At 44.1% G+C, this 144179-nt stretch overlaps 1 protein-coding gene and 2 pseudogenes across 2 annotated transcripts; 2 read left to right on the top strand and 1 right to left on the bottom strand.

The window, feature by feature from the left end:
* Window positions 1-29929: 29929 nt before the first annotated feature.
* LOC147442510 (putative cyclic nucleotide-gated ion channel 5) lies at window positions 29930-118784 on the bottom strand. Of its 2 annotated transcripts, none has more exons than XM_086528668.1 (8): window positions 118606-118784; window positions 65352-65523; window positions 63732-64263; window positions 32140-32346; window positions 31739-32016; window positions 31509-31620; window positions 31042-31278; window positions 29930-30961 (listed from the first exon to the last, which is right to left on the bottom strand). In XM_086528668.1, exons 2-8 carry the CDS (start codon window positions 65405-65407, stop codon window positions 30254-30256), a joined length of 2130 nt encoding a protein of 709 aa, XP_086384794.1. In that variant the 5' UTR covers window positions 65408-65523; window positions 118606-118784; the 3' UTR covers window positions 29930-30253. The 2 variants fall into 2 exon arrangements, with proteins under 2 accessions (XP_086384794.1, XP_086384795.1); XM_086528669.1 differs by lacking the exon at window positions 118606-118784 and adding an exon at window positions 66097-66220.
* An 8671-nt stretch (window positions 118785-127455) lies between these two features.
* Window positions 127456-128692, top strand: LOC147442509 (uncharacterized; annotated as a pseudogene).
* Window positions 128693-128762: 70 nt separating this feature from the next.
* LOC147442508 (uncharacterized) lies at window positions 128763-129506 on the top strand (annotated as a pseudogene).
* Window positions 129507-144179: the final 14673 nt, after the last annotated feature.

The raw sequence follows: 144179 nt of genomic DNA, 5'->3' as shown, positions 1-144179 counted from the left end.
GTGTATCGGCAAGTCCCTTGCTTCGACAGTGCGGCAAGGAGCGCACATTTTTGGCGCCGCTGTCGGGTAAATGCCCTACACTAAGCTCCGTTAAGCACTTTACGCTTTCTTGTGATGCAATTTCAATTGAAGGATTTGTGAAGAATGAAGGTGTGTGGTTGTGTGGAGAAGATTTTTGTTACACTGTACTATCTTTTTTGTTTTCTGTAAAGAAGGAGTTACAATTTTTTTTGCAATGTACTGTTAGAATTAAGGTATTAGCTATGGAATGTTAGTTCTGTAAGGTTCAATGTTAGTTCTCTAAGGTTAGTTTTGTAGATATGTTAGCTACTATAGTACTGTGTAAACAATGTTAGAGTGTGTGTGGCAGTATCTCTATTAGCTGTAAGTAGATAAGCTAGGTGTAGGTTAAGTGTGTGTGTGCGCGCGTGCGCGGCGATTTTTTTTTTATAAAAAAAAATCTTTAAAAAAAAAATTTATTTTAAAAAGAAAGATCGGGCTGGGGATCATTCCCCAAGCTCAAGCCCAAACCCAGACCTCAGTCCTCAGTTTTAAAATATAGTTTATACACCTTTTTATATTTAAAAACTATTTTTAGGATTTCGAGGACTATAAAGACTATTTTTAGGATTTCGAGGGTTTCACGCAGCCGAAGAGGGAGCTGTAAAGCACAGCACGTTCCTTTAGCCAAAACGCTCGTCTTGATCTATTACACGCCATATTTTGTGGCTTGGTTACAAAAAATAACCAAGAATAACGAAAAACTTGGGTTATAAACACCAAAAAAAAAAAAAAAAAACTAAGTGAGCGGCCTTCCCGGGCACTCACCAACGCGCTTAGAGTGTGGAAGTCATATGAACCTACGCTCTGGACGAGTGTTAGAGCACGAGCATATTGGTAGTGCCTCCATTTACGCGGGCACCCATTATTCCTCCACCCTAGGTTCTGGACCTTCGGCCGGGACTCAAGGTAGCGCGACCCAAGATCCTCATATCGCGTCTAGTGATTCTTCCTCTGACTACGAAGTCATGGAGGGGTATCCTACACCAAACCCTGATAGTTCAAGTCAAGACATGCATGCCATGGGCCCACGGCCCGGGTCCAGCGTGTTTAGCCGCTTAAAAGAGACCCTTAGTAGAGCTACTCGCTCCGAACATGCAGTTAATGAAATAAATGAAGGGAGTGGGGAAGTAAATTCGTCATTCATGCCTAAAATAGACCCTATGCTTCTTGAGAGCCTGCATGTGAATGTTCCATCCACTGCACCTCCTGATCCTTTAGGACTATCTCCCTCTGAGGTTCTACTACCCGATGGTAGGAGTCTTGCCGAAGTGCAAGAGATCGAACGCTATATGCAAGCAACAAGGGAGAGGGAAATTGAGAACCTACGAAGGCTAGAACAAAGTCGAGCCCTGAAAGCAAAGGCTCCTATGACAACAATCATGACAGCCGAGCAACCGAGTGCTCCCAAGGTAGCAGTCACAGAGGGGCAAGCGATGGGGAGCAATAATGCTTCCACTTCAAGGGAAACCTCCAGCACGCCAGGCCTAGATGGGATATTCCTAAACGAAAATTGGGAGTATGACCTACAAGCAGAAGCTTTAAATGATCGGTACACAGGACACACCTATCATGTGGGTTGGTTAGATGTTCTACAATCCACATCGGGTGCTACTAGCATAGATGAGCAACAACAGAAAGTCTGTGATGTCCTCCATAGGATTGTCGAGTTAGAAAGACAGAACACAGGAATCAACATGCCTTCAACAGGCCTAATGAGATTCTTGGATACGGGAAAGGCCAACCAACCAACCTTGTCACAAATGGAGACTCCCTCAATGAGCCCCATTGATCCTCCATATGTTGTTTCACCAGGAGCCTCAGTACAATCTGAGCCCACAAGTGGCAGCTTTACCTTCCCAGATCTAGCTCATCTTTCTCTTAATGACACTACGGCTACCATGCATATCCCAGTGGTGAGCATGACAAGAAGTACACCATGGAGTTCATTTGTTAACACTGCGCCGATGCCTAGTAGCATAGTGCCCCCAACTATACCTACATGTATGTATCAATCATGTGCACCTGTCGTACCTCAGCCTCATGTAGCTCCTACACCTCCGATTATTCCAAGAGCTTAAAATCCAAAATGGAATTATCCAAGCTCTTATACAAGTGGAGCCATGCCATTTAATAATAACATGCCATATCAGGCACCCCCTATGCCTAGGGCCACGCCTGTAAACTTTGGACCACCGTTTGGTACACCACCATACGAAATATGGGACCCAAGAGCCGCGCGTATGCCAAGGCCAAGGCCAACTCCCATCTCACATGTGGTTCCAGGAGCACATACACCCATTATACCTGCTCAAATAGGAGATTTGGCAGCATTTGCTCAAACTATCGGTCGCTCTATTGCAGAAAACATGCGTAGTGCACCTGATAGAGAGCCTAGGAGCAAGGCAGTTCAAGTAGCTAAGCTCACACAGAAATTCAGTGGAGACGGAGATGTTAGAAAGCATATGGAAGTCTTTGAACATGTGTGCGATTCCTTTGAAGAGCACAATGAGCTACATAAGTGTAAGGCTTTGAGTTTGACCCTAAGCGGAAAGGCTGGAGATTGGTATAGTACCTTAAGAGTAGAAGAGAAAACGATCATTAGTCGCCTAAAGAATTTGAATTCTCGATGGAATCCAAATGAGCGATTCAACAACAACCAATTGCTCGATACATTCATTAGGGGACTACGACATGAAAGTATTTATAATGGCCTAGTCATTAGAGGTATCACTACTTGGGAAGCAGTCACCATGAATGCAATCCAATTGGAGGATAATTTAATGATTGCAGGAGAAAGAGTGTCTGCCGAGCCGAAGTCTAGTAGCTCGCAAGCATCAGGGCATGAGCCAATGAAGATAAAGCCAATCGTGAAAGAGCAAACGATATCTGAGATGACTTTGGAAGATCTCACAAAGGCCATCCAAGAAAGCCTTAGGGGTAATCGTGCTCCACAAAACACTCATATGTATCCAAGAAGGGAGCAACAATGGTGCTCAATTTGCTTGGGCCCACATACTACGAGTGAATGCCCTACTTTCGGAGTAAAGTTTAACGGGACTTGTAACGCGTGTGGTAGGTATGGCCATCAAGCGAAGGATTGCCTAATGCTTAAACGCATCATGGAAAATAGACCGCCTATAGCTTGGGCAGACTCACCTCGAGTTCCTGCATTGATGCCTACCCCACCCATGGAGCAACAGTTGCCATTACAGCACATGGTCCCTAGAACCCAAAATGTGGTCCAAACCACACCGTTGCCACCTCCAGTGCTAGGACCGCAACCCCCTCATCCAAGAGTTACACCTATGAACCAAATAGGTTGCGAGTCATCTAGTACTTATGTAGATTGCGAAGAAGACATAGACTCTAGTATCACCTATGGACTCGACATGCTTGAGGAGTGTCCCATGTACTATATGGAAGACCATTGGGGAAAAATCAAACCGGTATATCAAGCTACTGCGCTAGCCGCAAGAGGCCAAAACATTAATAGTTTTGCCAGGAGACCACCTCTTCAGTGCTACGAATGTGGTGGACCACATCGAGTAGCTGAGTGCCCCATTGGAATGCAAAAGAATGCCGCACTAATGCAAACAAGTCAAGGGAGTGCATTGGCAATGCCAATACTCACTTGTAATCGTTGTGGCATAGATCATTTGATCGCACAGTGTCCTAAAAATCCAAACGCACCGAAAATCACACCATTGAACTTAATAGAGATTGTTGATGGGACACCACCAACTATAAACATAGCACCAGTGAATGCACTCACACGGTCGATGCTCCAAAAGCAAAATTACATCCTCGAAGAGAGAGATGCTGCATCCATTGGTCGAGCGAGAAAGAAGAAAACACGAAGAAAGAAATCCCTTAATGCTTCTAGCTCAAAACCTAGTTCAAAGACTAACATAGGGACAGGAGAGGATCCCGTGTATATGAATGACCCTGAGGATGACTCAGATTCGATAGAGACCACGGAGACCAAAACTATTACTACAAAGGAAAAAGCCAGTGAGGAGGATCACGAGAGGGAATTACGACGAACACCAAAAGAGTATTCAAAGTTAAACCACCCAGTTGCGAACCCCCAAGATAAGCCACGAGAGACAAAAAATGAGGATTGCAAGAGAAAGATTGGAACCTATCCAAACCCAACAGTGGAAATTGAACGAGTCCAACAACTGAGGGGTTTGGTGGAAGAAACTCAACGAACATTAGAACCTGAACCCAAACATATCCAGATGTCGGACACAGTGTTTCCCACACAAGTTCAACCTCACAAGAACTACAGGCCGTTAGCTATACCCAGTATCATTCGGGAAGAGAGTGAGGGTAGGACATCTGAAAGTGGACACACACCTTTCCTACTAGAGAGAATGTTTGGTGAGGGAATGCTCGACCCCCTTGAGGAAGTGGAGATTCCATCTTCACCATTCTCTTGTCAGGGTCCTACGTCCCACAAGATGCCATTAAATGTTGCCAAATTGATGGATTTCATGTCTTCAGAAGTTAGAACCACCATCATGTCCAAACTATATAAAGACCCCGAGCTAGTCTCAGCTCTTCGAGCCTTCCTCAATGGAGAATTACATGCCGGATTACCACAGTTTGCACATATGAACAAACCTGACTCGGTAATGAATGATGAGGAACATTTAGCACCACCATCTGACCTAGCGGGACATGAATCTGTAATTGAAGTACCCGTTAACAAGTTGGGGCAATACTTTGAAGGTGATAAATCTAATGCTACTATACCAATCACTACTAAAGGATTAACTGTAAAGGGGGTCCTTGACGGTGGTGCGGGAGTTAGCATGGTGACAAAGAGTTGTTAGGAGTCTATGGGGCGACCTCACCTTGAAGCCACAAGCGTAGTGGTAAAAATGGCTAATGGATCTATTGTTACGCCTATTGGAATGCTAAAGGATCTCAGGATCAAGGTCTTGGGACACAAGGTAAGGTAAACTTTCATTGTTATGGATTTTTCCAAGTATCCTATGTCATTTGAGATGATCTTAGGGCGTCCATTCATGAGGGAAGCAAAAATGGTGCATGACTGGTCCAAAAACCACGTCTACTTACAGTTCCAAGACTCTGTCATTCGAGTTGATCTTTTAAGTGGTCGAACGCATCCTCTAGGAAATAAATTCATCATTGATAATCGATCAGACACAACAATTCACTCAGCTCCATTACAGTATTGTTACACGTGTAACGAAGACACGGATATTGGGGAGAACTCTCCTTATATGGATATCCTACCTGGGATGACTGAGTCGGACAATGTGGATTGGGTCCACCTAGCAGCAACCATAGACACTTGGGGAAATAGGGGGACGACCTGGGTAACACCTGAGGGGGATGAAATGCCTGTACCCTTAAATATGCTACAAGCAATGCATATAGCTTCTGACAAGACTCATCCTAATGTAACCAAGAAAACATACAAGTGGGTCCCTAAAGCTTCTTTAGTGACCATAGCTAGTGCTAAAAAATAGAAGCCTTGTAAGAAACGTACCACTCGCTCTAAGAAAAGTAAGAAAATGTTGCGATGGATCCCTAAACGACTATTGGAAGCCCAAGGCTACTACCAAGGAAATGATCAAATCTGGGTGCCAAAACGTAGATTGTGCTCTTACCTATCACCTGACCCATGTGAGCCCAATCCCGTAGCTCCAAAACGAATCAATGATCGTGGAAAGAAAAAAATCACAGAATGCTACACACCCGCTCCAGAGCTAGTTTGGGTACCAAAGAAAGAACGATTTGTTCCACCTAGCTCAGGAAGGGGGGAGTCCCATGAAGCTTCTAGCTCCTCATGTAATGCATCCGTAGAGGTAAAAGCTTCTCCACAGCCTCCACCTACAATAGTGGACCTCCATAAAGCTACAAAGGAATCCACACCTCCCAGTGTTCAAGAATCACCTGATGAACTACTTCAAGTTCGATCTTGGGAGAGTACCTTACCACCCTTGCAACTCGACGAGGCGCCTAAGGTAATAGAAAACTACTGGCAAAAATCTCCACCTATTACCAACTGGAACAATTGGTTTCAAAGGGTGACAGGCTCATTTCAAACGGTATGATCTACCCAAGGAAGGGGGGAGTGTTTGCTGACAGTCATCATTCATTTGTTTCCCTCTCAAACTTTTTCCCTGACCTCTCAATCACCAATCTTAGGGAATGTACATATAAAGCTTTATACTCGCAAAAAAAATAAAAATAAAGAGCAAGAGCAATTAGAAAACAAGTATGCACAATGAAAGTCAAAACATTGACCCAGACCTACACATTTACATCCGGTACACTGAAACAGAAACCTATGTCATGAAACACCTTTGATCCTCATCACTTGAGTGATGGAGGGTAGGTAAGATTAGTACGATAGGAGTGTTTCTGTTTTAGAGTTGAGTGATTAGCAAAGTTCTCTTTTCCCACTGATGTGCCTCCTAGAGGTATTGTTTGTGTTTCATAGTGTGTACAGGAACGTGTTGCTGTGGTTAGAATTTGGACCTTCATGGAACCTTTCTCTCATTCACTCTTCTGTTCAAGCGCCACCATCAACACAAACAGGTGTTTCTTGTCAATTAGCATTGTCCCTTATCTTTTTTGCATCTATGATTGTCTGCTTTGATTGTGATTGGTAGCCTAATATTCACCGCATTTGCTTAGTATCAAACATTTAATTCAATGTAATTTTTTGTCATAATCACTTGTCTAGGTTTAAAAATCAAGTAGTCCGACTAAGCTAGTTTGACCAAGTTAGGTGTTAGAAATCTTCTCTTAATACCATGGGGAATGCCTTCCTAATAATCAATGGTTACTTAGGTTCTTAATCCGATTTAGGCAGCATTGTGTGAAATGTACTAGGGCTTTCTAGTGGGCTTGACCCTATTGACCTTTAGCTTAAGTATTATAAAGGGAGTTAACTAGTGTGATGAGCCTGGGGAGGTGTATCAGTGTTATATGACCCCCCAAAGTTACAAAATTAAAATGCTGAAAATGAACAAACAAAAAATCAAAGTGCCACACTGTAAAATCTTAAGCTGGAAGAGAAATCTCAGCTTGATTTGGTACTTCACTCACATATATTGCCTATGGTAATAGAGCCCTAGAGGTTCCCAGTGTGGGCGCTTTTCCTTGAAAAGCAAAAAACCCAAGGCATACAAAATAAGCACACACATCAAATTGAATCAATGTGAAAAGACTTTGGGGGGTCAAAGAAAAAGTAATCAGTCAGGCGATGATTTCATGAGAAATTCCTTTTATGGTAGCTTAACTACCAGGTCTTCTAGATATAGCCTCTAGTCAGCCCTCGAACATGAATACTTGGCTCTCGCGATTAAACAACTTAATTGACCACAGAAAATTAAGAAGCTTACCCATGGTATTAATATTCGATCTCTAGTGCCTTTCGACCGTCAAATTAGCGACCCCAGACTTGTTTAATTTTTTACCTTTACATCTGTTTATGCATTTCATTACATTGCAATTTAATGTTCATTGCTGACAAATTGTTTGAAATTCTTTTACCAATCAATTTGTCTACCTAAAACTATATATGCTTTTTAATCACTTATGAGAATGCAATTACTGTGCCAATGTTGTTTGATTTTGCAGTGACTGAAGAAGGCTAAGGACATTCATCTCAAATGCTCTTCCACCTCGACGAACGAACTTCAACTCAATAGCTTCCGAGGACGCAATCTACATCAGGAAGGGGGGCATGTTAACCCTCACGGTTCACGGACACCCCATCACGTACGACGGACGTGTATTATGTATTTGGTAGAGTCAGGTACCGGGCTTGTCGGACCAATAGGAAAAGGGTAAGAGTGATTGCCGATGAGAGGCGCACTCTAACCGGGACATTCAAGGGATTAGTTGGCTAAGCATGGGCGCCCAAGTGTGAATGGGGTGAGCTCATATAAAAGCCAACTAAACCTAAAATTCACTCATTCTCTCATTGGTGCAATAGAAGAGTGCTCTTGCTCCATCTCCATCTCCATCTTCTTCTTCTTCACCTCCTTGTGTGTGTGTGTATGTGTGTGTGTGTGTGTGTGTGAGAGAGAGAGAGAGAGAGAGAGGGAGAGTGTGTGTGCGATCGAGCATTACGAAGGCACGACGGTGGCGAAGCGGTTGAGCGCGGCACGACTGCAGCTTCTTCTTCATTGCGGTGAGGAATCCACCACGAAGGCGAGCGTAGAGCGGTGAGTGACACACCCTTTGCTCTCTTGAGCTTGCTAGTTTAGGCTTATTGTGTGCTTGGAGCCATTTGTGGCTCACACACGGTGTATCGGCAAGTCCCTTGCTTCGACATGCGGCTACCGTTTTATGTTGATCATCAAGGATTGCTATATTTGGTAAACAAGCCGTGTTCCACAGGTCGAATTACACGATGGTTGTTAATTCTTCTTGAGTTTGACTTCACCGTTGTTGTGAGGCCTGGGAGGAAACATGTCATGGCGGATCATTTATCTCGTATCCCTAATGGAGAAGCTCCTACGGGGGTTGATGATGAATTGCCTGATACTCCTTTGTTCATTGTTGAGACAATGCCTGAATGGAGTGAAAAGATTGTTAACTTCTTAGTTAATGGTTTTCCACCCAAAGAACTGCGAAAAGATATAGCTCAAAAATTAATCAATGAATGCGAACCCTATTGCTTACTGGCTGGAACTCTCTATAAGAGAGGAAAAGATGATGTTCTTAGACGCTGTGCCCGCGAGGATGAGTATTTATATATTCTACAAGAGGCGCACATGGGCGTACCTGGTGGTCACTTTTTAGGAAACTTGACTGCCCGAAAGATCTTACAGTCAGGCTATTGGTGGCCCACTCTGTTTAAGGATGCATCACTTTTTGCAAAGGGATGTGATGAATGCCAATGCTTCAAGAAGCCACAAAGAAGTGATAGGATGCCTCTACATCCCATCAAGGTTACCCTACCATTTGAAAAGTGGGGCTTAGACTTTGTAGGACCAATTAGTCCGGCTGCACGTAACACGCAATCACGATATATCATTGTGGCTACCGACTATGTAACCAAATGGGCTGAAGCAAAAGCAACACGGAAGGCGGATGAAAAAACAACAGCTAAGTTCCTCTTTGAGAACATTATCACACGTTTTGGATGCCCCTTTGAACTTGTGAGTGACAATGGAACTCATTTTATAAATGAAGTAATAAAAGAACTCACATCAAACTTCATGATATCTCACCACAAGTTTACACCCTATTATCCCCAAGCAAATGGCCAAGCTGAGAGTACCAACAAAACTCTCATCTCCATTTTGACAAAGACAGTTGAGGCTCATCGCACTGATTGGGACCTAAAGCTTACATCAGCTTTATGGGCTAATATCATATCGTTAGAGAGGCACCTTCAAACTTCAAATGATAAAAAGAGAGGGACCATGACATAGAGTTTGAAGAGAAAATCAGGACAAACAAACAAGGAAAAATATATACGAATAAAAAAGAAACTCAGTATTTAAAAGTTGAAAACCTTGATGTGATGGAAAAATGCGGGTTATAAGTGAATACCATAATTCTAGATATGGCAGTAAAAGAAGGTCCGCCAACTTTAGCATTTTAGAGATACGATCAAGTTGATTTGAAACCTTTAAAATGGCTTAGCATGGATAATCCTAGGATCGGAGTCTATCATTGGGAGGATACGAATGTCATCTTTTGTGAACTTCTCATGCCAAACCAAAACAATTAACACCCATAAAGATCATCTATATTTTTAAAATCAAAGACAAGGGTTTAACAGATCTACCAACTTACCTATTTAGGGATTGTACTGCGTATAAAGTTGCTATTAATTGCACACCGTTTAAAATGGTATATGGCCAAGAAGCAGTTATGCCATGGGAGTTTGTCATTCCTAGTCTACGAGTAGCTTCTCAAGAAGGTTGGGATGGTAACCCCTTAGTTGAGCAATTATATATCTTGGAAAGGCTAGATGAAGAGAGGCAATTAGCTATGCGAAATGCTCTAGTGGAGAAGGATAGGAGAAATAAGTGGTTCGATAGCCATTTAAAGGATAAAGACATCAAGGTTGGTGATAAAGTTCTTATGTACGGGGTACGTAATGAAAAGAAGAAATTGAAATACGCTGGTAAGGGACCATATCGAGTGTGTGAAATTACCCCGCAAGGTACCATTCGTGTGGAGACTCTAGATGGAGTTGAAACCATTGGATTCCTTAATGGGAGTAAATTCAAAAGATATTATGATTCTCTAAGCCAGGAAGAGTTGCAAGCCATCCATCAAAAGAAGGCTGCCAAGGAACAAGCAGAGCTTAAAAAAATCCAAGCAAGAGTTGAGGCTCGAGAACGACAACAACGTCTTAGACGCCAACGAGAGGCTAATCTGGGAATCACGCAAGCATTTTTTGAGGACACAGATGACGACTCATTAGAATCTGAGCCACCCCTACGATACCCAATTGAGCTAAATAGCCCCTATGGGAAAGTACTATACAATGCCTTATTAGATACGGGAGCTAAACACAATTTGTTATCCTATGGAGTTTGGTGTCAATTAGGGAAACCGACCCTATCCCCGAGTACGATGCAAGTCAAGGGCATTAATAAAAAGAAAACTGCTATTCTTGGAGTCCTTCAGACCCCTATTGTCTATGACAATGGAAGCATAGTGCAGAGGTTTCTAGTCATGCCCGCGGGAGCTATGGAAGGAAACGTAAACCTGGGACGAACGTGGATGTTGGCAACCAAATGCACTATTGATTGGGATACTGGTAGTGTGACGATGCGACCACCGACTCTTACCCCTATCATTCAAGCAAAGTCACCTACGTTGCAAACTCTAGCAAAGTTGAAGGATAGCCAACATTCACAAGCCAAGGTGGTTAACTCGTCTTTGCCGGCTACCCATGAACCTAGCACTTCAACACTTGTAGTTGCAGCAAGCAGTAATATTGCAAGTACTCAACCTGCACGACCTAAGAGTACATATCAATGGGTCCCCAAGGCCTTACTTCCAACTACCTCAACCCTCCCATCCATTCCAAGAAAAAATTTCCCGGGAAAACCAAGAACGCGCCCTAGGAGAGTCAGGACCAAATCACGATGGATTCCAAAACAACTATTAGAAGCCCAAGGCTACTATGATGGAAATGAGCAAATTTGGGTACCTAAACGTAAAATGTGTCCTTCCCTATCGACAACAAACCCATATGAGTCAAACAGTGTAACGCTAAAGCCAATGGCAGACCGTGGGAAGGGAAAGATCACAGAATGCTACACACCTAGTCCAGAGCTAGTTTGGGCTCCAAGGCAAAACCAATTTATTCTACCTAGCTCAGGAAGGGGGGAGTTCCATGAAGCTTCTAGCTCCTCATGTAATACATCCATAGAGGTAAAAGCTTCTACACAACCTCCATCTATAGTAGTGGACCTCCATGCAGCTACAAAAGAATCCACACCTCCCAGTGTTCAAGAATCACGTGATGAACCACTTCAAGTTCGATCCTGGGAGAGTACCTTACCACCCTTGCAACTTGACGAGGCACCTAGGGTAATAGAAAACTACTGGCAAAAATCCTCACCTATTACCAACTGGAACAATTGGTTTCAAAGGGTGACGACATCATTTCAAACGGTATGATCTACCCAAGGAAGGGGGGAGTGTTTGGGGACATCCATTATCAAACATTTAATTCAATGTAATTTTTTGTCATAATCACTTGTCTAGGTTTAAAAATCAAGCAGTCCGACTAAGCTAGTTTGACCAAGTTAGGTGTTAGAGATCTTCTCTTAATACCATGGGGAATGCCTTCCTAATAATCAATGGTTACTTAGGTTCTTAATCCGATTTAGGCAGCATTGTGTGAAATGTACTAGGGCTTTCTAGTGGGCTTGACCCTATTGACCTTTAGCTTAAGTATTATAAAGGGAGTTTACTAGTGTGATGAGCCTGGGGAGGTGTATCAGTGTTATATGACCCCCCAAAGTTACAAAATTAAAATGCTGAAAATGAACAAACAAAAAATCAAAGTGCCACACTGTAAAATCTTAAGCTGGAAGAGAAATCTCATCTTGATTTGGTACTTCACTCGCATGTATTGCCTATGGTACTAGAGCCCTAGAGGTTCCCAGTGTGGGCGCTTTTCCTTGAAAAGCAAAAAACCCAAGGCATAAAAAATAAGCACACACATCAAATTGAATCATTGTGAAAAGACTTTGGGGGGTCAAAGAAAAAGTAATCAATCCGGCGATGATTTCATGAGAAATTCCTTTTATGGTAGCTTAACTACAAGGTCTTCTAGATATAGCCTCTAGTCAGCCCTCGAACATGAATACTTGGCTCTCGCGATTAAACAACTTAATTGACCACAGAAAATTAAGAAGCTTACCCATGGTATTAATATTCGATCTCTAGTGCCTTTCGACCGTCAAATTAGCGACCCCAGACTTGTTTAATTTTTTACCTTTACATCTGTTTATGCATTTCATTACATTGCAATTTAATGTTCATTGCTGACAAATTGTTTGAAATTCTTTTACCACGGGGGAGCGAAAGGTTGTGTATGCCAAAGCCCAACGAATACCTACCAATGGAAGCAGTGGAGTCTATGATGGTCCAGCGGTAGTTAAAGAGATAGAATTAGCAGAACCAGGTGAGGAGTCTAAACCAGTCTTTATTGCTCAAGACCTTACCAAAACTGAAGAGGCTTTAGTTAAGGAGCTCCTCAAGGAATACAAGGATATTTTTGCTTGGACATATCATGACATGAAGGGCGTCCCACCTTCTGTGGTGCAACATACGATTCCCATGATCAACACTGCTAAACCCGTCCATCAACGACCCTATCCAATGAATCCTAAGTACGCCAAAATTGTACAAGAGGAGATTGAAAAACTTATCCAATGTGGATTCATATACCCTATTGAGCACTCAGAATGGGTTTCTCCAATAGTCATTGTGCCAAAAAAGAATGGGAAACTAAGAGTGTGCGTGGACCTCAAGAAAGTTAATGCAGCCACTAGGAGAGATCATTATCCCTTGACATATTCAGAACATGTGCTTGAAAGAGTTGCGGGCAAGGAAGCTTATAGCTTTTTAGATGGGTACTCTGGTTACAATCAAATCACAATTGCATTAGAGGACCAAGCTAAAATTGCTTTTATCACAGAGTTTGGAGTGTTTGCATTTCATGTTATGGCTTTTGGCTTCACGAATGCCCCTGCTACATTCCAACGATTAATAAACACTGCGTTTAAAGAATTTCTAAGGGAGTTTTGTGAAGCTTTCCTAGACGACCTGTGTGTTTATTCTTCTTGGGAGAAGCATTTGTTATATCTACGAAAAATATTTGAAAGGTGCAGATTTTATCGTATCTCATTGAACCCTTTCAAATGCCAATTTTGGGTTAAGCATGGAGTCATTCTAGGGCATATAGTGTCCAAGAACGGGATATCCACAGATGAGAGTAAGATTAAAGCCATTGCCGATTTGCCACCACCTACTAACTATAAAGGAGTTCAAAGATTTATGGGCCATGTTGGTTATTATCGAAGGTTTATTTTAAACTTTGCCGAGATAGCGCGTCCATTGTACAAGCTTCTTATCGAGTTTCACTGGATGGAAGAATGTCATCAATCTTATGAGTTATTAAAGAAGGCCCTAACAAGTGCTCCAATCCTACGAACACCTGATTGGAATGTACCTTTTCATGTGCATATTGATGCATCAACTTTTGCTATTGGGTGTGTTCTAACTCAATCAGGAGAACATAAATTGGACTACCCTATTAGATTTGCAAGTCGCCAATTAAATGATGCCGAGATGAACTACACTACTACAGAGCGTGAAGGTCTAGCTATGATTTACGCAGTAAAGAAATTTCACTATTACCTTCTTGCTACCAAGTTTGTGTTTTATGTTGATCATCAAGCATTGCTATATTTGGTAAACAAGCCGTGTTCCACAGGTCGAATTACACGATGGTTGTTAATTCTTCTTGAGTTTGACTTCACCGTTGTTGTGAGGCCTAGGAGGAAACATGTCATGGCGGATCATTTATCTCGTATCCCTAATGGCGAAGCTCCTACGGGGGTTGATGATGAACTGCCTGATACGCCTTTGTTCATTGTTGAGAAAATGCCTGAATGGAGTGAAAAGATTGTTAACTTCTTAGTTAATGGTTTTCCACCCAAAGAACTACGAAAAGATATAGCTCAAAAATTAATCAAGGAATGCGAACCCTATTGCTTACTGGCTGGAACTCTCTATAAGAGAGGAAAAGATGATGTTCTTAGACGCTGTGCCCGCGAGGATGAGTATTTATATATTCTACAAGAGGCACACATGGGCGTACCTGGTGGTCACTTTTCAGGAAAGTTGACTGCCCGAAAGATCTTACGGTCAGGCTATTGGTGGCCCACTCTGTTTAAGGATGCATCACTTTTTGCAAAGGGATGTGATGAATGCCAACGCTTCAAGAAGCCACAAAGAAGTGATAGGATGCCTCTACATCCCATCAAGGTAACCCAACCATTTGAAAAGTGGGGCTTAGACATTGTAGGACCGATTAGTCCGGCTGCACGTAACACGCAATCAAGATATATCATTGTGGCTACCGACTATGTAACCAAATGGGCTGAAGCAAAAGCAACACGAAAGGCGGATGCAAAAACAACATCTAAGTTCCTCTTTGAGAACATTATCACACGTTTTGGATGCCCCTTTGAACTTGTGAGTGACAATGGAACTCATTTTATAAATGAAGTAATAAAAGAACTCACATCAAACTTCATGATATCTCACCACAAGTTTACACCCTATTATCCCCAAGCAAATGGCCAAGCTGAGAGTACCAACAAAACTCTCATCTCCATTTTGACAAAGGCAGTTGAGGCTCATCGCACTGATTGGGACCTAAAGCTTACATCAGCTTTATGGGCTTATCGTACTGCGTATAAAGTTGCTATTAATTGCACACCGTTTAAGATGGTGTATAGCCAAGAAGCAGTAATGCCATGGGAGTTTGTCATTCCTAGTCTTCGAGTAGCTTCTCAAGAAGGTTGGGATGGTAACCCCTTAGTGGAGCGATTATATATCCTGGAAAGGCTAGATGAAGAAAGGCAATTAGCTGTGCGAAATGCTCTAGTGGAGAAGGATAGGAGAAAGAAGTGGTTTGATAGCCATTTAAAGGATAAAGACATCAAGGTTGGTGATAAAGTTCTTATGTACGGGGTACGTAATGAAAAGAAGAAATTGAAATACGCTGGTAAGGGACCATATCGAGTGTGTGAAATTACCCCGCAAGGTACCATTCGTGTGGAGACTCTAGATGGAGTTGAAACCATTGGATTCCTTAATGGGAGTAAATTCCAAAGATATTATGATCCTCTAAGCCAGGAAGAGTTGCAAGCCATCCATCAAAAGAAGGCTGCCAAGGAACAAGCAGAGCTTAAAAAAATCCAAGCAAGAGTTGAGGCTCGAGAACGACAACAACGTCTTAAACGCCAACGAGAGGCTAATCTGGGAATCACGCAAGCATTTTTCGAGGACACAGATGACGACTCATTAGAATCTGAGCCACCCCTACGATACCCAATTGAGCTAAATAGCCCCTATGGGAAAGTACTATACAATGCCTTATTAGATACGGGAGCTAAACACAATTTGTTATTCTATGGAGTTTGGTGTCAATTAGGGAAACCGACCCTATCCCCGAGTACGATGCAAGTCAAGGGCATTAATAAAAAGAAAACTGCTATTCTTGGAGTCCTTCAGACCCCTATTGTCTATGACAATGGAAGCATAGTGCAGAGGTTTCTAGTCATGCCCGCGGGAGCTATGGAAGGCAACGTAAACCTGAGACGCACGTGGATGTTGACAACCAAATGCACTATTGATTGGGATACTGGTAGTGTGACGATGCGACCACCGACTCTTACCCCTATCATTCAAGCAAAGTCACCTACGTTGCAAACTCTAGCAAAGTTGAAGGATAGCCAACATTCACAAGCCAAGGTGGTTAACTCGTCTTTGCCGGCTACCCATGAACCTAGCACTTCAACACTTGTAGTTGCAGCAAGCAGTAATATTGCAAGTACTCAACCTGCACGACCTAAGAGTACATATCAATGGGTCCCCAAGGCCTTACTTCCAACTACCTCAACCCTCCCATCCATTCCAAGAAAAAATTTCCCGGGAAAACCAAGAACGCGCCCTAGGAGAGTCAAGACCAAATCACGATGGATTCCAAAACAACTATTAGAAGCCCAAGGCTACTATGATGGAAATGAGCAAATTTGGGTACCTAAACGTAAAATGTGTCCTTCCCTATCGACAACAAACCCATATGAGTCAAACAGTGTAACGCTAAAGCCAATGGCAGACCGTGGGAAGGGAAAGATCACAGAATGCTACACACCTAGTCCAGAGCTAGTTTGGGCTCCAAGGCAAAACCAATTTATTCCACCTAGCTCAGGAAGGGGGGAGTTCCATGAAGCTTCTAGCTCCTCATGTAATACATCCATAGAGGTAAAAGCTTCTACACAGCCTCCATCTATAGTAGTGGACCTCCATGCAGCTACAAAAGAATCCACACCTCCCAGTGTTCAAGAATCACGTGATGAACCACTTCAAGTTCGATCCTGGGAGAGTACCTTACCACCCTTGCAGCTTGACGAGGCACTTAGGGTAATAGAAAACTACTGGCAAAAATCCTCACCTATTACCAACTGGAACAATTGGTTTCAAAGGGTGACGACATCATTTCAAACGGTATGATCTACCCAAGGAAGGGGGGAGTGTTTGGGGACATCCATTATTCACTTGCTTCCCTCTCAACCTTTCTCCCTGACCTCTTAAACTCCAATCTTAGGGAATGTATATATAAAGCCTTATACTCACAAAAACAAGATAAAAAGTAAAAGAGCAAGAGCCATAACACAAATCATAAAAACAAATTATGCACAAGAACACGACCCTTGTAATATTTGCACTCTAACCATCATCTATTTGCGTGTACAGATATGGCTAGTACGCTAGAGTCATCCACTCCTGCCTTAGGTGAGAGGTACCCTCGTTACTTTTCACAAATATTTCACATGGTCTTTCCAATGCTTGCATGTGAATGGGATTTGATAGGTACGCTAACATGTGAGAGGAATTTTGAGGAGTTAGAATGGCTGATACGTCTCTTGACCACGTATGATCCATACTTAGTAGAGAGCATTTCTCCCATTGCACAAGCCTACCCTTTTGACCAAGATGACTATAGGCGTCTAGTGACCTTCTTAGTAAACATGGGCACTTATGATGAAGAAGAAAATTTACAGGACTACACGGATGGCACATATGGTCTCATGGATGATGACTTTGTTTATCTCGACGACGAGGATAGGGGTTTAGCCTTAGGGTTTCCCCCCAACCTCTACAATATCCTATTCCCTTGACTCTCTAGGGGGAGTGCAAATAATTAGGTTAGGGTTCCTTATGTTTTTTGTTGTGTTCAATAAGTGTTGGTACCTTTTCCCACTATTGTGTCTCTTGGAGGTATTCCTTTTGTTTCCTAGTGTGTACAGGAGCGTGTTGCGATTGATAGGATTTGGACCTTCATGGAATCTTTATCTCCACTCACTCTTCAAATCAAGCGCGACCATCGACACAAACATGTGTTTCTTGTCCATTAGCATTGCCCCTTATCTTTTTTGCATCTATGATTGTCTGCTTTAATTGTGATTGGTAGCCTAATATTCACCGCATTTGCTTAGTATCAAACATTTAATTCAATGTAATTTTTTGTCATAATCACTTGTCTAGGTTTAAAAATCAAGCAGTCCGACTAAGCTAGTTTGACCAAGTTAGGTGTTAGAGATCTTCTCTTAATACCATGGGGAATGCCTTCCTAATAATCAATGGTTACTTAGGTTCTTAATCCGATTTAGGCAGCATTGTGTGAAATGTACTAGGGCTTTGTAGTGGGCTTGACCGTATTGACCTTTAGCTTAAGTATTATAAAGGGAGTTTACTAGTTTGATGAGCCTAGGAAGGTGTATCAGTGTTATATGACCCCCCAAAGTTACAAAATTAAAATGCTGAAAATGAACAAACAAAAAATCAAAGTGCCACACTGTAAAATCTTAAGCTGGAAGAGAAATCTCAGCTTGATTTGGTACTTCACTCACATGTATTGCCTATGGTACTAGAGCCCTAGAGGTTCCCAGTGTGGGCGCTTTTCCTTGAAAAGCAAAAAACCCAAGGCATACAAAATAAGCACACACATCAAATTGAATCACTGTGAAAAGACTTTGGGGGGTCAAAAAAAAAGTAATCAGTCAGGCGATGATTTCATGAGAAATTCCTTTTATGGTAGCTTAACTACAAGGTCTTCTAGATATAGCCTCTAGTCAGCCCTCGAACATGAATACTTGGCTCTCGCGATTAAACAACTTAATTGACCACAGAAAATTAAGAAGCTTACCCATGGTATTAATATTCGATCTCTAGTGCCTTTCGACCGTCAAATTAGCGACCGCAGACTTGTTTAATTTTTTACCTTTACATCTGTTTATGCATTTCATTACATTGCAATTTAAATGTTCATTGCTGACAAATTGCTTAAGATGGTGTATGGCCAAGAAGCAGTTATGCCATGGGAGTTTGTCATTCCTAGTCTTCGAGTAGCTTCTCAAGAAGGTTGGGATGGTAACCCCTTAGTGGAGCGATTATATATCCTGGAAAGGCTAGATGAAGAAAGGCAATTAGCTGTGCGAAATGCTCTAGTGGAGAAGGATAGGAGAAAGAAGTGGTTTGATAGCCATTTAAAGGATAAAGACATCAAGGTTGGTGATAAAGTTCTTATGTACGGGGTACGTAATGAAAAGAAGAAATTGAAATACGCTGATAAGGGACCATATCGAGTGTGTGAAATTACCCCGCAAGGTACCATTCGTGTGGAGACTCTAGATGGAGTTGAAACCATTGGATTCCTTAATGGGAGTAAATTCCAAAGATATTATGATCCTCTAAGCCAGGAAGAGTTGCAAGCCATCCATCAAAAGAAGGCTGCCAAGGAACAAGCAGAGCTTAAAAAAATCCAAGCAAGAGTTGAGGCTCGAGAACGACAACAACGTCTTAAACGCCAACGAGAGGCTAATCTGGGAATCACGCAAGCATTTTTCGAGGACACAGATGACGACTCATTAGAATCTGAGCCACCCCTATGATACCCAATTGAGCTAAATAGCCCCTATGGGAAAGTACTATACAATGCCTTATTAGATACAGGAGCTAAACACAATTTGTTATCCTATGGAGTTTGGTGTCAATTAGGTAAACCGACCCTATCCCCGAGTACGATGCAAGTCAAGGGCATTAATAAAAAGAAAACTGCTATTCTTGGAGTCCTTCAGACCCCTATTGTCTATGACAATGGAAGCATAGTGCAGAGGTTTCTAGTCATTCCCGCGGGAGCTATGGAAGGCAACGTAAACCTGGGATGCACGTGGATGTTGGCAACCAAATGCACTATTGATTGGGATACTGGTAGTGTCACGATGCGACCACCGACTCTTACCCGGCCCCTATCATTCAAGCAAAGTCACCTACGTTGCAAACTCTAGCAAAGTTGAAGGATAGCCAACATTCACAAGCCAAGGTGGTTAACTCGTCTTTGCCGGCTACCCATGAACCTAGCACTTCAACACTTGTAGTTGCAGCAAGCAATAATATTGCAAGTACTCAACCTGCACGACCTAAGAGTACATATCAATGGGTCCCCAAGGCCTTACTTCCAACTACCTCAACCCTCCCATCCATTCCAAGAAAAAATTTCCCGGGAAAACCAAGAACGCACCCTAGGAGAGTCAAGACCAAATCACGATGGATTCCAAAACAACTATTAGAAGCCCAAGGCTACTATGATGGAAATGAGCAAATTTGGGTACCTAAACGTAAAATGTGTCCTTCCCTATCGACAACAAACCCATATGAGTCAAACAGTGTAACGCTAAAGCCAATGGCAGACCGTGGGAAGGGAAAGATCACAGAATGCTACACACCTAGTCCAGAGCTAGTTTGGGCTCCAAGGCAAAACCAATTTATTCCACCTAGCTCAGGAAGGGGGGAGTTCCATGAAGCTTCTAGCTCCTCATGTAATACATCCATAGAGGTAAAAGCTTCTACACAGCCTCCATCTATAGTAGTGGACCTCCATGCAGCTACAAAAGAATCCACACCTCCCAGTGTTCAAGAATCACGTGATGAACCACTTCAAGTTCGATCCTGGGAGAGTACCTTACCACCCTTGCAACTTGACGAGGCACCTAGGGTAATAGAAAACTACTGGCAAAAATCCTCACCTATTACCAACTGGAACAATTGGTTTCAAAGGGTGACGACATCATTTCAAATGGTATGATCTACCCAAGGAAGGGGGGAGTGTTTGTGGACATCCATTATTCACTTGCTTCCCTCTCAACCTTTCTCCCTGACCTCTTAATCTCCAATCTTAGGGAATGTATATATAAAGCCTTATACTCACAAAAACAAGATAAAAAAGAAAAAGAGCAAGAGTCATAACACAAATCATAAAAACAAATTATGCACAAGAACACGACCCTTGTAATATTTGCACTCTAACCATCATCTATTTGCGTGTACAGATATGGCTAGTACGCTAGAGTCATCCACTCCTGCCTTGGGTGAGAGGTACCCTCGTTACTTTTCACAAATATTTCACATGGTCTTTCCAGTGCTTGCATGTGAATTGGATTTGATAGGTACGCTAGCATGTGAGAGGAATTTTGAGGAGTTAGAATGGCTGATACGTCTCTTGACCACGTCTGATCCATACTTAGTAGAGAGCGTTTCTCCCATTGCACAAGTCTACCCTTTTGACCAAGATGACTATAGGCTTCTAGTGACCTTCTTAGTAAACATGGGCACTTATGATGAAGAAGAAAATTTACAGGACTACACGGATGGCACATATGGTCTCATGGATGATGACTTTGTTTATCTCGACGACGAGGATAGGGGTTTAGCCTTAGGGTTTCCCCCCAACCTCTACAATATCCTATTCCCTTGACTCTCTAGGGGGAGTGCAAATAATTAGATTAGGGTTCCTTATGTTTTTTGTTGTGTTCAATAAGTGTTGGTACCTTTTCCCACTATTGTGTCTCCTGGAGGTATTCCTTTTGTTTCCTAGTGTGTACAGGAGCGTGTTGCGATTGATAGGATTTGGACCTTCATGGAATCTTTATCTCCACTCACTCTTCAAATCAAGCGCGACCATCGACACAAACAGGTGTTTCTTATCCATTATCATTGCCCGTTATCTTTTTTGCATCTATGATTGTCTGCTTTAATTGTGATTGGTAGCCTAATATTCACCGCATTTGCTTAGTATCAAACATTTAATTCAATGTAATTTTTTGTCATAATCACTTGTCTAGGTTTAAAAATCAAGCAAGTTCGATTAAGCTAGTTTGACCAAGTTAGGTGTTAGAGATCTTCTCTTAATACCATGGGGAATGCCTTCCTAATAATCAATGGTTACTTAGGTTCTTATTCCGATCTAGGCAGCATTGTGTGAAATGTACTAGGGCTTTGTAGTGGGCTTGACCCTATTGACCTTTAGCTTAAGTATTATAAACGGAGTTTACTAGTGTGATGAGCCTGGGGAGGTGTATCAGTGTCATATGACCCCCTAAAGTTACAAACTTAAAATGATGAAAATGAACAAACAAAAAATCAAAGTGCCACATTGTAAAATCTTAAGCTGGAAGAGAAATCTCAGCTTGATTTGGTACTTCACTCACATGTATTGCCTATGGTACTAGAGCCCTAAAGGTTCCCAGTATGGGCGCTTTTACTTGAAAAGCAAAAAACCCAAGGCATACAAAATAAGCACACACATCAAAATTGAATCATTGTGAAAAGAATTTGGGGGGTCAAAGAAAAAGTAATCAGTCAGGCGATGATTTCATGAGAAATTCCTTTTATGGTAGCTTAACTACAAGGTCTTCCAGATATAGCCTCTAGTCAGCCCTCGAACATGAATACTTGGCTCTCGCGATTAAACAACTTAATTGAACACTGAAAATTAAGAAGCTTACCCATGGTATTAATATTCGATCTCTAGTACCTTTTGACCGTCAAATTAGCGACCCCAGACTTGTTTAATTTTTTACCTTTACATCTGTTTATGCATTTCATTACATTGCAATTTAATGTTCATTGCTGACATATTGTTTGAAATTCTTTTACCAATCAATTTGTCTACCTAAAACTGCATATGCTTTTTAATCACTTATGAGAATGCAATTACTGTGCCAATGTTGTTTGATTTTGTAGTGACTGAAGAAGGCTAAGGACATTCATCTCAAATGCTCTTCCACCTCGACAAACGAGCTTCAACTCAATAGCTTCCGAGGACGGAATCTACATCAGGAAGGGGGGCATGTTAACCCTCACGGTTGACGGACACCCCATCACCTACGACGGACGTGTATTATGTATTTGGTAGAGTCAGGTACCGGGCTTGTCGGACCAATAGGAAAAGGGTAAGAGTGATCGCCGATGAGAGGCGCACTCTAACTGGGACATTCAAGGGATTAGTTGGCTAAGCATGGGCGCCCAAGTGTGAATGGGGTGAGCTCATATAAAAGCCAACTAAACCTAAAATTCACTCATTCTCTCATTTGTGCAATAGAAGAGTGCTCTTGCTCCATCTCCATCTCCATCTCCATCTTCTTCTTCTTCACCTCCTTGTGTGTGTGTGTGTGTGTGTGTGTGTGTGTGTGTGTGTGTGTGTGTGTGTGTGAGAGAGAGAGAGAGAGAGAGAGAGAGAGAGAGAGAGAGAGAGAGAGAGAGAGTGATCGAGCATTGCTACGAAGGCACGGCGGCGGCGAAGCAGTTGAGCGCGGCACGACTTCAGCTTCTTCTTCATCGCGGCGAAGAATCCACCATGAAGGCGAGCGTAGAGCGGTGAGTGATACACCCTTTGCTCTCTTGAGCTTGCTAGATTAGTCTTGTTGTGTGCTTGGAGCCATTTTTGGCTCGCACACGGTGTATCGGCAAGGCCCGTGCTTCGACAGTGCGGCAAGGAGTGCACATTATCAAAGTTCTTTCTTTCCATTGATGTGCCTCCTAGAGGTATTCTTTATGTTTCCTAGTGTGTACAGGATCATGTTGTTGTTGTTAGGATTTGGACCTTCATGGGATCTTTCTCTCGTTCACTCTTCAAATCAAGCACGATCATCAACACGAACAGGTGTTTCTTGTCCATTAGCATTGCCCCTTATCTTTTTTGCATCCATGTTTGTCTGCTTTAATTGTAATTGGCAGCATAATATTCAACGCATTTGCTTAGTATTAAACATTAAATTCAATGTAATTTTTTGTCATAAGCACTTGTCTAGGTTTAAAAATCAAGCAGTCCCGACTAAGCTAGTTTGACCAAGTTAGGCATTAGAGATCTTCTCTTAATACCATGGGGAATGCCTTCCTAATAATCAACTTAGGTTCTTATTCCGATTTAGGCAGCATTGTGTGAAATGTACTAGGGATTTCTAGTGGGCTTAGTCCCTATAGACCTTTAGCTTAAGTATGGTAAAGGGAGTTTACTAGTGTGAGGAGCCTGGGGAGGGTAACAATGTTATATGACCCCCCAAAGTTACAAAATTAAAATGTTGAAAACAAACAAACAAAAATCAAAGTGCCATAATGTAAAATCTTAAGCTGGAATCTCTATTGACCTTTAGCTTAAGTATGATAAAGGGAGTTTACTAGTGTGATGAGCTTGGGGAGGGTAACAATGTTATATGACCCCCAAAAGTTACAAAATTAAAATGCTGAAAACGAACAAACAAAAATCAAAGTGCCATAATGTAAAATCTTAAGCTGGAAGAGAAATCTCAGCTTGATTTGGTACTTCACTCACATGTATCGCCTATGGTACTAGAGCCCTAGAGGTTCCCAGTGTGGGTGCTTTTCTTTGAAAAGCTAAAAACCAAGGTATACAAAATAAGCACACACATCAAAATTGAATCACTGTGAAAAGACTTTGGAGGGTCAAAGAAAAGGAAATAACTCAGGCAATGCTTTAATGAGCAATTCCTTTTATCGTAGCTTAACTACAAGGTCTTCTAGATATAGCCTCTAGTTAGCCCTCGAACATGAAATACTTGGCTCTCGCGATTAAACAACTTAATTGACCAGAGAAAATTGAGAAGCTTGCACATGGTATTAATAATCAATCTTTAGTGCCTTTCGATCGTTAAATTAGCGACTCCAGACTTGTTTAATTTTTTATCTTTACAACTGTTTTTGCGTTTCATTATATTGCAATTAAATGTTTATTACTGACAAATGGTTTAAAATTCTGTTACCAATCAAATTGTCTGCCTACAACTGCATATGCTTTTTAATTGTATATAAGAATGCAATTACTGTACTAATTTTGTTTGATTTTGCAGTGACTGAAGAAGGCTAAGGACACTCATCTCAAAGGCTCTTCCACCTCGACAAACTAGCTTCAACTCAATAGCTTCCGAGGACGGAATCTACATCAGGAAGGGGGTCATGTTAACCCTCACGCACATTCCTATCACCTACAATAGACGCCGTATTATTATTTGGTAGAGTCAGATACCGGGCTTGTCGGTCCAATAAGAATGGTTAAGAGTGATCGCCGATGAGAGGTGCACTCTAAAACTGGAACTTATAATGTTTGGGTAAGATTGGCTAAGTGTGGGCGCCCAAATGTGAACGGGCAACCCCATATAAAAGTCAATCTAAACCTAAAATACCTCATTCTTTCATTTGTGCAATTGAAGAGTGCTCTTGCTCCATCTCCATCTTCTTCTTCTTCATCTCCTTGTCTGTGTGTGTGTGTGTGTATGCATGAGCATGAGCATGAGCATGAGAGAGAGAGAGAGAGAGAGAGAGTGATCGAACATTGCGACGATGGCACAACGGCGGTGAAGCGGTTGAGCGTGGCGCAGGGGCGTCTCCTTCTTCTTTGTAGCGAGGAATCCTCCACGAAGGCGAGCGTAGGGCAGTGAGTGACACACCCTTGCTCTCTTGAGCTTGCTAGATTAGTCTACTTGTGTGCTTGGAGCCATTTGTGGCTCGCACACAGTGTATTGGCAAGTCCCTTGCATTGATACGTGCGACAGACGTGCACAATAATGCTACATTGGTGTTTTATCACACAACTAGTTTGAAATGCATCGAGCCCGGAGTAATCAATGAAAAAAATCATGATATGCAAATTATTTTCAAAAAAAGAAGTGTGCATTAGACCACAAATGTAACTATGGGGAAGTTGCAATTTGCAAGTAGCCCACCTAGAACGGTTCTTATTAGGAAAGAGTATAGATACATAAAAAAGGTTCTTCTTGATTCCAAGTACATAGAAATCATCAAAAGCGTGAAAGAACGACCACATGTGGTAGTAATCATATACTTTCCAACTCTCTTAACTAAATAAGATGCATTATTGGCACACGTACAATATTCCCATTGGGAAAAGTTTCAAGAGAAGTCAACAAATCATGATGAGACGTAATGTGCTTAGTTGCACCATTATCAAAGTACCACACATGATTGATAGACTTTGCATCACATGCATCACAAATAGATGGTTCGTATTGAGATTGCACATCAAAAGCCCATTGTGCATCTTGCACAATATTTGATGAATTTGCATTGGAAGAAGAATCTATAGTGGCTGCATTCCCATCTTTGTTTTGAGCCTGTTTAGCCTTGAGCTTAGGATATTGTTTGATGAGATGATCATTTTTGCTATAGTAATGACATGTTGACTTTGTCTTGCCTTTACCACTAGAATTCTCAGAGTAATTGTTATTTGAAGAACTAGCAAATTTGGAGGCGTGCTATGTGACATTGAAGTTAAAAATAGTGGTATAATTCCTCTTTTGTTGTGCATTCACAAATGCTTGTTCAGCAGCATGCTGCTTACCCTTGTTGGGCCTCTTGTAAAAATATAGAGACAAGGCCATCAAACTTTACATCATCAGGGTTTATGCTCTATCACAAGCTTAAAGGTGGAGGCAAAGTTTGATAAGAATTGCCAAAAGCATCAAGAACTATCCGAACAAGAATGCTATTAGGAATGACCTCACCAATGATAATCAATAGTTGATTGAGATCTTTCATCTCTGCAAAAAATGCATCCATATCATCTTCTTCATGCATAACCTTGGATTCTAGCTCCTTTTGGAATCAAGCAAAGAAGCTATTCTATCGCATGCTTGTTTTAAGCTTTGTGTTGATGATGAGCAATGTGTGGAGTGATGGAACACTAAATGGAAAGTGCAATCAACGCATCCTTAGCATCCACAACGTGACTGGTCAACAATAGGCAAAACAAATCCACGGAAGACTTGAAGATATCAAGTTTGATGCACTAGTCTCTATGCTCTTATAAAATACACAATCTAGAAAATAGAATCTTTTTTGTGTTCCATGTTTGGCAGTCATTTATCACATATTCACATGCACAATACTTTGATAGTGGTGATAGAAAGCACATTATCTTTCACCATGCTATGCTTACTTCTATTGATTTTGGGCATAATGAGAATGTTGTCACGGTGCCAATGCCACTTATCCACTTAAGGATTTGGTTAAGTCTATCTAAATTGTGACATTGGACACTTACGTTGTCTGTTTTCTAAGCTCACTGCATACTACAAATATGTGGAAACTTTAGCATGTGTAATTTCTTGTTCGAATCTTGTCTTAAATTTTATAATTTGAGAATGCATGTTATTTACATTTTCTTTATACGTCGTTGCATTATTTGAAATGTGATATGGTTGCTTTATTGCTTCCTCTTGCGGCACCATCTAGACCTTTATGTAAAGGTTCTATTTGGGCAAAATGCAACTCTCTAAGTTTTTAAAGGATAACCATGTGTGGGATGCTTGCAAGTTGAAGCTTGTTTATAGTAATGTGTGGTCCTATGCATACTTCCAAATGTGGTATGATGCAAATGTTACCTTTCGGTAATCTTTTATACTTTGAGAGTTTCATGTTGAATACTCAAGACATGCATGGGTATATCCGCATAAAGCAAAATTTGAGGCGTTTATGTGCTTCATTTTTTTTTTTTTTAGATCAATTTTTTTGTGTGTGTACAATGAGCAACCCCCACGTCAATCAAGGGTTGAAGTACATATTAAATGAATTTAATGTAGTTCCAAGCATTATGAGGAAAAAACACCAATAATGATGTAAACCCCTCAAAAGAACGCTGTTGTTAATAAAAAGGAATAGATGACTTATAGAGCTGCACAATGTATGGTTAAGATCCAAGCCTTGCCACATTTTTTTGCTTGAGACTATCGTGGGTGCGATGTATACCTAATGTCCTAATAAAGGGTCACAGTTTATTACTTTGTAGTAAGCTTGATGTTGAAAGAAGCCTCCTATTAATCACTCTATCCATAGGACCTATGCCCTGACATTACTCCCCTTTGAAGAAAAGTTTTTGTTCTCAAAAATGAAAGTGGAAAATCTCTTCGTATGAGCACAAATGTTTTCTCAACTAGACTTGAAAGTTCCATCGTTTCGCTTCTGCAACACTTAATCATATATTCATCGCATAGGCTTAAAACCACATGATAAGACAAAACTAATAAATCAAGATAGAATTCACAAAGATACTTTCCCTTTGGCCCTAAAATATTGTTCAGTGAATGTAAGCGACTACCCCCTTGTGACTTGATCCTTGTTTCCATAGGGTATTAGTGCATCCTTCTAGAAATAAATGGAATGCTTACCCTTAATACCATTTTTTGGAATTAAACTCTACTAGTACGGAATATTCAAGTGAATGATCCACACCCATACTTTCTTAAATATAAATGTGGCATGCTATTGGGCCTAAGTCCATGAGTACTTTTACTCTCCACATGTGTACTAAGTCCCAAAAAATGGCGGTGTTTGCATATAAAGAAGAAAAGCCATGTGCAAAGGAACGGTGGCACACAATAAAATAGATTTCAAAAACTTCTTAACTTTACACTCTTTTAGATGTTACACAATGCTCAATCGCGACTCCTAGATATTCCTCTTCATTTTTGTGAAGCTAGGCAATAAAATATTGACATATTTGAGAGACTCATTTTCCCCATAGCATTGACATACATGATGCCCATGCCTACATCCATAGTCTAAAAGGATCTCTGCCCATATGGCCTCACAATCCTTCATATTTGAGTAGCCAACGATGTGTTTCTATATATGACCAAAGCTAACTCAAATGTGACTCTATTTGAACACAACAAAAACATATCATTAACTAGATGCAATCAAACATCTTCTCAGCTCGAGTAATGGAAGCTCATACAATGCTAAAAAAATTGTGTATCAAACCATCCAATCCAAAATGTGATAGCTATTTGCAAGTGTAAGTGCAAAAGAGAACGGCCCTCGCAACCCCTCAATTACCTTACATGTGTGCCTGAGCATCTTGAAACTATAACAAGTTGCATGAGTGCAAGCATAAAAACATTGACCACCTATCCTTATGCATGGCACAAGAGTTGTTGAAGAATACATAATGAAATTGAAATCCACTCATATGCCTTGCATATAGTGATCCGATTGCTAAACATACTAAGCCAAAACGACTTCATATGGGTCTTGATCATGATCGATTACTATTGCAAGGAACCATGCTCTTAGAGCAACTACAATTGCAAGTAACTATGCTCCTAGACATCTTAAATTCTTTCTGAAAGTTTAAAAATTGACCAAGTTGGGCAAGGGTGTGTTCATGAAGACAAATACTTGCGAAATGATGATGAGACCTTCCAATCATGCTCATAACTGCCTTTGCAACTCAAACTTTGCCTTTAAAGCCATGCACATAATCCCCTTACTTTGCCTTAAGCCTTTTGCTTCACCTTTTTCCTTACCTCTCCTTGGCTTTGTCTTTATCGCTGAGATAGCCATTTAAAGAAGGATGATTGCCCCTACCATAATGAGCACACAAATTTGCCTTGCAGCAACCTTTTGCTATACATCCAAGAGAGATTATATGATGCTTGGTCTTTGCTCTAGAAAGTCATTCAAGATTTAGCCATGCTTTTAGGATTGGATCAACTATCATTCAAAGTTATAATTATTTCAAGGGCTTAAGGGGTCGGCTTGAGTTGATGCTCTAAAACCTTTTTTGCAATGTAAAACACACCATGTTCACTTGAAAAACGATACTTGACAATCTAAGAAATAATAATGTTATGAGGGAGTATTGAAGGAAGCCTAGCAAAGGGAATTCTTTGTGCTATCTAATCATGTACTTAATGATGCACACTGGATAGTTGGAGACCCAGTAACATTAATCAAGATTAGAGAGAGGGTTGGAGAATATTCATGAGTTTTAGGCTAATAAGGCTCTGATCCCAATTGCAAGTGAGAGACTGAAGTGGGTTGTACAAAGTGGCCCTCACATTGAAAGATTTAACACTGAAAACAAATCCTCAAGTACTGCATCAACTTGATGACAAGAGACCTGATATGGGCAAGCATGTGAGTAGATGTAAGCAAAGGTAAGCACAATAATTGTTTCATTAGAAGGTGGTATAGGGTGCCATAAAGTTGAAAGTTGACCATTCAAGGAAGATTTACTATGCAATCGAATTGCATAGAACCGCGATAAAAGATTGGCATGGCATAAGCTTACCCCGACATCATCCAAAAGGTCTCTCCATACTTTCACTCCCTGAAGGCTTCTTGGTTAGTCTTCCATTCACCTTTTTGGTTGTTTCATTTGTCCTGAACTTTTCAATGCTTTTTCGAAGCTAATTAATCAATATGCAATCCTCTAATTGAACACATATAAGCATCACAATTATTATGCAAGTCAAATCAAGTACAATGACTTCAAGTATGAGTACTAGTGCCTTATCTGAGAGCAAGCTTCCTATCCAGCCCACTATTTTAGAGCAAGGAATGAGCCCAAGCCAAAGGAATGACTTATACTACAAGAGGTTTGTGAGTGCCCTTCCCTCACTGTCGCAAGCCCAACAAAAAACTTCGACCCAATTGGGCCTCTATCCTATTTTACAACAAGACAACTCTTATATACAATTGTTTGATACATACAAAGGCAGATTTTCATAGCCTTAGCTGCTGTTAGCCAGCCTTCCTAATCTCAACTTGATCAATCACCATCCTCACCAGAAAAATCTGGCTCTGCTGGCTTCTGCAATTTAAGACTTGGACGGCTTACCTCAACTGTATTAAGTGCTCGCAGTCGGTGAACCCCTCGCATGGCATTTGCAGCAAACCGGGATGCAAACAATGCTGCTCCAAGACTCAGATGATTGAGACTACTGCTATTTTCCTGCATTGCGTTACGCAAGTTCTCCTCCTCTTCTTTAAGGCGCAACTCGGCAAGCTTGCGTCTTTTGTATCTGCGCCATGCTGCCTGGATTGAGCATGCAGCCCATGTCCGCCATTGCTGAGAGTAGTGTCGGAATGTATGCTGTACTTGCTTGCTATGCAAGCGCCTGAACTGGCTGGCAACAAATATGAGGTCTTCAGCCTTTAATGCAAATGCTTCAACCTCACTCTCTGCATTGACCGATCTCGTGGATGAGGGGAAGTTTCCACCAGCTTTGGGATCCAACGCCCACGTTAGCAGTTCTTCGCCACAAAAATCCCCTGGTTCAAGCTTCCCCTCATTCAGAAAGCCTGTTCTACCTCCATTTGTTGTCACACTCTTCAAAACTCCACGAATGATGAAGAGCATCTCATCCACAGGATCGCCCTCTTGTACTACATTAGTCCCAGATGTGAATAGGGTTGGCTGAAGGCGCTCACACATGGCATCTAAAAGCTGTTCATCCATGTTTGTAAACAAAGGGACCTGCAAAATAATACAAGCTAATGGTCACTTGCAATCACCGTTCCTTCATTTGGATGCATGAACATGACACGAATACGAACCTTCTTAACCAGGTCTAAACAGAGGTGCCGCTTGATGTCTCGTTTTAAGTCCTTTGACAGCACTTGGACCAACTCCTCTTCATTCACACCCCTTGTTTCCAGCCATTTGTACTGCTCATAATTCCGAATACGACTTCGTAGCTCTGGATATATTTGACGGTGCTGCATCCACTGCTCCATGTCATGCCGCTTAAGCCTCATCTCCTCCAATCTTAATGTGATTGATTGTAGATAGCTCTGTGAGGCAGCATCATTAGGGGAACAGAAAAAAGAGTTCAATCCACGTCAAAAAGTTGCGATAATTACCATTCACAAGCATACTAAAAAGAAGACAAGAAGAAAGAAGAGGAAGCATTGTATTGACTAAAGTTTCTTGAAAGCAAAGATAGAAAAGAAGATACATTTAAGGCAAAAAGAAGCCCATGCCATATTTATAGTATCACTTTCAAGACAGAAAAAAGGATTACCTGCATGTTACCGAGTAGGCGTGCAAACAAGGTAAGTCCAATTATGACTATGATGATAGAAAATATAAGTTCTCCATCATAGGAGCTCGTTTCTAAACCCTGGCCCAGTGTGCTGCAAGAAAATCAAAACAGTATTCGCATGAAACCATTTCTTGTCACACTAAGAAAAATCAAACTTTGCTCTTTAATCCACTTGACCTGAAAGGCAGATGAATACTGCAAAATCCCACCTTAGATTGCGCAAGCCAAACCATAAGCAATAAACATACTTGTCAACGAATTTGCTTGTGCTTATAATGCCATTGTCAAGAGCACCTTTATAAATCCCAAAGTCAAAATTGGAGGTTGTGCATGATGCTTGAAGGTCTGTAGTATTGAGCTGATACCCTTCAGACCGTCTCACTTTACAGTCCAAGTATCTCACATCACACCCTGGGTCCTTGCACACTTCTCGCCAACAAGCATCTTCCCGTTCGACAGCAAGCAGGTAATAAAAAGCTCCAAAGAACTGAACAACCAAAACATTACTTCAGCCACATACAAATTATGTCTACTTCAGAATACATCATAGAGGCATCTATGACTGGAAAGCCCAAGTGATTAGCTCTTGATACTTCACAACGACACTCACATGGCTAATCAGCATGTAAAGCAGAAGATTGTACGCTGCTCCTCCCCATGCTGTCTCTGTATGCACTTTGGAAGTTGATTTTCCCAATTGCTGAGTTAGTGGATATATTCTTGGTATCAGCTGTACTAGAATGATGAAGCGCATAGCAGTCTTTGTATTGTCTGCTGCTGTTCCTTTTAATGCTGGAACTATCACCCAAATGAACATCTTCACAGAAATAAAAAGCAAGTAGTGTACATTAAAAAGCAGGTAGTGTACATAAGCTCACAAAATCACAATCTTTAACGTACTTACTGTGGGTAAAATGTAAATAACTGCTTTAAGTACAAATCCTTTAGCTTTTCATATCTGAGTTGAGAAAAAATACTGAGGTAGGACGCTCGCTGCTGCTGCCCGCGCGCTCCCTCCCACTTCTTCGCCATCGTTGCCTGCCCCCCCTGCCCCTGCATAGCACCCCCGCCCTCGCCTCCCTGCGCAGCCCTCCCTGCCTGCGCAGCCAACCCCCTGCCCGCCCGTGCGCTGTCCACCCACCCCGCCTGCTGCTGCGCCCGCTTCCCAGCCCGCAGCCCCTCCAGTCCGCTGCCCAGCCCTGCCCCGCCCCGCCCGCTTCCCAGCCAATCCGCTTCCCTGCCAGCCCCCCCCCCCCCCCGCACGCTTGGCCTTTTGCTCTCCCCCCCCCACCCCCGCTTCCTTCGCTCTTTGCTTTTCTTCTCGAAGGTTTCCTTCAGCTGGCATTGGCAGTGCTATTCTTTAAACAGTGCTCGTCAAGGTCTGTTGCAGCGAAATCATTCTATCCGCTTCTCCGACACAGCAGTATACACAGATGGAGGCTCCAGCTCCGCCACAGAGGGACTCTTCTGAAGCCCCCTCGCCCGACCCCGCTGAGCCCACCATTCGACTTGCTCTCTCACCGATAGAGCAAGCGAGCCTAGCTGCAGAGGTAGAGCGCTTGTGCAGGCGACTTCTGTCATCTACAAGGTTCTCGGTACCCGACCCGGCACAGGAGAGTTGCGTGACCTTCTCTAGGCCCGCCTATTTGCAGAGGTGGGCAAGATCTTGGACCTATAGATTCTCGGACGAGGCTACTACCAGATCGAGTTTGAGACCTCTGAGATGGCATCCAAGGTCATTGCCATGAGTCCGCTGACCATCCGAGCAGCTCAAGCCCACTTTCGACAGGGAGACATGGTTTTGTCCCTACTTCGGATGTTCTGGTAGAGGAGGCAGACATCCCCATCTCCGTCTGCTTTCTTGGTTTGCGGAGAGAGTACTTACCACTTTTCTCCAGGATAGGCTCAGCGATTGGGATTGTCCTGGAGACACCGCGCACGGCAGCCTCGGTAGCTGCCAAGGCGGCCGGTATTTTCTTAGTTCGCGTTCTGGTCAGGGACACTCACACACTCTCGAAGGTCATTCTTCTGCCTCGGGTGAGTGGGGGTTGGTTCAGACAGAGCGTGGAGTATTCGGGTCTCCCAAACCAGTGCTTCATTTGTCGACAGATGGGCCATCTTGCGAAGGTCTGTCCACGGAGGAGGCCTCGACCTACACCACAGATTCAGCCCCAACCTGCAAGGACTGGCCAGCAGCCACAGGCTGAGACACAGCGCACACATGGAGAGCCTCCCTCCGAGCTCGAGGCTCCAGCGGAGGAAGGATGGCAGCAGGTCCGTGGTCGACGACGGCAGGGCCCACAGAGACAACCTGGCACTCAGAGTGGTCCTCTTGAGCAGGATGAGGTCCCTGCTCCAGCCTCCACCTCAGCTTCACCCTCGACAGCCCCTCCCTCCCCAGAGTTCCCCCCCTCCTCATCATCCTCCCCCCCGCCTCCTGCTCCTGCCGCCTCCTCCCCCTGCCCCTCCTCTCCACCTCTCACCCCTGCTCCTACTCCCCCCCCCTCCCGCTCCAGTTCCGCAGCCGACCCAGGGGGTAGGGCCATCTCCGGCTGCTAGGAGATCTCTTGGCAGCGCCTTTGCCACGAGTCGCTTGGCGAGAGAGGGACAGCCTTTCTTGCGACCCCCTCTACAAGTACAAACGTCTCCTTTTGCAGCTATCCCTCGTGGTTTGACGAGCATCGACTTGCGGCGCCGATGGGACTTCTTCGACTACGACTTCACTCGTTTTCTCGGCGACCCATCAACAGACCATGAGGCAGCCTGCTTCAGGGTCCATGTTCTGTTCCTTGCAGCTAGGGGGATAGAGGCCTTGGACTCAGCGGTTGGCTTCTCTTTTCCCCTTTGCGGCAAGGACCAGACTGAGTGGACTCTCGACTCAATGTTGGGGTGCTACACACACAGGTCCTAGAGTTCTCTCACCACATGGGAGAACTAGGAGTTACAGACACGCTTCAGACTTTGTGGCCACTGGCCAAGTTTGCGGTGACCCCTCCAGATACAACAGGATGTAAACACATTGTGGTCTACTTCTTTGTCGATACGCAGTGCTTGCCATGCTATGTACACGTTCATGAGGACTCCTGGATAGAGGAGGTTGCTCTCCGGACGGCTCGCTCTACTAGGGCTTGGGCCAGGCACTCGTTGCAGTCACGCCTATCTAGAGGACCCTCGAATGCGGATTACTCCCCATCCAAGCTAGCCTCGAAGATAACACGTTTAGCTGCTGGCGGCAGCATCTGTTCTCTCTCGCTCCCCATGAGGATCGTCTCATGGAATGTGCAGGGACTTGGTGGGCCCCAGTTTCAGTGTCAACGGGGCCGACTGCGTCAAGAGCTTCAGCGCTACCTTATGGGAGGAGAGATTGATCTCCTTATGCTTCAAGAGCACCATCTGTGTGAGGGCCGCATTAGACGTTGTGGTCAGCTCTTGCGTGGATGATATGATACTTCTTGGTCAGCTACTTTTGGACCTGGAGGCATCCAAGGTGGGGTATGTATGACTATTGCAGATTCTTTGCAGCAGGCCATTGTGGACAGAGGGATTATTGTGCCAGGCAGGGCTCAGTGGATTACTATGCAGGTTCAGGGTTGCCTTGTGGGCTTCCAGAACATCCATGCGCCCAATGTGGCGAGTGCACAAGCAGAGTTTTGGTCACAGATAGTTGAGTCTCTGCCGCAGGCAGAACACTGGTGCATAGGGGGGACTTCAACATGTTGGAGGACCCTTCAGACAGGATTGGTGGTAGCCATGCTACTGTACATGGAGTTGAGTTGGCAGCTTGGGAGAGGTTTTGTATGACTCTAAAGGTCTCGGATGTATGGCAGCACTCTAGTTTTGTGAGGCTCCCAGACAGCCTTGCCTTCTCTCATTCGGACTGCAGAGTGGGAGGAGTGAATCTATCACGGATAGATCGCTTCTACACTAGTGACCATTTCAATGACTTGGGAGGGACAGTTGGCATTCTGGCAGGGACTTCCTTCTCTGACCATGCACTAGTGATCCTCACAGTGGCAGACAGGCAGAGGAGAGGGAGCACGATGCTTCGCATCCCAGAGAGGGTCTTGCTGGACTCTACACTCAGAGAGCGAGTAGAGGTTCTCTGGACAGAGAGCTTGGACAGGCAGGACTCTCCTGCTGACAGAGTGGCCTCAGGACTTGCTCAGATTAGTCGTTTCTTTCTCCAGGAGTCTTTAGCTCGCCGGGCTGCAGCGAGAGAGGAGGAGCAGCTCAGACGGGGCATTGCTTCGTTGCAGAGGATGCAGGAGCAGCATCTAGACAATCCTTGGTTGGAGGAGCAGCTGTAGCAGGCTCGCCAGGAGCTTGTTAGCACAGAGGAGCGGCGACATGAGTTTGCTTTCCATCGACAGGCATCTCAGTGGACACAGGTGGGCGATAGAGTGACGGGTGCTTTCTTCGAGGCAGTGGGACCTCGGCATTCGTATGCGAAGGTCAGTCAGTTGAGGAGGCCTGACGGGTCAATTGCTTCTCAGCCCGAGGATATGCGTGCAGTTGCTACTGACTTTTACCGTGAGTTACTGTCTGCAGAGCCTCAGTCAGAGCGTCGGGATGCATGCAGGGGAGCAGGTGTGGACACAGATACCTTGCCTTGTGACTGAGGAGATGCGTCAGAGGCTTGAGCTGCCACTTCAGCTGGAGGAGTTGCACATGGCTCTTAGTGCCCTCCCCCGTGGTAGCTATCCAGGTGAGGATGGGTTGACTCCCAGTTTTTTCTTGGAGTACTGGGACTTGCTTGGCCCAGATCTCTATAGTGCTTTTCAGTACAACTTGCACACAGGAGTGATGCCTGATAGCATGAGTGAGGGCTTGATCTACCTCACTCCCAAGGAGGATGGCTCCTTGGATGAGATTCGACAGTGGCGCCCCATCACCATCCTCAACTCAGCCTACAAAATTCTTGCCAAGGCTCTGAGTTTGAGGATCTAGCCACTTCTAGAGAGCCTTATACATGGGACTCAGACAGATTTTGTCAAGGAACGTAGTATCCTTGACAACATCTTTACTTTTTGGGAGGCTTCTGCCCTAGCGCGGCTCCGTGGTGAGGACCTAGTGATTCTTCTTCTCGATTTTGAGAAGGCATACGACAGAGTTGACTGGGACTTTCTAGAGGGCACTCTGCGCAGGATGGGCTTCTCAGATGCTTGGATAAGAGGGGTGTCAACTTTGTATAGACAGGCTCACAGTCAGGTTCTTTTGGCAGGAGGTAGGGGTGATCGCTTCATGCTCACACGTTCGGTCAGACAGGGCTGTCCTCTTGCTCCCTTCCTCTTTCTGTTCTATGCGGAGGCGATGAGCAGGTTCTTGGTGTCGCAGCAGGTTGGTCTACGGGGCTTAGCACTTCCTATTCGGGGAGATGAGCTACTGGACGCTGAGTTTGCCGACGACTCAGCCTTGTACTTAGATGGCTAGGAGGCCAACCTTCACAAGTGTGAGCAGGCTCTGGAGACCTTCTGTTGTGCATCTGGCGCACTGATCAACTGGACAGTGGCTTTCTCGGTTGGTAGTACTCCTGTGCCGGATTGGATGCCAGGAGAGGGTTTTAAGTGGATTCCCCCAGGGACTACAGTTCGGTACTTGGGCTGTCAGGTTGGTTTGGACTTGTCTCCTGAGCAGCAGATCTCCCCTCCTCCTTGTTACACTTGAGCTCAGCATGACCTTCTTTGGCAAGCAGAGTAGTAATTGCCAACCAGGTGTTGTTGGCGACTATGTGGTACATCACTTCTTGCTGGATCTTCTCGAGTTCTTGTATCAGCCAGGTAGAGAGGCTGATCAGGAACTTCCTTTGGTCAGGACGTGACACTCAGATAGCCCGAGCCAAAGTGGCTTGGCAGGTCATCACTCTTCCTTGTTCACAAGGAGGGCTTGGGATCATTGACCCTGCATAGCAGAGCAGAGCCCTTCGTGGGAAGTTCATAGTCAGAGGACTTCTTCCACGTGAGGAGCCCTGGAAGGAGTTCTTGCTACATCGGCTTCGTGCTAGGGTGCCTCAGACTGGAGGCCCCTGGCGACCTTCGACCAAATGGATCTTCACAGAGATGCGTAGAGTTGGTTTGAGCAGGAGACTGGAGGACCGCTTCGCTGTGAGTTTGCTTCAATCTTGGGAGCACTTGCGGCGAGGCCTGGAGCAGCGACAGCCTACTTGCACGAAGGAGCGCCTACGACAACCCCTTGTTTGGAACCCCATGGTTAGCACTTAGAGAGGCCACTTGGTTGGTAGTTGGCCTCATGTTTCCTGGGGTCCCATGGCAGCGGATCCAACGCGCTCTTTAGGTGACTGGTTAGAGTTTTCAGGCTTGTCAGGGGAGTTGCAGGGTCTCCAGCTACAGGGCATGAGAGGGGTGCAGAGCATGTGCCAATACATCTCAGAGGCGGTTCCAGCTGAGTGGCTCACACCTCTCGAGCCAGTAGCACCTAGGTGGATGGGAGACTTCACACGACTGGAGGTTCTCATCTCAGTCCGGGCCTGCTCAGAGATTGCTCCATCCCTTTTCTTCGAGTTACAAGGTGAGGGACGCTTACAGCGAGTTGCAGTAGAGGCCCCGCAGGTGGCAGAGTGCTGTTTTCAAAGGATCCGAGTGGTGGGCATCTGTGGGAGGACTTGCGTCATCGATCCTGACCCAGCAGCTCTTGAGACTGGACACTGGAGATTGTGGGCTTGCGAGTGCTGTCCACTGGCACGAGTACAGTGGGATCCTGGAGAGTGGCTTTGGAGGGACCCTTTCTCTTATGCAGACCACCCAGGCGTCCCGTTCTTTCAGTACACTGTTCGACTGGGACGTCACATACTAGCAGCATAGAGAGAGGCCTGCCCCGCTGCAACACCTCATTGGCAGGAGAAGGGTCTCAAAGCTGAGTTCTTGGCAGCCTTGTGGGAGAGGTTGTGGGACTCCAGATAGCCGAGGCAAGTCACCTTGTTTCAGTGGCTGGTCGCACACAGAGCTACAGCAGTTGGGAGCTGGCTAGTGCATAGTGGTCTTTCGGCCGTATGTGCAGCTTGTGACCATCTTGTGGAGAGTCAGCGTCATTGTCTTTGGGACTGTCCTTTAGCACAGCAGGTGTGGCTTCGTGTTCTTCCGCTGATGCCTACTCTTTCCACGGCTCGACAGTACACTTGGGGAGCAGCGGCTTGGTCCACCCTCACGGGCCCGGCACTTCAGTTTGAGCTATCTTCCACCAGCAAGATGATAGTGATGCAGGAGGGGCGACGTACACTCCAACCTGCCACAGAGCTTACTTCATAGGAGTGGTGCAGCGAGAGAGAGGAGTGTTGGGAGCTCATCAGTGGCCTGACACTCTGGTTCATATGGCGGGCCCGTTGCTTCCACATCTTTGAGGCTCGCCTTGTGCCAGCAACAGAGACTGTTCGTGATCTTTGGCTAGAGCTGATCCACACTCTCAGAGGACAGCTTGAGAGACTACAAGGCAGCTCCGACCGCATGCGAGAGCGCAGAGAGGCTTTCCTTCGACTATGGCGTCCTGGGCCTTTCTACACCATGGTCCAGGGTGTACTCTGATGGCACTACCGACCACCTGTGTGGCTTTTCCCTCCTCCCATCTCTTGATTTAGCCCATTGTACATATGCTGGTTTCTCATTGGGAGAGTCTCCCGACCATGGTTGTTGTAGCCCTCTCTTGAAGAGGTGGTTGTAGCCCTATGGGCAGTTTTATTAACTAATAGAAGGATCTTTTCTCGAAAAAAAGAAGTACAAATCCTTTAACCTGCTCAATGTTTTTGAATTTTGAATAAGTGCTTAAATGAGTAATTCTTGGCCTAAAAAGTCATTGGCCACCTTAACGATGTGCGGTTTAGATGAATTTCCAACCGGTGTTCATCATCAGCACAATCATAATGCTTCACATTGAAAGGAAGCTTCTAATTGGCAATCCAGTCTGCCAGTGGCTGGCCCTGGATTCCTTCAGTGTCATGCTGATCACGAGTAAAAACTTTCGTATTGTCTGGCTGCTGGTCTTAAAGAGTTGAAACACGCGCCAATATGACTGGCCAACACTTTTCAAGTATCCTGCAATCTCTACTCTCTCAGTAAACTCTGCAATACTCTGCACAGCCTTGCATCTGGCTGGGGTCAAGCAAACATGGGCAATCTTCCTTTAGGGGCAGTCAGGCACACCTGCCTGCAAAGATCACACCTGATGCTGACTTCACAGCATCATTGCTGTTGACTGGTTGTCAAACAGCGTCACCACAAAAGGGTTCAGTCCCCCAAATGTTTCATGCCAGAACGCAAAGTTTCACCCCAAAACATTTCACCTCTAGACATGTACCAAGCAGTATGCTAAACCAAAAGCCTAGATTCAATGAATTTGAGTTTAAGCGGATTTTTGTAGGCAAGGTTTCAATATGGCATTTCATGAAACCTCCGAAAAACAAGTTTTATGATAATCATGGTCATTGACAGACCACATTGGCAGACTTGGGGGCGCTTGCAAAATCATTTTTGTGCACTCTGTCACATGCACATAACAAGATTAGCTACACTCAGATAAAATAGACTTTATCTCTTAGAACCCAAAACTGTGTGTGTGTGTGTGTGTCACGAGGACGTGGCAACAATCTCAAATGTCATGAGGACGTGGCAACTGCTAACCTTAGTTGTTGGTTTCTTTCCAATGATTTTTGTTTTATTTTTGAGACCCTCTTTTTGAAGTTGCAAATGGTCGGACATTGTATGGCCAATGTGAACGGTAGTTTCACCCCCAAACGGGAAGTTGGTCGGCTTTGGAATTCGTATAGTAAGAGGATGTCTAGGCTCAGTTCAAGATCATGTAGGTCCCCCCCGTCGCACTTAGCAAGTTGGTGGATACTAGGAAGTGAACTCAATAAAGGCATAAAGTCAAGGTGGGATCACCACAAGAAAATACCCGACAGTTGGGCCACATTGCATTTTTGGATGCGGTCCCAATGGGGATAGATGGTCAGAAGACTAGTGGGAGCCCAACGGAAGCATCTCCTAAAAATCAAGAACTGCTATTTTGGGCCATAAAATGTGTTCGCGTCATTACCTTCGGAATGACAAGGGGAACATTTTAGAACTCTGCCGCAAAGTCAATTGGGCATCCAGTCGGGAGATTTTTAAGCGGAAATCCCGAAACGGGAAATGCCCTGTAAACGTGCCAAGTGGTGCATTTTAATGGATTTTCCTCAAGCAAGAGAAGGGAGCGCTGAATATATAGATGGGAGGCTCATTTTGAGAGTTCGGTCACAGGTTAAGAGCTATGGAGTGCTTCCTTTCCACTCTATGTACAGTGTGGTGCTAGGAGTGATGACCTGCATACTACACACTGCTCTCTCTCTGTGAGGATTCTAGGTACTAATTCTTAATTAAGTACTTAAACTCATGATTAAGACTTAAGAAACTTGAACTGTACTCGAAACAAAACTTAGAAGACTCTGTGTTTGATTGATTGAATGTGTGATACAAGGACTCCTTTATATAGGAGACGAATAGACACAAATGAAAAGACACGTCTCTTGGTGAAGAGACATGACTTTAGACGTAAAGACACATCCTTTCGGCGAAGAGCTGCAACCATTGGGCGAAGAGTCGCACCCGTAGAGCAAAGGGGTGTGACCAGTCGTCGAAGGAGTGTGGCTTTTGGCGAAGAGGCACGTCTCTTGAGCGAAGGGTCGTGACCATCCAAGCGCAGGGGTTCTGCTTGGCATGGCACTTCGCATATCTGCAACTAGGAGTAGATGTATTGCTGTTAACATAGTCACAATCGTGACATTCCCTCCCTCTTTAAATAAAACCCAAGGTAGTTGTAGAAACTCTGAGAGAAAGAAATGTAGTGTTGTTGTGCTTCTGCATCCAAAGCTCTTTCTGTTAAGTCTCACGTCATGGCACTGTTATTGACCATGACTATTTTGCCAAACTGAAAACTAATCATATCTGCAACTTGATAAGTGCCTTTGTCAAAGTCTTTTGTAACTTCGAGTTTTGTCCAAGAAAAGATTGAATCTATATCTGCTTCGAGTGAAATTATTGGTAAACTGACTTGAGTTTTCTGTTGAGTGATGACCATTGGTTGAAAATTTGCGAAGTATTCCATTGGTTTGTCTGGAACATTAAAATCCTTTTGAAGGGATGTCATAGACTGAGATAGAGTAGTGCTTGAAGGTATATCCATTTGTAAAGGTTTATCTGTGGAACAAATTATGTCCAAAGATTCAATTGCAACGACTGAAGTCGTGCTGCAAGATTCTGCATCTGCTTTATCCTTTGCACTGCTTAATGCAAGGACTGGAGTCTTCAAGTTTGAGGAATTATCATTCACCATAGCATCTGGTATCTGTTTAGAGACAAAGACTGTATTCTGCAATTGCGGTGACGAGGTGAATTTTCCTGCTTGGATCACGGTCAAAAAAGGGTTTATGTGCTTGTTGGTTGTCACATAAGAACTGGAATCTTCTGAATCTTCAGCTTTCTCAGCGGGTATTAAGGCTTCCAATTGAGAAGGGGGAGGTCGAGGGAGTTGTTGCCTCTTAGACCTCTGAAGGATCCTCTTGCACAAGGAAAGGATCAGCAAATCTTCAACTTTACCACCATGAGATAAGAAAGACTTAAATGTAGGGCATGGCTCGCGATGGGGAGCTTGTCCAGCGTCGCGGCGTTCACGACCGAGTACTTGACTATGGTCGAATATCTGTGCCACTAAGTAAGCCCATCTTGATATTGCTGATGATCTGTTGGAAGCTTCATATTGTTGCTTTTGTTGCTGATGATTCCAATAAGAAGTTTGCTGCTTAGAATTGTAACTTTTCCAAGAATATTCACGCTGAGACTTTTGCTGCTCGCACGATGATACTTTGCGTCTAGTTCATGCTTTGGGTGAGAAAATTTCGGTTCCGAAGGCTTATGTTTGAGTGGTTCTTGCTGGTCGACCACTGAAGCGTCGAAAGAAGATGGCGGATAAGCTGCATTAATCGTCCGAGAAGTAGTAGGACAACTCTGAGCAGTGTTTTGCGTCTGCATCTGCTCGAAGCGAGTGTGAATTGATGCGAGACTTCTGGAAAGTGTTGCCATCTGCGCTTTGAGAACTGCTATCGGGTCCTCGGGTAATATATTGTCGTCGCCATCTTGTGATCCAGTCATGCTGACTCTTTTTGGATCGGGTTCTGTCAGGCTCTCTTGTACAAGGAGAGGATTCGCCGGTAATTCTTCTTTAAGACATTCGTCTATATATGAGATATACGGAAGAGGCACATGCACGTCGTGACCATCTTTGTCTATGATAGAGCGGGGGGTGACGGGCAGTGTGTGCCAACACCTTGCAAAAGGACCCTTTCATCTGCAACCGCTGCCTTTCAATGCTTCTCACGCAAAATCATTCGGCTCTAGGTGTTTTTGTTTTACAGCAAATTAACGTTTGGATGTCCACACTGCTCTTTAAAATTTGGCCGACACTTTTGTAAATGGCCGGCCAAGGTTAATAAACCTCTTGCGTAGAAAATCTCTGGCGCTGGCTGAATAAAGTTCTTACGTAAAAACAACCAACGCAGACAACGCACTGTTTCAGCCAGAGCCCAGCGAATCCAGAATTGAGCGCTTGGTGAAAGGGTGCGACTCTCTAGAAGGGGTGTGAGTGAGGGAGAGATACCCAGCAGTAGGGTGCACAATGGTTGCATGTAAGGGGGCAGCCAGCGTTTGGGTGCAGCCAGCAGTGTTGCAAAAATTTAGCCCAACGTTGCTGAATTCTCAGCCCAGCATGTGAGGGAATTCTGCAGAGGGGTACAAAGGCGAAGAGGCACACCTATATATGAAAGGGTGCCAGCAAGGTGAAGAGGTGTTGCCCGTTGATGTGCCTGTTCGCAGGAAGGGGTGAGAGGGTGGGTTCGAAGGGTTTCCACCCCAGAGATGGGGTACGCAAGAGTCACCAGCACGAAATTTTTCCAAAAAATCACCGGGTACGTGGCACGCCGCACACACACATCTGCGTGCCTGTCTGTTATTTATGTAATTGGAACATAAAAATTCATGTTACCTCATGCTCGGGGGTGTGTGTGTACCACCTTTCTTCTGCTTCCATGCAACTCTGGGAAGGGGGGGAGAGGGTAGCGGCGAGGGTGAGAGGCTCACAACCTTCGGGTCCCGGGAAAAAAATTTGCTCTGATACCACTGTGAGGATTTTAGGTACTAATCCTAAATTAAGTACTTACTCATGATTAAGACTTAAGAAACTTGAACTGTACTCGAAACAAGACTTAGAAGACTCTGTGTTTGATTGATTGAATGTGTGATACAAGGGCTCCTTTATATACGAGACGAATAGACACAAATGAAAAGACACGTCTCTTGGTGAAGAGACATGACTTTAGACATAAAGACACATCCTTTCGGCAAAGAGCTACAACCATTGGGCGAAGAGTCGCACCCGTAGAGCAAAGGGGTGTGACCAGTCGTCGAAGGAGTGTGGCTTTTGGCGAAGAGGCACGTCTCTTGAGCGAAGGGTCGTGACCATTCAAGCGCAGGGGTTCTGCTTGGCATGGCACTTCGCATATCTGCAACTAGGAGTAGATGTATTGCTGTTAACATAGTCACAATCGTGACACTCTCTCCCCTACGTGCAGTTATGTGATGCCCCACAAGAGGGCTTTGTATTTGATTGATGTACAACTGTGTGGTTTCATGCTTTTGTGCCGAGGCAAGAGCCTCCTTGAGCAGGAACAGGAGTAGCTAATTGCTACTCCAAAGCAAGCACTGGTGAGGGTCATAACCTCACCAAACAGGTGCGTTTTCAACGCTGGTTATATGCTGTATATTGACTTGTTTTCAGCCATACGGACGCCAGATCCATTGGGAACAATGCCCCACAGACAGAGGACAGTTTGGGGACTGTTTAGGGCTGAAAACAGCACAAAAACCAGTAAATACAGCGACCTGAATTTACTGTTTTTGAGCCGAAATCAGAGGGTTTATGCCAGTGGAAGTGAATTCCAGCAGGGGAATAGGTTTCGCACAGGTTTTGGGGCTGTTATGCTGCCGAAATTTGGCCAAAACAGGTGGTATCTAGCTGGATACAGGTAAAGAATTCCCAAGACTCTACTTTGTAATTTACCCTCTCAAAGTATAAAGAAATAACAAAAGGGGCACCAACTTTGGGGCCTACAAGTTGTCGGCGTCTGCTCGGAGCATTCTAGCTTCAAAGCCGTGTGTGTGCTTAAGTGTTAATTCCTGTCGCAGGTTCCCTTTGCAAAGTGCTGTCTGTGTGTGTCTAAAATAAAGAATTTTGGGTGAAAGCCAAAGCCTACCGCCCTACGGGCCAGTTTCAAGGTTCCGTTGCCAGAACTTCAATCATTTTTTCCTCAAGAAATGAGCCTCGGTTGTTTTGGGTAAAGACACAGAGTACAGGAACGCGGGATTACACTATGGCCGACAAAGGGAAGGGCATTATGGAAGAGGGTTCCTCTTCGAAGGATAGACAAGAAACTCCTATGGTGTTCGAGATTGGCGAGAGCTCACGGCCACGTCAGTCTGTACCTCCTGTTGATGTGAATGTCCCTCCAGTACAGGGCTTATGACTGGGCAACTCGAGGATGATGCGTTAAGGACTTAGTTGCCGCGGTGAATGTGTTTTCGCAACTGATGCAGAACCCAAGGTTTATGGAGTTCTTGCAAGCGCCACCAATGGCATAGCAAAATAGGCAACCTACACCGCAAACAGAGCTTGTTGAGGCTCAAGCCCAAGTACTTCATGCGTCTCAGCAGGATAGGGAACACTCGCATGTTGCGGAGTCACGGACTCCAAAACGGGTTCCTCCCGTCCTTGAACAGGTGGTTAGGACGCCTATTCCACAGGTTATGCCAGTTCAGGCCGCCACCTTTTAGAGCCCGCATGCTGTCTTGAATGGACAGGGAACTGGTTACTAGGCAATGCATCCAGTTTTTCCACCACCCGCAGTATATCCTGGTTATTTCAGGGGTGGATTTGTGTTCCAGAGTATGGCTGGTTATGCGCCTGGAAGTCAGCCGTACATGCCAGGAACAGTGTTTGGGGGTATGCAAGGCATGATGCCAAACCCCATGTATGGTAGCATTGGCATGCAGCAAGGTTTTCAGAGCAACCAAGGCCAGTTTGGGGTGCCACAGGCTCATTTTGGCATGGCAAGTTTTTCTGGACAACAGCCAGATATGACACCTCTGATGCAAAATGTTAATGTCCAAGATTTGCCGATGATGCCTACTACAGTGCCCATGTTGCAAACTATTTCTTATGACAATTTGGGGACACTGGAAAAGCGGAAAGCTTACAAAGAAGGTGGTGCAGCTGTGAAGTTCATCACTTTCAGTGGCTTTGAGGATAAAGCGAAGGCTCTCACTTTCCTCCAGCAGTTTAATACAGCTTATGCAGGAGCGAATTTTAGAGGCCTCCTAAGGTAAGGAAAGCTGCCACTTTCTTAAAAGACAATGCGCTTACATGGTGGACGACATTGTTAATGCAAGGACAGGCACCCGCCACATGGGTTTACTTCAAGCAAATGTTTGCATCTGCTTGGCTGTCAAATGAATTTGAAGCCGACGTCACGATAGATTGGCACCAGCTTACTTCGGCTACATGCAAGAGCATGCTGGAGTACAATCGGAGGTTTTGTAAAGCGTTACTCTCAGTGACCTCCTATAGATTTGTGCCATTGACAGAGCAGATAGAGAAGTATTGTTATGGGCTGCCTAGAGGGCTTCGGGACTATTGTACCAAGAATAGAGTAGCTACCCTCACCCAGCTCATGGAAGTTGCTAACACCGGTCTTGCCTTGTTGAAAGGAGAGGACAGTGGGTTTCCGAGCAAAAGAAAGGAGGGCAGCAAAAGAAAAATTCAGCGAAGAAGCCCTTTGTGAAAACGGCTCCTGAAGCGTCACAAGAGTCAGAAAAGGCCACCAAAGACAAGGATTCGGCCGGGACACCTGGAGCGTAGGCAAAGAAACAGAAAAGGAAGCCTTTTGTGCACAAGTCGCTCGAGGAAAAGAAGGTCCTAATGGCTGAAAACAAATGCTTTATATGCGAGCAGCCTGGTCACTTTGCTACAAATTGTCCCAAAAGAAAAAGAACAACTGACTCAGATGATAAAGAGGACCAAAAAGGCAAGAAGCCTAAACCCACGGCAGGTTTGGTGCAAGACATGGTGGGTGATAGGCCCAGTACAGATGCCAGCGAGTTATGCAGAGCATGGGGTAAAGTTAGAGATCAAACGGCACTCATCTTCTTTGATCTAGGTGCCAAAGCAAACTTTATCTCACCAGAGTTAGCTATGAAGCTAAGCATTAGAGTTGAAGAGATAGGGTACGCAGCAAAGGCAGGGTTGGTGTCACAAACTGCTGATGTGGTTGCCCAATACACACACACACACACACACCTCCCATTTGGCTGGGAACAGTCCCGGCATGGTGGGCAGAAATGATAATGTGGCTGAAATGGGGACCCTGCTGAATATTACTGACGTGGCACTGCAGTACGGAAACCCGGAGAATGCGGAGGAGTGCTGACGTAGCATGTACGGACCCCCGTGATTTGCGGTGGAATTTCTACGCAAGCTTTTGAACTTGCTTTTTCATCTACGCAAGGGCTGAAACGCTGAGGCTTTTTGGGATTGCTTTATTTTCCCACTAAGTTTGTGAGAGAGAGAACTTGCTTTTGATTTTAAGCTTTTGGGCTCTACTTTTAGCATCCCTTGTAAAACCTTTAAAAGAGTCTTTGGGCTCTCACTTCTCAGAGCATCTGGACACAGAGTCTGAGAGTGAGTCCCGACTACTCGCTTGTACTTTGAGTTGCAGATTAATACAAAAAGAAATACTAAAAGGGGCGCCAATCTTTGGGGCCAATATCTCTAGGCACAAAACTCCGCCGGGCCAGTGTCGAACTAGTTGTGAACTGTGAACTGCTTTGAAGTGATTTATTGTGGTGTCCAAGTCTGTTATAGTGGTATCAGAGCACGGACGATTTCTCTTCTACGGGAAATCCAATCCTTTTTACGCGGCACTTATGGCTTCAAGCAGAGATCAATCGACTTCCTCTGCATCCGGAGATGCGGGAAGAGATCACAACGAAGATTCACGCGAGGAGTACGGCCCGCCTCGGCCTACTCAGGCGGAGTTCGAAGAGATGGAGCATTGACGATTGATCGGCGATGCAACAAAGATGATGCTTAATTTTGCGAAGGACCCAAAATTTGCAAAATATATGAGCCACACCTCTTTCAATGAGGTGCACTCATAGTGGCGGCAGACCACAGAACCACTCCTCAAACCGGCTCTCAAGAAACCTCCTACTCCCAGGATGTACACAGAGCAAGAATTAGAAGAGGTGGTTGATGCATGAATTGCTCAGCTTTTTGACGCGCAGAACAAAGCTAAAAAGCACGACAAAAAGCAGAAGAAAGGCGCTAACTTCCCGGGTTATTTGGGTAGTCAGTCTACATTTGAATCGGCAAGAAAGCAAAAGAAGCGTGTTCGATTTGAAGGAGTACCCAGTTGTTCTTCTTCTTCTTCTTCTTCGAGTTCTTCTAGCTCCTCTGATTCGAGCGAAGAAGACAGAAAAGGCAAAAAGCGAAGCAAAAAGCAAAGCTTTGGAAAGGGCAAAGAAGCCTAAATCTCGCCCAGTGGTTGACGGTTCTACAGAAGACTCGTCTTCAGACAGTTAGGACTCTGATGACAACAACTTTTACGCAAAGAAGAAGAATTTTTATAAAGCCAACCAGTATGACTTTTTGGAAGATAAAAGCAAGAGAGTTTAAGGAAGGTGGACAATCAATAAAATTTGACACATTTTCTAGTTATAAAGATGCTTCGAAGGCTTTGTCTTTTATACAGCAGTTTGACATAGCTTTCTTTGGAGGGCATTACTAAGAGCACTCCAAGATTCGGAGGGCTGCCTCTTACGTTAAGGGGAATGCTCGAACTTGGTGGTCCACGCTTCTATTAAACAAGACAGCGCCAGTTAAATGGCTGAAATGCAAAAGGCTTTTTATTTCTTCTTGGTTGACTCGAGAGTATGAACGCGACATACGAACTGCTTGGAACCATCTTCGGATGACCAAGAAGGATACAGTGGACGCTTATTGCAGGAGATTCTGGAGCTCTTTTCTACCCGCCTCTTCATTTAAGAAGATCTCGTTCAAGGAATAGATTGAGCGGTTTACCTTGGGTCAAAGTCAGCTTCCTTCAGGAGTTGATGAGTCATGCAAAACGGGGTTTTTCCATTCATTCGGGCAGTTTGACCTACCCCACAAATGAAATCATGACGCAAAGGGCCAAACAAACTTCGACAAATGAAAGTAGAAAGAGGAAGAGCAATCCAGAAAAGAAAGAAAAAGATGCACGACCCAAACTCACTCCTCGAGAGAGAGCTCTCTACATCAAGGAGGGGAAGTGCTTTGGATGCGGGGAAACTGGGCATATCTCCGCGAAGTGCCCTAAAAAGGCACAGAAAGAACAAAACGACAACTTGCGAGGACGACAAAAGGCCTGAGAGTTCGAGAGCAACTGAGGAACGTGGACGAAAAGGCAAGATGAAAATAGGACTGGTTCTAGATTGCATGGGTACTGACCCCAGCACGATGGACGAGAGTACAGAACTTTGCCCCGAACGAAGAAATTATGAACCAAGTGAAAGATCTCTTGGAAAAGGGTCTTATCCAGCCTAGTACTTCACCGTATTGCTCTCCAGTGTTGTTGGTTTTGAAGAAAGACGGATCTTGGAGAATGTGCATCGATTATAGAGCTCTCAACAAAATCACCATCAAGAACAAATTTCCGATTCCTAGAATCGATGATATACTTGACTGACTTCAGGGATCCTCGTGCTTTAGTAGGATTGACTTGAAAAGTATATATCATCAGATCCGAATCGTGCCAGGAGATGTCTACAAGACAGCTTTTCGGCGACTTTTGGGTTATTTGAGTTTTTGGTAATGCCTTTTGGCCTAATCAATGCTCCTACGACATTTAACCGGATGATGGACAGGATTTTTCGAGAGTACAGACTATTTGTTGGCACTTTCTTTGACAACATCATTGTTTTCTCCAAGGATGAGGCAGAACATAGAGTACATCTGCTTCAAGTCTTTCAGGCATTACGTATAACCGGCCTGTACAACGTAGAGGGCGGTACTATTTCAATTACCTGTTAACTTTACACAGAGCACTGAGAAGGAAAGAGAACACAGTTGCGTCCAGCGACTAGAATGTCACTGCGCACACGAGACCGACCGGCGACACCGTGTAGGCCCCAAAGACTGGCGCCCCTTTCGGTATTTCTTTATTAATTTAAGGTAGACAATCCGACCACTTAGCACAAGCTTTCACAAAGCTGTTCAAACCTGGCGAGGGCTGAAAATGCAGGTTTTCGACCTAATTTCGGTAACATAACGGCGCAAAAAGCCTGTAGGTCAAAAGAACCTGTCTAGGGCGGATTCCCTCGCTATCTGGAAGCTTTCTGGTGAGCTGTCACAGAAATTCAGAGGGCTGTAATTCTCTGTTTTTCACTGCCGGGTGCCCAAAAGCTTGTACACGCATCCCAAGGCTCTCACGAGGCTCCCCTAGTGTTCCCTTGCAGTTTAGGTAAGAAACCCTAAACTTGCAGAAAAACACAGCAGGCTGTAATTCCCTGTTTCGGATCGTTTTTGGCGGAACGAACACGTCTACGCGTGTCCCAAGGGCTCCTGCACACAATGGGACAGTTCCCCTGTGAATTGGACGAGTTTTCACGCGAGAAAACTCTCCAAACTCGCAATCTTTCGCGATGGAACTGTGCGTACCTGTGGGGGATTAGCAATTAGCTAATTCGGTTCCTGTTCAGAAGGCTCTTGCCTTGGTAAACGCGCATAAACCCCCACAATTGTACATGTTCATCTAAGTAGCCCAACTAGTGGGGCATTACCATATGTGCAAAGAGGAGAGAGAGATGCAAGAGAGCAAATCATCGCGCTACATGAGACAAAGGAGAAGGCAAGTTTTCCATTAAAGATGTAGACCTGCACCCACTACTCACACACACACACTGTAGGTCACTTATGAGTAAATAATCAGCCCCCTCTCTCTTGGGCGCCTCCTCTTGCTGAGGTGTCCCGCAGGCAGCTCTCCTCCTGCCAAGTGTCCAGTTTGTCCCTTTGAATTAATTCTCTAGTTCCCACTGACTTATAAAGTTGTAAGTGACTTTCCGAGTGTCCCAGACTTCATTTGGCGCACACAGGCTTCTATACTCATTACAATTCAATGCTAACTGGCCCGACTAGTCCCAGACTGACCGACCCAGACTCCCGATGTGAGAAACCTATTCAGCCACAGTCGTTTCACACTGGCCATGCAATGTCCACTTGCACCTTTTCAAGGGTTTCGGGGAAAACAAGTAGAAATAAAAATAAATAAAAATGTCTAGTACTTATTTACGAAAGGCAACAGGAAAAATACACCTCCTGGTGACACACCCCACCCTTGACCAAGCGACCTCCCTTGCATGCCAACAATACATGTGAATATCTCTTGATATCACATATATTCTATGATGGGAATCCAAAACATACATGCTTCCGGAAATATAGCGTTGGACGATTAAACAATCCCACCAACCTGGCTACAACACATATATCAAGGATAGAAGTCTTCTAGTGTACGCTTGAGCACAAACATCTCTAGCTAAATTCTGTATGGAAAGAGTAGATACAATTGTTTAACTACTCTGTTGAGCATCATGAACCATGCTCTTGCCTTGCTCCAAAAAGGCTACATCAAGTCACGGTGGGTTCCATCTGAAAGGGTTCAAGATACAATTGCAATAGCTGAGGTGAATCAACCAATTCAGACTCTTCCATCCAATTGGCATCCAACGATGGATAGTTCTTGAACTTCACCAAATAGCGTCTTGCAACCTTTCCTCTAACCTTTCTTTCTTTATGTGCCAATATTTGTTCAAGAACAAGGATCTCATCCATTTCTTCCACTTCGGGTTGTTCCTCATCAAGCATATTCTCTGGCACATCACCAACAAAGGGTCTTAGAAGGCTGACATAAAAAGCATTATGTAATTTCCAACCTTCTGGTAGCTTCAACCTGTAAGCTACATCGTTGATCTTTTGCGAAATCTGAAAAGGACCATAATATCGCATACTGAGCTTAGGAAACAAACCTTCCTTGCCTTTCCTTTTCCTTAACCTGGCGTTTTCAAAGCGCAAAAGCACCCAATCACCAAGTGAAAAATACAATATACCTAGATGAATCCAGGATAAGCCCAGATTCACCCATAAAGGAAAGTGCAAGGTATAGACCCATGGTAGTCACCCACAAGACAATATAACCATCAACTCCATCATGCAGAGTATTGACTAAATACCACGATATCCCCACTAACGTCGTCAGTGCCCAATAGTGGGTGTAGAACTAGGTACTAACATATGCTCCCAAACACAACACCACACACACACACACACGAGCATACATCAACACAAATTTCAACGTACTGAGTTTCTGTCATGACTCCGGAGATCAAGGGCAGACTCAGCCATAATGAAGCCTAGCACTAAAAGAAGCATTAAATCGGAAAAATTAGCACAAAAATGAGATAGTTGATAGGGCATACGCACCACAAAAGATAGAAAGAATTAGCACAATATCAACTGGTCGTAACTCGGACGAAAACTTCACAATGTGAAGTCTGCATGTCCGCTATACGACTAAAAAATATACCTAGATGAATCCAACATAAGCCCAGATTCACCCATACAAGTGAAAAATACAAGTTCACGATGGTGACGATCAGCACCTTTGTTTTGCTTAGCCCGAGTCTTCTCAAGAACAATCTTTATCTTCCTGTATGTTTCATCCATATCTTGCACATACTTGTCTGCCTCAAATATCTTGTTCTTAGTCTGCAAAATAGGCGGAACTTTCTTCCCTCCTTGCACTATCTCAAATGGTGCCTTACCTGTTGAGGTATGCAAAGTGTTATTGTAAGCATATTCAACCAATGGGAGATGGTGTTCCCAAGTTGCCTTGTGCTCTGACACATAACATTTGAGCAGATCCAAGACAGTAGAATTTGCCTCTTCTGACTGCCCATCAGTTTGAGGATGAAATGAAGAAGAGAACTTTAGCGTAGTGCCCATGTTCTCAAACAATGCCTTTCAGAAAAGACTCGTCATACGTGGATCCCTGTCACTGACAATTGACTGAGGCATCCCGTGATATTTAAAGATATTGCTCATGAATATCTTGACCATGTGTTCTGGCTTTATCTTCTTCCTCACAGGAATGAAATGGGCCTGCTTACTGAACCTACAAATAATAGTCCAAATCCCATCATTGCTTGTTTGCATCCTTGGAAGATCAAAGATAAAGGCCATCGCTATGCTTTCCCATGGCCTATCAGGGATCGGCAATGGCTGCAACAATCCCGGTTGCTTTTGTCTGTCAAATTTGCATACTAAGCATGATCTTACAAATGTGTCAACATCTTGACGTAAAGCTGGCCAATAGAAGAATGCCTCAACCCCTTTCACTGTCGTATCAATTCCACGATGCCCAGCATAAGGTGGAGCATGACTTTCCATCAAAATCCCATCAACAAGCTGATCATAGATCCTTGCAAAATCTGAATCTTTAGCATATTGTGTCTTCATTTCGTCTAGTCACAATGGTACGGAATTGGCACTGCTGAAATTTGGGGCTTTCGTGACAACGCATAAACCACCACGTTCTTTTTCCCTTGCACATGCACAATCTGAAAATGGAACATTGACAAGATGTTTGCCCATCGCATGTGCTTCTCAGACAACTTCGTTTATCGCAAGGTTTGATGATCTGTTTGGACAACAAAATCAGCCCCTAGCAAATAGTGTTTCCAACTAGTGAGAGCGTGAATTACTGCCAGCGATTCTTTCTCATAGACTTGCAAGTTCCTTTTGGTCTTCAAAAGAATTCTGCTCTCATATGCGACTACTCGGCCATTCTGCATTAGAACTGCACCAAGAGTATGGCCACACGCATCACACTGAACCACAAAAGGTTTCGAAAGATTTGGCAAAATGATTACCGGATTTGAAGTCAGCTTCTCTTTCAAGTGTTTGAAGGCTAAAATTTCATTGGCTGTCCACTTGAAAGTAACTCCTTTTCCTTGCAATCCATGGAGTGGAGAAGCAATCTCAACAAAATTTCAGATGAACCTCCTGTAGTAGGAACATAAGCCTAGAAAGCTTAGAATGTCATGTATGGATTTCAAATCTGGCCATGACCTAATGCTTCCACTTTAGCAAGATCCATGCGTACCCCATCCTTTGAAACAATGTGCCCAAGGAAGTGAATCTCTTCCAAAAAGAATTCACACTTCTTCGCATTAATGAGTAGCCTGTTCTTACGTAACTCTTTGAAAACTGCGGTCAAGTGATCTCTATGCTCCTCTTTAGACTTTGAGTAGACAATCATGTCATCAAAGAAGGTACCCACGAAGTTTCTATGTGGTCTAAACATTCTCTCCATCATTCTATTAAATGTGGCAGGAGCATTGAGACCAAATGGCATAACAAGAAACTCATAGAGACCAAATGTTGTCCTGACCGCAGTCTTATGGACATCTTCTGGCCTAATGCGTATTTGGTGGTACCCACTCTTTAGGTCTATCCTTGTAAACAATGACGCTCCCTCAAGCCAATCAAGAATGTCATCTATCCTCGGTATGGGGAACCTATTCTTGATGGTATTCTTATTCAAGGCGCGATAGTCAATGCACATGTGCCATGAACCATCCTTCTTCTGCACTAACAGTACATGTGAACAAAAAGGAGATGAACTGGGCTGAATCAGCCCCTTCTCTAAAAGCTCGTTGACTTGACTCATAATCTCTTTCTTCTGGGCTGCACTAACCCTGTATGGTGGTCTATTCGGTGGACTAGAACCTGGCACAAGATCTATGGTATGATCCTGAGAGACCTGGTATTCTTATTCAAGGCGCGATAGTCAATGCACATGCGCCATGAACCATCCTTCTTCTGCACTAACAGTACATGCGAACAAAAAGGAGATGAACTGGGCTGAATCAGCCCCTTCTCTAAAAGCTCGTTGACTTGACTCATAATCTCTTTCTTCTGGGCTGCACTAACCCTGTATGGTGGTCTATTCGATGGACTAGAACCTGGCACAAGATCTATGGTATGATCCTCAGGTCTCACAGGAGGTAACTCCCCCGGCAAAGAGTCCGAAAAACAATCACTGAAACCACTCAAAAAAGTTGACCTGTCTTTATCTAAGGTATACAAATTAGATACAACTTCAGATACTTCTTTTGCAAAGATCAAGTACAAAGAAAGATGATTCTTTATTACAGATGAAATAGCAGAAGCAGGAACAACTGGAACAGACTCGCCTTTAAGCTTTACATCAAGGACATGAGTCTTTCCTCTATGTACAAGGGTAATCTTTTTGTTGTAAGTATCCACCATAGCATGCAACCTGTAACACCATGGGATACCAAGTAACACATCACAGCCTTCAAGTGGCATAATATGAAATTCTTCTGCCCACATAGCTCTGAATGTGCAGACGAAGCTTCCCCAAAATGGGAGCAACAGGTTATGAATGACCTGGGCATGCCAAACCTGCCTCACCTGTCATACCCATCTCCTCTGCACGAATGCCCAACTTTGATGCCAATTCTGGTGATATGAAATTTGCACGGGCTCCTGGATCAAAGAAAACCAACACTGTCTGGTCTCTAACTTTGCCCCAAGCTCTACACAATTCCGTGGCATCTATGTTTGGCTGATCACCAACCAAATTTGGGACAAGTCCTGCACTTGGCTTTGGCTTCTCCCCTTTATGGTCTGACTTGTCATCCTTATCCTGTGACTTCTTCTGTGGGCACTCATTTGCAAAATGTCCTTCCTGTTCACAAATGTAGCATTTCTGGCCTCCCTAAGAGCTTTCCTTTCTTCAAAAGTTTTGCGAGAAAAATGCCTTTTTTGTCCTTGTCATCGTCCCGAAGAAGATTTAGATTGCTTCTTGGACGTATCAGCTTCTTCAGTGGAGGGCTTCTTTGTGGGAGGCTCAGAACGCTTTGCTGCAACATCGCTCTTGGCTGAAAACTGTTTGCCCTGGGACCCTTTCTTGTGGCTATTAAATCCATCGGAATCTCCCTTCGACAGATTGCTAGCCACTCTTGCATTCTCTATCAATTGAAACATATTCATGACAGTAGTCTTTGCGCAGTAGTCCTTGATTTTCTTGGGCAATCCGCAATAGTACTTCTCAATCTGTTCTGACAATGGCACAAACCTGTAAGAGGTGACTGGCAAGAGTGCGGCCCAAAACTGTTTATTGTACTCTTCGAGATTCGCACATTGTTTAGCATTCAACTCATGCCATTCTGTCATCACATCCACTTCAAAAGTGTTTGTCAACCATGCAGGTGCAAAAAGCTGTTTGAATTGGACCCACGTTGTAGGTGCTTGGCCAATGTGGTCCACCATCTCAACGCATTACCCTTCAAAAAGGTGGCAGCCTTACGTATCTTGGAAGACTCTGTGAAGTTTCCACCTCCATATGCCGCATCAAATTGTTGTATGAAGGTCAAAGCCTTCAATTGATCCTCAATTCCTCTGAAAGTTTCAAACTTCACTCCCTGCCACCTTCCTTGTAATCCTTAGGCTAACTCAAAGGAGCCACGTTGTCATAAACAGGTGCTTGTAACAGTGGTGCTCCATGATTGTTCATTCCAGCACTCGCATCAACTGTTTCACCTGTCGTATCTGCATTTTGTACGTATGGCTGTGAAAAACCAACCATACCAAATTGTGTTCCAGGCACTCGAAACTGGCCATAGGCACCCTGAAAACCTGGTTGGACATCCATGTTCGCGTACATAGGGTTACCTATGCCTGTTTGCATTGTCCAGAACACATTCCCTGGCATATTACCTGTGGAAGGTCCAACCATAGCTTGAAACACTGAACCACCTCCAAAATAACCAGGATAAGTATTAGGTAATGGAAGGGTCTGACGCATAGCCTGTTCATTACTCCCTTGACCATTCACAAACGGTTCTTGTCCAGCTTAAGCAAGTTTCTTTGGATCATTGGACACCGCTAGTTGCTCATCCACATGGGCTTTCCCTCGAGCATCATGAGTCCTCTGCGCATTGGAAATCTCCTTTTCCTGCAACGGCTCAGTCATGCCCTGTGTAGGAGGCTAAAAACCCTGTGTCAGAGCCTGTAAGAACTCCTACATCCTTGGGTTGCTAGCCAACTGCTGAAACATGTCCATGCAGCAACGTAGTTGAGCTCTAAACAACCTGTCCTCTTCTTGAAGAGTTGAAGGAACTTTCTTTGTGCCATGTGAGGAAGATCCCTCTTCAAGTACTTGGTCTCTCTTCTCTGCCATAACGACAAGCTCTGTGTTTTGCTTTCACCCACAACAATCCACGCTGCACTTTTTGAAGAAAAAGTGACTATCCCGTCAATGGAACCATATAACCGGCCTGTACAACGTAGAGCGCGGTACAATTTCAATTATCTGTTAACTTTACACAGAGCATTGAGAAGGAAAGAGAACACAATTGAGTCCAACGACTAGAATGTCACTGCGCACACGAGAACGACACCGTGTAGGCCCCAAAGACTGGCGCCCCTTTCGGTATTTCTTTATTAATTTAAGGTAGACAATCCGACCACTTAGCACAAGCTTTCACAAAGCTGTTCAAACCTGGCGAGGGCTGAAAATGCAGGTTTTCGACCTAATTTCGGTAACATAATGGCGCAAAAAGCCTGTAGGTCAAAAGAACCTGTCTAGGGCGGATTCCCTCGCTATCTGGAAGCTTTCTGGTGAGCTGTCACAGAAATTCAGAGGGCTGTAATTCTCTGTTTTTCACTGCCGGGTGCCCAAAAGCTTGTACACGCATCCCAAGGCTCTCACGAGGCTCCCCTAGTGTTCCCTTGCAGTTTAGGTAAGAAACCCTAAACTTGCAGAAAAACACAGCAGGCTGTAATTCCCTGTTTCGGATCGTTTTTGGCGGAACGAACACGTCTACGCGTGTCCCAAGGGCTCCTGCACACAATGGGACAGTTCCCCTGTGAATTGGACGAGTTTTCACGCGAGAAAACTCTCCAAACTCGCAATCTTTCGCGATGGAACTGTGCGTACCTGTGGGGGATTAGCAATAAGCTAATCCGGTTCCTGTTCAGAAGGCTCTTGCCTTGGCAAACGTGCATAATCCCCGAGAACTGTACATGTTCATCTGGGTAGCCCAACTAGTGGGGCATTACCATATGTGCCAAAGGGGAGAGAGAGATGCATGAGAGCAAATCATCGTGCTACATGAGACAGAGGAGAAGGCAAGCTTTCCATTAAAGCTGTAGACCTGCACCCAGTACTCTCACACACACGGTAGGTCACTTATGAGTAAAAAATCAGCCCCCTCTCTCTCTTGGGTGCCTCCTCTTGTTGAGGTGTCCTACAGGCAACTCTCCTCCTGCCAAGTGTCCAGTTTGCCCCTTTGAATTAATTCTCTAGTTCCCATTGACTTATAAAGTTGTAAGTGACTTTCCGAGTGGCCCAGACTTCATTTGGCGCACACAGGCTTCCATACTCATCAGAATTCAGTGCTAACTGGCCCGATCAGTCCCAGACCGACCGACCCAGACTCCCAATGTGAGAAACCTATTCGGCCACAGCCGTTTCACACTGGCCATGCAATGTCCACTTGCACCTTTTCAAGGGTTCCGGGGAAAACAAGTAGAAATCAAAATAAATAAAAATATCTACTACTTATTTACGAAAGGCAACAGGAAAAATACACCTCCCGGTGACATTACGAGATCACAGGTTGGTGATTAATGCGAAGAAAAGTGAATTTTTCCTACCAGAGATACACTTTTTGGAACACATTGTCTCAGCAATGGGAGTGCGGCCAAGATAGAGACTATCCATGATTGGCTCGATTTGAAGAATGTCCATGAAGTTAGAAGCTTCTTGGATTGTGTTCGTACTACAGGCGGTTCATTAGAAAGTTTGCAGAGGTTGCTTCCCCTTTGCATATCTTGACACAGAAAGGAGTCCCTTTCTCGTGGGGACCCACAGAGGTGACTGCCTTTCAGACATTGAAAGAGAAATTGACTACGGGACCAGTTTTGACTTTGCCGGACTTGCAGAAGTCATTTGTGATGCTTGTGGTCGTAGTCTGGGTGCGGTCTTGATGCAAGAAGGCCATGTCATTGCTTACGAGAGCCGATTGTTCTCAAGGCCGGAATTGACAACACAGATTTATGAGAAAGAGCTTTTGGAGGTTATCCATGTTCTTACTCAGTGGCGGCACTACCTACTCAGAGCGGATTTTACTGTCTTCATAGACCATCAAAGTTTACGCTACTTCTTGTCACGAAAGCAGCTATCGGAAAAGTAGATGCGGTGGGCGAACATCTTGTCACAGTTTCACTTCCAGATTGTCCATGTGCAGGGACAGAAGAATTTGGTGGCAGATGCTTTGTCTCGGAAGCCATTGGTTCTGGCTATTTCCGCGATACATCATAGGAGCTTTGAGGATATGATCGATCAGTATGCCACAGATACAGACTTTGCATACATTTTCACACGGATACGGGATGGGCAGATAGTAGCGGGATATTCCATTCGGGATGGCTACTTGATGAGGAAAACCATGTTGTGTGTTACACAACCGTTGAGGGAAAAGATTATGACAGAATGCCATTGTCCACCTTTTACGGGTCACAGCGGCATTGCTACCACCTTGAAAGGGATAGAGAAATACTTCTTTTGGCCGAGACTCAAGAAGGATGCGGACGAGTTTGTGCGCAGTTGCTTGGTATGTCAGAAGGTCAAGTTTGACACACATAAAGCAGGGATTGTTACAGCCTTTGCCCATACCCACCCGCCCCTAGGAAAGTATTGCAATGGATTTCATTTTTGTCCTTCCGAGAACACAGAGTGGTCACGATGGTATCTGGACTGTTATTGACAGATTTAGCAAGCACGCTCATTTCATTCCAGTGAAGAAAACAGTCAAGCCGGATCACTTAGCGAGACTGTTTGTGACTCAGATCTTCAAATTACATGGCATGTCCGAGACGACTGTCAAAGACAAGGACCCCAGATTTACGAGTTTGTTTTGGAAGGCAATATGGGAGAACATTGGCACGCGGTTGCAATTCTCGTCATCTTTCCACCTGCAAACTGACGGGCAATCTGAGATTGCTAACTCAGTGGTACTCGATTTGTTGAAATCTTACATCTCGGATCACAAGACTCAATGGGAAAAGTACTTACCTTTCGTGGAATTTGCCTACAACAACACGGTACACTCTTCGACGGGGAAGGCGCCATTTGAGATTATTGAAGGTGCAGCAAAGGTTCCACCCTTTCTAAGCACGAAAGATAAGATTTTTGAAGCCAATGAGTACATGTGCGACTTGGACACGGCTTTTGCCAAGGTCTACGAGGCTTTGCAAAAATCTCAGGAAAGACAGAAAAAGGCAGCAGATCGCCATTGTCGATTTGAAATTGAAGGAGAATGATTGGGTGCTCTTACGTTTTGAGAAGGCACGCCTGAGAAAGAAAAAGGGAAAGGAGAGGCTTTTTCCAAAGCTTAGTATGAGATACTACGGACCTTTCCAGACCTCTGAAAAGATCAATGATGTCTCCTTCTGACTGAAACTGCCTAACACTTGGAGGATTTACAATGCATTTCATGTGAGTCTATTGAAACCTTTTAAAGGTGATCTGCTTGAAGATGGGGAGCCTGATGAGCAACCCGAAGTGGAAGAAAACGAGGAGATCCTTGTTCCAGAACAGATATTGGCACATAAGGACAGAAAAAATAAGGGTAAAGTCAGAAGGCAGTTCTTGGTTAAATTCAAGAACTATCCTGCATTGGATGCGAAGTGGATGGAGGAGGAGGACCTAGCAAATACTCCTCAGCTTGTGAAACTTTACCTTGAAGCTTTTGGTTTAGCATAGTCTACTCCAAATGGAACCCCGAATTCAGCTTGGCCGGAGATCTGGTGCAGTGGGTTTGCACAAGAGGGAAGTTACTCCGCTCCTTTGTCAACAGATGCCTCGATTTTTGAATACTAGAGTCACGGATGTCTCTTTGATCTTCAGGGATACTAAGACTTGACAGTATTCTGATGTATGACTTTATGAAATGGAATTCCGGAAAATATGAAACCGATTTGTTCTTGACTTGTTTAAGTTCAGGAATTGCTAGACGAAATGACTGCAGCATTTTGGTCTAAATGATCTCGATAGACATGGTTGCAATAGGGATTAGTCAATCGGGCATCTATGAGGTCCTGAGTGGATCTAGATGTGATTGCTAAGTGCATTGCCAATAAATCATGGTCTGAGATCCAAATGAATATTGAATGTGGTTTGTCATGTTATGTCATGTGATGTCTAGTGATGTCGTGTGATGTGACAATTGATTGGTACTTGTGCTAGATGTGTGTTCCTAGTGCGTCAGTACTAACAGTCAGTTTCTGCTAAGACAGTTTATGGCTTCTGTCTGTTTTACAGGCGTAATCGAGGGCGATTACAATGCTTTCAAGAGGGGGGTATATCACAAACTGGTGACTTGGTTGCCCAATACACACACACACCTCCCCTTGGCTGGGAACAGTCCCGGCATGGTGGGAAGAAATGATAATGTGGCTGAAATGGGGACCCTGCTGAATATTGCTGACATGGCACTGCAGTACGGAAACCCGGAGAATGAGGTGCAATGCTGACGTGGCATGTACGGACCCCGGTGATTTGCAACGGAATTTCAGGGCTGAACGCACGGAATTTCTATGCAAGCTTTTGAACTTGCTTTTTCATCTACGCAAGGGCTGAAGACTGTTTACGCTGAGGCTTTTTGGATTGCTTTATTTTCCCACTAAGTTTGTGAGAGAGAGAACTTGCTTTTGATTTTAAGCTTTTGGGCTCTGCTTTTAGCATCCCTTGTAAAACCTTTAAAAGAGTCTTTGGGCTCTCACTTCTAAGAGCATCTCAACACAGAGTCTAAGAGTGAGTCCCGACTACTCGCTTGTACTTTGAGTTGCAGATTAATACAAAAAGAAATACCAAAAGGGTGTGCCACGCCTGTAGAGAGATGACACACCTCTAATCCAAGCATCTGAGAAAACCATCCTGCCCTCCAAAAAGTCCCAGTCAACTCTGTCGTAGGCCTTCTCAAAATCGAGGAGAAGTATCACCAAATCCTCTCCTCGGAGTCGCACGAGGGCAGACGCCTCCCAAAAAGTGAAGCTGGTGTCAAGGATACTACAACGTTTTCAGTTTTCAGCCCATCCTCGACGTTGGCCATAGCAAATCAGCCCATAGCCTCGTCAAGCTTGCAGATCCCATTCAGCATCCCTAGCGTTTTGCATCAGATTCAGCATCAGCATTAGATCAGCCCTTGCGTTTTGCATTCAGCAGCCCCAGCATTTTGCGGCAGATCAGCCTAGCGTTCTGCATCAGCATTCAGCCCTAGCGTTTTGCAATTCGTCAACATTTAGCACTCAGTATTCAGTGTTCAGCCGTTGTATCAGCATTTGTGCAAGTGATCAAAGCAAGTACTTACTTTGGCAGCAGAGCAAGGGGGCCCTTCGAGTGGTTGGGACCCGACATACGGGGTCGTCTCTCTCTCTCTCTCTCTCTCTCTCTCTCTCTCTCTCTCTCTCTCTCTCATAGGAGTCGGCAGCACTCCTATCATTTTCCTTGTTTGTAGTTTTCTTTGTTTGTACCCAGACTTGGTACTAGACTCATCATTGTAATCAGTTGGTCTCATACGTCATTTTGGCCTTTTGTAGACGTTAATATATCATTTCATTTCTCTCTCTCTCTCTCTCTCTCTCTCTCTCTCTCTCTCTCTCTCTCTCTCTCTCTCTCTCTCTCTCTCTCTCTCTCTCTCTCTCTCTCTCTCTCTCTCCGTGTGGTAGATTGGTTATGCCATTTCCCTCTTGAATAACAGGTCTTGAGTTCAACTCGCCTCATCGGATAGATCTTTAAGGTCTCTTGGGATATTTTCCTACGACGTTAAGATACTCTTCTTCTTCTTCTTCTTCTTCTTCTTCTTCTCTCTCACAATACAGAATGTACGGAGTATAGGAGATACTTGCTAGATATGGGCACCGCACATGGGTTAGCATACTTAATGGCTTACACAGATTCTTAGTAGCCGCCGGGTTTACTTGCTTCCCACATCATCACGGAGCTAGCACAGTGGATTATATTATGGCCACGTCGAGCTTTCTTTCCCATATTCAGGACTTCACAATTGGACCCCGTTCTTTTTGATTCCAGACATGGTATCAGGTCTCATAGGTCATTTTGGCCTTTTGAAGACGTTAATATATCATTTCATTTCATTTCTCATTGTGTTCATTTCAGTTCCTCTCAAGTAAAGTAACCATGTGTTTATGCGGAGTACTAGATTTAAGCTACAATCCTTTAAAAATTCTTAAACCCTTCCGCTGAACCTGACATTGGTGGAACCATATCCGACTCAGATCTCTCTCTCTCAATATATCCCCCCCTAAGATAACCTCACCTCTCTCTATCTCACTCTATCGCTATCATAAGGGTCAAGGGACATTCTTTATAAAAGAAACAAAGAGCTTAACAGCTAAGCAACTGGGCAAGAAATGGTGTTTATATTAGCTTGATATCTGATTTGTTTGTCTATCACCCATTGTGCCTCACATTAGTAGGGTAGCCAATTTATGACTTTATTCTGTTAAGTCTAGTATAGACTAACGTCATCACTGATTAGTGGTAACTGTTATCATAGATATCAATAAATCGTCCCCCAGCACATGCACGCACGCACATTATTAATGCATTTAAGAGGTAAGTTAAACACTAATAATTTTCTCCAATAAAATGAATCCTCCCCTTGAAAGTTTTTGATCAAAATGACCCCTCTTGTGGACGTTTGTTAGTGAAATGAACATTCCTCTAGATTTCAGCTTCTGGCCATGATGCTCGATATTTTTAGGGTGCACCCCCTGGAATATTTGGACAAAGTACTCCCTTTGATTAAACCTATTGAGTCATGTGAGGAAAAAAACCCTTCAAACTGTGAAGGTAAATAAATTAAAAAGCATCCCTCCCATGAGAAACATAGGTTCATTGTTGCCAAGCACTGAATGACCAACCTAATAATCATACATCACTACTTGCATCAAGGCCTGTACCTGAGGAAGCGGTAGCACAGCAATGAAGTCCAAAATGAATTGCCTTGACAGGTAACGTATTGCAATCTGCACTGGATTACTTACAAGCTCTCCTCTGCCATGAGCATTAGAAGATGGGGCTATGAAACCTGTCCTGAATAAAACTCCAATATGAATCACGTGAAAGACGTCTACGATAGTTCGTAGCACTGTTATGACAATGGCCAATCGTCGATCTATCAACAAGCACACCTCGTCTGCCTTGACCACTGGCAAGTAAAAGAAAAGAGGGTCGATGAAAAGAGCAGCCAAGCACGAAAAAAGAAAAACACTGTGCCATTGCTGCCACCGCTTTTCTCTCGGATCAAATATTGTCTTCTTCTTTAGCTGCAGACTTTCTGCATGCACCTTTGAAGGTTTAGACTGGAAAAAGGTACCAAGCCTACGGAACCCTCTTGAGCCATCCTCAAGTCCATCCTTGGTAGCTGGAGGCACACTACTTTCAACTTCAAATACGGACTCGCTGTAATTCCCAGACTTGTTCTCCTGCAATCTGAAAAAAATAAGCGGCAGTTAGAATAAATCAAAGTGGTGGAAGAAACAGAACAAAAGCAATTTTCAAGAAGAAGCCTCCATATTTTACACAGTGAAGATATTAAAAACAGCAATTGCATAACTATTTTGCATAAATTGAGTCTGATGAGCAAGACATCTGGTACAGCACATAAACACTTAGGAGACGTTTGCAAGTTGAAGTAAAGAAGCGATGAGCAAAATAATCAAATAGCCAGTTTAAAATAAATAAATTTAAGAGTAAATAAAACCGCCCAAAGGGAAGAATAAATGACATCTGCACTAAATTGAGGACCCGCTGAAAAGTTCAAAGTAGTTACATCTTGAGCTTTTGCAACAAAGCAAGAAAAAGACCTTTGTACGACAACCCACCCCATGGTCTCCAGCCAAAGGGTCACAACTGAAAGGAGACATCAACCACCCTCAAACCTTGTACAATAGATGACTGTGTTTGAATGCTGTGTATGTATGTAGGAATTAATTTTCCAAAGTCGTGTGACTCTTGTGTTCAGCTGAATTGTAAAACCTTCAAGAGAATCAGGACACAGACAGAGTAAGCTCGTGCAACTCAGATCAAGGGGGTGCTGCTAATGTAACCTTGTTATGTAGCAGAAATTTCACAAACAGCTCAGCAATCGTATTCAAATCTCGTCCCATCTCTGCAATGTGAAATCATGGCATCAACTACCCGCATAGACTAAGAGAAGATCCTTCAACGGGTAATAACAACATAGTATTGGCTCCCTTCTTCAACTTTTCTTTGACTTCCCTACATCTGTTAAGCATCTGAATAGTCTGATCCAACCTTAAATTTCACTTTTGTGTTCAATATTAAAGAAAAGAACAACACATGGAACCTGTGAAAGCAGACAACTATCAACAATCAATGTGCACACCCAGGGCACAAAGACGTGCAACATTCTTCTTAAATTACATAGGCCGAAACCAAATTTCTGACCATAAACTATCAAAAACACAACTCTGTCAAGCAAAAAGACGTCGAATACCAAACACCAGTAAAAACTTTAGCAATGCAATTATGATTGTTTACACCAAAATAGAATTCACCTGACAAATCTTTTGGGTTGTCCATCCATTTTTATAACCTTGCTATTACACAGCATCCTTGGCTTTCCAAAATTTTAGAAACATTAACGCACGATCATTTTTGGGCCCTCCACAACTCCACAATACACCAGCAAAGTAGGCCGCCTACGTGGCGCTCATTTGTCTGGAAAACCTGCAAAAAGGATGACCTTCCTCAAGTTAGTAACATACTAAATAACATCTTTGGTTCAGAAAATGGAATAACAGACCAAGAGGTCTTTCTCAATCAAGCCACACACACACACACACACACACACACACACAAAAGGAGAAAGACTCAGCAGGGCATGTTAGATGCAATGGCAAGATCGAGCAATCACACAATCAAAAACCTTTTTGTAATCTTGCAATAGTGGATGTGACTTCGAGTCATTGATGGTTCCTTTGCAGTAATGGTGAATTCTTTCCCACAATGAATAGTGAGATATGTGTGAATAGCTCTAGAGAGTGATCTCTCTCATTGCAGGTAGCCAGATCTATGCGGAGAGATGGAGATGTGCTATAGAGAGTGACAAATTTACATACCTAGAGTAGATCCGATAAAAAGACTCAAACAGGTGGTGGTAGAGATGCAGAGAGAGAAAGAGGAGAAGACACACAGATGGGATCCCACCCAACCCTCTCAAGGGGGGCCCCACCCCTTACCAGAGCTTCATTTTCTTTCCATTGAATAAAGTTTAAACACAATGTACAGCAGATGATATACCTCACCGCTTGGACTCTAGGGAGATTACCACCACGGCAACTCTTAAGGACGAAGCACCTCCGGTGCTAATTTGATGTAGCAATGAGATCCAACTCAATGTGGGCTGCATATGGCCTCCATGGAAATTGTTTGAAGGCAAGAGATTTGGCCGGCTAAAAAAGCTGTCATCAACTCCAACTGCCAAGAATCAATTGAAGGCAGCCACCCGAAGTTACATCAAAGAAATAAGCTGTGGAATCAAAGCAAAGAGTGGAGGCGCGCACCCGCAAATGAAGATTACAAAAGACAAGGACTCCTTCATTCTAAGGGGTTGGCAAGACTAGAGCATAAGCTAGCCATTAACCTTGTACAAGCATCACTCCTTGTATACAGGGGACTGGCATTGAGCCAGTTGTACTGTTTTTTTATATCAACTATGCTTCAGTCTTCTGTCTATAGATCTCCATTCATTCTATCTGGAATACTCTTGTTTTCTATTGATTTCTCTTATTAAGTTTCTGTCTGATCTTGTTTGGCATATATATTGTTATACCTGAGTCATGCCATCACCAAAGCCTCACAGCTTCCCACTCAAGGTCAACCACAGACTCCCCTTGGTTGACACTTTAGCATTTCTCAAACACAACTCAGTGTCAACATTTAGCGATCTTACTAGGGAGCTAATCGAAAGCTTTATCAGCAAGGAGGTTCGCTTGTTTCAAAGGTACACACTATCAGCACATTTCAAGTCACTGCTGAAGATTTCAGGTTCACGCTTGAAAAATGGCGGCCCTATCCAATGAATGGGAGTTGAGAAGGCAGCAAAGGCGGGAATGGGAACAAGCTCAAGGAGCCCAAGAGGAGAACCAGGTTCAGCCTCCTGATGCAGAGGTGGAAGCACATCACTTGCAAAGGATTAAGGAAGAGAGTGCAGAGGCTGACTCTTCCTTATCAAGACTTTCAGAATGTGCCTGATGAAGTGAGACCGGCTACTGTAGCACGGATAGTGTGTCATGCTCTCTACACTGGGTGCACCTCAGTGCTATGTGCGTGACATCTCACTCAAAACAGAATGAAAACAAAGGAAACAATAGATAACAGCTGATCAACACAGAGACACAACAGTAGATCAGAACATATGGACTCCACTATCTCAAAGGACCGATACAGACTCTGGCATGGCAGAACACTCAGCTCCAGCCCAGAACTCACGGGTACAATGGGGGTGTCGAGGCTCAGATGTGCAGGGATGTAGACGTGCTGTGTGTATAGACTAGCTACCCTAGACGACGATGCTGGACCATATATGAAGAAGATAAGTGATGACCCAACCGCTACTACTCATATGTACCACCATAAAGAGCCACCAACGGCTCATAAATGTCAGCCATCTAAGTCTATCTCCAAACTGAGTGGTGATGGTAACCTGGCCACGATGTCCACTAGACCACCTCCGTATCCCTGCCACGTGTCACTGTCCAACCCATCACTGTCCAGCCCAGAGAGTCTGTCCAGTGTGAACCAAACCAAACCAATTGTACTATTGTGTCCTGTGAAAGTGACACTGTAGCCCTGCTATCTACAGGTTGTCCGCCACAAAACCACTCACCGTCTCGGTGAGAGAACCACAGAAACTGCTAAAAGACTGAACTGCAATAATAAATGACTATTGTATTGCCATGGTGAAAAGACTGTCAATCATCATCCCAGAGAAAGAGTAGTCGCTACAACTACACCCGAAGGATCAGTCTCCGAAGGTGGAGCCATCAAATCAATGGTGGAACTTCGCTGCTGGACTAGAGGCTGATGGACTCTGTTGTCCATAACTTGGCCGCCTGTGAAAGGAGCCGCCAGCTGCTGCAGGGCGAAGGGTAACACCTGTCCGGTATTGTACTAAGGACGGCTAGTGACACAGCCATGGCGGTGTGCACCAGCAACACCGTCGCAGCAAGGAACGCTATGCATGTGGGACAATGGCGATGACTGAAACCCCTAGGATACTGTTGACTGTAGTACTGAATTGGAGGCTGTGTGTAGAGTCCCATAAAGTGCTGAGAAGGACCTGCAGTATGCAATGGTGGCCCGGATCCAGTCCATCCAAACTCCACGCCAACCTACGCCTGAGCCTGAGCCTGAGCAGACATATCTCCATGTAGAAGCATTTCCCGAAATCCTTGTACTTATGCTTTAAGGTCTTCAATGATGTCTAACTTTATTTTCAAAGCTTGTTGCATAGCGAAAATCGTAGCGTCCCGATCCGAAATGGCACTCTCGGCCACCTTCAGAGATCCCTCCATAGCTGCGTATATGGCAGAGTGGCACTGGTGCGTGGCAGCTAACTATTCTGCTCCAAGCTCTATGGTGGCGATATCATTCCTGGAGTCTTGTAATACTTTCTCCGAAAGGTGTAGCAGAGAAGTAGAGTCGGCCACCCCTGAAGATGATACTGGAGGACTCCAGGGGGCTCGCTAGGAGTAGGTACTACTAGTAGAGTAGGAGCTGAGATGGTATGTAACAAACTGCTGACGTGTCGACCTACTGAAGAACGGAGCTACCGACCGAGGGGCCTAAACCCTAGAAGAAGCAGAAGCAACAGAAAAAGCAGCAACAGATTTTCAAAAATTGCGTAGTTGCTGATGATGTGGCAGATTTCCAAAAAATACGCTCACTGCTGACGTGGCACGTGGTGCCCGTCTTGTGACAGTGGTATCAAAGCATCAGGCGTGTGCTTTTCTGAAAGCATACCGATCCTACCAAAGAGCAGACAGAGCAAGATCGCACTTCCAAAGTTCACTAGCAATTTTGTCTTCGTGCTCCGACCCCGGACTTATTAGCCACTCCCACCCTTACTACATCGCGCATTGGGCGCGCTCCGCTCATGTCTTACAGGGCATAAGCCATTAAGATCACTTGCAAAAGAAGGATCCAAGATTTGTTTCGAGTCACTGTTTTTCTCGGAGGCAGTGCCATGCAGATGTTGATAGCTACCAAGCAGCATACTCCAAGTACTTGGCAAGCTTTCAAGAAAAAAAAAACTTGCCCGAAGTTATATGGTTTCTGACATCTTCCTCAAAGTGCAACTTTTGGCAGAGTGGGGTATCATGAAATGTTTGCCATGGAAACCCTAGCAGATTATACCTTGAAATTTCTCGACATCTCTCAGTAGATGTCTCTTCTTGAATTGATAACCTTGGAGGTTCGGTGCGATTGCTATGTCTTGGGACTACCATCGCCACCAGACGAACACTGTCTGTCCAAGAGCTGATGGACCATGCTATGGTTGTCTACGACCTTATGGAAGAAACATAACCCTAATTTTGTGATTTCCATGATTGGTGATTTTACTCCCGGGTGGAGAAGTGAGAAATATTGTTTGGTATTGTTTGAACCTCAGAACGACGCAAGCCGATGCCTGGGGAGCGTTTCGTTGTATGTTTGAAAACCTCCAAACGACGCAGGCCGATGCCTGGGGAGCGTTTGGTTGTATGCTTCTAAAATAATTGTTGTTGTGACTCTCGGCCTGGACTTGGATGTTTATGCGGGAGGAGTATTAAGAATTCTGAGCAGTGGTTACTCTCAGCACCTCCAAACGATGCAGGCTGTAGTCTGGGGGGCGTTTGGTTGTAAAAGGCCTCTATATCTCCCGGCCCGGACCTTTTTAGGTTATGCAGGAGGAGTGATGAGGGAGTCGTTGAATATCTCCTGGTCAGGACCTTGTTAGGTTATGCGGGAGGAGTGTTCATCGGCGGCTTTATGTTTCTGTGTCTTGTAACATGTAAATGTAAGCATTTGTGTTGCATTGTGATGTGCCAATTACTAAATATTCATAATTGGATGAGATTGCTTGGGTATGTAATTTTAGTGCATTAAGACACCCATGGAAGATCAGTACGGTCTGGGTGTGATGGCTAATTTTACTACGCTGGAATATCAAGAGTTCCGATCTGGACGAAAGGAGAAGCTAACTTCTTGATCAAAAAAGCCGAAAGGAGAAGCTCACTCCTCGATCAAAAGAGCAGAAAGGAGAAGCTAACTCCTTAATAAAAAGAGCAAACTGATTGTCCCTCGGAAATTTTTGAGCTAACTTGATTTGTTTTGCAGATATGCTGTAAAATTGCGGACGATTACTCTCTTTCAAGAAGGGGAGATGTAACAAACTGTTGACGTGTCGACCTACTAAAGAACGGAGCTACTGACCGAGGGACCTAAACCCTAGAAGAAGCAGAAGCAACAGAAAAAGTAGCAACAGATTTTCGAAAATTGCGTAGTTGCTGATCACGTGGCAGATTTTCGAAAAATACGATGGCTGGTGATGTGGCAAGCTATATGGCTTTCCGCGTTTTGCGCTGGCTGATGACATGGCAATTGTACGGATTTCCGTCATTTACACTGGCAGTTTTTTGGGCATTGCTTTTGGACCAGATGCTTTTGAGTTTGAACGCTTTTCACTGTAAACTGCTTTTGGGGCCTAGGGCCTTTAAATATGAGGCCATGGGCTCATTCTTTAGCATGCTTCTTGGAGAAGGTGCAGAGTATGGAGTATTGGCTTGTAGTGGGTTGATGCAATATAAAGAAATACCGAAAGGGGCGCCAAGGTTTGGGGTCAATACTCTCTGGGGTGAAATTCCGCCACTCCATGTCGCGTGTCGTCTCTCTCTCTCTCTTCAATTGTTAATGAAGTGCTAAAAGTTTATTCAGTCTGTTCTTTTCTATTGGCACGTGGTGTCCGTCTTGTGACATGGTGGTTGCAGGTGGAGTCATTGATATATTGGCACCAGTATGGGTGAATATTGGGGAGAAGGTAGAGGAATCTTCGAGGGAGAAGCCGCCGATTTGTCATGAAGTTTGGAAGTAGACACTGGCCCAGTAGAGAGAGGGGTGAAAGACAGAGAGCGCCGCGGAAGATGTGTCACCTTAGTAGAGACTCTGCTGTATCTTTCGCCACCTTTGCTTTGATCTTCTTTTTCTTCGTGATTTTAGGATCAGCATGAATGTTTAAGGATTTTCTTTTCCCTTGCACACTTCGTGTATCCTCATCTACTTCGTCTGGTGTAACATGTATATTTATGACCCACGTCAAGAGAGGTGCTGCGAAACATTTGAAGCTGAGCTGCACAGACCTCACTTGGGTCAGAAACCTTTTGGCCCTAGACTGTAACGATGAAAAAAGAATCTCGTGAAATCCACAGGGTTGGGCGTGGAGCAAACAGTAAAGGCCGTCCCAATGGGATAATGTAGTGGGCAGTTCACATCTTCCTTAATCTTCTTTGGTATCTCTAGCTAGAAAGTAGTATCTAAAGATTGCGAGGAGCTATTTGTTTCTTTCATAATCCGGGTGATTCGTACTGAGCATCTCCTGACATGCCTGAATGGTGGCATTCTTGGAAAGCTGAGAGAAAGTTCGGGTAGCACGCTTCACAGATGGAAAGGTGGTCATACCCATAGCATGGCCTAACCTTGTAGCAGTGAGTTTATGGCCCATAACCTTGGGAAAGTTCTTCAGAAGATCATGTATCATCTCAACAGGAATAGTGGTTGGCAGATCGTCGGCCAGTGTTGTGAGACCCATATCTGTAACTGGTCCTTAGAGAGGTTTCGCTTAGAGATGGTCGAGGCGGCTGTAGATAAACAGCCAAGGAGAATGGTGTGCGATTTTTAGATGTAGTCAGCCAACTGATCTTATGATGGATGATTTCATAATTGCGTTTCTTTTTACTTGTTGTTTTCACATTTGTTTCTTTGGACACGTCCGATTCAGAGACAGCTTCTGAATCCGACTCCGAGGTTGGGGAGGTAGGGGAGGCTTTGTAACTTTCATTGCTGACATCATTGGAAGTGAAGTCATCTAGATCCTGGCCACTAGTTTCTGGGTCATCCTGCTCTTCAGCAGAACTCAGCGGCTGAGGTTGTGGCTTCTTTATTAAGCCTGCTTTTCTAGAGGGTTTGCTGCTACCCGCCATGGGAATTGCAAAACTTCTGACACTTAACTGATGTGTATAAACCACACGCTACTGATTGACTGAGGTTGTTCCAATGCACAGCCAGAAGAACGTCAGACACTCAAAAGCTGATCCACAATTGCATACATATCCACACTTGCATACATGTGATAACTCTTCAATTCCTGCACACTACATTCACCCTGTATGTATATGTAGTTATCAACGGAAGGAACGGAAGCGGAAGAAGCCAAACTGCTGAAAGAAGCCGAAGAGGGCAAGCGGTCGAATTGGGTAGAGCGGCGATAGATGTGCGTGATTAGGGCTGCTTTGGAGGGAAAGCGCACGAATAAAGAAGGCCAATATAAAAAAAAGGGTAGAGGTCGAGTTGGTTTTTGACGAACCCGGACGGCCGAGTTTGATAAGGGGAGGGGTAGGGCGAATTGGTGAGGGGGACCAGTTGGGTAGAGGGGGAGGGGGGACGAGTTGGGGATAGAGGGAGGGGACGAATTGGGGAGAGGACGAGTTGGGGGAGAGGGGGGGCGAATAGGAAAGGGACGAATTGGGAAGTGGGGAGGAGGCGAGTTGGGAGAGTGGGGAGAGGGCGAGTTGGGAGAATGGGGAGAGGGGGAACAAGGGCGAGTTGGGAGAGGGAGAGGTACGAATTGGGAGAGAGGGGGGGCGAATTGGGAGAGGGGCGATTTGGTCAGGGGGAGGGGGACGAATTGGGGAAGAAGAGAAAAGGGCAAGTTGGGGGAGGGGGCGAATTGGGAGACGGGGGGATGAATTGGGGAAGAGGGGAAAAAGGGCAAGTTGGGAGAGGGAGGGACGAATTGGGGAAGAGGGAAAAAGGGGCGAGTTGGGAGAGGGTACGAATTGGGAGAGAGGGGGAGGGGGCGAGTGCAATAGAGAGGGCAAGGACAGTTAGCCTTAGGAGGGAGTAAGGAGGGTTAGTATGGAGGTAGGAAAGGGTTTAGTGGTAGTGATTTACTGTAAGAACTCTAAGCAAATTAGGACACTAGAGACAGACAACTCAGTGCTACAGGTGTAACAAACTGCTGATGTGTCAAAGCCTTGAAGAATGGAGTCAACTTGCAAATGTCGGCCGAGGGGCCTAAACCCTAAGAAGAACAAGTAACAGAAGAAGAAGTCCTACCAACTTATGAGGACCCCGTTCGATGGGGCCCCAAGTGACAAAGGATTAAAATAAAGCAGGACCTGCGCGCACACACACAAACTGATGACGTGGCAGAAAGCCAAAAATTGCACTGACATGATGACGTGGCAGGCCGTACCGATTTCTGTGATTTACATTAGCAAATTTTGGCTTTGCTTTTGGACCAGATGCTTTAAGTTTGAAGGCTTTTTACTGTAAACTGCGTTTTAGGCCAAGGGCCTTTAAATATGAGGTTAGGGCTCATTCTCTGGCATGCTTCCGGCTTGTACTGTGTTGATGCAATATAAGAAATACCGAAAGGGACGCCAAGGTTTGGGGCCAATACTCTTTGGGGTGGAATTTCGCCACTCCGGGTCGCGTGTCGTCTCTCTCTCTCTCGGTTCAGTTGTTATTGAAGTGCTAAAAGTATATTCAAGTCTGTTCTTTTCTATTGGCACGTGGTGACCGTCTTGTGACAACAGGAACTAGGAACTGTAAGCAAATTACAACTTCGTGCTACAGAGAGAAGCGTGGGAACTTAGAAAAATCTCCCAATGACCCAAGTGTGATACACTAGCAGAAGGAGAAGATGAATAGAGTTTTAATCTTCATAAGAAACTATCACAGAACAGACCCAGCCGAGGAGTTCAACTTGAGAGACCCCAGTAAGAGCGTCAAACAACACTGATGATAGAAAGCATTACCATCAAGGTGGTTCACATTTAGAGAAAGAATGATTGGATTTTCAGAAGTTCAAGACGAGACAAGTACTACAGAGTAGAGAAAGGATACCTTAGGAGGAAATGTGGAAACTTCTACATGCATAGCAGAGACTGAGAGTGTTGCAGAGACAGTAACAGAACACCCGTTCTGGTGGAAAGGTAATGGGAAGAAGAGAGATGGGAGATTCAGAACCTATTAGGCATAACAAGTACAGGTGGCGAAACGGCTGCAGAATGTTTACTCAAATGTTTACTCAGAGGGATAATAGCACTTGATTCTCGAGCAATTTACCAGCGGCAAGGGAACACCGTCCAAAGACTAACTGGATCGCTCCTTGTGGCAAAATTTCCTGTACCATGAATGGACCTTGCCAAGCTGGGACCAACTTCTTTGCTTTTTTTATATATCTAGCTTGATACAGTAGCACCAATGATCCTTGCATAATTTTTGGCTTTCTGAGATGGCGATCATGCCACGCCTTGCGACGAAGCTGCTCTACTTCAAGAGCCTGAGAAGCCAAACGACGGCTTTCTTCCAATAAAGCGAGACGAGAAACAGAGGCAGACCCCAAACCAACATTGACACGGAGACTGCCTACCCGTGGAGATCCTGAGTTGAATTCAAAGGGTGCTATTGCTTCCAACCCAAAGGCTAACTGAAATGGGGTGTGATTGGTCTTGGCTTTGAAAGAAGTGCGGTAAGCCCAAAGAGTGTCGTGGATAGCTTGAGCCCAAGACGCCGGATGTAGATGACATGCTTTTCTCAGAAGGGCTATCAGAACCTTATTGGTGCTCTCGGCCTGCCCATTTGCTCTAGGGTAATAGGAACAAGACTTACGGTGAAAAATCTTGTAATTAGCGAGCAAAGTTGAAATCATTTCATTAACGAAGTGACTGCCCCTATCACTGGTGATCTCCAGGGGACAGACAAACCTACACAAAATATTTTCATATAGAAACTTGGCTACAATATTGCCAGTACAATTAGTTGCTGCCAGTACCTCAGCCCACTTGGTTGCATAATCTGTAGCCACCAGCAAATACTTCCGGTTACCTGGTTGGGCCGTGGGAGCAATTGGACCCACAAAATCTATGCCCCATCTCTCAAAGGGCAGCAATGCCATAGAGACTTGCAGAGGACGATTAGACTGCTTGCTTGGTTTAGGTCCACAGCGCTGACAGACATCACATACTTTCACATAGGCAATTGCATCCCGGAAAACGTAGGGCCACCATAGACCACTCTGTAAAATCATCTGGGCAGTGAAGTGACCAAGGTAATGGCCAACAGTGGGACCACTGTGGGTATTCTCAACTTCATGAGGGGAGGACACATAGTCTCAGAACACCATCTGGTCTAAATTTGTAGAGCTGGCCTCCAATTAGAGTGAATGGCCTCGACTTTAAAAGCAATCTTCTCTTTTGTAGTGGAGACGCATTATCAAGGTACAGACCAGTAGATAGCAAATGCAATACATCGCCATAGCATTCCGGAGTGATATCCACCTTAAAGAGACTTCTATCTGGAAAGTCGTCTTCAACCCTTGTTGCTTCTTAACTTGTGTGAATGCGAGAGAGGTGGTCAGCAAGGACATGATGTTTGCGAGGCCTGAGTACCACTTCGAAATCAAACTCTTAAAATAAGAGTAGCCATCGCCATACTCGACGTGCAACTTGCGGCTTATTAAGCAGATAGCGCAGGGCATGGTGATCAGTAATAACTGTCAAGTGGACTCCTAATAACTAATGGCAAAATTTTTGTAGAGCATACACAATAGCCAAATCTTCCCTTTCTGTGGTGCTATAGTTCCGCTCTGCTTTGGTGAGCAGGCGACTTGCATAGTGAACAGGGCAATCCAGGTTGTACTCCTTACTAGGCTGAGTCAGCACAGCATCCACAACCAATTGACTGGCATCAGTATGCACATGAAAAGGGAGAGACCAATCTGGAGCCACTAGAATAGGTGCTTCAGTGAGGCGTTTTTTGAGGTATGCAAATGCTTCAGCCTCAGGTTTTGATCATTGGAAGGGTACAGTAGCACTAGTGAGTCGGGTCAATGGTTGAGCCACCTGTGCATACATTCGTATAAACCTGCGATGATAGCCTGTGTGGCCTACAAAGCTCTGAACACCTTTCGGGTTGATGGGAGGTGGTAACTTCAAGATGACCACGATCTTCTCTGGGTCAGGCGCTAAACCTTTGGCAGACACCACATGTAAGGTGCAGCGGAATGATTGTTTGCGCTTTGCTCAAGATGAGTGCTCCGAACTGTGCTCAAGGTTCCTTTTAGTTCTTATGGAAGGGAGAGCCTTCCGTTCTTAGTGGGAAATGCTATGATCACGAACAAAGTGAATGGACAATGTGCGTGCAAGTGTATGAGACTGAGAGATAGAGAGAGAAGAGAGATACGACACCAGAGACGTTGTAAAACCCTCCTCCGAAGGCCCCACTCTCGACGGCGAGAGTGGTCTACTTATGATTGCACAAAGTGGTACAATGCGTATGCAATGGACTGATGCAATTGGACTATGCCGATGATGACGACGACGATTTGATGGCTGAAATCTGTGGTCTTCTATTTGCTGAATTTCAGGACTGTTTCGGTGGCTGAAATTGACTGTTTTGGCTGCGTTTTAAGGGCTGAAAATGGTGGATCTCTGCAATGCTTCAAGGGGTTACTCTGCTACTATGTCTAATGCTGAAAACGCTGTGTATCTGCGGCAGGTTGGGGCTGAAACTCAAAAACGCTGACGCATGGCTGAGCGTTAGTAAAAACGCTAGGTCACTTGGCACTTCTGCTGCAAACCGGTTGAACCTGCAAACGCTAGAAGACTTGGGGGATGAGGGCGATCAAGCAAAGGCTGAAATCGCCATGGAATCTGATACTGACGAGGAAATGCAAAAACGCTCCAAGCTGGGGTGAGGGCGATGATGCAAGGGAAAAACGCTAGGGTGCTGAGGGGTTCCTGCTGAGAAGTTGCCCGTTGAGCGGGAAGCTCCTGCTGCCTCTTCTGCCAGAAAGTGCTAACTTGGGTTTGCATATATATTAACTTAGCAAAATTGCCCTACCTACTTTTGTTGGAAAGTCACTTAAAAATAATAAGTGAAAATACCAAAAATAGGGAAAATAGGCTAAATGCACTGGAAAATTCCCCTGACTGAATCTGATGGATTCTGAAGGGAATACTGATGATCATGCTGTGTGCAACCGGAGGATATGCATCTATGCTAAGTGACTGGGCATGCACAGTCTACGAATAGACTCACAAAAGTGCCAGATCACTGCTAATCTATACTTGACTGGACTGACTGAACCCTACTGTGGTGTAGCTTGTCCACGGACACATAGGGTTGGGATGTGTCACGTGACACCACATGGCCTAGAAGTGTGCCCTCAGTGACCAAAAAATGAAATTTGTTAGGGTTGAGCTCTAGGCGTGCCTCTCTGCACCTCAGGAAGACAGCAAAGAGCTGAGCGAGGTGCTCCTCTAGATTTTCCACTGGGGTTGAACATTGAGCATCTGAGAAGGTCGAAAAATCGTCCATGAAGATGCGAAGATGATCCGTAATTAGAGGACACAAGATGAGATATACTGCTCGATTGAAAGAAGGTGGAGCGTTTTTCAACCCAAACGACATTCTAGTGTAGATAAAAATACCCCAGGGAGTCAAGAAAGCCGTTTTAATTTGATCACCTGGATGGATGCCCAACTGATTGTATCCACTGAACCCATCTATGAAACTGTACAATACATGCCATGCTACATCTCCTAGCACACGCTCACTGAAAAAAGTGGGAAAACCATCTGGGTTAGTTACCTTGTTCAGAGCGCGGTAATCTACGCACACACGAATTTTATTGGACTGCTTCTTAGGTGCTATCACCATGGGTGATAACCACTCAGAGTGCTCCACAGGTACAATGATTGTCACCAGTGTGTGACTACTATCTATCCTTTTTGTTGATTTCTTTCTTATTATCTATTTACTTTCACTTTTTGGAAACACCCCTAGGGAAATCTAACTGCCCTGCATTGCATAGCTAGTGTGGAACTGTCCAGAGGGAGTCCAGGCCCGAGGGCAAGAGAGCACTAAGGTTGGACAAGGACTATGGTTAGCTAAGTGGGGTCATTGACTAGCCAAAGCGAATCCTTTGCTACAGAGGCTACATTTCAGTTCTGGATGTGGCCACAATGTACAAAGAGGGTCGGATGACCTAGAAAGATACAATGGCAACATCTCCTAAAATTTAGGGAACTGCTATTTTGGGACCTGAAAATGTGTTTGCGTCATTACCTCCGGAATGACAAGGGGAACATTTTCTTACTCTGCCGTGAAGTCCACTGGGCAACCGGTTGGGAGATTTTTAGGCGGCAACCCCGAAACGGGAAAATGCTTATAAATGTGCCAAGTGGCACCTTCTGGTGCACTTTCCTCATGCAGGAGAAGGGGGCGCTGCATTTCAAGCTGGGAGAGGCTCATTTTCAGATTTGGTCACAGGTTAAGAGCTATGGAGTGCTTGCTTTCCCTCCTATGTACAGTGCGGTGCCAGGAGTGATGCCCTGCACGCTACGCACTGCCCTCTCTCTCCTCTATGGCAGTATGTTATGCCCCTCTAGTGGGCTTTTCATTTGACCAATGTACAGTTGTGTGGGTTCATGCACGATTGCCGAGGCAAGAGCCTCTTGCACAGGTACTGGATTAGCTAGCGCCTAATCCCCCGCAGGTACAGGTGAATTCGGAGAGGTTTCACGCCAGAAATCTCGTCCGATTCAAAGGGCAAGTAGCCCTACAGGTGCGGGAGCTTGAGGACTTGCTACGGATGCAACCGGCACGCGAAACGGAGCCCGAAACAGTAAATTACAACCTGCAGTGTATTTTTGCAGGTTTAGGGTTTTGGCCCTAAACGGTCCCTAATACCCCCAGGAGGTTCGCGGACGCGAGGGGACCGCTGTACAGGTGATCTCGCGCATCTTCGGGGCAGAAAACAGAGAATTCAATGTGCTGCAGATTCTCGCCAGGTTTTGCAAAGTGCTCGTATGCGTCGGGAAAGTCAGTCAATGCGTGGGAATACTGACTGTGAAGGGTCCTAGTACAGTTATGCTGCTGAAATCGGGCCATCATAGTTGAAATTCAGCCAAGTGTGTGCGGGGCAGCTTGTAAGGATCCACAGCGTTTATTCCCTCTGTTGAACAATAAAGAAATACCGAAAGGGGCACCTAAGTTAGGGGCCAATCTGGTATCGGTCTACTCATACAGGTGCAATCTAGCAGCCTGTATCCCTCTCCCCTTTGTTGTGTCTTGAAAGTACAGGTAAAGTGGACGACAAATTAAATGGGTGAAAGCTAAATCAAGGTTTGAAGTAAAGTCTACCGCCCTTTTTGGATTGAACGGGCCGGTTTCATGGTTCCATCGACGGGATTAAATCAGTTTTTCCCATAAAAGTGAGCCTTGGTCAGTTTGGGATTGAAGACACAGGGATCATAGACGAGACACAGGAAATAGCAATTATGGCTGACAGACCAGATGATGTGACTGAAGAGGTTTCCTCTTCAAAGGGTCAACAGACACATGAAGTGGGTGAGTCCTCAAGACCACCACAGACAGATGACGATATATTCAGGACCCAATTGGCTACTGCTGTGGCTATGTTCACACAAGTAATGCAGAATCCGAGGTTTTAAGCCTTTCTGCAACCTACTGTTCCGTCTCAGCAAGTTGGGTCACTGGATCATATTCAAAAGCCTGTTAAGGCTCAAGCACAGGTGATTCATACTGCACAGTCAATGGAAACACCTGTACACTTGACGGAGAACATGCAGTCTCCACAACTTGTGCCTAAGGTGCAAGAACAGGTGGCTGAGATGCCAATCTTTCAAGCTGTACCAGTTCAGCCCGCCACTTTTCAGCAGCCTATAGCTGGTTCTAATGGGCAGGGAAGCAACCTACAGGCTATGCAACAGGTCTTCCCACCACCTTCAGTACACCCTGGCTATTTTGGAGGTGGATCGGTATTCCAGAGCATGGCTGGTCATGCACATGGAAATCAGTTTTATACGCCAGGAACAGTGTTCGGGGGTGCTCAAACGATGATGCCTAACCCCATGTATGGTGTCACGGGCATGCTACAAGGGTTTCAGAGCACTCAGGACCAATTTGGGATGCCACACGCAAATTTTGGTATGGCTGGAATTACAAATCAGCAGCCAAATATGGCATTTCCAGGTCAAGTTAATTGCGGTCAGGGAACACAAATGAACCCTAACAGTGTTCCCATGTTTCAGTCACTTCCGTATGACAATTTAACGCCGCTGGAAAAGCCAACTCCGTACAAAGAAGGTGGCAAAGGTGTGTCATTCACGACCTTTACAGGGTTTGATGACAGGAAGAAGGCTCTCTCATTCCTCCAACAGTTTGACAAGGCCTATGCAGGGGGAAACTTTACAGAGGCTTCAAAGGTCCGTAAGGCAGCCACTTTCTTGACAGGGAATGCGGGACAATGGTGGACAGCTTTATTGCTTCAAGGGCAAGCTCCGTCCACATGGATTTACTTCAAGCAGATTTTTGCAGCAGCATGGTTATCTGATGATTTCGAAGCAGATGTCATGATAGAATGGCACCAGCTTAATGCTGCTACTTGCAAGAATCTCGATGACTACAATCGGAAGTTTTGGAAATCTCTACTTCCAATAACTTCCTATAGGTTTGTGCCATTGACAGAACAGATTGAAAAATACTGTTGTTGTCTACCCAAAGGATTGAGAAAATACTCACGAAGACCAAAGTCACTACTTTGACGCAGCTTATCGAGGTAGCAAACACTGATAATGGTTTGCTCAAGGGAAAAGATTGTGAATTCACTACTGCCATCAAGGAAGGATCAGCCAAGAAAAATTCAGCGAAGAAGTATGTTTCCAAGGAGGTTCCTAAAGTGACTCAGAAGCCAGCCAACGCACGGAAAGGCAAAGCTTCGGCTGAATCAGAAAAGGGACCAGCGAAGAAATGGAAAAGACATTTTCCTCGCAAGTCTGAAGAGAAAAAGAAGGTCCTGAGGACAGAGAACAAATGCTTTATTTGTGAGCAGCCTGGCCACATTGCTTACAACTGTCCTACAAAGAAAAGGCTAGCTGATTCTGAAGACAAGGAGAACAGGAAAGGAAAGAAACCCATGGCTGGTCTAGTGCCAGATATGGTGGGCGACAAGCCAAATTCAGATGCAAGTGAGCTTTGCAGAGCATGGGGAAAGGTCAGGGATCAAACAGTGCTTATCTTCTTTGATCCAGGTGCCAAAGCCAACTTCATTTCCCCAGAATTGGCTTCAAAGTTGGGAATCAGACCTGAAGAGATGGGGTATACAGCAGAGGCAAGTTTGGCATGTCCTGGCCATACACAGGCTGTGACACTTATCATTGGAAAGTTGCGTCTACATATCCAGTCCTATGTAGATGCTGAAGAATTTTACATCATGCCACTGGACGGATGTGATGTGTTGTTAGGTATTCCTTGGTTGTTTCGTGTACAGGGAATCATGGATGACTACAACAAAAAGATCACTGTACAGAGCAGGGAAAAGACTCACATTCTGGATGTAAAGCTTAAAGAGGAGTCTATTCCCACTGTATCATCTTCTGCTATTACTTCTGTAATGAAAAGCATCTTTCTGCGTACTTGGTTTTTGCACGTGAAGTGTCAGATTGTGATGAATCAAATTTATCTGTGCTAGATAAAGAAAGGTCAATGCTTTTACAACACTATAGTGACTGTTTTTCCGATTCATTACCGTCTCAATTACCGCCAGAGAGACCCGAGGACCATGCGATAGATTTGGTGCCAGGCAGTAGCCCACCAAATAAGCCTCCATACAGGGTTAGTGCGGCTCACCAGAAAGAGATAATGGGCCGAGTACAGGAGCTGTTAGAAAAGGGGTTGATTCAGCCCAGTTCATCTCCATTCTGTTCTCCAGTGTTGTTGGTGCACAAAAAGGATGCCTCATGGCGTATGTGCATCGACTACCGTGCACTGAACAAGAATACCATCAAGAATAGGTTCCCTATACCTAGAATTGATGATATTATGGACAAATTAGAAGGAGCAGCTATGTTTAGCGGGATAGATCTAAAGAGTGGGTACCATCAGATCCGCATTAGATCACAGGATATGCACAAGACTGCTTTTAGAACGACGTTTGGCCTTTACAAATTTTTAGTGATGCCCTTTGGTCTCACAAATGCTCCTGCTACGTTCAATAGGATGATGGACAGAATTTTCCGTCCACACCAGCAGTTTGTTGGTACATTCTTTGATGACATGATAGTCTACTCAAAGAATGAAGAGGAGCATAGGCATCACTTGGCCATTGTGTTCAAAGAGCTACGCAGTCATAGGTTGCTCATCAATGCAAAGAAAAGTGAATTTTTTCTGGAAGAGATTCACTTTCTGGGACACATTGTCTCAAAGGATGGTGTCAGAATGGATCCTGCAAAAGTTGAAGCGATCAAGTCATGGCCAGATTTGAAGACGGTGCACGATGTCCGAAGTTTCTTGGGACTATGCTCCTATTACAGAAGGTTTATCCGAAATTTCGCTGAGATTGCTTCACCTTTACATGCTCTTCAAAAGAAGGCAGTCACCTTTAGATGGACACAGAAAGAGATTTCAGCTTTTAATCTCTTAAAGGAAAAGATGACTTCAGATCCAGTCATTGTGTTGCCAGATCTTAGGAAGTCATTTGTGGTCCAGTGTGACGCCTGTGGTGGTAGCATTGGTGCAGTGCTAATGCAAGATGGCAGGGTAGTAGCCTATGAGAGCAGAATTTTGCAAGGGCCAAAGATGACCATGCAGGTCTATGAGAAAGAGTTACTGGCTGTGATTCATGCGCTCTTAAGTTGGAAACACTAACTGCTAGGTGCAGATTACGTTGTCCAAACAGACCATCAGACCTTGCGATACTTCTTGACACAGACAAAGTTATCTGAGAAGCATATGCGATGGGAAAATATCTTGTCCATGTTCCATTTTCAGATTGTGCATGTGGAAGGCAAGAAGCACGTTGTGGCTGATGCCTTGTCAAGGAAGCCACAAATCTCAGCTGTGTCAATTCCTTATCATCATGAACTTGATAATATGAGAGAATAGTATGCAAATGATGAAGATTTTGCAAGGATCTTCGAGCAGCTAATGGATGGACAACGTCATGAACACTATCTTCTTAAAGACGGGTTCATGATGATGCATGGCAGATTGTGTGTCACAAAGCCATTGCGACGCAAAGTTATAGAAGAGAGTCATCTCCCACCGTATGCAGGGCATCGTGGTATAGATGCCACAGTTAAAGCGGTTGAGACATTCTTCTATTGGCCTACATTGAGAAGAGATGCCGATGCCTTTGTGCGAGAATGCCTAATTTGCCAGAAGGTCAAGTTTGACAAGCAAAAGGCACCAGAGTTATTGCAACCACTACCCATTCCAGATAAACCATGGGAAAGTATTGCTATGGATTTTATCTTTGATCTTCCGAGAACGCAGACAGAAAACGATGGTATTTGGACCATCATTTGCAGATTCAGCAAACAGGCTCATTTTATTCCTGTCAGGAAGAAGATAAAGCCATATCAGATGGCACGCTTGTTTATGAGCAATATTTTCAAGTATCATGGCATGCCACAGTCGATTGTTAGCGACCGTGATCCACGCATGACAAGTTTTTTCTGGAGAGGCTTGTTTCAGAATATAGGCACAACGCTCAAATTCTCTTCGTCATTTCATCCTCAAACAGATGGGCACTCAGAAGAGGCAAATTCTACTGTCCTAGATCTGTTGAAGTGCTATGTGTTAGAGCATAAAGGAAAGTGGGAGCAGTATTTGCCATTGGTGGAGTATGCATACAATAATACAGTTCATTCATCAACTGGCAAGGCACCTTTTGAGATAGTTGAAGGTGGCAAGAAAGTTCCTCCCATACTGCATACAAAGCACAAGATATTTGAAGCAGATAAGTATGTTCAGGACATGGATGAAATGTACAAGAAGGTCAAAGTGGCCGTACAAAAGACTCAGGCAAAGCAAAAGAAAGCAGCTGATCGTCACCGTCGTCAAGTGGTATATTCACTTGGTGATTGGGTGCTTTTGCGCTTTGAAAAGGCAAGGTTAAAGAAGATGAAGGGCAAGGAAAGACTGTTTCCAAAGCTCAGCATGCGTTACTATGGGCCTTTTCAAGTGTGCGACATAATCAGTGATGTTGCATATAGGCTGAAATTGCCTGACAGTTGGAAGATTCACAATGCGTTTCATGTGAGTCTTCTCAGACCCTATGTGGGTGATGTGCCAGAGGATATGCCAGCTGAAGATCAGCCAGAAGTCGAGGAACTTGACGAGATCTTGGTCCCTGAACAGATTTTGGCACACAAAGAAAGGAAAGTGAAATGCAAGGTTGCTAGGCGTTACTTGGTAAAGTTCAGAAACTCTCCACCAATGGATGCTAAGTGGATGGAAGACGGTGAACTTGCAGAGTCACCAACTGTGTTATCACTTTACCTTGAAGCCTTCGATTTGCAACCTACCTTGACCCCTTGAGTTTCAAAGCTACATGGATTGTCAGTGTGACAATGGCTTCTGAAACAAATGATGTACGTGGTATTTAAAGTGAGCTCAAATGAAATACCTGTTACATGAAGGTTAGAACTGTACAGATTGTCAGTTTGGCAATTGCTCTTATGGAATGTCCAAAAGTTTGGTTAGTGCTATAGAAGTGAGTATTTCTTGTCAGTTTGTCAAGGATACAGTAATTGCTTCTATTAAAGAGTACATGTGTAACTGCATTCTTAAACTGTCGGTTTGGGTATGCTTCAAAGTTTTACGGGATCCAACGTGTACTATAAGACAGTGGCAAAATGTGCAGCTACCATTTTGTCATTGGAAAGTTAGTGACTCAAAAGCAATGGCAGAGTGCGAAGCTACCACTATGTCATTGGGACAGGGTTCACACGCAGACAATACATGAGTCGACCAGGTGTTGAATACACCACGGTTGACAATGAGCATGTATGTGTCGTACATGTGTCGACGGGTGTTGAATACATCAATGTTGACTAGGAGCCTGTACGACATAGATGCAAACGAGGACGTTTGAGATTTCAAGAGGGGGGTATGTCACCACTGTGTGACTACTATCTATCCTTTTTGTTGATTTCTTTCTTATTATCTATTTACTTTCACTTTTTGGAAACACCCCTCGGGAAATCTAACTGCCCTGCATTGCTTAGCTAGTGTGGAACTGTCCAGAGGGAGTCCAGGCCTGAGGGCAAGAGAGCACTAAGGTTGGACAAGGACTATGGTTAGCTAAGTGGGGTCATTGACTAGCCAAAGCGAATCCTTTGCTAGAGAGGCTACATTTCAGTTCTGGATGTAGCCACAGTGTACAAAGAGGGTCGGATGACCTAGAAAGATACAATGGCAGCATCTCCTAAAATTTAGGGACCTGCTATTTTGGGACCTGAAAATGTGTTTGCGTCATTACCTCCGGAATGACAAGAGGAACATTTTCTTACTCTGCCGTGAAGTCAACTGGGCAACCGGTTGGGAGATTTTTAGGCGGCAACCCCGAAACGGGAAAATGCTTATAAATGTGTCAAGTGGCACCTTCTGTTGCACTTTCCTCATGCAAGAGAAGGGGGCGCTGAATTTTAAGCTGGGAGAGGCTCATTTTCAGATTTGGTCACAGGTTAAGAGCTATGGAGTGCTTGCTTTCCCTCCTATGTACAGTGCGGTGCCAGGAGTGATACCCTGCACGCTACGCCCTGCCCTCTCTCTCCTCTAGTGGGCTTTTCATTTGACCAATGTACAGTTGTGTGGGTTCATGCGCGATTGCCGAGGCAAGAGCCTCTTGCACAGGTACTGGATTAGCTAGCGGCTAATCCCCCGCAGGTACAGGTGAATTCGGAGAGGTTTCACGCCAGAAATCTCGTCCGATTCAAAGGGCAAGTAGCCCTACAGGTGCGGGAGCTCGAGGACTTGCTACGGATGCGACCGGCACGCGAAACGGAGCCCGAAACAGTAAATTACAGCCTGCAGTGTATTTTTGCAGGTTTAGGGTTTTGGTCCTAAACGGTCCCTAATACCCCCAGGAGGTTCGCGAACGCGAGGGGACCGCTGTACAGGTGATCCGGCGCATTTTCGAGGCAGAAAACAGAGAATTCAGTGTGCTGCAGATTCTCGCCAGGTTTTGCAAAGTGCCCGTATGCGTCGGGAAAGTCAGTCAATGCGTGGGAATACTGACTGTGAAGGGTCCTAGTACAGTTATGCTGCCGAAATCGGGCCAGAACAGTTGAAATTCAGCCAAGTGTGTGTGGGGCAGCTTGTAAGGATCCACAGCGTTTATTCCCTCTGTTGAACAATAAAGAAATACCAAAAGGGGCGCCTAAGTTAGAGGCCAATCTGGTGTCGGTCTACTCATACAGGTGCAATCTAGCAGCCTGTATCCCTCTCCCCTTTGTTGTGTCTTGAAAGTATAGATAAAGTGGACAACAAATTAAATGGGTGAAAGCTAAATCAAGGTTTAAAGTAAAGTCTACCGCCCTTTTTGGATTGAATAGGCCGGTTTCAATGATCCCTGCCTCTTGCATCTTTTCTACCTCTGACTTGACAGCCTTTGCATACTTTGGGTTGAGCTTGTAAGCTCAGCCTATGACAGGCTTCGCCCCTTCAACCAGAGGAATAGTATGGACACCCAATTCTGGTAGATCCCTTCCAAATCCTTGTAGGACCAAGCAAAAACATCTTTAAAAGAGTGTATAAAAGAAACTACCTGATTAAGTAACACGGGATGCTCCCATAACCAAGCTGCTAAGAGAACGTGCTAAGGGTTGTCTGAGTCACCCAGGTTGACTTCTTTGACCGGGTCAGGAGATGTAACTGGAGAGGGTGCCTCGAAAGATGACAAGTTAGCTGTCTCATGGAGCTTTGAGACATCACGGGCTGGTGTTTGATCGATTGGAAACTCCGCATACTCCTCTTGTAACCATCTTGGTGGAAGCTCCTCGAAGGGTAAGTCTTCAGACAGAGACATAGCAGAGTGCTTTTGAGTGGGCGGGGCGTCAGATCCGGGAGATGTTAGAGGAAGAGGTGGAACGTTGGCGAGCTCATGCAAAGGAGATTTCCTTCCCCTTCGGTGATGTGTTATAGGTTCACCAAGGCCGACGGCTTCCATCAGAGGAACACTTGAATCATGGTCATCGGGGACTAACACACTTGCTTCTTTGACTGGCACACTTTCTGTTGTAGGGCTTAGGTCACTGGTATCAGCCTGAGGAGCTGGGAGAGAGAGTGTTACAGGCACAAGTGAGGCTTGAATAGAGACCATATAGCACGGCATCGATGTGGTAGCTTCCAACCACTGCAGCAGGTCTTCGTCAGAGCTGTCAGGTGGGATAGGCTGCTCAAGGTCAAGGTTGGGCTGTAGTGACAATGAGCTGTGATGAACCACTGGATCCATACCTCCTTCGAGTCGAATTGGTTGCATGGGGGATCCAGGAGTATGTATCCACATGGTGTCGTTTCCCCAATCATGAAGTGCCTTAGTATGCCCAACCATGGTCTACCAATAAGCAAAGGAAATCCTCCTCCACCTGGGGAAGACTGACCACCACAAATCCAAGCTAAATGTGAAGTCTTGTACCTTCAGAGGCACCTTATCTACTATGCCCACTGGATAAATTGTCCTCTGGTCCGCCAATGTAACAGTGAATGGAGCAGGGCAGGTAGACTGCAGACCTAAAGCCAACATAGTAAATTGTGGCATCAGATTGATCCCAGATCCACCATCCACTATGACGCTTGAGAATTGATGTCCAAGAATAGACACAGTGAGACGAGGACTTTTGTGGTCGGTGAGAGGAGCAGCTGGATAAAAAATCATGTAAGACTTTGAAGGTTGTACAGGGAGATGCCCGCCACTAGGCCATGCACCCAGGTACAGAGACTGAATGACTGAGAGGGTGTCACTTCTGAGGATTGCATCTAGCCGGAGCATCTCATAAAGGGACACTTGTTGAAAGGTGTTCTTCAAGATTGCTTCCACTGTGGGCTTAGCTCCTTTACTCTGGGCTTCCTCTGGAACTCTGACTTGTTCCAAGTCAGCATTACTTCTAAGAAGGCTCCATCAATGTCCGAAAGCATAGAGACTGGCCTACTCTTAGCACCAATGAAGGGCTCGTCAGTTTGGTCAGGTTGTGGAAGTGGAGATGGACGAGATGGACCTATTGGCAAGCTGAGACCAAGAGTTGCTCTTTGTGTCCGAGTGAGTACGCCAGCGGGCTTCACTTGTTGTGGCCGAACTGTATGAGTAGCAGGTGATGGCTGAGGGGTGGTGTTCACTACGATCAGGTTGATCTTCGGGAATGTGACATCTTGCTGGTTCAGAGTTGGGCCTGAAGATGAGGATGCCCTTTGCTTGGGACAGTCCTTACTGTAGTGGTCCTTAGACTCCGGACAATGTCAGCAAGGAGGAGACCCTTCACGTAAAGGACACTTACTTTGGTAATGTCCATATTCTCCACATTTGTAGCATAAGATGGGCCTATTAGACGGACGAAACGAGGGACGAGGTGGTCTCTGCTCTTGTTGCTGCATGGAGTTGGAGGCTGAGGTGTAGAAGCTCTGAGGGGCTGAAGAAGCATGGGTATAAAAATTTTGAGACGAAAACGTACTTGACATACCTTGGACAGTAGGGGGATTGAGCAACGGTCGCAGGTAATTTTGATGGCCATAGGGGGAAACCACATTGGATGTTGGAGCTAGCCCTTGTTGGAGAGAAGGACCTAGACTTTGTTGTATTTTCCGCAATCCCTTGATATAGTAGCAATCCTTGTCTTCATGCCCAGAATTTTCGCAGAAATGGCAATAAGCACGAAGGGGACGGTCCTGTGGAGGGTGTCCTGGAGAGCGACACGAGTTGCACCATACCATAGCCTCTCCTGTTGAGACCTAAGCTCTTCTATCTCTCTCTTTATTTGATCCAAAGCATCGTGATGTGGGGGCTTCTCCTGTCTGAGAGAGATTGATTTCTCCTCTTGAAGAGCTCGCTATAACTTTAGAGCTTCCAGTTCCCTGCGTAAAGAAGTTAACGGATCACGACTTTCCGAAAACACTGAGGGGGTCTCTACATGAGGGGAGTTGGTGAACAGCTTCCTAGCTCCCTCTATCCTAGTAGCAGCCGCGACAAACTCCTCCAGAGTGGAATCAGGTCAGAGACTCTCAGAGTTTTTGCTGGGACGTTTTGGGAAGAGCCTTCTCCACCCACTTCTTAACCATAAACTCCCCTGGTTGTTGAGGAAGCTTGGCAACCAGAGACTTGGTTTTAGTCATGAGTTCTGTTAAAGTCTCCTCAAGCTAGAGCACCATGTTGGCCAATTCATCCAAAACCTTTTCCTAGTAGTCACCTTGTCTGAATGTTGTGTTGTCTTAAAGCTGCCCAAGTTGCAAAATGGTTCTCTACAAACTGACTGTACCACTTGTCTGCTCAACCATCCAAGGTAGATGGAAAGAGTACCAAATAAGCATCTTCCCTATTGAGACCACGACCTCTACAAAGGGATATAAAGCTCCTTGCATGGTCGTTTGCATCTTCTCAGGAAAGCCCCTTGAAAGTAGGAAACTTGATGTTTACCTTGGCCAAAACACTGGTCAAGGCCTCCATGGCCGCTTGCTCAAGAGCCCGTTGCTCAATAGCTTGCTGTAACAAAATGGGAGAGAGCTTTACTGGGGAAGGTGACCTGGAAGATGTAGAACCGGATGGAGCCGTATGTGGAGGTATGGGTGATGAGGTTGGTGGACTTCTACTAGGTACCAAGGGTCGATGTCTTCTGTTGTAGTGCTTCAGAGGACTCAGTAGTGCGCTTTGACGCTCCAATGAACCCCTTGTATGTGTCTTACAGTGACCACAACCCCAACCAAGCTTTGGGCAAGAAGACCTTTAACTAGCTGAACACAGGACTAGACCAGGCAAGTGACTAGACCGCCTGGCTAGACCAGGACAAGGAAGGACTAGACCAGGGACGAGGAAGGACTAGACCACGACGAGAGCTTTGTTGGACCAGGGCGAGAGAGGACCAGGATGAGGAAGGACTAAACCAGGGACGAGGAACTTGGAATGACTAGACCAGGACGAGAGCTTGGTTGGACCAGGGGTAGAGAGGACCAGACCAAGAAGGAGGCTACACTAGGCAAGGCTAAGTAGGCGAGGCTAGGTAAAACTCAGCTAGCTCTTGAATTTGCACCTCAACAGAGAGTGAGACTTCAGTTGAGGTCCCACCGAGCGTGCCAAAAATGAGATCACTTGTAGCGCGGATAGTGTGTCGTGCTCTCTACAGTGGGTGCTCCTCAGTGCTATGTGCGTGACATCTCACTCAAAACAGAATGAAAACAAAGGAAACAATAGATAACAGCTGATCAACACAAAGACACAACAATAGACCAGAACATATGGACTCGACTATCTCAAAAAACCGATACAGACTCTGGCGTGGCAGCACACTCAGCTCCAGCCCAGAACTCACGGGTACAATGGGGGTGTCGAGGCTCAGATGTGCAAGGATAGTGTAGACGTGCTGTGTGTATAGACTCGCTACCCTAGACAACGAAGCTGGACCATATATGAAGAAGATAAGTGATGAGCCAACCGCTACTACTCATATGTACCACCATAAAGAGCCACCAACGGCTCATAAATGTCAGCCATCTAGGTCTATCTCCAAACTGAGTGGTGGTGGTAACCTGGCCACGATGTCCACTAGACCACCGTCCGTATCCCTACCACGTGTCATTGTCTAGCCCAGAGAGTCCGTCCACTGTGAACCAAGCCAGACCAACTGTACTACTGTGTCCTGTGAAAGTGACACTGTAGCCCTGCTACAGCTACGAGGCAGGAAAGAAGACTGGATTTAAAGCTCAAGATGCTAGAGTTTAAAGGCTCGAGGAGTATTGATCTTAAGGTTCACGTTCAAGGTTCTGAAACATTGGAACATACTTGTAGAAGATTATCATGACTATCTTCAGCAAAACTTTAACACACAAAACTCAGAGGTGGTACTCCAAGTACCCATCCAAAAATTTATCAACTTACAAAAGTCTACTGAAGGCCTTGCTATTCACGTTCAAGGATGAGAAGACATACTAACTAAGTTAAGGAACATCAAAAGGAAGAAACAGAGAGTCAGGAAGCTTGTGGAGGAGCTCAAGGATTTACCAAGGCAGATGACCACACCACCAAGCGATAACGGTATAAGGGTCTACTTTTTGAACAGCACTTCTGTCAAAGGGTTGAAAATGGCAGAAATCACGAAGAGTTATGAGGATTTGGTGAAGAGAGCACTCAGGCTGGCAAACAAGGTGAAAAAGCCAGATTCGAATACCTCTAGGAGTTCAGATGGTTCCATGTAAGGTGCAGCGGAAGTGAATGTTAAACTTTGCTCAAGATGAGTGCTCTGATCTGTGCTCAAGGGTTCCTTTTACTTACGCAAGGGAGAGCCTTCCGTTTGTCACCAGCGTGTGACTACTATCTATCCTTTTTGTTGATTTCTTTCTTATTATCTATTTACTTTCACTTTTTGGAAACACCCCTCGGGAAATCTAACTGCCCTGCATTGCATAGCTAGTGTGGAACTGTCCAGAGGGAGTCCAGGCCTGAGGGCAAGAGAGCACTAAGGTTGGACAAGGACTATGGTTAGCCAAAGTGGGGTCATTGACTAGCCAAAGTGTAATCCTTTGCTACAGAGCCTACATATCAGTTCTGGGTGTGGCTGTACTGTACAAAGGGGGTCAGATGACCTAGAAAGATACAATGGTAGCATCTCCTAAAATTTAGGGAACTGCTATTTTGGGACCTGAAAATGTGTTGGCGTCATTACCTCCGGAATGACAAGGAGAACATTTTCTTACTCTACCGTGAAGTCAACTGAGCGACCGGTTGGGAGATTTTTAGGCGGCAACCCCGAAACGGGAAAATGCTTATAAATGTGCCAAGTGGCACCTTCTGGTGCACTTTCCTCATGCAAGAGAAGGGGGCGCTGATTTTAGAAAGGAGAAGGGCTCATTTGCAGATTTTTGTCACAAGTTAAGAGCTATGGAGTGCTTGCTTTCCCTCCTATGTACAGTGCGGTGCCAGGAGTGATGCCCTGCAAGCTACGCACTGCCCTCCCTCTCCCCTATGGCAGTATGTTATGCCCCTCTAGTGGGCTTTTCATTTGACCAATGCACAGTTGTGTGGGTTCATGCACGATTGCCGAGGCAAGAGCCTCTTGCACAGGTGCTGGATTAGCTAGCGGCTAATCCCCCCGCAGGTACAGGTAAATTCGGAGAGGTTTCACGCCAGAAATCTCGTCCGATTCAAAGGGCAAGTAGCCCTACAGGTGTGGGAGCTCGAGGACTTGCTATGGATGCGACCGGCACGCGAAACGGAGCCCGAAACAGTAAAGTACAGCCTGCTGTGTATTTTTGCAGGTTTAGGGTTTTGGCCCTAAACGGACCCTAATACCCCCAGGAGGTTCGGGGACGCGAGGGGACCGCTGTACAGGTGATCTGGCGCATTTTCGGGGCAGAAAACAGAGAATTCAGCGTGCTGCAGATTCTCGCCAGGTTTTGTAAACTGCCCGTATGCGTCGGGAAAGTCAGTCAATGCGTGGGAATACTGACTGTGAAGGGTCCTAGTACAGTTATGCTGCCGAAATTGGGCCGGAACAGTTCAAATTCAGCCAAGTTTGTGCGGGGCAGCTTGTAGGAATCCACAACGTTTATTCCCTCTTTTGAACAATAAAGAAATACCGAAAGGGGTGCCTAAGTTAGGGGCCAATCAGGTGTCGGTCTACGCCTACATGTGCAATCTAGCAGCCTGTATCCCTCTCCCCTTTGTTGTGTCTTGAAAGTACAGGTAAAGTGGACGACAAATTAAATGGGTGAAAGCTAAATCAAGGTTTGAAGTAAATTCTACCGCCCTTTTTGGATTGAACAGGCCGGTTTCATGGTTCTATCGACCGGACTAAATCACTTTTTTCCATAAAAGTGAGCCTTGGTCAGTTTGGGATTGAAGACACAGGGATCATAGACGAGACACAGGAAATAGCAATTATGGCTGACAGACCAGATGATGTGACTGAAGAGGTTTCCTCTTCAAAGGGTCAACAGACACATGAAGTGGGTGAGTCCTCAAGACCACCACAGACAGATGACGATATATTCAGGACCCAATTGGCTACTGCTGTGGCTATGTTCACACAAGTAATGCAGAATCCGAGGTTTTAAGCCTTTCTGCAACCTCCTGTTCCGTCTCAGCAAGTTGGGTCACTGGATCATATTCAAAAGCCTGTTAAGGCTCAAGCACAGGTGATTCATACTGCACAGTCAATGGAAACACCTGTACACTTGACGGAGAACATGCAGTCTCCACAACTTGTGCCTAAGGTGCAAGAACAGGTGGCTGAGATGCCAATCTTTCAAGCTGTACCAGTTCAGCCCGCCACTTTTCAGCAGCCTATAGCTGGTTCTAATGGGCAGGGAAGCAACCTACAGGCTATGCAACAGGTCTTCCCACCACCTTCAGTACACCCTGGCTATTTTGGAGGTGGATCGGTATTCCAGAGCATGGCTGGTCATGCACATGGAAATCAGTTTTATACGCCAGGAACAGTGTTCGGGGGTGCTCAAACGATGATGCCTAACCCCATGTATGGTGTCACGGGCATGCTACCAGGGTTTCAGAGCACTCAGGACCAATTTGGGATGCCACACGCAAATTTTGGTATGGCTGGAATTACAAATCAGCAGCCAAATATGGCATTTCCAGGTCAAGTTAATTGCGGTCAGGGAACACAAATGAACCCTAACAGTGTTCCCATGTTTCAGTCACTTCCGTATGACAATTTAACGCCGCTGGAAAAGCCAACTCCGTACAAAGAAGGTGGCAAAGGTGTGTCATTCACGACCTTTACAGGGTTTGATGACAGGAAGAAGGCTCTCTCATTCCTCCAACAGTTTGACAAGGCCTATGCAGGGGGAAACTTTACAGAGGCTTCAAAGGTCCGTAAGGCAGCCACTTTCTTGACAGGGAATGCGGGACAATGGTGGACAGCTTTATTGCTTCAAGGGCAAGCTCCGTCCACATGGATTTACTTCAAGCAGATTTTTGCAGCAGCATGGTTATCTGATGATTTCGAAGCAGATGTCATGATAGAATGGCACAAGCTTAATGCTGCTACTTGCAAGAATCTCGATGACTACAATCGGAAGTTTTGGAAATCTCTACTTCCAATAACTTCCTATAGGTTTGTGCCATTGACAGAACAGATTGAAAAATACTGTTGTTGTCTACCCAAAGGATTGAGAAAATACTCACGAAGACCAAAGTCACTACTTTGACGCAGCTTATCGAGGTAGCAAACACTGATAATGGTTTGCTCAAGGGAAAAGATTGTGAATTCACTACTGCCATCAAGGAAGGATCAGCCAAGAAAAATTCAGCGAAGAAGTATGTTTCCAAGGAGGTTCCTAAAGTGACTCAGAAGCCAGCCAACGCACGGAAAGGCAAAGCTTCGGCTGAATCAGAAAAGGGACCAGCGAAGAAATGGAAAAGACATTTTCCTCGCAAGTCTGAAGAGAAAAAGAAGGTCCTGAGGACAGAGAACAAATGCTTTATTTGTGAGCAGCCTGGCCACATTGCTTACAACTGTCCTACAAAGAAAAGGCTAGCTGATTCTGAAGACAAGGAGAACAGGAAAGGAAAGAAACCCATGGCTGGTCTAGTGCCAGATATGGTGGGCGACAAGCCAAATTCAGATGCAAGTGAGCTTTGCAGAGCATGGGGAAAGGTCAGGGATCAAACAGTGCTTATCTTCTTTGATCCAGGTGCCAAAGCCAACTTCATTTCCCCAGAATTGGCTTCAAAGTTGGGAATCAGACCTGAAGAGATGGGGTATACAGCAGAGGCAGGTTTGGCATGTCCTGGCCATACACAGGCTGTGACACTTATCATTGGAAAGTTGCGTCTACATATCCAGTCCTATGTAGATGCTGAAGAATTTTACATCATGCCACTGGACGGATGTGATGTGTTGTTAGGTATTCCTTGGTTGTTTCGTGTACAGGGAATCATGGATGACTACAACAAAAAGATCACTGTACAGAGCAGGGAAAAGACTCACATTCTGGATGTAAAGCTTAAAGAGGAGTCTATTCCCACTGTATCATCTTCTGCTATTACTTCTGTAATGAAAAGCATCTTTCTGCGTACTTGGTTTTTGCACGTGAAGTGTCAGATTGTGATGAATCAAATTTATCTGTGCTAGATAAAGAAAGGTCAATGTTTTTACAACAGTATAGTGACTGTTTTTCTTATTCATTACCGTCTCAATTACCGCCAAAGAGAACCGAGGACCATGCGATAGATTTGGTGCCAGGCAGTAGCCCACCAAATAAGCCTCCGTACAGGGTTAGTGCAGCTCAGCAGAAAGAGATAATGGGCCGAGTACAGGAGCTGTTAGAAAAGGAGTTGATTCAGCCGAGTTCATCTCCATTCTGTTCTCCACTGTTGTTGGTGCACAAAAAGGATGCCTCATGGCGTATGTGCATCGAATACCGTGCACTGAACAAGAATACCATCAAGAATAGGTTCCCTATACCTAGAATTGATGATATTATGGACAAATTAGAAGGAGCAGCTATGTTTAGCGGGATAGATCTAAAGAGTGGGTACCATCAGATCCGCATTAGATCACAGGATGTGCACAAGACTGCTTTTAGAACGACGTTTTGCCTTTACAAATTTTTAGTGATGCCCTTTGGTCTCACAAATGCTCCTGCTACGTTCAATAGGATGATGGACAGAATTTTCCGTCCACACCAGCAGTTTGTTGGTACATTCTTTGATGACATGATAGTCTACTCAAAGAATGAAGAGGAGCATAGGCATCACTTGGCCATTGTGTTCAAAGAGCTACGCAGTCATAGGTTGCTCATCAATGCAAAGAAAAGTGAATTTTTTCTGGAAGAGATTCACTTTCTGGGACACATTGTCTCAAAGGATGGTGTCAGAATGGATCCTGCAAAAGTTGAAGCGATCAAGTCATGGCCAGATTTGAAGACGGTGCACGATGTCCGAAGTTTCTTGGGACTATGCTCCTATTACAGAAGGTTTATCCGAAATTTCGCTGAGATTGCTTCACCTTTACATGCTCTTCAAAAGAAGGCAGTCACCTTTAGATGGACACAGAAAGAGATTTCAGCTTTTAATCTCTTAAAGGAAAAGATGACTTCAGATCCAGTCATTGTGTTGCCAGATCTTAGGAAGTCATTTGTGGTCCAGTGTGACGCCTGTGGTAGTAGCATTGGTGCAGTGCTAATGCAAGATGGCAGGGTAGTAGCCTATGAGAGCAGAATTTTGCAAGGGCCAAAGATGACCATGCAGGTCTATGAGAAAGAGTTACTGGCTGTGATTCATGCGCTCTTAAGTTGGAAACACTAACTGCTAGGTGCAGATTACGTTGTCCAAACAGACCATCAGACCTTGCGATACTTCTTGACACAGACAAATATTTCTGAGAAGCATATGCGATGGGAAAATATCTTGTCCATGTTCCATTTTCAGATTGTGCATGTGGAAGGCAAGAAGCACGTTGTGGCTGATGCCTTGTCAAGGAAGCCACAAATCTCAGCTGTGTCAATTCCTTATCATCATGAACTTGATAATATGAGAGAATAGTATGCAAATGATGAAGATTTTGCAAGGATCTTCGAGCAGCTAATGGATGGACAACGTCATGAACACTATCTTCTTAAAGACGGGTTCATGATGATGCATGGCAGATTGTGTGTCACAAAGCCATTGCGACGCAAAGTTATAGAAGAGAGTCATCTCCCACCGTATGCAGGGCATCGTGGTATAGATGCCACAGTTAAAGCGGTTGAGACATTCTTCTATTGGCCTACATTGAGAAGAGATGCCGATGCCTTTGTGCGAGAATGCCTAATTTGCCAGAAGGTCAAGTTTGACAAGCAAAAGGCACCAGAGTTATTGCAACCACTACCCATTCCATATAAACCATGGGAAAGTATTGCTATGGATTTTATCTTTGATCTTCCGAGAACGCAGACAGAAAACGATGGTATTTGGACCATCATTTGCAGATTCAGCAAACAGGCTCATTTTATTCCTGTCAGGAAGAAGATAAAGCCATATCAGATGGCACGCTTGTTTATGAGCAATATTTTCAAGTATCATGACATGCCACAGTCGATTGTTAGCGACCGTGATCCACGCATGACAAGTTTGTTCTGGAGAGGCTTGTTTCAGAATATAGGCACAACGCTCAAATTCTCTTCGTCATTTCATCCTCAAACAGATGGGCACTCAGAAGAGGCAAATTCTACTATCCTAGATCTGTTGAAGTGCTATGTGTGAGAGCATAAAGGAAAGTGGGAGCAGTATTTGCCATTGGTGGAGTATGCATACAATAATACAGTTCATTCATCAACTGGCAAGGCACCTTTTGAGATAGTTGAAGGTGGCAAGAAAGTTCCTCCCATACTGCATACAAAGCACAAGATATTTGAAGCAGATAAGTATGTTCAGGACATGGATGAAATGTACAAGAAGGTCAAAGTGGCCTTACAAAAGACTCAGGCAAAGCAAAAGAAAGCAGCTGATCGTCACCGTCGTCAAGTGGTATATTCACTTGGTGATTGGGTGCTTTTGCGCTTTGAAAAGGCAAGGTTAAAGAAGATGAAGGGCAAGGAAAGACTGTTTCCAAAGCTCAGCATGCGTTACTATGGGCCTTTTCAAGTGTGCGACATAATCAGTGATGTTGCATATAGACTGAAATTGCCTGACAATTGGAAGGTTCACAATGCGTTTCGTGTGAGTCTTCTCAGACCCTATGTGGGTGATGTGCCAGAGGATATGCCAGCTGAAGATCAGCCGGAAGTCGAGGAACTTGACGAGATCTTGGTCCCGGAACAGATTTTTGGCAGATAAGGAAAGAAAAGTGAAAGGCAAGGTTGCTAGGCGTTACTTGGTAAAGTTCAGAAACTATCCACCAATGGATGCTAAGTGGATGGAAGACGGTGAACTTGCAGAGTCACCAACTGTGTTATCACTTTACCTTGAAGCCTTCGATTTGCAACCTACCTTGACCCCTTGAGTTTCAGAGCTACATGGATTGTCAGTGTGACAATGGCTTTTGAAACAAATGATGTACATGGTATTTAAAGTGAGCTCAAATGAAATACCTGTTACATGAAGGTTAGAACTGTACAGATTGTCAGTTTGGCAATTGCTCTGATAGAATGTCCAAAAGTTTGGTTAGTGCTATAGAAGTGAGTATTTCTTGTCAGTTTGTCAAGGATACAATAATTGCTTCTATTAAAGAGTACATGTGCAACTGCATTCTTAAACTGTCGGTTTGGGTATGCTCGAAAGTGTTACGGGATCCAACGTGTACTATAAGACAGTGGCAAAATGTGCAGCTGCCATTTTGTCATTGGAAAGTTAGTGACTCAAAGCAATGGCAGAGTGCGAAGCTACCACTATGTCATTGGGACAGGGTTCACACGCAGGCAATACATGTGTCGACGAGGTGTTGAATACACCAAGGTTGACAATGAGCATGTATATGTCGTACATGTGTCAACAGGTGTTGAATACATCAGTGTTGACTAGGAGCATGTACGACATAGATGCAAACGAGGACGTTTGAGATTTCAAGAGGGGGGTATGTCACCAGCGTGTGACTACTATCTATCCTTTTTGTTGATTTCTTTCTTATTATCTATTTACTTTCACTTTTTGGAAACACCCCTCGGGAAATCTAACTGCCCTACATTGCATAGCTAGTGTGCAACTATCCAGAGGGAGTCCAGGCCTGAGGGCAAGAGAGCACTAAGGTTGGACAAGGACTATGGTTAGCCAAAGTGGGGTCATTGACTAGCCAAAGTGGAATCCTTTGCTATAGAGCCTACATTTCAGTTCTGGGTGTGACTGTAGTGTAGAAAGGGGGTCAGATGACCTAGAAAGATACAATGGCAGCATCTCCTAAAATTTAGGGAACTGCTATTTTGGGACCTGAAAATGTGTTGGCGTCATTACCTCCGGAATGACAAGGAGAACATTTTCTTACTCTGCCGTGAAGTCAACTGGGCGACCGGTTGGGAGATTTTTAGGCGGCAACCCCGAAACGGGAAAATGCTTAAATGTGCCAAGTGGCACCTTCTGGTGCACTTTCCTCATGCAAGAGAAGGGGGCGCTGATTTTAGAGAAGAGAAGGGCTCATTTGCAGATTTTTGTCACAGGTTAAGAGCTATGGAGTCATGTCACGAGGACGTGGCAGTTATTAACCATGTCACAGAGATGTGGCAACTGCTAACCTTGGTTGTTGGTTTCTTTCCAATGGGGTTTATTTTATTTGTTTAAGACCCTCTTTTTGAAGTAGCAAACGGTCGGACATTGTATGGCCAATGTGAACGGTAGATTCACCCGCAGATGGGAAGTGGTCGGCACTGGAATTCGTATGGTAAGAGGATGTCTAGGCTCAGAGCAAGATCATATAGGTCCCCCCGTCGCACTTAGCAAGTTGGTGGATACTAGGAAGTGAACTCAATTAAGGCGTAAAGTCAAGGTGGGACTACCAACAAAAAGTATCCGACAGTTGGGCCACATTGCACTTTTGGATGCGGTCCCAATGAGGATAGATGGTCAGAAGACCAGTGGGAGCCCAACGGAAGCATCTCCTAAAATTTAGGGAACTGCTATTTTGGGCCGTGAAATGTGTTCGCGTCATTACCTCCGGTATGACTAGGGGAACATTTTACAACTCTGCCGCAAAGTCAACTGGGCAACCGGTCAGGATATTTTTAAGCAGCAAGCCCGAAACGGTTCGTGAACTTTCCTCTTGCAGAAAAATGGGCGCTGATTTTTATGCTGGGAGAGGCCTCATTTCAGCTTTTGTCACAGGTTAAGAGCTATGGAGTGCTTTCTTTCCCTCTCATGTACAGTGTGGTGCTAGGAGTGATGCCCTGCACACTACACACTGCTCTTTCTCTCCCCTACGTGCAGTTATGTGATGCCCCACAAGAGGGCTACTCATTTGACTGATGTACAGTTGTGTGGGTTCATGCTTTTGTGCTGAGGCAAGAGCCTCCTTGAGCAGGAACAGGGGTAGCTAACTGCTGCTCCAAAGCAAGCACTGGTGAGGGTCATAACCTCACCGTACAGGTGCAAAATCAGTGCTGTGTATGCGCTGTAAATTCACTGTTTTTCAGCCATACGGACGCCAGGACCATTGGGAATCGTGCCCCACTGGCAGAGGACAGTTAGGGGACTGTTTGGGGCTGAAAACAGGGCAAAAACCAGTAAATACAGCGTGCTGAATTTACTGTTTTTGGATAGGAATCAGAGGGTATACGATAGTGCAAGCGAGTTCCAGCAGGGGAATTGGTTTCGCGCAAGTTTTGAAGCTGTTATGCTGCCGAAATTTGGCCAAATCAAATGGTATCTAGGTGGATACACGTGAAGGATTCCCAGGATCTTACCTTGTAATTTACCCTCCTAAAGAATAAAGAAATACCGAAAGGGGCGCCAATTTTGGGGCCTACAGGTTGTCGGTGTCTGCTCGGAGCATTCTAGCTTCCGAGCCGTGTGTGAATTCAAGTGTTAACTCCCGTCGCAGGTTCTCTTTGCAAAGTGCTCTGTGTGTGTGTTTAAAGTAAAGAATTTCGGGTGAAAGCCAACGCCCACCGCCCTACGGGCCGGTTTCAAGTGATGCCCTGCACGCTACGCACTGCCCTCTCTCTCCCCTATGGCAGTATGTTATGCCCCTCTAGTCGGCTTTTCATTTGACCAATGTACAGTTGTGTGGGTTCATGCGCGATTGCCAAGGCAAGAGCCTCTTGCACAGGTACTGGATTAGCTAGCGGCTAATCCCCCCGCAGGTACAGGTGAATTCGGAGAGGTTTCACACCAGAAATCTCGTCCGATTCAAAGGGCAAGTAGCCCTACAGGTGCGGGAGCTCGAGGACTTGCTACAGATGCGATCGGCACGCGAAACGGAGCCCGAAACAGTAAATTACAGCCTGCTGTGTATTTTTGCAGGTTTAGGGTTTTGGCCCTAGACGGACCCTAATACCCCCAGGACGTTCGGGGACGCGAGGGGACCGCTGTACAGGTGATCTGGCGCATTTTCTGGGCAGAAAACAGAGAATTCAGCGTGCTGCAGATTCTCGCTAGGTTTTGTAAAGTGCCCGTATGCGTCGGGAAAGTCAGTCAATGCGTGGGAATACTGACTGTGAAGGGTCCTAGTACAGTTATGCTGCCGAAATTGGGCCGGAACAGTTGAAATTCAGCCAAGTTTGTGCGGGGCAGCTTGTAGGGATCCACAACGTTTATTCCCTCTTTTGAACAATAAAGAAATAACGAAAGGGGCGCCTAAGTTAGGGGCCAATCTGGTGTCGGTCTACGCATACAGGTGCAATCTAGCAACCTGTATCTCTCTCCCCTTTGTTGTGTCTTAAAAGTACAGGTAAAGTGGACGACAAATTAAATGGGTGAAAGCTAAATCAAGGTTTAAAGTAAAGTCTACCGCCCTTTTTGGATTGAACAGGCAGGTTTCACCGTTCCTTTAGTGAGAGAGTGCAAATGATCACAAACAAAGTGAATGACACTGTGAAGGAAGGTGCTGAGATTGAGAGAGAGAGAGAGAGAGAGAGAGAATACGACACTAGAATGTTGTCAAACCCTCCTCCAAGGGCCCCACTCTCTATGGCGAGAGAGGTCTATGCTATTGAATGCACAAATCTGGTACAATGGTCTATATGCAAGGGACTTGCCGACGATGATGACGGCGACGAGACGGGCTGAAATCTGAAAACACTAGGGACTGAAATCTGTAAATCTGCTTACTGCTGAATTTTGACTCTATGTCGGCGAGGACAGCGATGGCGACGACGCGACGACGATGCGCTGAAAAGCAGGTGCTGAAATCTGCGAACAGCGGGCTGAAACTGAAAACGCTGGCTGATCTGGCAAGGATGCGGCGAGGATCTGCTGCGGGAAGGTGAGATCTGCGAGGTTTGGGGCTGTGTTTGTGGAGTCTAAGTGCTGAAAATAGAAAACGCTGATGATTGGGCTGATTCTGTCTCCGAGAATCTGCAAAACACTGAGGATGATCTCCAATTGCAAAAAAGCTAGGTTGAACTCTGTGATTTACTAACGCCAGGGCTGATCTACAATCTACAAAACGCCAAGGCTGATCTGCAATTGCTGAAAACGATAGGCTGGTCTTGATGACTGAAAAAGCTAGGGATTCTGGTGGTCTTGCTGAGAAGGTGCACTGCAAGAGTAAGAGCTTTTGCTGCCTCTTCTACCAGAAAGTGCTAGCGCTAGGTTTCTTTTGAAGAAACTAGGAAATTTGCCCTACTCACTTTCCCAACTAAGTCACTTTTTAATAATAAGTGAAAAATGGCTAAAATAGGGAAAATGGGTTATGTGCACTGTAAAATGCTCATGATGGCTACTGACTGTAATGCTGATGATCATGTTGTGTGCAACCAGAGGATATGCAACCACTCTTAAGTACCTGGACATGCACGGCCTGCACACAAGCTCACAAAGGTGCTAGAACACTTCCTAAGTTGACCTGAACCCTGGACCTGAAGTAGCTTGTCCACATGCACATAGGGTAAGATATGCACATGACATCCCCTCCTTTTTAAAGTGAGGTACTGGTACCGAACTGTATGGCATCGAGGGAAATCGCCAACAATATCTGGAATTCTGGGAAGGACTCTTCGCCAGCCCACTCTGATGCGTGGGTCGTGCGATACTTGAACTTCATAAAGGTCTGCAATGCTTGCTTCTTTGGGCCGCGCCGAAAGCGACAGTCATCTGTGGCTGCGTCAATGCTCCAACTACGTCTATGGACGTAGGTCCACCTTCATCAAGAATCTCCGAGGAGGAAAATTTGTGACACCCTCTCTATCGCTAGAAAGGAACTTGCTTTAGATTGCACAAATGTTGATTCAATGGTCCTAGATGCTGAGATGTTGATGGGTACTTGTGGTAGGTGCTGGCCACTGCGAGGCTAAGTGCTCGACACTGAAAACGCTAAGGAATTCTGGTTGGATCTGCAACCTTGGGGCTGTTCCAAGAAGGACTCCTGGACTCTAGAAATGCTAGTATGTCAGGGCTAAATTCTGCAATTGAAACTGCTATGGCTGAAAATGCTGATAGATAAGGGCTGAAATCACTGATGACTGATGCTAAAAACGCTGACAGGTGAGGATTGAGGTGGAAAGCGCTGAGGGCTGAAAAATGCTGGAGATGCTGGGCTGAAAACGCCAGATGTTGGGTCCTTGTGCTGCCGATGCTGAAGGTACTGGATGAGAGAAGTGACTCCCAAGGTCACTTATATAGAAATTTTATGTTGGGTCGAGCAGTGCTAGTTTTGGGCCCCCACGACCTTGAAAAATAATGGTAAAATGTCCCTTAATAATAAGTTGAGGGCCTACTAATAAGAGGTGCTTCGTATGCAGTTTTACCTAGGCTTGGTACTAATGGTGCTCTATGAGAATACTCCCCAATGCCTACACCTAGTAGATGTTGGTTGAGTTCATGTGCAATCAGAGGGTATGCAGCTACTCTAAAGTGCCTGGAAATGCACGTCCTACATACATGCTCGCAAGGGTGCCAAAACACTTCCTAGGCTATCCTAAACCCTAGAAATAGGAGTTATAGCTTGTCCAACATGCACATAGGGCTAGATGTGCACGTGACACTTTTGAATTGCATTCTCCCATGAATGCAAGTAATAAATTTCCATTGCTTACTCCCAACATCTGATAAGCCTATAAGCATCTGCTTCACAAAAAGCAAGCCGAAGCGCATCATTGCTAAAATGACTAAATCTGTAATTACTAATGCCATAGATCACCTGTAGGTATCCTGGTCGCTGAAGAAAGAGCATGGAGCCTATAGAGTCTATTCTCCACTGAGCCCTCTCTGACCTCCTTACCGGAGTCACGATCCCGACAGCGCAAGCCGAAGAGCACCAATGTTCAAATGACCAAATCTATAATGCCAAAGATCACCTGTAGGTATCTTGGTTGCTGAGGAAAGAGCATGAAGCCTGCAGAGTCCATTCTCCATTGAGCCCCCTCTGACCTCCTTACCAGAGTCACAATCCCAAGCACACACCACATCCTCTGTAAAAATCACCTCCATGCCTAGCTTGCACACCTAGTAAACAGACATAGATTTGGAGATATGCATACCACTCTGATGTCTGGAATCAACTCATAGTTCCCTTGCTATGAATAGGAATTTCAGATTTGTCGCCAATGAAAATAGTACTACAATGTTACACATGTTGGACAAAAGATCCTTCGAAGGTGTCAGGTGCAGCAGAATTGAAATGGTGAAGATTTAGGTTTTACACTTCCACAAATCTTTACTTCTTTCCTTGCATTAATGATTGCTATTTAGCATGAATGATGGTTCCATTTATTTCCCTAAAGAGAGCGAATGACAGAGAGAGGTAGAGATCGAGAGAGAGAGAGAGAGAGAGAGAGAGAGAGAGAGACCCGATGGGGTCCCAATGAAACCGGCCTGTTTAATCCAAAAAGGGCGGTAGACCTTAGACTTAATCCTTATTTGCTTTTACCCATTTAATTTGTCGTCCACTTTACCTGTACTTTCAAGACACAACAAAGGGGAAAGGGATACAGGCTGCTAGATTGCACCTGTATGAAAATACCAACACCAGACTGGCCCCTAAATTAAGCGCCCCTTTTTCTTTATTCTTTAACAAAGGGAATAAGAGTTGTGGTTCCCTACAAGCGGCCCCGCACAACCTTGGCTGAATTTCAACTGTTCTGGCCCGATTTCGGCAACATAACTGTACTAGGACCCTTCACAGTCAGTATTCCCACGCATTGGATGACTTTCCCGATGCATACGGACACTTTGCAAAACCTGGCGAGAATCTGCAGCACGCTGAATTCTCTGTTTTCTGCCCCGAAAATGCGCCAAATCACCTGTACAGCGGTCCCCTTGCGTCCCCGAACCTCCTGGGGGTATTAGGGTCTGTTTAGGGCCAAAACCCTAGCCTGCAAAAATACACAGCAGGCTGTAATTCACTGTTTCGGGCTCTGTTTTGCGTGCCGATCGCATCCGTAACAAGTCCTCGAATTCCCGCACCTATAGAGCTACTCGCCCTTTGAATCGGACGAGATTTCGCACGTGAAACCTCTCCGAATCACCTGTACCTGCGGGGGATTAGCCGCTAGCTAATCCAGTGCCTGTGCAAGAGGCTCTTGCCTCGGAAATCGCGCATGAACCCACACAATTGTACATTGGTCAATTGAAAATCCCACTAGAGGGGCATAACATACTGCCATAGGGGAGAGAGAGGGCAATGCGTAGCGTGCAGGGCATCACTCCTGGCACCGCACTGTACATAAGAGGGAAAGGAAGCACTCCATAGCTCTCAACCTGTGACAAAATACAACTGAAGCCCTCTCCCAACTTAAAAATCAGCGCCCATTTTTCTGTAGGAGGAAAGTCCATGAGAAATTGACACTTGGCGCATTTACAAGCATTTTCCCGTTTCGGGTTCGCCGCTTAAAAATATCCTGACCGGTTGCCCAGTTGACTTTGCGGCAGAGTTGTGAAATGTTCCCCTAGTCATACCGGAGGTAATGACGCGAACACATTTTCAGGTCCCAAAATAGCAGTTCCCTAAATTTTAAGAGATACTGCCATTGTATCTTTCTAGGTCATCTGACCCTCTTTGTACACTACAACCACACCAAGAACTGAAATGTAGCCTCTATAGCAAAGGATTCCACTTTGGCTAGTCAATGACCCCACTTTGGCTAACCATAGTCCTTGTCCAACCTTAGTGCTCTCTTGCCCTCAAGCCTGGACTCCCTCTGAACAGTTCCACACTAGCTATGCAATGCAGGGAAGTTAGATTTCCCGAGGGGTGTTTCCAAAAAGTGAAAATAATTAAATAATAAGAAAGAAATCAACAAAAAGGATAGATAGTAGTCACATGCTGGTGACATACCCCCCTCTTGAAATCTCAAACGTCCTCGTTTGCATCTATGTCGTACATGCTCACAGTCAACACTGGTGTATTCAACACCTGCCGACACATGTACGACACATACATGCTTATTGTCAACCCTGGTGTATTCAACACCTCGTCGACACATGTATTGCCTGCGTGTGAACCCTGTCCCCATGACATAGTGGTAGCTTCACACTCTGCCATTGCTTTGAGTCATTAACCTTCCAATGATAAAATGGTAGCTACACATTTTGCCACTGTCTTTTAGTACACGTTGGATCCAGTAACACTTTCGAGCATATCCAAACCGACAGTTTAAGAATGCAGTTACACATGTACCCTTTAATAGAAGCAATTACTGTATCCTTGACAAACTGACAAGAAATACTCACTTCTATAGCACTAACCACACTTTTGGCATTCCGTAATAGCAATTGCCAAAGTGACAATCTGTATAGCTCTAACATTCATGTAACATGTACTTGATTTGAGCTCACTTTAAAAACCATGTACATCATTTCTTTCAGAAGCCATTGTCACACTGACAATCCATGTAGCTTTGAAACTCAAGGGGTCAAGGTAGGTTGCAAATCGAAGGCTTCAAGGTAAAGTGATAACACAGTTGGTGACTCTGCAAGTTCACCTTCTTCCATCCACTTAGCATCCATTGGTGGATGGTTTCTAAACTTCAGCAAGTAACGCCTAGCAACCTTGCCTTTCACTTTTCTTTCTTTATGTGCCAAAATCTGTTCTGGGACCAAGATCTCGTCAAGTTTCTCGACTTCCGGCTGATCTTCAGCTGGCATATCTTCTGGCACATCACCCACATAGGGTCCGAGAAGACTCACATAAAACGCATTATGAATCTTCCAACTCTCAGGCAATTTCAGCCTATATGCAACATCATTGATTATGTCGCATACTTGAAAAGGCCCATAGTAACGCATGCTGAGATTTGGAAACAGTCTTTCCTTGCCCTTCATCTTCTTTAACCTTGCCTTTTCAAAGCGCAAAAGCACCCAATCACCAAGTGAAAATACCACTTCACGACGGTGACGATCAATTGCTTTCTTTTGCTTTGCCTGAGTCTTTTCTAAGGCCACTTTGACCTTCTTGTACATTTCATCCATGTCCTGAACATACTTATCTGCTTCAAATATCTTGTCCTTTGTATGCAGTATGGGAGGAACTTTCTTGCCACCTTCAACTATCTCAAAAGGTGCCTTGCCAGTTGATGAATGCACTGTATTATTGTATGCATACTCCACAAATGGCAAATACTGCTCCCACTTTCCTATATGCTCTAACACGTAGCACTTCAGCAGATCTAGGACAGTAGAATTTGCCTCTTCTGACTGCCCATCTGTTTGAGGATGAATTGACGAAGAGAATTTGAGCGTTGTGCCCATATTCTCAAACAAGACTCTCCAGAACAAACTTGTCATGCGTTGATCACGATCGCTAACAATCGACTGTGGCATGCCATGATACTTGAAAATATTGCTCATAAACAAGCGTGCCATCTGATTTGGCTTTATCTTCTTCCTGATAGGAATAAAATGAGCCTGCTTGCTGAATCTACATATGATGGTCCAAATACCATCCATTCCTGTCTGCGTTCTCGAAAGATCAAAGATAAAATCCATAGCAATACTTTCCCATGGTTTATCTGGAATAGATAGTGGTTGCAATAACCCTGGTGCCTTTTGCCTATCAAACATGACCTTCTGGCATACTAGGCATTCTTGGACAAAGGCATCCACATCTCTTCTCAATGTAGGCCAGTAGAAGAATGTCTCAACCGCTTTAGCTGTAGCATCGATACCACGATGCCCTGCATACGGTGGGACATGACTCTCTTCCATAACTTTGCGTCGCAATGGCTTTGTGACACACAATCTGCCATTCATCATCATGAACCCATCTTTGAGAAGATAGTGTTCATGACGTTGTCCATCCATTAGCTGCTCGAAGACCCTTGCAAAATCTTCATCATTTGCATACTGTTCTCTCATATCATCAAGTTCATGATGATAAGGAATTGACACAACTGAAATTTGTGGCTTCCTTGACAAGGCATCAGCCACAACGTTCTTCTTGCCTTCCACATGCACAATCTGAAAATGGAACATGGACAAGATATTTGCCCATCGCATATGCTTCTCAGATAACTTTGCCTGTGTTAAGAAGTATCGCAAGGTCTGGTGATCCGTTTGGACAACGAAATATGCACCTAGCAGGTAGTGTTTCCAACTTAAGAGCGCATGAATCACGGCCTGCAGTTCTTTTTCATAGACTGGCATAGTCTTTTCTCGCCCTTGCAAGATTCTACTCTCATAGGCTACTACCCTGCCATCTTGCATTAGATTGCACCAATGCTACTACCACAGGCGTCACACTGGACCACAAATGACTCCCTAAGATCTGGCAACACAATGACTGGATCTGATGTCATCTTTTCCTTTAAGAGATTAAAAGTTGAAATCTCTTTCTGTGTCCATCTATAGGTGACTGCCTTCTTTTCAAGAGCATGTAAAGGTGAAGCAATCTCAGCGAAATTTCGGATAAACCTTCTGTAATAGGAGCATAGTCCCAAGAAGCTTCGGACATCGTGCACCGTCTTCAAATCTGGCCATGACTTGATCGCTTCAACTTTAGCAAAATCCATTCTGACACCATCCTTTGAGACAATGTGTCCGAGAAAATGAATCTCTTCCAGAAAAAATTCACTTTTCTTTGCATTGATGAGTAACCTATGGCTGCGTAGCTCTTTGAACACAATGGCCAAGTGATGCCTATGCTCCTCTTCATTCTTTGAGTAGACTATCATGTCATCAAAGAATGTACCAACAAATTGCTGGTGTGGACGGAAAATTCTGTCCATCATCCTATTCTGTAGCAGGAGGATTTGTGAGACCAAAGGGCATCACTAAAAATTCGCAAAGGCCAAACGTTGTTCTAAAAGCAGTCTTGTGCACGTCCTCTGATCTAATGCAGATCTGATGGTACCCACTCTTTAGATCTATCTTGCTAAACATAGCTGCTCCTTCTAATTTGTCCAGAATATCATCAATTCTAGGTATAGGGAACCTATTCTTGATGGTATTCTTGTTCAGTGCACGGTAGTCGATGCACATACGCCATGAGCCATCCTTTTTCTGCACCAACAACACTGGAGAACAGAATGGAGATGAACTGGGCTGAATCAACCCCTTTTCTAACAGCTCCTTTACTTGGCTCATTATCTCTTTCTGCTGAGCCGCACTAACCCTTTACGGAGGCCTATTTGTTGGGCTACTGCCTGGCACCAAATCTATCGCATGGTCCTTGGGTCTCTCTGGCGGTAATTGAGACGGTAATGAATCGGAAAAACAGTCACTATACTGTTGAAAAAACATTGACCAAGTACGCAGAAAGATGCTTTTTCATTACAAAAGTAATAGCAGAAGCTGATACAGTGGGAATAGACTCCCCGTTAAGCTTTACATCCAGAATGTGAGTCTTTCCCCTGCTCTGTACAGTGATCTTTTTGTTGTAGGCATCCATGATTCCCTGTACACGAAATAACCTAGGAATACCTAGCAACACATCACATCCGTCCAGTGGCATAGTGTAAAATTCTTCAGCATCTACATAGGACTGGATATGTAGACGCAACTTTCCAATGATGGGTGTCACAGCCTGTGTATGGCCAGGACATGCCAAACCTGCCTCTGCTGTATACCCCATCTCTTCAGGTCTGATTCCCAACTTTGAAGCCAATTCTGGGGAAATGAAGTTGGCTTTGGCACCTGGATCAAAGAAGATAAGCATTGTTTGATCCCTGACCTTTCCCCATGCTCTACAAAGCTCACTTGCATCTGAATTTGTCTTGTCGCCCACCATATCTGGCACTAGACCAGCCATGGGCTTCTTTCCTTTCTTGTCCTCCTTGTCTTCAGAATCAGCTGGCCTTTTCTTTGAAGGACAGTTGTAAGCAATGTGGCCAGGCTGCTCACAGCTAAAGCATTTGTTCTCTGACCTCAGGACCTTTTGCTCTTCCGACTTGGGAGGAAAACGTCTTTTCCATTTCTTTGCTAGTACTTTTTCTGATTCAGCCGTAGCTTTGCCTTTCCGTGCATTGGCTGGCTCCTGAGTCCCTCTAGGAACCTCATTGGGAACGTACTTCTTCACTGAATTTTTCTTGGCTGATCCTTCCTTGACGTCAGTATTAAATTTACAATCTTCTCCCTTGAGCAAACCATTGACAGTGTTTGCTACCTCGATGAGCTCCGTCAAAGTAGTGACTTTGGTCTTCATGCAGTACTTTCTCAATCCTTTGGGTAGGCCACAACAGTATTTTTCAATCTGTTCTGTCAATGGCACAAACCTATAGGAAGTTACTGGAAGTAGAGCTTTCCAAAACTTCCGATTGTAGTCATCCAGATTCTTGCAAGTGGCAACATTAAGCTGGTGCCATTCTGTCATGACATCTGCTTCAAAGTCATCAGATAACCATGCTGCTGCAAAAATCTGCTTGAGGTAAATCCATGTGGACGGAGCTTGCCCTTGAAGCAATAAAGTTGTCCACCATTGTCCCGCATTCCCTGTCAAGAAAGTGGCTGCCTTGCGGACCTTTGAAGCCTCTGTAAAGTTTCCCCCTGCATAGGCCTTGTCAAACTGTTGGAGGAATGAGAGAGCCTTCTTTCCTGTCATCAAACCCTGTAAAGGTCGTGAATGTCACACCTTTGCCACCTTCTTTGTACGGAGTTGGCCTCTCCAGCGGCGTTAAGTTGTCATATGGAAGTGACTGAAACATGGGAACATTGTGAGGGTTCATCTGTGTTCCTTGATCGCTATTAAGTTGACCGGGAAATGCCATATTTGGCTGTTGATTTGTAATTCCAGCCATACCAAAATTTGCCTGTGGCATCCCAAATTGGCCCTGAATGCTTTGAAACCTTGGTAGAATGCCCGTGACACCATACATGGGGTTAGGCATCATTGTTTGAGCACCCCCGAACACTGTTCCTGGCGTGTAAAACTGATTTCCAGGTGCATGACCAGCCATGCTCTAGAATACCAATCCACCTCCAAAATAGCCAGGGTGTACTGAAGGTGTCACGTGACACATCCCAACCCTATGTGTCCGTGGACAAGCTACACCATAGCAGGGTTCCCGTCAGTTCAGTCAGTTTAGATTAGCAGTGATCTGGCACTTTTGTGAGTCTATGCGTAGACCGTGCATGCCCAGTCACTTAGCAATAGATCGATATCCTCCGGTTGCACACAGCATGATCATCGAAATTCCCATCAGAATCCATTCGCATCAGTTAGGGAAATTTTCCAGTGCATTTAGCCTATTTTCCTATTTATTGGGATTTTCACTTATTATTTTTAAGTGACTTTCCTACAAAAGTAGGTAGGGCAATTTTGCTAAGTTAATATATAAGCAAACCCAACTTAGCACTAAATGGCAAAAGAGGCAACAGGAGCACCTTGCTCAACAGGCACCTTCTCAGCAAGAACCCTCTCCATTCCCTTGGCGAGGCCACTCCCCGCAGCACCATTGCCGGCAATTCACTTCTCTCTCCCTAGCGTTCCTCCCATGCCAGAGATCGCCAGCAAGAAGAGAAAGGCCAGCGTTTCTGACTTCAGAAGCTTCAGCGTTTTTCAGAAACCCTAAAAACGCAGCAAACCCTAAAAACCAGCGTTTTGGTTTTTCAGCCTTAGCGACATCAGGACAGCAGCGTTTTCAGCCTATAGCAGATTCAGCCCTCATTGGTTGCAGCAGATCCCCCAAGATTTACCTCATAAGAACACAGCCCAAAACAGTCATTTTCAGCCACAGAAACAGTCCCAGAAATTCAGCATCAAGAAGATCCAAGATTTCAGCCCAAGTCGCCGTCGTCACCATCGTCGTCGTCATCGGCATAGTCCAACAGCATCAATCCTTTGCATTCGCATTGTACTCTTTCGTGCAATCAAGTAGACCACTCTCGCCGACGAGAGTGGGGCCTTCGGAGGAGGGTTTTACAACCCCTTGGTGTCGTATCTCTTCTCTCTCCTTCTCTCAGTCTCATTCACTTGCACGCACAATATCCACTCACTTTGTTCGTGATCATAGCACTCTCCACAAGACAGAAAGCTCTCTCTTTCCCTAAGAACTAAAAGGAACCTTGAGCAGTAAAGATCACTAATCTTGAGAAAATACAACATTCATTCCGCTGCACCTAACAGAAGGTGGTGGGAAGACTTGTTGCATAGCCTGTAGGTTGCTTCCCTGCCCATTAGAACCAGCTATAGGCTACTGAAAGGTGGCTAGCTGAACTGGTACAGCTTGAAAGACTGGCATTTCAGCCACCTGTTCTTGCACCTTAGGCATGAGACTGCATGTTCCCCGTCAAGTGTACAGGTGTTTCCATTGATTCTGCAGTATGAATCACCTGTGCTTGAGCCTTAACAGGCTTTTGAATATGATCCAGTGACCCAACTTGCTGAGACGGAAGAGGAGGTTGCAGAAAGGCTAAAAACCTCGGGTTCTGCATTACCTGTGTGAACATAGCCACAGCAGTAGCCAACTGGGTCCTAAATATATCATCATCCGTCTGTGGTGGTCTTGAAGACTCACCCACTTCATGTGTCTGTTGACCCTGTGAAGAGGAAACCTCTTCAGTCACATCATCTAGTCTGTCAACCATAATTGCAATTCCCTGTGTCTGGTCTATGTTCCCCTGTGTCTTCAAGCCCAAACTGACCAAGGCTCACGTCTATAGGAAAAAGTGATTTAATCCCGACGACGGAACCATGAAACCGGCCTGTTTAATCCAAAAAGGGCGGTAGACCTTAAACTTAATCCTTATTTGCTTTCACCCATTTAATTTGTCGCCCACTTTGCCTGTACTTTCAAGACACAACACAGGGGAAAGGGATACAGGCTGCTAGATTGCACTTGTATGAGAATACCGACACCATGTTGGCCCCTAAATTAGGCGCCCCTTTCGGTATTTCCTTATTCTTTTACAAAGGGAATAAGAGTTGTGGTTCCCTACAAGCTACCCCGCACAACCTTGGCTGAATTTCAAATGTTCTGGCCCGATTTCGGCAACATAACTGTACTACGACCCTTCACAGTCAGTATTCCCACGCATTGGATGACATTCCCGACGCATACGGACACTTTGCAAAACCTGGCGAGAATCTGCAGCACGCTGAATTCTCTGTTTTCTGCCCCGAAAATGCGCCAGATCACTTGTACAGCGGTCCCCTTGCGTCCCCAAACCTCCTGGGGGATTAGGGTCCGTTTAGGGCCAAAACCCTAAACCTGCAAAAATACACAGCAGGCTGTAATTCACTGTTTCGGGCTCCGTTTTGCGTGCCGGTCGCATCCGTAGCAAGTCCTCGAGCTCCCGCACCTGAAGGGCTACTTACCCTTTGAATTGGACGAGATCTCATACGTGAAACCTCTCCGAATCACCTGTACCTGCGGGGGATTAGCCGCTAGCTAATCTAGTACCTGTGCAAGAGGCTCTTGCCTCGGCAATCGTGCATGAACCCACACAACTGTACATTGGTCAATTGAAAAGCCCACTAGAGAGGCATAACATACTGCCATAGGGGAGAGAGAGGGCAATGCGTAGCGTGCAGGGCATCACTCCTGGCACCGCATTGTACATAAGAGGGAAAGGAAGCACTCCATAGCTCTCAACTTGTGACAAAATGCAACTGAAGCCCTCTCCCAGCTTAAAAATCAACGCCCATTTTTCTGTAGGAGGAAAGTCCATGAGAAATTGACACTTGCGCATTTACAAGCATTTTCCCGTTTCGGGTTCGCCGCTTAAAAATATCCTGACCGGTTGCCCAGTTGACTTCGCAGTAGAGTTGTAAAATGTTCCCCTAGTCATACCGGAGGTAATGACGCGAACACATTTTCAGGTCCCAAAATAGCAATTCCCTAAATTTTAGGAGATGCTGCCATTGTATCTTTCTAGGTCATCTGACCCTCTTTGTACACTACAGCCACACCAAGAACTGAAATGTAGTCTCTGTAGCAAAGGATTCCACTTTGGCTAGTCAATGACCCCACTTTGGCTAACCATAGTCCTTGTCCAACCTTAGTGCTCTCTTGCCCTCAAGCCTGGACTCCCTCTGAACAGTTCCACACTAGCTATGCAATGCAGGGCAGTTAGATTTCCCGAGGGGTGTTTCCAAAAAGTGAAAATAAATAAATAATAAGAAAGAAATCAACAAAAAGGATAGATAGTAGTCACATGCTGGTGACACCCAACCAACCCTTTCAAGGGCCCCCCACCGTTGCCGACGTGGTATTTGCTTTTGATTGCGTAAATGGGAAGTACACACATGCAATACCTCAAGTGCAGACTCTATTGACTCGAATGAGGAATGTCGCCTCAGTAAATCTTCAAAATGAAGATGCACCTCCGGGGCTGATTCGATGCACCTTTGGATCCGGCTCAATGTGGGATTGCGCATGGCCACCAATGGGTAGATATGGGCCTGATTTGCACTCCTGAATGTGAGAGGAATGAAGGGCTGAAAACGCTTGATGTGGCGAGGGAATGGGCGAGGAGGCTCAATGGGCTGCCAAAGTACCGGCCCGCAATGGGAAGCTAGCCAAGACAGATCCGATCCGTTTCCGGCAAGGAGAAGGGGCTGAAATCTGATAACGTTGGCTATTCTGCTGAAATCTATAAGCGCTAGGGCTGATCTGCTACCGTAGAGCAAAACGCCAGTGCTGATGCAAAACGCTAGACTGTCTGATGCAAAACACTAGCTGCACTGCTGCAAAAACGCCAAGGCTGAGCTAGCACTAGCAAACCTGATGCAAAACGCTAGAAGCTTTGCCCCCTTCATAGGTGATTTGCAAGTTATAAACCTCTTAAGGCTTAGGTAGGAAAAAAACCTCTATCAAATTCTTATAAAATCAATCATTAAAATGATTCATTAATAAGTTTGACCAAGGCTCAGTTTCTGGGGAAACTGAGCCACATCTGCCAACCCGGGAATCCAATTGACGTGGGGAATGGCTCATTGGATTCCTCTAACCAAAAACATGTATGTCATGCTAGCTGCCCACCGTAGTGTAACAACACCTGTCAAAACGCTTGTACAATCCATATATACAAGAGGGTTCCAAAACTCGAAAACCTAACCTAATGGACTCGTCCGAAAATGCAAGTCGCGCGACCAAGCTCACAAAATTGCCAGTACTATTCCTCCTAGGATTCTAGACCCTCTTATCTAGGGATAGGTGGAAAACTGGTTGTGGAAGTCAATGAAGCATGTCTACATGTCACACAGGGCCATGTGCACATGACGTGCCATGAGGCACCACTATATAGAATCCAATCACGACTATCTCGAACCACAAGTCCACAAGAGCCATCTCAACCTCCAATGTCCCTGGAGAGCCCTCTGAGGGTAGAATCTCCAAATGAACAAAGACTGGTGATTGCCCATCCCCACCGAAGAAGTCTAAACATCTTCAACTCACTTTGGACACTTCCATCCATAATGGCCCTTTTCCCCACAATGATTGCAATGCCGATCCACCTTCAAGGCTTCCTTTTCAGCATCACTCTTCTTTGTATTGTTGTTGTTTTTCTTCTTACCCTTCTGCTTCTGTTGTTGTTGTTGATGTTGTTGGAAGAATTGACCAAGGATTCAGAGCCCGGCTTCTTCCCTGTATTGAACCGCTCCTCCCGGTCCAACACCATTTGAACAATCTCGTCCCATAAAATAGTATTCAATCGGCCACTGGTAATCAACGACGAGTAAAAATTGGTATATTGAGGAGGTAACTGGTCCAAGTATCTCCCGTTGAAGCTCTTGCATCTTGTTGATGTGATCCTTCATGGATAAGTGCTTCGCATCCAGGGTCCTCAATTGCATCTCTAAGGCTATCCGCTTCATTGGGGAGACTCAATCATATAGTGAAGAAAGCCGATCCCAAATCAACTTCGAGTCTTTCAGCAATCCGATGTGACTGATGCCTAATGGTGTACTATTGAGGATCATGAAAGATCAGATTCGAGCACTGATATGCTCCCATAACTTCTCTCCCGCAGGATTCTTTGGCTTTTAAAAGTTGCTCAAAACAAAGCCTCCAAGCTTGTAAGAGTCGAAGATCGCCATCATGGTCGCTTTCCAAATGGCATAGTTGTCACCATTCAATTGCCGATTAGGGAAAGGTAGAGAGGGTAGGTATCTTGATTGGTTGTAGGAGTAGAACAAGGACCAATCTCCTCACTCCTCATTGACAGGTGATTCTCCACCACCATTGGTAGCTACCTCAAGGTGTACTTCATCACGGACCGAATTCATGTCAGAATCATCATTCCTCTCCATCATGTGCGAAAAACTTGGGCATGTGATGAGACTAGGTCGAGGTAGAGGAAGGGAAACCTTCAAATCCCTCCACTTCAGCCAAAATTAGCCCCAAATGAGCGAAAAACGCAAAAAAAAACATCTCTTTTCATCGCAGAAATTCAACTCGCACAGATCACCAATCTGATTCGAGAGCTCGCCATAGCTCTGATACCATATCAAAGGTGCAGCAAAAAAGGGCGAATCGGGTGACGATCTCGTATGCAACCGCGAGCAAACCTACTCTCAGTACAGGGGAACCAATGGATCTTGGATATATCGCGATAGATCTCCTCATACACAAGCTCCTAGCGCGCATTGCCCACCATACAGACACAGCAACCACCAGAGAGAGGAAAAGAGATCGCTGGGGAGAAACACCAAAGAGAGATCGATGGTGTAGAAAAAAAACGCTAGAGAGAGAAGAGAGAGAGGCCGCACACACAAACACAAGAGAGAAAAACGCAAGAGAGAGAGTGTGCATCCAAAACGCTAGAAGCTCTGCACTGAACCACTACTAATGTATAAGAGAGGGTTGCATATATAGGGAATTGCAAGAATTGCCTACCTAGCCTGAAACCCCACGATCCTGGTAAACGGCCTAAGACTTCTAATAAATGTGTAAACCCACTAAAAGTGACCTGTGACACACATTTAGTAGCAAAACTACAGAACAGTCCAGACCCTAGCCCCGGGAAACCCCTAGGAACAGGGGTCCCGCCTCATGCTAGCCTACCGGGTGGGCAACATTGTGGAGTGCATAACCAAGAAAAGGTACATCTACGTCAGATATGGCTAGGGTAGAGCCACAAAACAGCCCTCACTCCCTAATCTGCTCCTTGGAGATATTGGAGCCACCACCGGACACGAATATAAACTCTAACAAACTCAACTCATGTCTACCTTTGCTATGACAGACCTAAAAAAGAAAAAGCATGAGCAAAATGTGAGATCGCTGGGCACAAACACTCCATGCATGTGAATTGATTTTATCTACAAAAAGCACAGATATGCACACACGTGTTTCTTTTTAGGCACCCCTGCATCTGGGAAAAAGTGCTTTCAAACTAGAGGCTTATGGTGCCTACTTAAGAGTGTCCATGGGATAACTATACTTAGTTCCAAAGGTCTTGGGTAAGTGCACAAAAAGAACCACTCACAGGCTGAGTGAGACTCGTAAAGAGCACAAGTGTGCAAACTTGAGTGTGATAAAGAAATGCCTCAAGGGGCCTAATTTCGGGGCTAGTCTTTTCCCCACAAGTGGTGGTCTCACAACTTGAATGTAAAAGTGCAATTGTTTTTGTACCTCTATGTCTTTATAAAGGGGTGTGTGTAGAAATTCTCGAATCTCCGATCAAGTCTCTAGTGTTTCATTGCAGTTTACTACTTGGAATCGTCCGGTGCCTCTGACTAGTGCATTGTCTACAGCCTTTTCAGTTGTAGCGAAAGCTGGTTACAAAGGGGTGAACCCCCCCCCCCCCCCCCCCCCCCACCAAACTAAAAATAATAATAAATGAATAAATAAAAGGGTGCCCAGCTGAGTGGATGGCCCACCGTAAACCAAGGGCTTCTGACACATATTAACATAATACGCACCACTAAGGCTCACACATAAGCTCATCCGACAATTTACCGAGAGTAAGGGAGTTTCCAGTGACGCAACCTCCGCCCTCTCATCAACTATCCCGCCCCCACTTTTCCAACTTTTGCCAGATTCACTAAAGCTCAATTTTCCCTTCTCTAAACCCACCTTCGAGTTATCAGTCAAATCTTCAGTAGATCAAGCTGCCAATGGGTCCTCAAGTCCGAAATGTTTAAGAGGATAAAAATACAGACGATAGAATAAGAAGCCTTCACTCAAAACATCACTCGATATGGCTGACTAAGGCAGCAAGCTTATCAAGTCAAAAACTGGCTTTGTTCTCTTCTAGTTGCACCAATTTGCATAAGTTGGAAATCTTGCTTTTGCAAATTAATTACCAGGTAAAGCTTTCAACATTTACGAGATGGGCTCGAGCATTTTTAGTGCACAAACACAACAGGTGCCAAGAATTAGAAGTAAGAGAGACTTTAATTATTCAAAACGGCATTGGTTTCCTTAACTCTAGCAGTCTCTCTTTTTGTTTTGTTTTCGGAGTCGGGTAGGGCACGCCCGGCCCCTCTCTCTCTCTCTCTCTCTCTCTCTCTCTCTCTCAACTCGCGGCCACACACACAGACACACAAAGCACAAGCATAGAGAGGTACATACCTGCGAAGAGGTCTGGTGTCGAAGACGGCAGGGAAGGTCAAGTCCGAGGGGAATGAAGTTTACTTTACAAAGGGCGAATGCTAGCCTACGTAGGCTACCACAGTACATTTGAAAGGAACGGCGACTGGGCAATGGTTTTGTTTTTGTCCTCGACAATTGGCAAGTCAACTTTTAGCGGCACGTCTCTCACCTATGGCAAGTGACCTGGTCTAGCGTCAAAACTACCCGTTGCTGACAAGTACCCACAAAGGCCACCCAAGAGAGGCGACGGATTACAACCACTATGTAACTCTACTTGCAGCTTGGGAGGCAGGATCTATTGGGATGGAAGCAGCATCGCAAATGGAGAGGCACGCGATACGTAGGACGTCAAAGACAATTTGTCATGTAACAAAAAAGGTCGTGAAAAAGAAGCCAATGTAGGTCAAATTAGAGCCGTTGTGCCACGTCGACTCGAACTCGCGATTTGACGGCGATGATACCATCTGGCCCTGCACTAACCACCCCAGCATTGGCCTCGGTGTGTCTCAATATTGGAGAACATCCAAATTATTAATAGCAGCCAACGAGTCCTAGTACAGGGGGGCCGGTGTTTTTCTGGCCCCTTTACCCAAACACACTTATCAATGCTAGTTATTGCTCATTCAAGAGATCGTACTGTAGGAGTATATTTGCGAGAGTCTGAGCGTAATTTTAGAGGAGGAAATGTACATGATGTAGAATGGGATACCGCTATCGAACAAAGGGTCAATGAAAAAACAACAAGTTCTAGCCATATGTAGCAACGAGAGGTGTGTGCAAGCCAGACTCTAACTCGTTTTAGCTAAGAATGCTTCGAAGAATAAATATGGAAGTAATTCAACTTATGCATTTATTATTTTTAAACTCCTTTCAATTTATGGTAAAGTGTAACACAAGATTTGCTTTTTTTTTACCTTAGGAGAATATCACAAGCTTGCAAACCTCAAGAGAGATGGTGAAGTACAAAGCGCTTCACTCAGAGTACAAGACTTGTGGCATGGTTGACAATGACAATGATAATTAGGCCTTAAATTTGGAGGCCATTTTGGGCGTCACTGTCATCTTAGCATCAAATGAAGCTTAAGATGGTCCATAAAGGCTTCACCATGAAGCTTTTGTATGGGGGTAAGGTGTCATTAGGGTCCCAAGTAGGAGGAGTAAGGTGCATGCATGATGGAGTATTGCCCTTTCGCCCAAGAATTGAGAGTCGTGAGTCGTGACTGAGGAGTCGGGGAGGACTTGTTGAGTCGTTCCTGACGAAGCCTAAGCAGTGATGAGCAGTGAGTCGTCTTCTTCATCTTGCTCAGGGTGATGATTAATGATCGACGATGTTGGACTCTCAAGCCCCTTGCTGGCCATTATCTAATGTGCAGGCACTACACCCCATCTTTGGCAGGTTCGAATCCTACCTCTCTAGCGAATCTCCTCGGGTTGATGCTCGTGGCTCGAGCCCTTGTTGCCACTTACTCTTCCGCTAAAAAGAAAGCCCATAGCTTCCAGCCTACCATCGTGGCCTTGGCCTTTGTTTGATGAGAAATTCAAGCAAAATATGAAAGCAAGAATGTTTTATCTCAGGTATAATAACTCACAATCTAGCCCATCTATCTCAATGCGATCGTCATTTTTTGAGGTCCAAGGCTTGAAGGCACCAAGCATACTTGCATGCTACAATAGCCAAAAATCCACGCCTCTCAGAAAGAGTGGTGTGAAACTGATTGAGAATCTGTTAACACAAACCTCAAAACAAAAGAAAAAGCGCAGTTGGGTGACGACCTCGACCAGTATGGGGCTATGAAGGAGTCTCGAACCTTGTGTCCTTTTGCTGGTGATTATCTCCTGCACATGTTGCAGGCGCCCATCTCTAGCGAATCCGACTCCTACCTCTCGTGAGTCGTGGGTTCTCTCTCTCTCTCTCTCTCTCTCTCTCTCTCTCTCTCTCTCTCTCTCTCTCTCTCTCTCTCTCTCTCTCTCTCTCTCTCTCTCTCTCTCAACACAGCGAAACCCTAAGCTCAACACACCCCTGTGTCCCTCCCAGGATCAAGGGCAGCCTGTGGAGGGGCGTCAAGCCTCCAAGCCTGCCTACAAACAAGCTCCACGACCTGTCTGCTCGCGCTGCGTCTCACCTCCCACAGAGTTCTCATCGTCGCCCTTGCACAACTCGACATTCCCTACACAGCCCGCACAGCTCTCGCCTTCTCTGCACAGCACCGCCTTGACCCCGACTTCTCGCCCTCGCGCCTGGTGTTCCTCCGCCAGTAGCCCCATTTCAGTGTTAAGTTGCAACCTAAGAGAGTGGTGCTTTCCCACCACTGCAAAAGCTCGCGGCGACATTCAGCCATGGTTTCACTGTCTGTTATCTCCTAGCCGAAGCCCACCCACGATAGGAAGCTCGCTTTTTGTCACTTACCCCTAGCCGAAGCCCACCCACGACAGTAAGCTTTTGTCGGTTGGCCCCATTTCCACCAGTGCAACCCCGAACCCCGAACAACAGTCATGGCTACCCGAGCTTCATCCCGCAGCAAGGCCACCTTTGCAGGGATTGTGGCAACGCCTCCCAAAATGGACAGCACCATCCGACTTCAGAATGAAGTCGAAAGACTCCGCAAGGAAAATGACGAGCTGAAACAAAGGCTCGTAGCGATCGAGACTCGGCTCACTGCAATGGAGAACTACAAGAAGGAAGAAACGGAACAGCTGGAAGCCAAGCTCAACAAAACAAAAGAAGAAGTAGAAACCACCCTCACCAAGGCGGTCAAAAATCAAGTACAGGAGGTCATTCTCCACAAAGTTGACGATCGCGTGGCATCCACGCTACGCGAACAACAACGGCAAGAGAACCTCGCCCTCAATGTTCGCATTGGCGGGCTTCCAAGTGATTGGAAAAGATAGGGAGACCTCAAGTTCCAGGAGTGCTTTACTCGCATCCAAGCATCAACCCCCATGATAGAGTGGGACCCAGCCACAATCACCTTCCTTACACATGAGCAACGCACCAACCATGCGATCTTCACTTTCAAGACCAAGGCGGACCGAATCAAAATCCTTGAGCAATCAAGGCTCCTCAAGGACACTAAAATCTGGTTTGCAGAAGACCTCATACCCACCCAACTCAAAAGAAGGTAGAACTACAAAAGGTACGAGAAGCGCGCGTGGCAGGAAAATGGGCAGTCTATCGAGGAGGTAAAGCCATTATCCAGGAGTTTCGAACTCCCAAAATGGCTTCCCCCTCTCTCTCTCCCCCTTAGGGTTTTTGATTTTGATTCTGTTTATCCTATCTTCCCCTTTTGTTCACCTCTCGCTGGACCCTCAGTCCTTAACTGAGGTGTAACATTTTGCTTTTCGGTCCCATAGGTCATATTTGACCTCCGCGGACGATAATTCTATCTATCTATCTCTCTCTCTCTCTCTCTCTCTCTCTCTCTCTCTCTCTCTCTCTCTCTCTCTCTCTCTCTCTCTCTCTCTCTCTCTCTCTCTCTCTTTGTGTGCGTGCGTGCGTGCATGCGTGTGTGTGTGTGTGTGTGTGTGTGTGTGTGTGTGTGTGTGTGTGTGTGTGTGTGTGTGTGTGTGTGTGTGTGTGTGTTTGTGTGAGCCTTTGTGCTTTTGTCATGTTCTAACACTTTGTCTATAGCTCATGAGTTGCAAGCCTACAATCCTAGCTTATATGGCTAATATGATTAGAGCGTGGAACTGAAGCGATCAAGCAGAGGCCTAGTTCCTATGGTAGCTCTTGTGGACGTGTGTGCGATATTGGACACAATCACTGAAGTTGTGTTGTGTCTGTGACATTGCAAGAAATGAAGAGTTTGGTGCTCCAGCCAAAATGAGAGGCAACAGCTCATTCCAGCATATGCATTAGCAATATCCCCACTACATTAGAGGTGAGGGCTTGCTCCTCACTCATGATTTGGCTTTCAATACTATAAGGGATATCTTTTGGCACTTAGTTCTTAACATTTTAGTACTCAATTTACCTTTTAAAATTCAATTTTTGTGGTGGCACTTAACAAATTAGTTAGTCATTATAATTTATAGTGCAAAGAATCTTGAACTATCTCGTGGAATAGCACATAATTACTAAATCATCAGCAAGTGATTCTTCTTCATGGATAACATTTCCGTTGTGAGCATATTGTTGTATGTTGCAATGGATAGTTTATTACCAGCTTGGATGAGCAAAAGGTTGTGCATCTCAATCTCTTGAAATTGTTAGGATAATGTTGTTTGGATATTTCTTCCCAATTTATAATGAGTTTTTGGGAGTTGCTCCATCATTGGTTATTGAGGTTGTGGGATGCAGGAGGATTAGGAGTTGAACCTTCGAATGCGTCATCAATAGGGGGATGACTAAGGGGAAGTTTGGTGATCGTAGAAAAAGCAGCACTTATGTGCTTGATAATTTTGGCTTGCAAAGCATACAAGACCATGTGTATATTCTAGAATAGCATAACTTAATACACGAAGCATTAATGTGTCTCATAATTTTGCATGCATTTCTCTCTTGGTCAAGCATTGTGTAATGGAAATGGCCTATGAACATTGAGAATAGCGGAATTTAGAGAATTATAGTGAGCACTTTTATGAGACTACTTTGAGAACATAGAGGGTGAACTTAATTAGCGGTAGCAACACAACCATTATACTTGATTAACTTGGCAGGAACAATACTTTTGCAAGAGAGAGAATTAGAGAACATGACAACAGTTGACGATCATCGGATTTATGTGGAGCCGGTCCCCCCTCCAATAGGCTTTTTGTTTTTTTTATTATAGATTCTCCCATAAAGAGAGACTTGGTACAATACAATCTTTGTGTTCCTTGTGACCTAGATGATGCAATGAAGATGGAAAGCTTCATGCATCATGCGCATAACATAAACTTTGTAAAAGCATTAACCATCCCCCGCCTCAGTCCCAAGGCCTCAAACACCTTCAAAGGTGGAGAGAGCTAGCGGGGAATGAGGGTAGGGAAGAGGAAGAAGAAACATTCATACGAGAAAGAAATAGTTCTTCACTTATCATCGCTCTTCTTTCTTAGCATAGCATAATAGCATAGTAATGAGATGGAGAAGATGGCAACCTTAAGCATTGAAGCATGGCTCTCAGTTGGATCTGCATTCCATAGCCAAGAGTGTTGGTGTAGGCTCTCAACCTCTCAACAAGCTTGGAGAAGGAGATGGAGTTCTTGCACTTTGCCCAAGTGAAAATGAGCTTGTGAGAGTGTGTGTGAGAGAGTATACCCCCCAAGCACACCCCTAGCTTCTCTTGGTCGACCCCTCCTTGTAGCTCAAGCTAAAATTTGATTGGACCCCTATAAGCCTAGCCAATCACATGCTTTAGTCATATTAAGCAACCATGCTAGCATTAGGACAAGTGTCCTTCTTACCCCTTTGAGGCAGAAAGCTTGATAAATGCTTAAACAATTAATTTAATGAGCTAAATTCTCATTGGGCCTCTCTAAGGGTCAACCAATAGGCTTTAGGCACATTATGGGGGCAACCTAGCTAGGGGCTTGACATGTGTCCTATTTGCCTCTTTGAGCAAGGGGTGCCCTTTGGGAGAAGGAGAGGACATTCAACCACCTCCCGTACTTGCATGGCTTGCCCCCTCCTTTGTAGGCTTGCATGTTGACTTTCAAGCCCAAGCAACTTGGCCCCCTACTTGCTTAAGCACTTAGTCATCAAGCATAGGGTTAGTAAGAGTATGGGCTCTCTCTCTCTCTCTCTCTCTCTCTCTCTCTCTCTCTCTCACTCTCACGCCCCTAGCTTCAAGGGCTCGCCCCCTCCTTGTAGGGATTGATTTGACTTTTCAAACTCATGCCTAGCTTAAGCATGCACCTTAGTTATCAAGCATCTCATGCACTTTAATCATCAAGCACCTCAAGCATAGGCCTATCTTAACCTAAGGTCTAAGGACTTTTACACTAACCTTTGGAGGTCTTTAATGAAGCTAACCCTAAGGTCTTTTAACACTAGGTTGGTAACTTAACAGGACATAAAAGTGTCCTTTCAAGGTTTTGAAAAAAACCTCCAAAACCATAGTAGATCCACTCATTTTGTAAAATCCTTTCATGAGGTTATAGTTCAAGGCCTACTACACATGGAAAAAATTAGAAACTTGTAAAATTTCTCATCTTTTGGTCACACCAAGCCTCCAAAGTTGATGGACCGGTGCATTTTCATCAAAACAGTCATTTCTTACGTTTTGTTGCATAAAAATAAGATTAGGGATTTTTGTAGGACTTGAGATAAATTCCCTAGTTAACTTCAATGGGTTGGTGATCAGAACATATGATTGCTTCTCACTCACTATTTTTTGTTTTGCCAAAATAAATAGGTACAAAAAAGTTGATTTTTTACCATTCTGCAAACCTATCATCAAAGTTTCTATAGCCACGCTCAATACAAATAATATATACATGTTTTCTTAGTTCCCTATTGTTCTTTATGTTCATAAGGATCCATGGAGCATGTCAAAAGAATAATACATCTCTTACCAAGGGGAATCTTGGGGACAAAGATGAAGTGCTAAATACAGCAAACATGAAAAAACTGGGTTCAACATTATGAGTTGTAGAATCCCATAGAAACTATTCAATATCTAGCCAAATTTGATCCTTATGCTAGATATGGTTACTACCTACAAAATGCATGTAGTTGTCACAAGAAACTAACAATATTGAAAAGGCTATACTTGATATACTAGAATGTTTCGTTTTCTTCTATAATCGAAAAAATCAACCAGCGTTGTGTACTATGCAAAATAGGGTATTAGGTGCCCCAAAACTCAAGGAATATTAGCTTTATGTTACAATATGCGACATAGAAAATAAAAAATGCATTTGGATATCATGAAATCCACCAAAAAAATCATAGAAGAGCTAAAATTGGCTAAAAAACAGGATTTGACAATTTTTGTAATTTGGTCATAACTCACAACTTTAATATTTATTTCTACCTAGAAGCATCAGGACATGTTGAGGACTACTAAAGATAGTTCTCTAGCATTATACACCTCACAAAAATGAATTCTAGAGTGGTATAGTTGCAAAAAGTTGAAAAAAGCCAAAAACAGCACCTGTTTAAACTTTCACACAGTTTATGTTGTGAAATGTTGTGCAAGGACAAGGTTAAGATAAAATTGATATTCCAAAAAAATGTCGAGTTTTTTTCAGCTCACGAGACAACTTTCTAGATAGATAGCACCTCAAAATCCATTTTGAAACTCTTGACATAATTCAAGGAAAATGGTCACTTAACAGGACATAAAAGTGTCCCATTACCAACCTAGTGTTAAGCCCCATTAAGTGGCATTGCTCTTTGATAGACCATCTCCCATTTGGACCCATTACCTTTGGTCCCGTGCTGATTCGGGGAGTCACTTAGTAACTATGTGACTATCACGTGAGTGTAGCAAAAGGGGTTATTAAATTTATTTATTTTTCACATTTTCACATACAGATGGGTACCATAAAATGGAAATGAAAAAACAATACAAATTGAATAGTAAAAGGGCGTATTTTATTTGTCAAAAATTCATAGATAAGGAGTTTTAAAAAGAGTCCTTGAACGCATGTGATATACAAAATTTATACATCGTGACTCCCCCAAACGTGCTGAGATACATCTAAAAGCACATATCTGTATTCTAGATCTTGTTCTCGTTTATTCTTCCACATTAAATGATCAGTTTAATATGAGAAAATCATTTGGGTATAGTTAGATATTAAATTTTAGGACACATTGAGACTTGAGAGTCACAACTCGCTCCTCTTCTTCATCTCGCTCAGGTTGATCGAGGACGATGCTCGAGCCCCTTGTTGGCGATTATCTCATGCACACGCACTACAATCCATCTTTGGAGGATCTAACTCATACGAATCTCCTTAGGTTGATACTTGTGTTTCAAGACCTTGCTACCTCTTACTCTTTTTCTCAGAAAGAAAGTGCATAGCATAGCTACGTTGTGGGATTGCTTGAAATCATGCAGTGTTGTGGCTCTACAGCATGTCATTTGTCGAGGTGGAGATTCTTTGAGGGCTGGTCATTAGGTCGATGCTAGCAGCTAGGTGGTGACCTCAGACAGTGTGGGATTGGGAAGGATTCCCAAACCTTGTGTCTCTTTATTTTGAAAGTTGTTGGTGATTATCTCATGTGCATGTTGTAGCCCATCTCTGGAAAATTCGACTCCTACCTCTCTCGTAGGTTAGCTTCTACAGGTAGCGCTATTGGTTTGCCATAGTTTGAAATATGAAGCTTCTCTTTGTAAACACACACACATTCTCTCTTTCCATGTCTTCATGATTTTGTCAAGTTCTAACTTCTTTGTGTAGCTCATGAGCTACAATCCTAGCTTAGGGGCTATTATGATTAGGGCCTAGAATTGAAGTGATCAAGCAGAGGCCTAGTTCCTATGGTAGCTCTTCTGGTGTGTGCGATATTGGACACAATTGTTGAGCTTTTGTTAGTACAAGAAATGAAGAGTTTGGTGCTCCTACCAGAATGAGATGCAATAAGTCACTCCAACATATGCACTAGCAATATTCCCACTACACTAGAGGTGAGGGCTCGCTTCTCACTCAGGCTTTGGCTTTCAACTCTATACATGATACTTATTGGCACTTAGTTCTTAACATTTTAGCACTCTATTTACCTTTTAAACTTCAATTTTTGTGGTGGCACTCAACAAATTAGTCATTACAATTTACAGTGCAAAGCATAGGGAATAACACATTATTACTAAATAACCTCGTGATTATTCTTCATGGATAATTTTTTTGTTGTGAGCATATTGGTTATGTTGCAATGGGACAACTTATTGGCCAGCTAAAAAGGTAACCATGATGAAGTTTCATCAAGAATGGGTAAATACATATCCCTTTGTTTTCCAAGTCATTCATAATGAGAAGGAGTTTATGAAAATGTGCTTGGTGTACAAAGTATAAAGTGAAGGGACCTTGGGGCAAAGGAAATGGTTGTAAAACAATCATGAAGAGTGCCGTCGAAAAACATCGTAAGTCCAAGGAGCATGTTTGGGCAGCAACAAAGCACTATAATAGGTGGAAAACAGATGAAGGCTCATGCAAAGGAAATCATTAGGAGAAATAGGCATAAGGTCATTACCGTCATGAAGCTTGCATACTTCAATGCAAAAGAAGACTTGGCTATCCATAAGTATGAGGGTTTGTGTGGTTTAGCCTATTCTTTGAATGTAGAAGAAATGCCCATTCAACATGACTACTCCTTAGACACTAATATGATGGCTGGTAAGGAGTTCATCTTTTGCATATCAAAGTATTTGGATGATTTGCAAAAGCAAAATTGTTGTAGAGTCCTTTTTATGCATTGATAGTAGATGAGACTACAAATAGGTCTTTAGAGAAGCATCTATCATTTTACCTCTCTTTTCAAGCACCAAAAGGTACAAGCTGCTTCTCAGCTGAAATTGCATTTGCAAAGCTGCTCACAGTACATGATGGGTGTGCTCAGACAAAGTTTGATGTAATCATGAAATGATTAAAGATGTTGGACTTAACAAGTAGAAATTGGTTGGAATAGCAACAGATGGAAACAACTCAGTGCTTGGTTGCCATGATGTATTGGTCACAAAAATGAACAGAGAGATGCCACATCTCATGAGTGTTCACTGTATCGCACACAGAGAGGCTCTTGCTGTACTTGATGCAGTTAAATGTTTTCCTTGTTTATCTTATATTGATAAAAATTGCTAACAAAGTCTATTCATGGATTTCTACATCTAGTGTAAGGAACACATGTTTCCAAAGTTTGTTGAAAGAGATGCACTTGCAACTCTTGGATGTTCTAAGTATTCATGAAGTTCGATGGCTGGCACGGGGTAATGTGATGGAGAGGTTGACGCAACTCATGCTTACAATTCACAGCTTTTGGAAAGACAATGCAAAGAGTTGGTATGAGAAACTTTGGGTTTATAAAATCCTCTTTAGTATGTACATGTTGGCAGATGTGTTGAGGGACCTTAATACAGAGAATACTCATTTCCAAAAGAAAAATGTGGATGTTCCTTCTATAAGTGTTGAAATAGAGGTATAACCGTTGCTTCTTTGAATGAAAATTTCTTGAGCAAGAGTTTGGAAAAGGTACTCACTTCTTGAAGAAGTTTATGGATGCCACAAAGGACCGTGTTTTTGTGTATGTTACTGATGATGGTAAGGAGATTTCCCATCAGCTATTGTATGCTAAAATTCTAGGCAATGATGCAAATGGGCTGCCATTGGATAGGGAAGGGGGTGATGTTCAAAGTTGCATAAATTTTTACAAAATTGTCCTGAAAGTGATAGAATATGTAAATGATGGATTCTCCAGATGTTTATTTCTTCAATGCAGCTAGACTTTTTAGCCCGCATTACTATCCTTGCAGAATAAAGTTAGTGGAGGAGATAAAAGCGAGAGAGAAAAAGTTCTCAGAATGGCTTGAGAAATTTCTTGAGAAGTTTGGAAGTTTGGTTGACATTGACAATTGCAAGGCGGAGTTGCTATCATTCACAGATACTTTATATTATGGCTGCAAGGGGATGAATACGTCAAATTGTTCTAATAAGAATAGGATGCAAACTTATGTGAATCTGACAAAGTTGTGGCTGGCTATGCTGGTTCTTCCTAGGTCATTTATGTCATGTGAAAGAGGTTTCTCAAAGCAAAATCTCATCAAGATGCATGCTCGAGAGTGCTTGAATGTAGAAACGCTTGAAGCATTAATGTGTGTTTCATTGCTTGGACCCTCCTTGGACTTAGCATTGAGAATGTAGAGTGGAAAAAGGTTTATGATATTTGGAACCTTGCAAAATGAAGGAGGACATCATCTGACTTATGGGTTTGTGAGGCGATGCATCTTTCAGTATTTTGATGGAATTTGGCACTCGAATAGATTTGATTACTTAAATGGAGTTCATGTAATTTTGAAGGGACTTTGCTAATACGATCTCTTAGTGTTTTGGACAATGCGCTCATAGTTTCATTGAAAAATCCAATGCCCATGCAATTTTTTTGTTGTTGATACAACATGCACTGGCTGGTTGCAGCAAAGCTGATTTCTTTCCAGTCAAACAACACGTTTTTACTCATATATTTATTGAAGATGCAAAATGAGGCAGTTTTGCCTATTTGATAGCTGAGCTTGTACATCACCTTGTTTTGTTGGTTTTGCAAAAAGTACGTTATTACTCTTTTATTGAAGATGCAAAATGAGACAATTTTGCCTATCTGATGGCTAAGCTTTTACATCTCCTTGTTTTGTTGGTTTTGCATTTTGCAGGAATCTAGTGAGATTGGCACGTAAGCCACTCCTTGAAAGTTTTTCACAAGTGTACAAAATCTTTTATAGGCAAAAATAGTTGAGCTTTTACATCACCGTGTTTTGTTGGTTTTGCATTTTGTAGGAATTTGGTTTTACATTTTGCAGGAATCTGGTGAGACTGGCACATCGGCCACTCCTTGAAAGTTTTTCACAAGTGTACAAAATATTCTATAGGCAGAAATAACTGAGCTTTTACATCACCCTATTTTGTTGGCTTTGCATTTTGTAGGAATCTAGTGAGACTAGCACAAGTGTACAAAATCTTCTATAGGCAGAAATAACTACTGATTGCTAAACATGGTTTAGCTACCTTATGATGTCCTAAGGAAAGGGCAGGAGAATTACGTGCTCATGAGAATTCTATGACCATGTACTACATGTTGGTGTATTCCAATTTCTACAAAGGACTCGTATGTATGTAGACTTATAGCTCAAAATGTTTGTCCAAACAACCATCTAGAAGGTGTTGTAAGCATTTTAGTACGTGTCCAATAGTCTGTTTTGAAGGTGACAACCAAGAAAGACGAGCTTATCTCAAATGTAACCCTTCATTTGGAAGGTAGTTTTATTGCTTGTCCTATTTTGCTCTCCATCCTTGGGGTTAAGAAATCAATGCTCTCTTGCTAGGTTTTAGAGGGAATCCCCTTATATCAATGTCTGAATCTTGTTCATCTTTAGCTTTGCCGCTTTTTCTGTGATTCTTCGTCCATTGATGTTGAGCAACCGCACCTCTTGGTTGTTGATTGTATAGATCTAAGGCCAATGTGGTGCCAATGTTTGACGAAAGTTGAGGGTGAGTATCTGCTACTCCTAAAAGTTTTCATGTGCCTGGGGAAAAGACGTTGACACTCTCTCGCTAGTTGTGGAGGGGAGACTCTTAGATTAGGGCCTATACTTGCTCTTTTTCTTTGCTGGTTCTTTTTTAGATTGCCTGTGATTGATGTTGGGGATACCCTTTTGATTGTTGATTTTGCAGTGTAAGGAGCACATGGTGTGTAGCAGTGGTCATGCTTATTGGTTATTGAAGAATGTTAGAGATGGGGACTACCATGCAGTAGCCGCAGCAAGTGTGGTGGTCGGTATGCTCTTGGGGAAGAGACCGAGCGTCGAGCTCCAGTGCAAATTAGAGCAGACACTAAGAATTTAAAATTTTGAGGGTCACTTTAGAGAGTGCAATGTCATCCTGGGCACGTTCTCCCTCTCCATTGCATTGCAGCAGGCGATCCGTGCCTGGATGTTTTTGCATGATGTATTCAACATATTTCAGGCTGCTAAATGTATAGTTGTTCAAACTCTGGTTTTTTGCAGGTGTTGTGAGTCTAGCTGCAAAGTGTTGTAAAATGAAAGTCTCTTTTGGGGTTCTTTACTTTGTGCCTAATTCTGTAGGAATGAGTGATATTTGGTTGTTGACTCTTTGGAAAGTCCTCAGTCTACAAATTTTGTATTTGCGACGAGGAGTGAGTTATGGTCTTTTGTAGAAGGATTTACTCATCCAATTTATGGCATCTCAACAATTTTTGGTTAAGGTTGGCTGAACCATGGAGCTTCTTTGCTAGATGATATCAAGGCTAAAACTTGGTCTTCTATGTTGTATCAAGTCGACCTTTAGTCGTCGGGGCTTCAATCTGAGAGTTAACTTCACGCAACTTTCTGCGATGATGAAAGGGACACTTCATATTTTTGTGTCAAGCCTAGTGAGTTTCTCTTGTGTTTTTGCTTATGCGGATCATTGAAGGGTAGGCCTTGTGATTTTATCACTTGTTGTATTTGTAGCATGTGAATTAAGGAGCACACTTTTCTTCATTTTATAAGCGATTGCCATATGATTTATGCAATGGAAGCCAAACCTAAAACGAATTTTTGTTTGTTACAAATTAGCAGCAAAAGGTGGATTAAGATGCCGTTAGAGCAACCGGAGATCTTTTGCCTACATAGGTGAAACATTTGAAGAACAATTGATGGCTTAAAACAACATAGATGCATGAGTAGATTGGAGTAGTTACCAAGTCTTACAAGTTCCCTTGGTTTGCTTGCAAGGTACATTCTATTAGTGGTTTTTTTCATATGTATTCATCCCATCTATGGCCTATGCAAGTGGTTTTTGTGTTGTATTCTTGTTGACATTGATTTCCTATGTGATTTCATGACAATATCTCAAGCTTGGGTATGAATAGCATCGCGGTCTGCAACACTTGAAAGGTTTCACTTACATGTTACGAACTACTCTTGTTATCTCTAGGTTAGATGCTTCAAAATACTATGAAATTTTGTATCTGAGCTTCTTCTTATTTCAAATGTGGACGACAAAATTATGAATGTATGCATGTATAGCAGTGTCACTTGTTATATTTTAGCAACATAGTATCGTATTTTACATGATGAAGCTTAGTTCTACGATGTTAAGCGTCATTTGAACTACACAACTTCAGAACCTACTGACGCTCATCTTCTAGACGTTGAGAGTCATTTGAAGCTCAAAAAATGTAAACCTAGAGTCATGTATATTTAATCAAGATCTAGGGGAGGGAGTCAACTTTAAGGCATGACATTGGTTGTACAAGACTGGGGCCATTTTGTGTGAGTAGTTTGAAGTTACTTGCAAAAATTTACAAGTAGTAAAGCTGTTACTTTTATTTAAAGATCTATGTAACTTAATTAGTAAAATTTAATAATTGAATGTTGTTGACGTAAAGCCTAGGAGTGCTTGAATTTGTGCCAGAAGATGAAGATGTCATGTCGCTTTGCTTCTACAATGGGAAAATGGCTAAGGGATGCAATTTATGCTTGCTTGAAGAGTTTGCATTATTTGTGTAGTGATGGGGCATGGATGAGAGCAAGAGTAGACATGTATGTATGCTAAATGTGGATTTATGGGGCTATAAAATGTGTCTTGATGCATGTGATCCAAGATGCTAAGAAGTTGCCAAAAGGTAATTTTATGGGCTAATTATGTAGTGCTCAAAGTGCTCTCCAAGGCTTTCTTTATAGCTCACTAATCAAAGTCTGGCCTAAGAATTACAAGCACTTAAAAGATTTTTCGAGGGTTGAGTTTGCAATTTTTGGACCGGATTTGGAATGCGTTCTTTGGTGGTTGATTTTATCTAGCCAGGTTTTTGGTTGATGGACTCTATTATGAGCTACAAGATGTGCTTTACAACGCTCAAATTGGGCTCCATTTGGTTGAATGCTCAATCTACTCAAATGTTGAACAGGTTTTGTGATTTTCTAGGGTTCATTGGACGAGGAAAATGTAATGCAAGCATGGAAAGATTTGATGTTTTGTGGACCAGAATCTGCGATCAAGTTGTGTTCATTGACAAATATGAGGCTTGATTGGCTTTTACAGGGCTCAATTTGGGCTTGATTTGTCTAGGTTATGACCAATTCACTATTTTATAGGAGCAAGTTTGGAGTTTTGTGTAGTGCTTTTGGGAGTTGTGGGGTGGGGGGGAGGAGATGCATGTATGGCTACCACATGGTAGGGCTAATAAACCCACATAGGGTGCTAAGGCCAAAAGGCTTGGGATATATATAGGAGGGAGACACCACTAAGGGCATTACAAGGAGCTCCCTCCCTCTCTTGGAGAGAGCTCATGGCTATGGCATGGTCCATCACCCTTGAGGGCACGCATTCGACACTGTTGTGGCAAAGCCGGGTAGATCTCCCTTGCCTTGGGCCTCAAGTGAACATCTATTTTTAGAAGCTATTTTCATGTGCATGAAAAAGGAGAAAAGAGGGAGAGAACTCTCTATTGCTTGATTTTCTTTTTGGTGAAGGAGGTGAAGAAAAGCTTGAGAGGTAGGAAGGGGAGACCATATCTCTCTCACTCTCAAATTTCTTTTGGGTGTCAAAGAAGAATAAGGGAGGAAGAAGCACACCATCTCTCTCTTTCTATCTATCTAAGTCAGGTGGCAAAGAGAAGAACTCTCTCTCTCTCTCTCTCTCTCTCTCTCTCTCTCTCCCTCTCTCCCCTCTCTCTCTCTCTCTCTCTCTCTCTCTCTCTCTCTCTCTCTCTCTCTCTCTCTCTCTCTCTCTCTCTCTCTCTCTCTCTCTCTCTCTCTCTCTCTCTCTCTCCGCCGATGAAGGAGAGGAGGCTGAATTTGAAAAGAAATCATTCTCTATTTATCTACCACTTGGAGCTGTGAAGGAGAAGAAAATAAGCTAGAAGAAAGGAATACAATCTGTCTCTTTTGCTCCTCTTGAGTGAGAAGAAGGGAAGAAGACCTAATTTTTGGAGCTATTTTTCTTGGATCACGAATTGAAGACCAACAAGTGCAATAACTTGATTGTATTTTTTCTAGCTCAAAGGTGAATAAGGGGAGAGAATGGATAAGAAAAGAAGGTGAATTGGATATTTGGATTGGGTTCCATCTCTCTCTAGCTCTTTGGTTTGAACCTGGGTTACCTACAACTATGGAGAACCTTGATTTTGTAGTCTACATTGGTTATTTACCTCTAGTGGGATTTGCAAATCAAGCACACTTAGAGCTTAATATCATCATAACTTGCTTAATTATTCAAGGGTAATGTCTTCTGTTTGATTTTCCAAATGTGTTTTTTGTGTTGTTCATCTTTCATCTCTCTACTCCCATAGCCAGAGGCTTAGTGCCTTCTCAGCTCCTCTCCCAAACCACTTAGTCCCCGACAACACCCATGTCAAGCCATCTAATCATTCGGGCTTTGATCAACAGGTGTAGTTGGTGCATGCCTTTCAGGGATGTATTTTATTTTAGTGTTTTTTGGAGGTCCTTAGAGGCCAAATCAACTTTGTACTTATTGTAAGCTCTCAAATTTTTGTAAAAATGCAATTCTTTTTTTATGAGACTTTTCAACTTCCATTGTCTTTCTACTTATTATGTTTTATGTCTTTGTGGGTTGTCAATAGTTATGTGCTAATTTGTAATGTTTATTATCGGTTTATGCTTTGCTAGACTCAATTGCATTTAATTAACCCAAAATCACTTAATTGGTTTAAATGTACTCACTTTTGTTGATTGGATCCAGTTTTGACTAAATTAGATTTCATCACTTTTTTGAATCATATTGCCCTTTTTTGGGATCTAACTACACCTAGTTTGGCGTAATTGCACCTAATTTGAGCCAACTAAACCTAATTGGACTATGACACACAAATGGATTCATTTGGGGTGATTTGCAATATTTGTTCAGACTAAATTACACTTGAATGGCTTAGATAGTACTCAAATGTAGCTAGTAAATCCAACTACATTTATTCGGACCCAACTACAATTCATTTGAATCGGCTAAGTTGCACTCAATTGTATTCAAGCTGATTTTCATCAGATAACAAATGAGCTCAACTATAATTAATTGCACCAAAATATATCCTAATTTTAATTACTTGTATTTAAGCACTTATTGAACTCAATTATACTCAATTGCACTTATGATAACTAGGTTAACTTGGGGACCATTCAACTCAAGCTAGGATTCTTGTGAATAATTTTCCATTGAAGAATTGCAAGTTTTCATTCTCATAAAAGAAGTATACATTGGAAGGATGAATTCTTATTTAGTCATTCCAATAACTTTTAGGTGTCAATAGAACAAAAGTCAAATTATCTACTCTTTCCTCATAGTGGGTTGATCCCCTTCTATACTCTACTCAGGACCATCATACCATAAAAAGTGTTTGTAAGGTTGCAAAGTAGATGCAATCATGAGTCTAACCTTGAGACTTGCAAAGGAAACTTGTTTGGTTTATCATATGTCTATGTGTTTAGGTGCTTCACCGTTTGATAGTATACGTTGTATATACTCGCTAAATCTCCCAAACTTCCAAGCTCTTTATCAATTCAATTCATGTCATGTGCACTTGCACAAGATATATTTGGATCTCTAATAAAAGTGGACTTAATTTGTACACATGTAGACTCAATTGGGTTCAAAAATAGTTGATAGTAATCATTTAAACTCAATTATACACAATCACACTCAATTGAGCACACACACTTGCATTATACTACAATTCATTAGACTTCATCTTAACTAATAGCATCTAATTGTACTCACTCTTGATTACTTCAATATCGTTCAAAATATTGGGATTAAGGATCAACCCGGCCCATGTTGAAGCATTCATTTGTGTTTACTTTTTGGGAAAAAGCATGAGTATATACATCCATTATATACAACTACCAATACATTTCTCGTGGGAGAATAATGAAAAATACCTATCATATTGTGTATCTGCACCTAGATCTTCATAAGTACAATAGGAATATGTATAAGACTCACAAAATTTCAATTTATTTGGAAACTTCACTAAAACCCAACTTAAATATCTTGTTTTCAAAGAAGCAAATTTGAACCAATCAAAGTGTTGAGCCTATTTATGCTTTCTCCCTTTGTGAGATAAGTTGTCTCTAGATTCTTCATCTTGCCAATGTTGTATTAAAACTTCTTCATTACCATCATAGTTAGTCATGCCAAGGCTTTACCACTAGCTTTTTAATCATTTTAATGTAAAGAGTTTCTTGCTAGATAGTATCTGGTATCTCTTTTAAAAAAAGGGGGCAATTTATCTCAGGTGTGCAACTTTTCAAGCAAGATACAATAATTAGTTCATACGACAAACTGAATTGCTAGAAGGGGTGTGGGACATGGTTGAGTACTTTGTGGGTGAGTAAATGACCCATAGTCACTTCCTAGGACTGACATTTAGAGTTATTAGAAAATGAAATTTTTGAGGACTCCAAATTGCTTATGAATGAAATTTAAAATAGGATCAAAATGTAAGGATCCACCCTAATGTTAGTGGAAAACTCAAGGGGTGCACCTTACAAAATCCTCTATTTCACGTGAAATTAGAGCGGTCTCTAGTTGTTTTTTTGTCATAAATGGTCTAGTTTTTAGTGCCTTCAATAGAAAATTTACATAATGACATCCAATTCTCAAACGATTTTAGTTCTAAAAAATACAAAAAGTACCCTTGTACTTTTTGATACAAAGTACCCTTGTACTTGTCTCCAAGATTTTATGCTATGCGTCAAGACAAAGGTAGGACCAAAGGGACATGGCTCTAGCACGATCTGCTAAGCATGAGTTGTCAAGGAGTCTCCTAAAGGTAGGCTAGGTAGCCTATCAGAGGAGTACAATTTTGTGGAGATGAGCATACAGTAGTCCCTGTCCTCACATTAGTATGACAATGGAGGAGGTTGTGGATTTCTTGTGCATAAATTGCATGCGCATTCCTTCTCTCTCGGTCACACCTTCCATGGTGGGCTTGTTTGCAACATGAGTCGCATGAAAATGCAGGGTTGCACACAAGGCAAGGGGGCGTAACCTATTCGGATGCATGCACAATTGCTACCAAACAAGAGCGTGAGGATGCTATGAGCACCTCTTCATTCTTCGGTGACGGTAATCCTTTGTTCAAATTTACACTTATAGGAGGGGCATTTAATGGATTTTTTAGAAAAAGTTACATGCTTATGAAGAAAGAGGGGTAGTTTTATTATAGTCTTCAAAAAGTGTAAAGGGTGTTTTTTATTAGGGTCTAATCACACGTGACATAGAGAATTTTGTTAGTTGCACCCCTCGATGGGTAATTGAGCAGTGCATTAGTCTCCGTGAGCTTCTCTTCTCCCTCTTCTTTTGCCACTACATTGCTCCACACCATGGCCCTCCTTTGGTGAGGCCTTGTCACATAAGGGAACCCCTTTTAGGGGAAGTTTAGGCCAAAGAGGGCCATCCCCCTCCCAGGAGGGTATTCCCACTTGCAAACCCCTCCACCCCCCCTCCACTCACATGTTCTTTTGGAAAAGTGGGTTGGAGATTGAGTCACAAAGCCTCCTCAACATGGTAGTCACATAAATTCTACAATTAAATTTATGTAATTATGCACTTTATGTAGAAATTGACAATAGGACAAAGCTTGCCTTCCATCAACTTGAAGAAATTGAGATCTAACCATCCATCCATCTTCTTTGAGCTTCATTATTTCAGTCTTGAGAGTTCTTTGAAGAAGATTTTCGCTTGCATACATGGGCAGGCACTGCATGCTTCGGCTAACAATTATCCATTGAGGTATGTTTCAACTTTTTTCATAGATGGTTGTCAAATTTTCTACAACTTTGGCAAGGCTTGTGTTCATACACATTTCCCTCGTGCAAGCAAAGGGCTTTTTTGGGGTGATGAGTAGACACATAGTACTACTTCTGCCATCCATTTTTGAAGCCAAGTTTTACTAATTCTCTCACGGAGCATAATCTCATATGAGCTTCTCATCATGTCATTGGGAAATGATATTTCAACAAATCATACATTTGATTTTGAAGATCCTCCACAACTAGGCCAGATGCGGCTATGCCATGTGCGAGCAACAATGAAATATTTTTGCCAATTGAGCATGACTTAGTTGCTCTGCACAACTTCAACCCTCTGTCATGACAAACTCAGAAAATTGATGGTGCAGATGGTCAAGGAGTGGCCACAGGTTCCAAGGGTAGTCACTCAAGGCACTGATGCGGGACCACCACCATTGAAATCTTTCCCTAGAGGGAGCAATAACCCAAAAAATTCCTCTTGGATGAAGTACTTGAACCCCCAATCTGCAAACTTGGCGCAATTTTGGCATATCTTTTAGAATTATTTTTTGCCCAGCAATGAAATTGATAAAAATTGGAAGGCATGGAAAAATTGTTACATGCACAATTCTTTTATCACTAATTACATCTCCAAGTACCGTGAGATTGTTCTTAAGCTGGATGGGATATACAATTTTTAGAAAGTCTGAGGTTTTCTTTGTGGATTCCATCTTGATATCAAGGCTTCCATTACTCATTTTCATCCAAGGACATTGGAAGAATAAATTGGAGAAGCTTTGGTATATGATGTAGATGAGAAAAGGGTGCTATAAACACAACCAATCTTAGATATCAAATCGTCCAAGAGGGGTATGTGCTCTTCAAATTCTCTATATTCTGCTCACTTTGCATGAGAAAAGAGAGAAAATTTGTGCTTCTCTTGTTTATCAGATTCACATACATAGCAAGCTGACGAACAGAGTGGCGATCATCAAGTTGAATCTCAGTAGGCATGAGATATTCCTCAAGTTGGATAGTTTATTAATTTCATTTTGGCTAGCAGTTGTAAATAGAGGCTATTTCATTAGGAAAAATATGAATCCTTTAGATGTTATATCATTAGGAAAAATATCAACCCTTTAGGATCTATTTGGGATTAAAGTTAATTAGAGGCTAGCCAATAAAAAGAGGGTGGTGGAAACACTCTATGTCCTCAAAACATTAAGGAGGCAAGGTAGTCTTGCACTTTTAATGGCCTCTTACCTCATGAGAAGGTGGGGGGGAGGGATTTGACCACTTGAAACCTTTAAGTTTCCCTCATTTTTGGCCCGAATTTAACAATACCTCAAAAATTTGAAACTTCAAATTTTTTTACAAAAACGTCCCTCTTAAAAACCCTTCAAAACAGTTTTATGGTCAAAAATGTATTTTTTGACTTCTAAAAGTAAAAATCGTGCACACAAAAGCCCAAAAATTGATTTTTTTCCCAAAATTTCCTATACATCATTTTTTGTTATCCAACCCCCCAAAACCATAGCTAAAAAGTGATTTTGTCTCTCTAAAACCCATTTTCCAAGCCCTCCATTTATTGCAACCATCACACTCACCCTCTGCTCTAACACTTTCTTTCTACGAGCATACTCTCACCTCCATTGCAGCACCAAGCAAGATCCTCTCCCTTCTCTCCCCCTCTCACCTTCACACCAAGTAAGGTCATCCACCTTACCCCTACCTCCATAGAACCAACCAAGCTCCTCCCCCTTCTCTTCCCCTCCCACCTTGCATTGCCACATTAAGCAAGCTCATCCCCCTTCTCCCACCTGCCCTAGAAAATTAAGCAAGTTCCTTCTCCTCCTCCTACTTTCTGCTACTTACACATGGCAAGCTCTACTCCCCAAAGGTGGCCAAAGGATTAGCTCACTGGATTTTTATGCCACAACATAAAGAGGTGTAGATGGTGAGTGGGTGCCACAAGAGTTCATCAAAGGTGCTTGGGTATACATGCATCCATTTGCTATTGGTCCTCACCATGTTCAAGACCATGGAAACTTGGACCATCATTGGAAAGGAAAGCTCCTTGGATTTAAGAATCGCAACAAGGACAAGGGAATCGTAGCCATTGTACAACATGTTTTTTCAATGTCAAGCATGCAGTTACAACAACCTACTTGATTTCCAGCACATTGTGAGTATTTTGTTTGACAACACGGAGTTGGGTGCTGAGCCACATTGGAAAATCTTTTGGGTTTGATAATTATGTGTTTGTTTTGCTATTGTAGTCATATTTTCATCTACATTGGTGGAGGAGCAGCCCCTTCATAACCTCTCTAACACATTCAAACTTGTACATGTGGATATTGAAGCAATAGTTTTTGCACTCTTTTGTCCAACCAAGTTGGTTTAAAGTAGAATTTTCTTATACTCACTCTCCTATACTATACCTACAACTATGCATGGTTATGGGAAGCTTGAAACCATCAAGGTATCTTCTTTATTAAGTTTAGAGTGGCCATAATCAATTTATGATTGATAGCATCTTTGAAGTGGATTTATGGTGGGTATCATCTTTCCAAATTTATATTAATATGATTATTAGATGTGCAAGCTTGGGGTGTGGATTCCTTGATAGTTTATTGAGGGAGAAATTACTTCCTTTGAAATTACGGTGAAGATGTCCAACAATGTTTTGGAAGCTCTCCAAGTGAACAAGCATTGAAATCTTAGTAATGTATGAGAACATTTAGCCATGATGGGTTTTGAGGATGTTCAAGAAACTCAATTTCATCTCCAAGGTCACAAGGTGAGGACGTTTTCATCGAAGTGTTTTTGTCTTACAAAGTCTTACACTCATTGGCTCAATTTATGTTGAATGCTTGTAGATTGGAAAGAGAATGGAAGACAAAATGAAGGTCCAAGAGAGATGCCCCATCTTTCCATAGTGTGTATATGCTTTAAACCTCTAGAAATCCTTTGCTATATGTCCACGATTTCTAAATTTATAGCATTTCTTGAAACCTTTATTGGATTCAAGACTAGATGCAGTGCTAGGAATTAAATGGAAAACTAAGTGCAAGGTTGGGTAATGGTGATGGTGCTCCTTGCCTTGAAGATATATTTTTCTTTTCTCTCATGGTGCGAGATGAAGCGGTCTTACCACTTGAAGGGCAATGTCTATCTCCTCATCATAGCACAATACCAAATCGTTCCTGTATATGGGAACAATCACATTCATTACGAACATAGTGCCTTGGATGCAAGATTTAATTAATTTAAAATACTTGGGGAGAGTAAAAGAGAAAGAGAGAGGAAGGGGTGTGGATGGAACTATGCAATCATTATTTAACCTTCATTATTCTTATATTTTGAACAAATTTTCCCTTGTAATTGACATATCAACTTTGACACATCTTGGAATTATAATACGATTTTTTAGCTAGCTAGCTGTAGTTGTCTCGTGTACAATTTGTTTGAACTCCATAAATCATGGCATCATTATGAGGCTTCAGCCTTGTGTATATAAAATTCCATTGCAATTGTGTGATTTGTTCATCCAATCTAAATCAATGGCATTGTTTTGAAATATTTTCAAAAAAATTGGCTCTTTTAAAAAAACCCCCACTATAAAAGGGGGTCTCAATAACTTATTAGTTTTCACTTTCATAACACTTGAGCTCTTCCACCGTCTGCCCACTCTCAAAACCAAACATCAAAGTATCCACTACCTTTGCGAGTGCCTCTCTACCCACACACCCACCCCTCTATCGTGCTTTATGCATTTCCTTGAAGATACTAAATACAAGGGAAAGTTAGGGCTATAGACTCTTCTCATTGTTCTCCCCGACTTTGCCACCACAATTGAGCTCTAGAGTGACACATTTTTAGATATTGTGACATTCATGGACGAGCACATCATCATGGAGGAGCACACCATCAAATACATCATTGCTATCTCACCACATGTGGGGATCTACGTGCCTTGCGGTCTCTTGCATTACATCCACAAAGGAAACTGCCCATTGGCCAAGTAGCTGAAATGGTCCCCGTAAATTGCCGTTGACGTAGGGCATTTCCTTGATGAGTTGGCTCTAGGGGTGCTGGTGTTGATGACTTGCAAATTGGGGGTGGAGCACCTCTCTCGAATTTCCACCTTCATCTTCCTTTGTCAACAAGGAATCCAATTTCGAGGAGGTGAGATTTCCACACCTATAGATTGGTACCCTAATCAAGGATGTCAAGGAGTTGTAGGTTTTCCCCATGAACCTTGTTGTGTAGAGGACCACACACTTTTGCTAGAGTACCCTAAGTGACTTGAGGAGGTGGTGAAAAGACTACTTGTGGCTACCACTAGAGTCCCTCCAAAGGATGTCCCTCTATTGGGTGAGCCATCTTTGAAGTAGAGATCAACCACTTGTTAGTGGTGGTGATAAATGAGGAAGAGTATATTTTTTTGCATGACTTAGAAAAGGCCTTTGTCTTGTGCATGGATGAGTGCCTAAGTTTGTTGTGCACCAACACAAAGTTCCCCCTTGACTCGACTCCAAATTCCCTTGAGACCCAGCTTCTACCCCTTGGCGAGTCCATCACTTACACTATCACACTAAGATTTTGGGAGTGGAGCAGAGGAGATTTTTCAAGCCACACAAGCCAAGGTTTTGGCTGCTACGAAGCCTATGCTAGTGCAGTCCCCGGCCTTTGATGAGCCCAAGATTGTGGATGTAGCCAATTCATGCATTGACTTGGATACCAAGGGGAATAGGGAGCAGGAGGACAAGGAGTAGGAGGTAAAACATGGCCCGGTTGTGCTTGACTTTTTGTTCTTAGGATAATTTTTATTTTCTAACCCATACTTGGGTTACACGATGTTTAGGAGATTGACGAGTTTGCAATGCGGATCACAGACGACCTTTAGTGGTTCACAATCCTCCCTCGCACATTACATCGGACAATTACCCCTTGGCAATGTGTTGCCATTGGCACAATGATTTAACTCCCCAAGGTCACTTCATGATGTGGTCATTGAAGGCCTTGAGTGTAACATTTAATGGTCTAGTAACTTGTGTGTAGTGGAAATTAGCATGAACATAGTGAGCATTAATTAGAACAGATTCCTAATGAGCATAACAAGAGTGCTTGGGTGGAGAGCAACAAAAAGCATAACACCTAGTTAGATATCATGAACAATACTTCAAAAGAAAGAGAGAGATTAAGCTATTGACAACATTTGAGGACCGGATTTTCATGGAGCCGGTCCCCCCTCCAAAAAGCTTTGTATTATGGTTTCTTCCATCAAGAGAGACATTTTACAAAACAATTCTTTGTGTTCCTTCAGTACTAGCTAATGCAATGAAGATGGAAGCTTCAAGCACTAAGCAAAACACTTATAAAACACAACATCAATTCCCTCACGGTCTTAGACCCAAGACCTCACACACCTTCGAAGATGGTGAGAGCTAGCGGGGTATGGGAGTAGATTGAGAGGAAGAAGGAGTAGTTTTACGAGAAAGATGTACATCTCCTCACATAATCACTCATATTAGCATAGCATAGCTTAGTAATTAGCATGGTAGAGGAGATGAGCATGCACTGAAGCTTGGCTCTTGGTTGGATTTACATCACAAAGCCAAGAGTTGTTGGTGTAGGCCTCCCTTCTCACAAGCTTGGAGTAGGTGATAAGCTTTCCATTAAAGCTTGAGAAGGAGAGAGAGAGTCTTCTTGCTTCACACATGAGTTAGTGTGAGTGTGTATGCAATAATGCCTTGTAAAATTCAGCCCCCTCTTTCTCTCTTGGTCGACCCCTCTTGTTATTTTCTCTTGCCAACACCTCATTGGACCTCTCCCAGCTTAGCCAATGAAAGTTAAGTAGCATAAGTGATAGCCTTCTGACATGTCCTCTTTCCCCTTTTGTGAGAGCTTTAGGTATTTAGTTAATGCAACTAAACTCTCATTGGACCCCTTTGTCTCTTGGCCAATAGGAATCAGGCAAGCCATTGGGCTGCTGAATGCTCATTGGACCCCTTGGGAGACTGTCCAATAGTCTTCTAGAGAGCTTAATTCTTATTGGTTCTTTTATTAAGTGTTTTTAAATAAATTAAACTAGATTTACTCTAGCCTAATTCTCATTGGTCCACCTCCATGGCCATCCAATAGGATTTGAGTACACCTTGTGGGCATCTG

This window comes from Adiantum capillus-veneris, chromosome 14, assembly GCF_014529385.1.
Source record: "Adiantum capillus-veneris isolate H3 chromosome 14, ASM1452938v2, whole genome shotgun sequence".
Classification (NCBI taxonomy): Eukaryota; Viridiplantae; Streptophyta; class Polypodiopsida; order Polypodiales; family Pteridaceae; genus Adiantum; species Adiantum capillus-veneris.
The sequence above is the reverse complement of the archived record's forward strand: the minus strand, read 5'-3'. Positions and strand labels throughout refer to the sequence as shown.

What these genes read in the sequence shown, in the direction of transcription:
- LOC147442510 (XM_086528668.1), bottom strand. Translation starts at nt 65,407, where the DNA reads ATGCTGTGTAATAGCAAGGTTATAAAAATGGATGGACAACCCAAAAGA. An exon ending in CAACCCAAAAGATTTGTCAG is followed by an intron (nt 64,264 to 65,351) that starts GTGAATTCTATT and finishes TATTTTTTTCAG; the next exon opens with ATTGCAGGAGAACAAGTCTG. An exon ending in GTTTAGACCTGGTTAAGAAG is followed by an intron (nt 30,962 to 31,041) that starts GTTCGTATTCGT and finishes ATTATTTTGCAG; the next exon opens with GTCCCTTTGTTTACAAACAT.